General features: G+C 40.6%; 1 long non-coding RNA gene and 1 pseudogene across 23 annotated transcripts; both read right to left on the reverse strand.

The window, feature by feature from the left end:
• Positions 1 to 6,504: 6,504 nt before the first annotated feature.
• LOC120885488 (uncharacterized) lies at positions 6,505 to 94,733 on the reverse strand. Of its 23 annotated transcripts, none has more exons than XR_013436768.1 (7): positions 94,627 to 94,733; positions 94,004 to 94,081; positions 93,782 to 93,917; positions 74,661 to 74,853; positions 68,495 to 68,564; positions 43,842 to 43,893; positions 6,505 to 6,718 (listed from the first exon to the last, which is right to left on the reverse strand). It is a non-coding gene; the product is annotated as an uncharacterized LOC120885488 (long non-coding RNA). The 23 variants fall into 23 exon arrangements; XR_013436755.1 differs by lacking the exon at positions 6,505 to 6,718 and adding an exon at positions 22,165 to 22,657; XR_013436756.1 differs by lacking the exons at positions 6,505 to 6,718; positions 68,495 to 68,564 and adding an exon at positions 22,165 to 22,657.
• On the reverse strand, positions 53,643 to 66,203 carry LOC101955097 (ATP-dependent DNA helicase Q1-like; annotated as a pseudogene).
• Positions 94,734 to 144,179: the final 49,446 nt, after the last annotated feature.

Here is a 144,179-nt window from a genome sequence, read left to right on the forward strand (position 1 = left end):
AGGAATTCTGATTATTTTAAATTAGCAAGATGCTTCAAGATCATCCTGGGGAGATGCATTATCAGAAAATATTCTGAGCCAAGAACACTCTACAGAATCCCTCAGCAGAAGATGAGGCATGTCAGACTCCCACAGACAGAGAAGAGCAATAAAGTGTAAATAATTTAGAGCTCCTTGATATTATCCTGCCTACTCATAACGTACATCTTTAATAATTAATTCAGCTCAATCTTTAAAACAATATTCTCCCTACGTAATTTAAATCACTCTCTCTGCTTTTCCTGTTAACAATAGAAGATCATTTCCTGTTTGGGACTTTCCCTTCCCAGTCGAGGTGTGTTATTTGAACATGAGACTTTTTCCTGCTGTAGCTTTTCACGGATGTATTGTGCACATGCTCAGTGAACATCATGATTCTGATCAGAATTATCTGTGGGTAACACTGTTTTTATGAAACTGTTTTAGTATTTTATATCTACTGACATAATTCGTACATAATCCTAACTATCATTTCTCTATTTTACAGATGAAGGAGATGATGCATAATTTGAATGACACTTCTCTACTCACAATACTGAACATGCCAGGCATATTCATCACTGGATCAAGTCTATATATAATTCGTATCATGGTGTTAAAGGGGTCAGTTTTGTGTAGAAAACATCTGTTTTGAAAGATGCTGTCCCTTTATATATTTGATTACTGAGTCTCTTTAAATATCTGATTACTGAGTCCTGCTAAATCACTTGCACACAGAAAGCCTTGGGGGATGGGAAAAGGGAAGTGACAGGGTGTTTGAAAATAGCTAAGAAATAGTGACATCAAATGCTTCCAATAGAGAAGGTCGAGGAACGCCAGCTCCAAGAGAAGATTTAAAAGTGCAGGAACGGGAACTGGAGCATGTGTATGTTTTACAAGATGCAGTTTGCTCTAGAAATGGAAATTATTCCCGGAAGATCAGAGAGAAGCTGCTATCGATAGAAAGGACAGAGTTGAGCAAAAACTCCTCAACTCCCTTAACTAACCCTCAAAAATTAGATCAGGAAAATTCACAACCCTGTGGCCTCAAGTAACTTATTAGCAAAGTGGAATCTGTATGATATTTGTGTCCTGAAGCTTTCCTCTTAAAAAATGGCAGAGAGGGTCAAAGCAGAAGTACCATAAATTAAGAAACCACATAGGAAGCCCTTATTTTAAATTGTATACTGCTTTTATTTCCTATTTCAGTTGCAGATGTTATTGTTTCTTAAGGTATAAGATTTTCAAAATGAATGTATAAAGTACATAAATCTTTTGTGTATAGCTTAATGAACTTTTACATCTATATCTCCATGTGACCAACATCCAGTTCAAGACACAAACGTTTCCACCATCCCAGAAGGCTCCCAGCAATCTCACCAGCTCTGCCAGAAGTAAAGAGAGTTCTTACTTCTAACAGTAGGTTAGTTTTGCCTGTCCTTGATAGAGGATAGAAAATAAAACAGTTTGTACTCTTTTGGTTCCGGCTTTTTTTTTTTTCATTCAACAAAATGTCTGAAAGATTTTTACACATTATTGGGCTTGTGAGTGTTTGCTCTTTTAAATTGCGGTTTCACATTCCGTTGAATGACTGTGCTCCTAACTCATTCATCTATTCTATTAATGGACATTCGTATAAATTTCAGTTTGGGGCTTTTACAAATAAAAAAGCTATGAAAGTTCTTATGTATTTTTGGTGGGCAAATGCACTCATTTCGTTTCCATATACCTATGAGTGAACTATCTAGGACTTAGTATGTTTATGTTAAATTGCTACTTTTGGTGGACACTGTAATGTGTCCCCCAGATTCTCCTTTCAAATATTCTTCCCAGCTGTGGAACTGATGCTAGCTGTCAACCTCTTTGGAATTCCTTCAGCTAAAGGAATTGCTTCTCTCAGCCTCAATGGCCACACAGTGATTCTTTATGACCAGATGACAGATGACAGGAGAGGGGAAAAATCCAAGTTCAGTCCCTGTGAACTGGTTGGGATGAGTATAACCCCAGACTGGACGATGGCTCACACTCACAGGTGACTTGAGGACAGTGACAAGGGGAGACCTTCTCAATGGGGAGAGCTTTGGGTATTAAACCTGGTCATCTACTTTCTGATGGAGAAATGACCAGAGGATAGGATACAATTAAGCAGTGGCAAGTGGTCAACGGGTCAAGGTTTGGAAGGAGAAAGAGGAAGATCAGGAGCAGTGAAGTCTTGGGCAGAGAGATGAACACACTGGAGTGAGCCCAAAGCTTGAAGGTCTTAGCGTGGCAATTAACACCTATTAGGGAGTGCCCACATCTGTGAGAACCATGAGAAAGCCAGAGGGGCCAAAATGACTTGAGCAGCTGACATCACCCAGCCCCTTCCACCGGCCATGGCAGAATCAGGAAAATGGGCAGGCACATGAATGGAGTAATCACTGTGGTGGGAATGGAGACCGTGAATGGCACTAACAGTGTGTTTTCCAGTTACAAAGGCTGCTCCTGCTAATGCTGCTACTGAATGTCCAAACTTCTAGCAAAAGAGAGAAGTTCTTAAAAGGGTACCATCCTTCAAGTGGGTTAGCCAGTCGGTTGGTAGAAAGTTGATTACCTTGGACCCCTGCCATTCAACAGATGGAATGAAGGCCCTTGTTTCATTTTGACAGTAACAGATACATATTTGGATATGGGTTGGTTTCTCCTGCCCACAAAAATCTAAGCCAAATCCATTACCTAGGAGTTTACAGTGTGACACACCACATTAAAGCAAAGAGTCTATGTGAGTGGCCACATAACTGTGGGATCGACTAGTTATATTCAATACCATATAACCCAGCCTGATAGAGATGGAATGACCTGTCAAAGACACAGCTGGAAGTGGCGCCTTGTAAGGACGGGGTGGTGACTTTAAATCAACAACCTTTATGTGACGCTGGGTCCTCAACAGATTGGATCTATTGGTCTAGGAGCCAAGGAATGAAGGGAGGAAAGACCTCACCAAATGTGACTCCTGGTGATTGTTCAAGAGATTTCTGGCTTCCCACCCCTGCAACCACGGGTTTAGAGGTCCTGGTTTCCAGAAGGGGAATCTTTCTACTGGAGAACACAGCAAGAGTGCCTTGGAACTAGGGCTGCTGCTGGGGAGTTTTAGGTTCCTTCTGACAAGAGACCAGCTGGCAGGGGGAAAAAAACAGTATTGGCAAGAACAATTTACCAAGTCATCGGGGAAGGGCAGGAAGGAATATAATATGCAGCTCTCTCTTCAGACTCCAGTGCCCAAGTTTGGTGGCAAAAGGACAAGTATAGCAGCCTGGGCCTGACAAGAGCATGGTAATCAGGGACAGGGATCCTTCAGGAATGAGAGTCTGGGCCATGCCATGTGATAAGCCACTAAGACCAGCAGAGGAGTCAGCTGAGGGGGAGGGAAGCCAGCCTGCATGGCCAGCCCTGTCCAGGAATCAGCTTGATTGAGGAGAGAGGCCCCACCCCAGGTCACTTCTTCCCCCTAGTATAGCCCACATCTAATGGCTGATGGGCACTAAGGTATAAAACCAAGTCCCCTCAGCCCCAACTTAGAACACTCTGGTTGGTCTCCCAGCTTTGATGTTCCTTCAGTGCAACAGGAATGCCTTTTCTGAGACTCTACTGTAGACCACATTTCCCTCCACCCAATCCTCCTTCCTTCTCTTCCTTTTCTCTCCTCTCCTTTCCAAATGTACTCCCTAATAAATCTCTGACCATCTCAACTTCCTGAGGACGTCAAACTCCGGAGTATTCCAAAGTAGCAGATCCAATTTACACTTCCAAGTGCAATACATGAAATTGTAATTGCTCTATACCCTCATCAACCGCGATATTGCTGGTCTTTTTAATTTTAACCATTCTGATGGGTATGCAGTGATATCTCATTAGGGTTCTATTTTGCATTTTCTTGATGACTAATGATGTTGAGCACTTTTTCTAATACCCATTGGGTGTTTGGGTATCTTTTTTTTGCCCATTTTTTAATTTACATTTTTCTAATGGATTTGCAGGAATTCTTTATGTATTTGGATAGGAACACTTTGGGATAAAAGTATTACAGAAAACTTTCTCAGACTGAGGTTTACCTCTTCACTATCTTAATCACAGTATATGCTCTGTTTTTTTAAGCTTTTTAGTTTTTTAATTTGTTGTCATTTTGTATTTTTTTCTCTTTTCAAATTTTTATTGGTGCTTTATAGTCGTACATAATCATGGGATTTGTTGTTACATACTCATATGTGCATATAGTGTAACAATGTAACTTGGCCAAGATTCCTCCCCAGCTCTTCATCCTCTCTCTACCTCCCACCCCCGGTTCCTTTCCTAACATTACAAAGACAGTACAGAAAGTCACCCAGTTTTCCCTAATGGTAGCATCTGACACAACTATAGTGCAATATCAAATCCGGGAAATGGACATTGGAACAATATCAGTGTGTAGTTCTATTATCACATGCGTAGATACATGTAACTATTGTTGCAATCAGACACAGAAAAATTACATCCTACAAGTATATCTTTTTCTGCCATTCCTTTATAGTTACATTCATCCTTTTCTCCAGTCTCCCACCATCTGGATCCCTGGGCAATCTATTCTCCATCTCTGTAATTTAATCATTTCAAGAATGCTACATAAATAGACTCATACAGTATATGACTTTTTTTTTCATTCAGCATAATGCTCTTGAGATCCACCCAAGCCTTCCTTGTATATACACAATTATGTTACTTATGCTACATTGCTACATTTTTTGTTTGTCTAGTTATTTTTGATAAAGGAATTACTCAGTTTAAGTTTCATCATTCTAAGGAGAGTCTTGTCTTTCATATAAACACACTGGAGTAATGGTCCCTTGGGTTTTCAATGTTTAGGCCTAGGTGCTAAACACAGTGTCCACGGAGGAAGTTCATCTCCTGCTCATGTCTGGTGAACCAGGGAAAGGGACACCAAATACTGATGTCTCCCAAGTCATAACTGTGGCTTCCATTCTTTTGTGTCATCCACAGGATCCCCTGACTTAGTGTTAGGTGTATGGAATGAGAATGTACAAGAGAACCAAAACTTCTCATTGTATTATTCAAGGATGATGAAAAAAAAAAAAGATTGACTCATTTTGGTTTTAAGAATGATGAGATACAGGTTCCAAAATGGGACATATTAAGAACCCCATCTGTTTGTATCACTTTTAGAAGAAATTAGAAGATCTCCTCTGAATGCAAAAATGTTGACTATGCTCTTTTCACTGTAGGGGACAATAATATTTCCCTGAAGCCTGGAGCCCCTTTCCACCTTCCATGCTCTGCAGCTTTCTCTTCCAGGGTGCCACATCCTCACACCTTCTGTAAGGTGTGTCTGCTAGAAGCGCTGAATCCTGAGCTTGGTTCTGTGGCTTGGGTGCTAATCAACAGTCTGCAAAACTATGGAAGTTACATTCTTTTTTTTCTTCTTTTTTTTTTTTTTAGAGAGAGAAAGAGAAAGAGAAGAGAGAGAATTTTTTTTAAAGAGAGAGTGAGAGAGAGAGAGGGGGACAGAGAGAGAGAGAGAGAATTTTAATATTTATCTTTTAGTTATTGGAGGATACAACATCTTTGTCTGTATGTGGTGCTGAGGATCGAACCCGGGCCGCACGCATGCCAGGCGAGCGCGCTACCACCTGAGCCACATCCCCAGCCCTGGAAGTTACATTCTTGGTAATGCTTTATTTCAGCTGATTCCTTTTGTATTTCATCTGTGTGTCACAATATCACAGGTCACCCAAACAATGCAAGAAGTGCTGCTGCCTTTCCTTTCTCAGAAAAATGGAGCTCAAAGGCATTTCTAAAACTAGGGCAGCCCTGGGGGCCTCTACAGGAGCCATTCATGAATTTTCCTTCTACAGGTATCTAGTTCGTCTTAAGGAATTGTGCCTCTTCTCTGTCTCTACTCTGTTTTTCTTTGTATTACTACTTATAGAACCCTGTAAATTTCTGTACTTCTCATTCCAAATTTCAGAGATAATCTTTTTTTTTTTTTTAAGCCAGCCTAGTATCAGCTATTCTCAGGTCATGTGTCTCTGATCCAATCAGATGTAGTTGAGAGAGGTTGGTTATTTGTACATGACTTAAAATATGCCTGCTTGAATCAGCCCTTTCACCAGGGCTTTGGTGCATTTTCTCTTAGGACTTACCCTGAGGCAGTTGTCATAGTTGTGTGTGTGTGTGTGTGTGTGTGTGTGTGTGTGTGTGTGTGTGTGATGGTTTTCTCTTTCAAGACTAGTTTCAAATATGTTGCCCAGTGGAAAGATGTGGCTATTAATTGGGGCTGGCTGCAGTGAACTGAATTATTTCTGTCTCACAGATAGATACCACCATCAATTATTACTATAGGTGTTAACAAATTTTCAAACCACACTTGTAAATTTTTGATCTACATTTCCCATATGGACTAATCAGCTATTTCTCTCATGAGGCACTATAAAATACATCTCCAAAAAACTTCAGTGGTTTAAACACAAATATTTTATTTTCATTCATGGTTCTGAGCTGTGGCTCAGTTGTGCTCAGCCAAACTCACAGGAGTCAACAAGGCACAGCTCTGGGCTGAAGGTCAGAGTCAGGGCTCCTCCCTGGATCTCTGAGTCTGGACCCAGGCTTCAGAAGCAGTGGCTACTGAGGGAGCTGGGTGTGCATATTCTTCTCATGATAGACAGAAGAACTGCAAAAGACAAAGACAAACATTTCAGACAAACACAGAGCCTCTGCTCAGATTGTATCTGTGAGGATTTCAGTGGCCAAAGCAGTTCATGCATCAAGTCCCAAGATGAATAGGGAAGTATACTTTTACCATGGATCAGGGGAAGGTGAGTGAGAGAGAAAATTTTTTGGATTATAGTCTACTAGACCATAACACTATGTGCCACTCTTCGAAGGTACTCAATAAAACTCCTTTTAACTGACCAAAATTATCAGAGTTCTGGACTATGGTCAGCACCAATCAACTTGAGTCACATTATCAAGCCAATCTATACTTTCTCTACTTGAAAGGCTGTATATGTAGAAGATGAATTTTTAAAATATATTGGTTAAGAACATGAATTCTAAAGTTAAATGCTTGAGTTCTAATCCTAATTCCATCACTTTCTTGTTGTGACTTTGGATGAATTGTTTAGCCTTTCTGTGTCAGTTTCCTTATCTGTAGAGTGAGGGTAACAACAGCAGCTGCCTGAAGGGGAGGTGCCAAGCATTGAGTACTATGTTCATGGAAAGCCCCCTCAAGCAGCATCAATCTCCTGAGAGGCATTCAGTTGTAGGCAACCTTTTTGATAAAGCAATGTCTGCCTTAAAAAAAAAAAAAAAAAAAGATAAAGTTGAAAGAGCTGGAATTTGGAGTCAAAACACTTGTGTTGAGTCTCAGTTTTTATATTCATGTGACTATGACCTTGACTGAGTCCCAGTTTCCTTGCCTGTGAGAGGAAATGACTCTCCCTCCTCCGGCTCCGTCTATGTGAGGATCAGGAGAGACATGTGAAAACACTTTTTGCAAAGTGAAAACTACCAGAAAAAAAACATGAGTTCTCTAACCAAATTGTTCCATTGTTTTGCTTGCTTCTCTGATGGTAATTAATGGATGGTAGTGGTTTTCTCTGCTGGATGTTTCTAATGTCCATCTTTAGACACATATCAGTGGCATATGCCATTTCTTTGAAACTCTCAATTATTTGAATCAACACTCTTCCTAATTTAGCAGGAACCTAGAAAACTGATCCTCAAAGTCACTCATAGACAGAATTGCATTCCTCTTTCCTGAGTGAATACTTGGGTTTTTCATAATTCCAAGTGAATCCAAGTCATAAATCCAATTCTCCCTTGACACTACCCCTTGGATGTCTAAGGGACATCTCAAATCCAAAGCCAAGTTCCTGCTGTCCTGACTTTAATCTCTTTCCTCTGTTATTCCACTTTGCAGTAGAGACTCTATCCTTCTTGTTGCTCATAACAGAAACATGAGGATCATTCTAGCTCTTCTCTTCCTTATATCCCATAAGCAATTTGTCAGTAATTCTTTAGGCATTACCTTCAAATTGTATCCAGAATCCAAGCTCTTTTTTTTTTAACTACCTCTACCACTTCTGTCCTTTTCTGAGCTATCATCATCATCATCTCATGCCTGCATTAATAAAATGGCTTTCTGTATCCACCCTTTTGCTAACCTCCCCCTACTTCCAAGAAGGCACATCCTTTTAGAAAACTATGTCTCTTTTCTGATGAGCATTCTTCAGTAGCTTCTGCCTCACTCAGAGTAAAACCCTAGCCCCTTACTCTGATCTATAAGCACCTATTATCTCCGACATTCTCTTCTAACTTTCTACCTCCTTCTCCAGGAACACTGGTCTCCCTGATCGTCCTTGGACACCTCAAGATGCTCCTATTCCAGGGCCTTTGTATTTCCCATTAAGCATTGTCCTCTAACATTTCAAAATGTTATTAGGTATAACTCATCAGCCAAAGGGAGGTGTTCGTGTGCAGGCTTTTCAAAGTTACCATTTATTCCTTGGGGCTTTTAAAAATGTTTTTAATTATTTTCAACGAATACCATGCATTTATTTTGTAATCAGAAAATACATGAGGTTTAAATTAAAAATCAAGATCATAAAAGGACAGCATTGCATGTTTCAATGCTGTGGCTCGAATACCTTGTTGCCTCATGTCCAGCACAATCTCTGAGTACAACCCAAATAGTGCCTCCAGAGAAGGGACCAACAACAAACCTGTGGGACTCTGCTGGGTCTCATCCTCCCCGTCCTTGTTGCTTCTTCCTATTTCCCTTCATTAACAAGCATCGCACCAGGATGGTGATAACTGATCTCTGGGTGAAGATTCTGACTCACCAAATTAAACTGCAATGAAATGCCTTTTAATATGCAATCTAGGATGATAAGTAAATAGTTATTTTCCCCTTGTGAGTGGCATTACCTGTCATTCTAAAAATTAATCTTATTTAAGGGATGCTCTAAATATGAAGCAATAGCATGGTGCTTCAGACCAAACAGTTAATGAGTAATTTAATCTGTGTGAATTATGAATCTCAGTTCTTTCCGTGCTATTTTCCTTTAGAGCTATTAGTTATCTGCTTTCTCCCCCCCCCCCCCCCCCGCACCTCTTTCTTTCAGTTGCTACGGAGATTTACATCTGACTTTAGAAGATTCTTTCTGTGGGCTGGTGGTGTAGCACAGTCGCAGAGCCCTTATCTAAAACACGTGAGGCCCTGGGTTCAATCTCTAGGAGTGTGCACGCATGCACATACAGAATTCTCTCTGTAAAATGGAGAAGATGCTAATGGCCTACTTGAATTTAATATATCCAACCAACAAATGTCTTTAGACATATTAGACCATAAAACTCCAGGGGATGTGGCTGAGGGATCTCCATCAGATGTGGAAAGAGTGTGCAAAAAAGATGGTCCCAATGTTTTTTGGAAAAAAACAATAACTTGGTGTGCCAGGCACCATTGCATTTCTAGAAGCCCTAGTTCCCACATCATTTTGAAACTTCACGTTTCCTTGAAGATCACCGGACAAAGAATTGTGGCATGAGATGATAGACAGAGTGGGAGACCCATTTATCATGGATTTCATTATGTGTTTTAAACCTTTCATATATGTCTTTGAGGCTCTCTACATATATTAAATTGAAATCTGCTTTTAAATTTCAGCCATCTTTCTATCACTCTGCAGTGTGGTGTGTTCCCTGCAGAGATCTGAAGTGTGCAACTGACTTTAAAGCCCTTGTTCAGCTCAGGCCCTGTCCTGTGGCTGCACTGGTGACTTCCTCTGCATTGTCTCACCCAAGCCCCAGGAGCCCATGAAACAATGAAAGTGAAGCTGTGGCTGGAGTTAGCATCACTCAGCTGATTTGTGCTTAGAAATGGGATAAACATATACCTGTGGTTTAGAGTATTCCATCTGATTTCAGCAAAATTTATAGATTACAGCTTGAGACAGACTCCACATTGGGATGGCTCTCTTTCTGCAGAGAATTTGACTTTTCAGCCACCTTATGTAGCTTAAAATCTTCTCTTTTCATAAATGGTCTGTGTTCCCACTTGCTCTATTGTAACATCTACCCTAGGGGCCTGGAACAGCCTAGGGCCATACCATGTCTGTCTCATTCACTGCTATAACCCAGAGCTCAGCACTTAAAAATACTCAACAAATATTTGTTGAATAAATGGATGGGTGAATTAGCAGATGAATGATGTCACCTCTCTCATGCAAGTCTTAAAATGTTTTTTCCAACTTTCCCTCCAGGTTTCGAGCTGTTTTACTGTGTTCTACATACAATCTACTTGGAGGGGCAGGCCAGAGCCTGTGGATAATCCATATCAGCTCCTTATCACCCTAGGCTTGGTTTCTGCATTTGCAAATAATACACATCCCAGCTGGATGCAGTGGTGCACACCTATAATTCCAGCAACTTCCAAAGCTGAGGCAGTTGCAATTTTGAGACCAGCCTTAGGAACTGAGTGAGGCCCTAAGCAACTTAGTGAGACCCTGTCGCAAAACAAAAAATAAAAAGAAAGACTGGGGATGTAGCTCAATTAAAAAATGCTCCTGGGTTCATTCCCCAAGTACCAAAATAAACAAACAAAAAAGACACAAAAATATAGACCGGTTACTTTCCCTGAGGACTTGGAACCTTTGCATTATATTCCTGATGAAATGAAAGCAAAATCAAGGGCTTTGTAATGTATAAGCACTAGGCACTCCCAACCATACTCATGATGAAGATGGTGGAGTTCCTAGGCTGGCTTAAAGTAGAGTCAACAAGACTCCTAGCCTATTCTTTACTCTTTGGCTCTATTACTGCTGGGCTCATCTATTACTATGTGTTCCTGAATTTTTATTGCATCCTGAACATTGGTGTCTATCTTCCAGTGTTCGTTTTGGAACCATGATTTCACTTTGAACATGAGCTAATTGTGATGGCTGTTCCAGGTATTATCATGTCAGAAAGTAATATACATAAACTTCTGATTTCAACCACAGCCCTTATTCCTGAGTGACCCTCAGGCACTTGGTCATGACATGTATTACTTTGTTAGCAAACCTTTAGGGCTAAATACTTGGTATTTACAGTAAATAACTAGTAGTGGTGTTGTCTTAGCACTAAAGGATATATTCACTATTATACGCAAGCTTTAACACACTATTATCAATAAGAATAGCCATTATTCAGCACTACTATGTGCCAAACATGTTCCAAATGTTTTATACATTAACTATAACAATCCTATTTGGTAGATATTAACGCAATCACCTCTATTTACAAATGGGCAAACTGAAGCGCAAAGAGGGAAATAACTTGGCAAATACATCTAGTAAGAGACAGGCAGGATATAATCCCAGACTCTTACTCTGAGTCCAAACTATAAAACTTTATATTTCAACACTTACCTCAGACAATCACCCTCATTAGAGTGCCTTACTCTTAATGACCATGTAGTCTCTCATTAACCATCTATGTCCCTCCCCACATTCTCATCAGTTAGCATAAATGATCATTAACATTCATGGAACATGCACTGTGTGTCAGACGATGTGGCTAAGACTTTGACTTTGCCAAAGTCAATGTAAATTAAACATCCAATATCTCATTTAATTCTTTAATTACCTCTTAAGATATGTACTAACTTGTCCCTCATTCTGCCAAAGAGGAAACAGAGACCTGGTGAGGTGAACTAATTCCCAGAGTGACCATGCAAGGAGTCCAGCCCTGGTGGAGCAGCCCCTGCTGTTACCCAGTTGGTGGTTCTTCTGAACTGCACCTTGGCCCTCACTACTGACCCTGCAGCTCTGTGACAATCGACCCTTAACCAACTCTATTATTTGTTTATCACGTCTTTGTAGCCTGCTGAGGTCTTTTTCCATTTGGATCTCCTGACCCCAACATCCAGACAACAGAAAACCAGCTCCTTTAGGACAGTCCATGTTGCAGTCCGTGAGCACCTGGATGGCTGGCCTGCTATTTTTCTTTTAAATTTCTTTTGCAGACCCTCCCTGGGCAGTGTAGACAGAGTGTACCTACCACATGTTGTTGAATGACTTGGTCACTTGGCCTGGTCATCTAACAGTCTGCAAGGGGCAACTCTTCAGAAATGCACCTTCATGAGACCACTGTGGTCTTTCTCTCTTCTTCACCAGCTTTTCCTCCCTAGTCTCAAGGTCTGACTTACCTGCCTGTTTAAATAGCCCCTTCCTCTGCTGCCTGTCCAGCTCCACCCTGTGGGGTCAAGTGGGTGTAGACAAGGCACTAGCCACCCCTCAAGGACTTCACTGCAAGCACTTCCTCTCCCAAAGGAAGCCAAACACAGTGGTCAGAGCTGCTCTCCAAGGAAGAAATTGACTCTAGGCTCCAGAGGAAAGCCAAGTCTCACCTCTTGTCCCTAATAGTGACAAGGGAGGGAGCCAATACACTCAGCACGAAAGGGGAAGAGTCCATCATCCTAACAAGGTCTCTATAGCAAAAGCAGGATCTGCAGACAATAGGAAACCAGATCCTTTAGGACACTTCATATTGCAAATGCCCCAGGCTAGACACACGCTGTTTCAATTACTTCTGTATGAATAAGGTGGATTTCTTTGCATTGATGATGCCGTTGCTATGCATGAATATTTATATATAACTGCTTTTATACTGAACCTGTCAGCGGTTCATTTAGTCCAAATGGATAAACTTGTCTCACAGCCTTGTGCTTTAATTCTGATACACATCCCATCATCTCCCTGCAAATCAGCTTTTCAATTGATCTGTGGTTTAGGTTCTCCTTTATTGCTTATTTAGGGATATGCTTCTGTTATATTTATAAAATACTCTCAACCATCCTGGCCTATTCTTACTGACACACCAAAAATATAAAGTCGTACTTCATGTCCTCATGACGTCTATCAGATAAAGATGTTGCTGCTGCAGATCCCACTGGTTCACATTCAGGTACCTCGTGTATGTCATCAGACTGACGAGTGGGTGTGTCTGAGGCATTAGAAGAAGAATCATCCTTCAGCATTGCTTGCTTAGCTCAGCTTATAAAAATAAATCTTTGCTCAGTAATATGGCAGGTTTATGAGTTGCATTTAATACTGCAATGAAAAACTCTATCTGGGTGTGCATATGTGTGTGTGAGAGAGAGTATGTGTGTGTGTTAAGGTTGCCATGGGAGCCCTCAGTGCTTCTGAACCTTTATGATTATGAACAATAATTAGACGTAATGCTTTATGGTGGTGAAGCACCTCGTGGGCTCCTGGTAATTGTAATGTGTTTGGCAATTAACTCTCACTCCCTGAGATTCAGGCTGGTATAATTAACCCCACAAGGAAAAACAGCCCCAGAGAAGGGAAGTCACATGGGGAGAGCAATCCTGCTTTGCAGTGGCACAAAGGAAGACCCTCACCAGTCCTGGCCCTACACTGTCTCCACCGAAAGTGTCCACCATCAACCCCCTCCTGGCCCAGAGGGTCCTAATGCTCAGATTACAGGGTTCTGTCAGTGGGGGTGCTTCCTTGTCCTGTGGAAGGTGGGCAGGACCCAAACTGAGGCACCAGGCCCTCAATGCTTCATTTCACTGGGCGTGGACATGCAATCCCTGCAGAGCTGTGACAAGGCAGCCGTGTGCAGGGAGAAGAATTCAGAAAGCCATAAGGGGATAAGGGAAGTTGGAAATATGTTGCTTAGCTACAATCAGCTTCATGAAGTCAAAACTGTGTCCCCTCTTCCCAAAGCAGCTGCAATCTGGGGTTGGTCCTTCGTCTGCCAGCTTTTCTCATTATTGTCTTCTGATATAAATAATGAACTTGCTTCTTTGCACTTACAGAAAACTGGGAAGAGGGTGGGTAACCTTAATGCAGAGTGTTACACATGAGATAGTGATGTTTACGTTACCGTATTATAATGGTGTCGTTTATATCTCTTTATGTAACGTTTTGCATATAGTAGTTTATATAATTAATTACAAATAGTTACATCAATAGCTAATTATATAAATAATTGCAAGTAAACTAAAATGAGTGGGTCATCTGCTTTGGATCTATCATGTCAATCTAACTCCATTTTCTTCAAAGAAAAACAAAGGATAACTCTTGCAGAAAATTCCAACCAACACCCTCTGTTGTTTCAACTTGAATTCTCATGGATGCATTCGCACATTTCATTTTCTTGGTTGCAGGCTGCGGCAGTCTGCATGCTGATGTTTCCAAAGAGTGTGGCTGTTCAATAACTTTCATCAACAAACTACCCATGTCTCATGTCCCTTACCCAAATCCCCACTCAGCTCTGAGAGGGCTTGGTGACAGGTCACAGCCTCAGCTGGAGACCCCAAAAGCCATCAATCTGGGGACTTGGCCCAGAAAACATCCTTTGCCAGTGCTTAGCAGGAAAGAAGGCCACGTGAGTGTTTTCCTGCAATACAGTGATCTCATTGGTACCTGTCCACAGCCAGGTCCATCGCCTGGGTTAGCAGTGCACCCTCACACTGGTGGCCAAGACAGGGTTGAGGAGCAGACTAGAGATGCCACATGTTTTGTTTTACTCCAAAAAAGGCATTGTGCAGCACAAGATCTCCAGCACATTTGGAAACACTGTTTTGTACCAGAAAAGCTAATTTGCTATGATTAGTTCCATTACATTCATGAGACTGTCACTCTGTGTTTATTTGGGAGGCAAATTAGAGTCCCTTTAAGGTGATTTCCCCTGGTGAACTGAAAGCACTCCTCAAAATTTTCATTACAAATCAATGCAACCATAAAGAAAACTCCTTGGGTCTGGAAAGAAGAAAGGATTCCTGCATCATTTGCAAATACCCCTGCAAGGAGCTGAGAGGGTAAAAGAGGGAATCAGAGGAGCACAAAGGCACCAGGTACCAGACTGAGGCCTGGGAGTCAGGCAGACAGGGCTCCCTCACATCCAGCTCCAAACACTTCTATTCCTTTGGAACTCTCACACGCTTCATTTTGTTGGTGACAAGAACAAATATTGGTTATTTATGATTCCCCACTGTGCTGGAGCAGCGCAGGACACTGCTGAGCTAGTGGTGACAGAGGAGATGCGAGCTGTAGGAACAGGGCCTGCCCTAAATGCCCAGATGAGACAGAAAGAAATAGAGAGGTCTTCTGGAAAGTTCTCAGTGATGTAGACAGGAGCGAAGGAAGAACGACAGGTACTTCTTGGAGAAGCTCTAGAAAGGGAAGGAACCCACAGGCCGAACACTTAGAGAAGCCAGACCCTGATAGAAGCTCTCTTTCCTTCCTTCCTTCCTTCTTTCCTTCCTTCTTTCCTTTCTTCCTCTTTTTGTACACACACATGCACACCCACAAATACATACATTTATCTTACTCTCAAGAGATTCCAGATACGAAGCAATACAGATATTTTATTATAGATAATAATCACCAATGAAGTCTACATGTCTAAATATATATATATATATATTAGTTGTAGATGGACACCATATCTTTATTTTACTTATTTATTTTTATGTGGTGCTGATGATCAAACCCAGGGCCTCACATGTGCTAGGCAAGAGATTTACCACTGAGCTACAACCCCAGCCCATGAGTTTCATTTTTAAGGATGCAAGAAAATGCTTAATCTTGCCTTGGGAGTTGCATGAGGAAAAACTAACCACACACACCCACTGTTGATTCCTGTAGTCACAACAGATGGTTGATGTAATTGATGGAAATGTGGAACCCAGATGCCACATTCCCTTATACCCTTCACATTCTTGAGTACCCCCACTCATATTCCACCTAAATCTATGCTATCCCAAGGGAAGCGGGCCCAGGTGATCATTATCAGAGAGAGTTCTCAGGATTGGGAGGAGTCCAGGCTGCTCATTCCCTGGAGAAGTAGGTCTCTCTTGGATGTTCCTTCCCAACTACTCACCCATGCTTTGGAGAGAGCCAGGAAGGCCTGTCCTTTTCAGTTTTGCACAAACTTGTTAGACCCAGGCCCAGGTGGGAGCAGAAAGTAAGAGAGCTGTCCCAAGTACAAGCAAGAGTCATCCAGGCCACCTGGGAGTTGGGAACAGAAGACAAAATGCTCTAAACCTCCATCTTAGGCCGTGTAGAGGCAGGTGTCAAAGGAGGCAGCACCTCCTTCATATTCTTTACACATCTTTGCAAGACTCGAGACCTGGCACATTCACTCATGGTGCTGATCAAAAGAGCTTTTTTTGAGAAACTGAAAAAGAAAAGCAAATGAAAGCCAAGTGTTCACGCATGCAGTCTTCCTAATTAACAGCAGGCCCCCAGTGAGAGAGGAAGCACATCAGAATTTTTGGAAGCAGCTGTTCTCCCAGCAGCAGTCTCTTCTCAGGGGAGCTGTGAGCGGATGCTCTCAGATGCTGTGAATTCAGAGCTTCTGACCACTTCAATGAAGGGCAGGAGGAGGTCTGGGACACAGTCCTCATTCCTGAAGTCAACCAAGGAGGCAACTGCAATCACAGAGCCTGGAATTCACAGTGTAACACAAAGCCTGCCACGATCAGGGCTTGCACTAGACACTGTGCTCAGGTCATTACCTGCACTTTCTAATTTCATCCTCCCACCAAATCTGCTCAGTAGTAGCCTCACTTCACCAAGGTGCAAACATGGCCGTCCACTGTCGTTCAAAGAGGAGGCAATGCAGAGAAGATCTGAGGACAACGGGTTTGTCTGACCTAAAGCTTTTGCCTCATGCTCCCAACATGGTGCCAGGCTACCTTCTCCCATCTCACCCTGTTTTGCAATTGCGCTATTTCCAGTTGCCTGGCATGAAACCTAGATCATTTTGAAAGTGAGTGGTTTGTTTTATTGGTTGTCCCTAACCCCAGGACCCTCTTTTGTGTTCACAGCACACCCTCCCATGGCTCACACTGGATTGTTTATAATTATTTCTCCACATTCACCTTTTCTGCAAGACGGTGAGCTCCCAGGGTGGGGCTAGGGGTCTTTGTGTTTATTTCCAGCAGCTAGAATGCTGGTTGCTACATAATAGATGTTTAGTAAATGAGTGACTGACCTAAAACATTTCCTGAATAAAACATATAATGAAAGCACAAAGACGCAGCTTGTGAGGTCTAGAGGGAGAGGGCACCAGGTGTGGAGTCAGAAATCCTGCCCTGGAGTCTGGCTCCGGCACTTATTAGCTGTGTGCTTTGGAACAAATCAGGAGCAGCCTATCAGCAGTCAGTCGGGAAGGGTTAATTTTTAATTTGCCAGTGCGGGGTGTTTTTAGTGTATCTGAACAAAGAGACTGGAGGACACGCTGCAATAGAGGTCTTCTCATTACCGCCACTCCAGTGCGCACACTGTTAATGGGGTACTGCTTATTCTCCTTGAATCTACTCCCTCCATTCAGCGGCCTTGGCAAGACAGACCGGGAGGACTGTGTGAATTAGATTGCAGGGCCCTGCCTGGAGCGCTCGGGCAGGCAGCTGGAAGGGCAGTGCCGAGTGCTCCGGGCAGGGAAGTGTCCCTTGTGGCTTCCCACTGCATGGGACCCCTTGAGGCCAGAAGCATTGTCCAGGGATGGCAGAGATGTGGCGAGTGAGTCAGCAAGAATTCTATGATTCTGATTTGAAACTGACATACTTGGAAGGAAATGATTTAAACTTGTCTTTAAAATGGAAAAAAGAAAAGAAAGACAGCTACTCGGAGCTCTTTGGAAAGGGCATTATATTGCAGGAATCAGAAGTCATAAGAACTGAGAATATATAACCTGGAAAAGAAGAGACCCAGGCAGGGGATTTCAGGCCTTTACCTGTGAGGGTGGACATGAAGAGAAAGGGTCTTTGCTGGGCCCCCCTGAGGGCAGAGTGGAACGTGGGCTGGAAGATTCGGGCTCTTTAGAAGGGAGCACTTTCTAATGACTGGAGCTCTGGGCAGTGGGCTTCCTGTGCCTCAAGTGTTCTAATCTGAATGGCCACACAACAGGCTTGTCTCAAACGATCTGCAATTATATAAATGGGCCCCATCAGGTGAAGAGTGAGGTTCATCCCAACCCTAACATCTAACCCGAGCACTCAGCCTCCGAACTGCGACGGACGTGCTGAGCCCACGAGAGGCTGGGGCTTGGTCAAGGGGGTCTATCTTGGGCCTGGAAGTCTTTGTTTGTTGAATTCTTTCACATCTCTGCTCTTGTTGGCAGACACCATGGGTGGCTAAGTCAACCGACTCCCAATCTCCTTCTCCCTGACTGTCTCCCTTTAGAGACATTTCTGCTTTTCCAGCCTCCTCTGCAACTAGAGCAGACCACGACATCAGATGTGGCCCCTGAACACACATGGAAGCCTCTGAAAATGGAGGAAGCTTGTGAGGCCTAGAGCACCCGGTCCCGTAGGCCAACAGAGAGAACATGCAAATTAGGCGAACTCAAGAGAGTAAGGGAACTCTTCACAGAGATGCATTTAGGGCCCTGGAAACCATCAGGGTAGTGCAGAACCCTAGGTTAGTGACAGCAGAGCTGCTCCTGTCCCTAGACCCAAAGGCCTCAGGGGAAGGACAGGCACTGGACCCAGAGGTGAGTACCATGTAGAAAGGCTGCTTGGAGCTTCTGTAGCCTCCAGGACCAGGCGACCCTAGAGAGAGGGGACAAGGAAATCCATTCCCTCACCTCATTCTTTCTTTTTTTTTTTTTTTGTAAAAAAACACAATATCTTTATTTTACTTACTTATTTTTACGTGGTGCTGAGGATAGAACTGAGTGCTTGAATGTGCCGGGCAAGCACTCTACCGCTGAGCCACAACTCCAACCCACGCTCACCTCATTCTCCTCCCTCCCTGTATCCTATTGAGGAGCACCATGGGCCTCTCCCAACCAAACCCTGAAGACAAGCTTCTTACATATCAGTTTCTTGGGCAAACAGAGAGAATACCTAGAGTGATAATAAAAGCTATTAGGCAAAGGGCCTAATTCTTCCTCAGATGTGATGTCCGGAAGTACAGCAGCCATCTTACAACCATGAAGTGACACTCCTGATGCGGCCTACTAAGAGCATCTGACCCTGGGGAACGTACTTTCCCTTTATACAGTCTTGCGGTAGTGTTCAGATAACTGATGTTACCAGTTACTTGTATCTGTTGGGTAGGCAATGTGGCGCCAGGTAGTGTAAACCTTCAAAGCAGATTTTCCTGCTGCTATAATACCCCACAAACATGCTATGAGCATCCTGCACAGCACACTGGTACACAGGGTAAAAAGGTGGCCGTGCCTCAGTTTCCCTTCTTACATTCCCCTGACCATGACCTAGGAACACAAATGCACCAATGAACTCTTCTCATACCTTTGCTCATGTACGCCACCTTGACCCCTGAACACAGGCCCTTGTCCACGGGTCCTTGCTCTCCCTCTGTTCCCCACCACTCCATGGTGCTTCTTCCCATGTGACCCCTTCTCTGTCTGCCTGGGAGCAGGGAGTATAATACACTTTTTCCTCTGATCCTTGCCTGGGCTCCTTCTCCTTGTGACTGCACCTGCCTAGTATATTTATAAGAATACCAATCAGGCCAGAATCGCCAGAACAGTTGGGAGAGGTCAGGAGGGCATGGTAACCCTGCCAGGCAGGCTTGATGCCCTGATGTCCCCATTCCATGGCTAAAGAGATTTCATATGACCTTGCAAGGTAGGAAGTCTCAGAGGCCTTGACAGGATCCTTGACCCCTGGGCAACTCTGTAGGGACTGTCGGGGAGAAGCCTGTGGGGTCTTTTGCCATGGATAGCCATGTGCCTAGAGTTAACCACATGATGATGGAAATACAACTATCCTCTCCAGTGTATAAAAGGGGAAATTGAGTCATTGAGACATTAAGAACCTTGGTCAAGGCCAGCAGCTACAGTGTGACAGAACCAGAATTTGAACCCATGTAGACCAGCTAGAAACAGTTATCTTAACAACTCTACCACATTGGGACATAATTATGTGTCATTGCTCCTGCTAAGACCTCTGTCTCCACTACCAGAGCCATTGCCCCTCCCTGGTGTGAACAACTACTTGGTGAAGCATGGGGCAGGGGAAGTGAAGCCAGACATGAAAACTGGTGTGAGAAACACACTCACCTGCCCATGCCCAAAGTATGGACTGAGAGACAAAGCACTCCCCAGGCAAGATCAGGTGCCGGTAGTCAGGGACCCCCAGAATGGTTACAATCAGTATTTTATCCCCTAGCACACAAGCTCCCTTCCCTGGTTCCTCATTGGCCGAGTACTGTGGGGTGCACCGTCTTCTCAAATGTTGCCTAGGTTTTACTTTCTCCTACTAGGTTATTTAAAGAAATATACCTTTAGTTGTTCCCACCTCCCTTTGTTCTCTTGTCAGGGGAGGGCCTTCTTGGGGTGAATGCATTCTGACGCGTAGGCAGCTCTTACTTCTTTTCCTAAGTTACTGTTTCTTTACAGATTTCTATCTCCGTTGGTTAGGCTGACCCCTTTCCCCCACCTCCTGTTTGTCAAAGGGCCATTCAGATGCCTGGACTTTGGATCTGCCATATCCATAGGCTGTGGTGCTCCTGTGTGAGTCAACTGCTTGTAACCTCCCATTCTGCTCTACTCCCCTCTGGCTGCCTTTCTTATATCCCAATTTTACATTTAAGACTAAATACTCTATTTCTGAAAATGGACCCCTGGTCTTTCTCCTTGTCACATAAGAGTCTGGACTGTGAGATGCCAGTCAGGGCTCAGGCCAGGGGCCATGTGACCTGTTGGAATAAAAGCAACATTTGAGAAAATGATCTGAGCAGCAGAGGTCAGCATGGATGGGGAGGCCATAAGGACTCCTGGTAACAATAAGTTTTTTTAATTGTGAGACCATGAAATTGGGCGAATATGAATTGTGTAACATGGGAGTGAAGAGAAGAAAGTGTGACAAAACGACCCCAGTGCTCACGGCATATAATGCTTCACGGGAGGAACTGCCTCCTTCCTCAGGCCTCCTTCACAGGGGTCTCACTTTGGCTGGGCCCAGGCAGCCAGCATCTCTAGAGCAGTTAGCACAGGCCAGCCTGAGGGCATCTCAGGGGCCCACATGCTATGGCCCCACACTTTTCCCTCTGGTGAAAGTTCGCTGGAGAGACACAGGTTGACAACCCTCTTTGAAGCTCATCCAAGAGATAGGCCAATATCTTTTTTAAAATACACAGACATAAAAGAAACACAACTGTCTAAAACGTTTTGATTTAGAAATCACCGTAGGTTGCTCTTTTGACACAACGCACCGCTCACTCACTTGGTAAAGGGGAGGTGAGAGGAAAGCTTTTTAATCCACATCCAAATGAAGTAAAGAAAATTAAGAGTGGAGGTCACCACGGCTCTTAATTTCTGCCCTTGGCTACATAAGAAATGGGTCAGAACATTCCCTACCCTCAGAAGTGGACTGTAGGGTTCACTGGGACAAGCTTCTCTGAAGTCTGTCTTTACCATCAAGGGAGACATCAGCTTTGGAGCTTGGAAACTACTGGGAAGGTTGATTGATCTGCCTCTGGGTACAGGAAAGAAGCTATGTGGGAAATACCTGGCATCAAATAAATGGAAATAATGGCTAGTGAAACCCTTTGGGGGGCTTAGCCTCTGTAGCTTCTAACTTCCATTTCCCTGTACCACATTCCCTAGGGCAGGACTCCCCTCCTGGGGATAGGAAAGGCTGGGGAAGCTCCAGAGACCCCTGGGCCAAACACGCCAAGGAAGCCTCTATCAGCAGAGGGGTCCTGCCTCATCCCACAGACATCCCCACCGAACAGGCTGCTTCCTCTAAAGAGCCAAGCCCAGCTCCCAGGCAGGGAAAAATTAGAAGCGTCTGACAAGATTTGTTCTGTCAGAAAGCAAGCTTTATTTTTACCCTGAGGCCCTAATCTTCTAGGTGTCTGTAAGTTGGGGAATTATTTTTACCCAGATATAGAAATAAAGTCATTCCACTTTGGCACTCTGCCTGTGCCTCCCACATAGTGTTGGCTCTGATGGTCGGAGCTGGCTGACTTTTGAGGAGACCAAAGCAGGCTGGAACCTCGCCCATGTCACTTTCCAGCTGTGTTAATCTGGTGAGTGTCCCTCCCCACCCCCATCTCAATATCCTTATCCATCAAATGCACACAGCTGGTTTAGATGGTCTGTATGCTACGAACGAATGAAAAGCAGAGATTCTTTAAAATACATCTATTTTATTTTTTAAATTATTTTTATTGGGTATTGTTAAGATGTACAACATAATGTTATGAGATACACAGAGATAGCCAAAAGGGTATATAGTGAGTCAAATTAACATATCCATCATAAGACTACTTCTCTTTTTATAATTTGTTTTGTCTTTTTTCCCATTTACAAAAACGACAACATGGCATTTCTGTACATCTGAGAATATACACCACATTGTGTTATTTTATCATCTTGACAAAGGGAGGGAAAAGATATGGGAGGAAAAGTAAATAAACAGAAGAAGGCGAGAAGCATAACTATCCGGCCTGCATAGACTACCACATCCTGCGGTTCGCCTCAGAGTCCTGTTTGCAGACGTCTGGCTCCATCGGCTCTCTTACACCTGGCTGCTGTGCCTTTCAGCCCCTGGGAGCCGAGCCGTGGCTGGAAGCCCACCGAGAAGCCCTCCTCTCTCTCAGAATCTGCTTCCCGATGATCCCTCAGGGATAAAAGCAAGTGAGATGAGCTACAGAGGACATGAGATGGCTTTGCTAGGACTTTAAGGGGGCTCCAGGGGTTATGGGACAACTTTTCTTTAACCTCCTGACAGCACACATGGAACAACATCATGACAAAGGGACTGACTCTGTGGAACAATCCCCAGCTTTGCAGAGGGAGGCTGGTCAGAAGGGCTGGAACAGAGGTGGCCCCAGGAATACTTACCTGCAACTGCAGCATCCCCAACAGCCCAGGAGCCAACAGTGAAAGAGGAGACTACACACCTCTCTGCAAGCCACCCCGCAGTTCATTGATGACTTTCATCTAGGCCTACCAGACCCCAGGAAGGAGGGGTACATGAAACAGAACCCAACCCTCCCACACAGAAACAAAACAAACAAAACCCCTCACAATTTAACATACAAATGAAGTGCAAGTCCTTTACTTGAGAAAGTGTACCCTCGCTTAGCACTCAATTACTCTTGCTTGAAATTAACTTTGTTGAGATATATTTTAATATCATAAAATTCACCCATTTTGAATTACAGTCCAAGGGTTTTTAGGAAGTTTACTGAGATACATAGCCATCACCATAAATCCAGTTTTTCACCATAAATCCAGTTTTAGGACATTTCTATCAACTCTCAGGCCCATTGACAATTTATTCACCTTTTTGGCCCCTGCCCGAGCCTACTATTTCCCTACTTTCTATTTCCATATTTGACTCTTCTGGGCATTTCATACGAATGGAATCACATAATACATAGACTTTTGTGCCTGGTTTCTTTGAAATAGCATAATGATTGTGAGGTTTATCTCTATTGTAGCATATGTCAGTACCTCATTCTTTTTTTATGGATGAATAATAGTCCATTCTGTGGAATACCACATTTCATTTGTCCATTAATTTAGTTGATGGACGTTTGGGTTGTTTCTATTTGGGGGCTATTACGAGTAATGCTGCTATGAACAGTTGTGCATATGTGTTTGTATGACTACATGGTTTCATCTCTCTTGGGTAAAAACCTAAGAACAGAATTCCTGGGAAATATGGTATATTTAAATTTCACTATTTAAGAAACTGTCAGGTTGTTTTCCAAAACAGCTCTACTACTTTTGCACATGCTCACAGAGGGTTTCCAATTCCATCTTTCCCAGAAGTTGTATCCAGTTGCCTTTTTGATCCTAGTGATTCTAGTGGGTATTAAATGTATTATTGTGGTTTAAATTTTCATGTCCCTAATGACTAATAATGTCAAGCATATTTTCATATCCCTAGTAATCATTCATATATCTTCTCAGTGAAACATCTATGTGAGTCTTTTGCCCATTTTTAAATTGAGCTATCTTCTTATTGAATTGAAAGAATTCTTTGTATGTTTTCATATAATATTTTTTATCAGATGCAATCTAAATGTTCTACCAGTATATGGTTTGTCTTTTCATTTTTTTTCTTTTGAAGAGCAAAGTTTTCCATTTATCAATTATTTTCTTGATGGATCATCCTTTTTATATTATAATCAAGAAATCTATGCCTAATTCAAGGTCATGAGGAATTGCTTCTGTAGTTTCTTCTAACACTTTCATAGTTCTGGCACCTACATTTAAATGCGCATATTTCCATTTTGCGAATATTTTTGTGTGTTGTATGAGGTAAGCATCTAAGTTCACCTTCATGCATTTGGAAGTCCAATTGTCCCAGTACTATTCGTTGAAAAAACTGGCCTTTCCCCCATTCAATTCCCTTGGCATCATTGTCAAAATTAATTGGCTCTAAGGGTTTATTTCAGGATTCTCACTTCTGTTGATCTATATTTCTATCCTATACTTATGCTAGTTTGACGCTGTCTTGATCATTGTAGCTTTATACTTAAAAGTTTTGAAATTGGGAAGTGAAAGGTTTCCAATTTTATTCTTTTTTCAAAATCATTTTACCTAATCTTTGTCTCTTCTGTTATTATGCTAATAAAGTAATAGAATAGTGATTGAACTATTTTACTTTTCCATATACATTTTAGGGTCAGTCTGTCAAATTTTGTAAGAAAAGGGAAAGGTGGGGGGCTGAAATGTTTATAGGAATTATAGATCAATTTGGGAAGAATTGCTACATTAATACTGAGTCTCCTGATCCATGAACATGGAATATATCTCCTCTTACCTAGATCTTCTTAGATTTTTCCTTAGCAATGATTTATAATTTTCCACATACATCTTACACTTTTCTTGTTAAATTTATTCCTGAGCATTTTATTCTTTTTAATGCTATCATAAATGGAATTGACTTCCAACTTTATTTTTGGGTTGTTTCTTGTTTGTGTTTCAAATTTCAATTAGGTTCATGTGACATTGCTGACATTTTATTAATTCTAACAGTTGTGTGTGTGTGTGTGTGTGTGTGTTCCTTAGGATTTTTACCTAATCATTTTTACTTAAACACAATTATACAAGCTGAAATCCAGTTCAATATCTCATGGCAGATAAGGAGCTATGAACTAAGAAAATGAGCAGTCCAAGAAGCAGGGACACCGATGTCCCTAAGAGTTTATAAATAATCTAACTGTAAAGAAGGCAAAGGAAAAAGGTAGGGAAAAAAGATACAAGAACTTCAGAGGCTCAGACATCTGGGATCCTTCAGGATAGGGGTGAGCAGTGCCACAGATCTCAGAAGCCACTGAGAACACCATGGCATTAGCAGGCCATGACAATTAGCCTCCCAAAAAGAAAAAAAAATGTTTTTAAAAAGTTTAATGGTTGATATTCAAGAAAAAAGAAATAGAGGTTTCTGTTCAACTACCTAAAGGAGTAATGTTTTTAAAATTGTCACATCTGATAGAACACATTTTTCTCCTCTAGAAGTTCTAGTCAGAGAGATGTTCCCTCCAGTGTTACTGTCTTCCTTTGTCCCTGAACCCATGGTTACCCTGACTACCACCAGGGCAATCAGGCATTTTCCCAGCAGTTCTTGGAGTATTCTATATCTTGGAACCTTGTCAAGTGCAAGAAAGAAAGAAAGAAAGAAAGAAAGAGAGAGAGAGAGAGAGAGAGAGAGAGAGAGAGAGAGAGAGAGAGAGAGAGAGAGAGAAAGAAAGAAAGAAAGAAAGAAAGAAAGAAAGAAAGAAAGAAAGAAAGAAAGAAAGAAAGAAAGAAAGAGAAAGAAATCATCTGCCAGCCTTGAGGAGTTTGCTAAGTCTGGGTCAAGGTCTGACCTGCATGTCTGTATTCTCCGTAAAACAGCCTGAGAGCCAAGCCCAGAGAAAACATTATGCAAAAGAAATTAATACCATGGAATGGCCTCTTGTGTCCAGGAGAGGAAGCCCAGACTGGAGCCATTTAAAGTGAGTCAATTGCTGGAACACAAGCTCTGTCCCTGCCCTGGGGCAACACAGCCTATCCCAAAGGCTCCTGAGACCTGCTAGCCTCCCATCTAGCTCAGACCAACAAGGAGGCCCTGGGAGTACAAGAAGCAAACACCGGCAGTGTTTTTGCAGAACTCCTAAGAGATTGCCTGGGAAACAACTCCTGGGGTCTCTGGGGTGGGGATGGTGAGGAAGGCTGGCTGATCCACAAACTCCCAGGGACACTTCAACTGTGCACCTTAGAGGGGCATGTGGCAGTCAAAAGAATCTCTCCTGCTTCTATTGGTGACATTCAGGGTACTGCAGTCCTCTGAGTGGGAGGCAAATGGGAGGAAGAGAGAGAGTGTGAACATGAGCAACAAAGATGCTCATGTTCTGGGCATGACTCTCATCACCATCGGATCCCAAGGTCCTGGGAAGATGCTCATGCCTCCTCTACCCCCTGCTCACATCTGACCCCTATCTTCCCAGGCCCATTCTTACTCTGAATTCCTCCTGTGCTTCTCTGGAAAATTTGCTCTCCCCAATCATATTCCATCCTGAGATCTTTGTTGTAAGTATGCTGGGGACGGGTGGTGCTTTAGCTTCTCACAGACAGGCCTAGAGCAAACAGCCAGAGTAAACTCAAAGTCGCGGTTCACGGAAACCCAAGGGATTCTGTGATACCCACGAGGAGCCACTCTGCCTGGCTGGCTCCCTGTCAGCTGCTGAGCCAACTTCCAGCAGATCAAACAGTAGCTGATTCTGCACTTGCAGGCCCATTTGGTTATTGAAGATCTGTCTCCTAAAGTTAAACCAGGGCCAGGAGAGGACAGGTGGGGTGCTGGTCCCTGGGAGAGGAAGCCAGGACATCACAACCAGAAACCAGAAACCATCTAGAATTCCACCTAGACTATCCTAGAGAAAACCGGAAGATAAAACCAGGCCAAGACAAGTTGACAGCCTTCCTGAGTTGTGAATTTATGATCACAGTTTCCAGGTCCAAGCAGCACAGAATGAATAGTCTAATGAAAACACAAAATTATTTAGAGTGAGAGTATCAGGTTACTGGGACCTGAGGCAGCAGGACCAGGCCTGCAGGGGGTTGGGCAGATGAAGCCCTAGCCTAGGGCTTCTGTGGGAGAGCTAAATCTGGGAACCTCAAACAGAAGCACAGCTTGTCCCCTACCAAGCAGCCAATCAGAGTTCTCCAAACAGCAGCTGCTTCACTAATAATTGTAGGAACCCTTCATGCTTCCAGCATTGTCAAGGACCACGCTGTTCTACATGAGTTGGATCGCCCTTCAAATGGCACAACTTTTTTTGTTTTAATAAATTTAAATATCATCTCTCAAATCAACACCTGTATCTCTTACTGAGGAAGTGTGGGATGGAAAGGAGGGAGACAGAGATATAGGAAGGAAAGGGGTAAAGAAAGAGAAATAATCATGAGGCTCATGATTTCCAAAATTCATTTATACAAACAGCGAGTACTCCCTGAATTTCTATTATGTCCTAGATACCAGATGGGATATAAAATGCCTGGGGTATGAACTCTGCTTTCAAAGAGCTTCTGGAATGGTAGCGATACAAGCAGTGTATACAAACAACCACAAATGAGGTAGATGGTGGAACCTTACATGAGATCTCATTATATGTGAGATCTGAACTAAATTCTATGGACATACTTGGGTTAGAACACATAGTTCCTACATCTGTGTATTTTGTAGCTCTGCCCACTGAGAGTATCTAGGAAACAGTGACATCCTAGAAGTCACAATCATGCTTAGTGACCCTGTCTTGCTTTCTAAATATCTTTCTCCAATAACAGAATGTTTGGAGAAATAGCTAGTTCTGAGGTGGGAGAAAAATGTCAAGAGCTTGTCAAAAGGATACAAAAACTAGCCAGAAAAGCTCTCAACAGGCAAAACTAAAACAATTTGAGCCACAGAACAAACAATGGTAATACTGGATTATAATCTAAGAATAAATATCCATAGGTTTATTCTGACATAAGTGATTGAATTATATGTATGCATGGGAAAGAAGGGACAACTCTTCCGTACAGAAGAATTCTAATGAATAACTGGAGAAGGAATGAGTGAAATAGAAAATCACTATTAAAATGTCACAGTAACAATTGCTGTAGGCAGAATGCATCAATAAAATATCAAATTAGTGCATGAAATTTTAAGGGCTTCAAAATTTTTCTCCTAAATTGTTTTTAAATACGGCGATTTTAACAAATGATAACACCTTCTCTGATATCCTGTTCTCCAGGAGGTGGTGCCTAATTTCCTCCCCATAGATATGGGTTGAATGTAGAGACTCACTTCTCATAAAGAGGAGAAGGAGAGGTGCAGTAACCTCACAGGGGTGGAAGATGGTCAATATCACCTTCACTAATGGCCAGGGTCAGCCACACCAGTAGCGAGTCATGTAGATACCATGTGTCCACGATACCCCAGGAGGAAAGGGTGCTTCCCCTCTGTGGAATTCTTCCCCCAAATCAACACTCTTGCTATGTGGGTGAGAACACATCAGGTAACTCCATTCTGTGAAATATCTGATGCTTCGAAAGTATCAAGGTCAGGCAAGTCAAAGAAAGACTGAGGAACCATCAGAGTTCAGGGGAGACTCAGAAGCCATGATGCCTAAACATAATATGGTATCTTGGAACAGAAAAAAAGACATTAAGGGGGAAAAAAAAAACCAAAACAGGGAAATCCAAATAAACTTTGTAGTTTAGTTAAGACGGTAAATTCAACATTAATTTCTCAGTGTTGATTAATGCTCTGCGGTTATGTAAGATGTTGGGATAAATGGAAACTAGATCAGTCAGTACAAGGATTCTCTGTATTTGTGTCACTTTTGTAAACCTAAAAATTACCTCAAAAGAAAAAGATTTTTTAATGTTCCACTTGAGGCCTCCGGTTTTAGGCAAGATGGCAGGAGCTTGCTGCAGCTTGTTTTTCTTACAGATGACAACTGAAAACTTGGAACAAGATCCAAAGCAACTACCTGAGGACGCTGAAGAATGAGAGGAAATCACAATAGGTGGATTAGGAAGGAAGATGAAACTTGAAGAACGACCCACGTATTTGTGGTGAGTTTTCCTGGTTTTTGTGTCTGTCATTATCTGCTGGGATTTCAATCAAGAACAAGCCAAAGCAAGGAGATGTGCCGGGCAGAAAAACAACAAAATTCTGAAAGAAGCCTGTCTTCCTAGCCAGAGCACTGGACAGGGGGCCTCTGTGAGCTGGAGAACGTAGGAGAACCCAGGGGCTATTTCCTTTCTTCTTTTATGGCCCAGTCTGGAGGCCAGCCTCTGCCCATGGCAGCTCTATTGCCAAATGTGGCTGTGGGGAAGGCTTTCAAAATTCCGAGAGAAAAATCCATCTTTCTAGATCTAGGAACTGAGGGAATATGCCCCCATTGTGCAAAGTTGCGGGGAGGGGGGTCTTTATTATTTCTCTTTCACTTTTCTCCTGCTTCAAAGGATACAATTCACAGAGACACCCCATCTTTCTAGCCAAGTACCCCTAAGAAGGAGCCCCTGGGAGCTGGAAAGTGTGAGAAGAATCAGGCAGAGAGGAGCAAGTGGGAATCGGGGGGTCCCCCACTTGGGTGTGTGACCTGACGTCCATCCCGAGCTCAAGGCCAGAAGCTGTGATGAAGAAGTGACCAGGATTTTCTGTCTTACATATGGAGAAAATAAAGCGTTCGGAGGTTAAGAAGCCTGTCCAGTATTACACGTTTCATAAATGTGGGCTCTGGAATTTGACCCCTGGTCTGACTTTAGAGTCTGAGTTCCCAGCCATCACTCTCCTCCTGGGGAATAACAACCCAGAGCAGAACTCTCTAAGGTGTTCCATGGTCCAAAGTAAAATGTGCCCTGAGCTTCCCCTAACTCATACCCCCCACCCCCAGGAGCATTTCTAATCAGGTGGAGTTTGCTGAAAAGCCTTATGGAAAGCAGCTACGAGGGAAGAAACTGGAAGGTAGGAGCCGACAAGAGGCCCCAAGCAGCCAGAGTAGTTTGAAGAGAGGCGCAGGGGCACGGTTGCTAGGCAACCCACCTAGGCCTCTAGGGGCTGGAGAGCCTCCTCCCAGGCTCCTCTGTTCTTTCTCAACAATGGCTGAGGACACCAGCTCCTTCTCATCTAGCCTGCTGCCCCCGGAGTCAGGGCCATTCCCAGTCACATGGTGTAAGCAGCTTGGCTTTGCTCCAAGAGCCCTGGTGGGGGCCAGATAAGAAGCCTCTGCTCAAGCTCAAGTCCAATCTCTCTCTCTCTCTCTCTGGGAGAGTTGAGTCCCTGGCAGCCAGAGATGGCAGAGCCTGGCCAAGGAGGGGGTTTAGCGGAGCTCCAGCAGTGGTGACTAGCAGCTTGCTGGTGGGGCAAGTATTTGTCTTTTTTTCCCTTTCGCCTTCCTCAAAGGTGTCTGAATGGCCACCAGTTGTGTCCCAGGATTAAGAAAGCAAAGAGTCACCTCCAGTGAGGTAACACAAATTTGACCTTTGCCCTTAATGGGAAATCTAAGAGGAGGCACATTAATCCCGTTACTCTCTGTACTCCTTGAATAGTTTAAGTGTGATTCGTTGGAGGTGAAAGGTTATTTTCACAGCCAACCATAAAAGCCAAAAAAAAAAAAAAATGAGATCATTATAACCCAGCAAAGAGGGTCAGACATTGTCTTCTCCCCCAGGAAATCCATCAGACACTCAGAATGCAGGGTCGTCTGCCCTCACTGCCAATAAGCCCACTGGTGTTGGCATGATTCATGGTCCAGTCTCCCCCATGGTGGCCTCTCTGGGCATCTTCCTTCTCTGCCAGTGACAAGGCAGATAGAGAGGCCACTCCTCCACACTGCTTCATGAAGCTCACAGACCAAGTAGCCACCTTTTAAAACATTGAATTGCACCACTTTTAATAAACAACCTAGCTGGGTGCCTCTTAGGGACCAGATTCTTGGCTTTTAGAACTTATGTATGTGACAGCCAGCCAGCATCATGCTAGAAATTATTCTGTAATAACTTTATATCATAAGGAAACATGCTCTCCCTGTCTCCCAGGAAGACTAAGCAGGGGAGCCAAGGAAACAGCTCCCACCATATACTGCACCTTGATGTCAATTTGTTCAAGTACCACTTAGTAGTAAAGGTGCCAAACTGAGTCTTCATGGTGGTCAGACCTGGAAAGACAACTGAGAACCCTACAGCTGCCTTCTGTGGAAGACTCAGAGCATTCTTGAGCTACACGGCAATGCTTCCAAAAGTGGGGTCCAGTGCCACCGTCACTGGGAAATAGATGGAAGGCATCAAGTCCCCTTCCCACTTGTTTCTCTTGAGTGCAACCTAGAGTAGAATTCAGGGCTCCCCTTCAGAAAAATGAAGTCACACAAGTTGAGGAGGTGGAGGATACACAAGGCTTTCAGGACGGTAAAATCTCCTACTTGATACAGGGAGAAAGTTGTGCTTCCAAAATGTTGTCCCTGTTCCAGAAAGCAGCAAATAACTCTCTGCCCTTCCTCCAGTCTAATATCCCAGGTTTGGAAACCTGCACCCAAGAGAGATGGGGACAGTTTCACCTTTTCATCAGATGGAGTTCACAGAGCAGGGATGAAAACAGGGCTAGTTTGTCTTGGTAAATAGACACAGAGTTCTTACTTGGTCTCTTCCTCTACTTACCCACCCTTGGAGAAGATACCTTGCCCAAGGTCTAGTATTCCTCAGGTTGTGAGTGATCACAGGGTGACTTTCCAATGGGGCTAAATAAAAGATTCTGAACAACTACTATGTTCAGAAAGAAGAATGGGAAGTCCTCCAACTTCTAATCCCAATAGCCCTCTTCCCCAAACATTTCCATCTGATACACAGACAAATATAGAGACACATGTGTACACATGATGACGAGTATAGCAAATCGGTTTGCTTTCCTAAGAAGGATAAAAATCTTCCTCAGTTCACCATTAGACTCTGTTCTCTACTCTCACCCCACATCCTTTGAAACCATAAATGAGGCCTGGAGAACTGAACAAAGCCAGGTGGAAAAACAGAAGTCACTCATGGGATTGGATTCAGGACATGTTGCCTCAAAATACAACCGTGGGAGATCAGAATATGCTACCCCAAAGTATGCATCTTTGGCATAAAAGTCATTTGAAGTTATTTTGAGAAACCACTATAGTTCTGAAAAGTCACCCTTTTATTTAAAAAAAAGAAATCTACAAAGGAAATCTCCATTTGTAAGCTTATTTCCTTCTCTCCACCAGGAAGAGGAGGACCAAATCATACTCTTAGCCAATGGACAGTATCCATTTAAATCTGCATAACAAACTTTTACCCTTGCTTTCCCTTGCCATCTCCTCTTAAGTGGGTCTGTCCCTACACCCATTCTATTTCAGAGAAACAAAGTGTTTAAACCTGGAGACTAAGGTAATCCATTGAGATTTACTCTAGAGATTTGCTCATTTCTCTGGGTTATCTATCTCCCATTTATACAGAAAGTACACCAGTTCCTAAAACTCCTGTTTGCTTTTCTCTTGTTAATCAGGTAGTTCCAGCTAAAAACTCATGAAGGTGGGCTGGGGTTATAGCATTTGCCTAGCATGTGTGAGGCACTGGGTTCAATCCTCAGCACCACACAAAAAAGATTACTTTTTAAAAAAAAATCTCATGAAGATTAGAAGAGAAAATTATCTTTCCTCCCCTGCACATGTCTCTCGTACTCAAGGCAGAAACCAAGCAACCAGGAAAGGAAAAGAATAACACTAGAGTAGGTGCTCTAGGAGAACCTTGCTCATAAGCCTCAGAATCCTGCTAGGCCCTATCAGGCCCTGGAATCCATTTGTTTTCAAAAGTGATTGGTTGAATTGTTTCCCTCAAATAAACCCTCAGTTTTCTGAATCTCCATATCTCCATATCCAATGATAGTGGCATTTGACCATCCGCCCCCGACTCCTGAAGAATCATAGGATATTTGGCAAGAAGCAGCATTTTCAATCATGCCTGGTTTTCTTCTTGGTGTTAATCATGAGGATTAGAAGGTGATATGGCAAAAGGAAAATTCCTATTTTAAATATAAATAAGAATGATATTGTCTTAGTTAACATTGCTGCATAACAAGCTGTCCCCAAACCTTGTGGTTTAAAATGACAATGATTCTCTATTTTGCTTGTGAATGTGCCATACAAACAGGGCTCAGTGTGGCTGGCTCTACTCAGCATCAGCTGGAGCTGCTTGATTAGAACATGGTTCTACTTCTACCACAGTGCATTCATATGGCTGGCAAGTTAGTGCTTCTTCAAAAGACCCTGTCTGTGAGGTAGCTTGTGCTTCCTCATAGCATGGAGGCTAGGTGTCGAGAGTGAGTAACTCAAGAGAAGCAAGCAGAAGGTGTATCATTTGTTTTTTTCCTGGTACTGGGGATTGAACCAGGCCCTCATATATGCTAAGCAAGTGCTCTGCCCTTGATATATATTCTCAGATCATTTTTTTATTTTGAGATAGGGTCTCACTAAGTTGGTCATGCTGGTCTCAAATTCTTGGGCTCAAGTGATTCTCCCGTCTCAGTCTACCAAGGCACATATAGGCATGTGCCTCAAAGCTCAGAAGATGTGTCCTTTTTAAATAATCTAGTCCCAGAAGTCACAAAGCATCACTTCCCCCTACCATATTATAACCAAATGCAAAAAGTTCAAATTCTTGATGAATTTGAAGCCATTGGGCATGTCCAAAAGATGAAGGAATGGAGAAAGATTCATCACCCACAGAGATAAGAAGAGCTTCAGAGTTACTTGCACAGGAGTGAACTCCCTGAATATGGGAACTTTATCCTGAGGCCTATACATATTCGTTTCAGGAGTGGGTGCATTCCTGAGCATACTCAGTTCAGAGTCAGAGAGCACAGGATAAAGGGTTAAAATGGAAGACACAAACATTTCTGGGCATGCTCAGTTCAGGGTTGCAAAGAGCAAACAGGAAGAATCCTGCTGGATATACTCAGTTCAATGTTAAAATGAGCCAAGTTTTCTCTAGGAACCTAAAACAAAAACCGAAGAATGGCTCCATGATCTTGTAGATCAGGGCTGGTTCTTCCTAAGTTTCTCCAAAAAGTTATAGCTGAAACAAGAGAAAGGACACTTTTTCTGCTAATGTAGGAATTTGCCACCAAAGGTGCCTGTCTTGCTTGGCAGCTAACAACATGACCATTCACATCCACAAGAAGAAAACACAGATCCTCCCTATGGGTGAGAGCCACATTGTAAGAAGAGTGTATTAGATGGGAGACCCTGTGCCAGCAGTTTTGGGGAAAATACAACCAGCCGTAAACATCAATTATAATCAATATATATTGAGTCTCAATAGATGCATAAAAAGAATTTGACAAAATACAGCATCATTCATGTTTAAAACATTAGAAAAACTAGGGATAGTGGGGACATACCTCAATACTGTAAAAGCTACATATGTTAAGCCCAAGGCCAATATCATTCTAAGTGGAGAAAAATTGAAAGCATTCCCTCTAAAAATGGAATAAGGCAGGGATGTCTTCTTTCACCACTTTTATTCAATATAATCCTTGAATTGCTAGCCTGAGCAATTAGGCAAAAGAAAAAAATAGGATACAAATAGGAAAAGAAGAGCTCAAATTATCACTATCTGCTGATGACATGATTATATATTTAGATGACCCAAAAACTCCACCAGAAAACTTCTAGAACTCATAAGGAATTCAGCAAAGTGAATATATATAAAACTTAACACAGAATTGCATTCTTATACATCAGTGATGAATCAACTTAAAGAGAAATTAAGAAAACTATCCCACTATGTACTATATTCTAGATTCTAGGCAAAGTGTTTAATATGAGTTCTCAAATCTTACCACAAGCCAATAAGGTATAAAAATCACATTTTATAGATGAGGAAAACTGAGGCTTAGAGGGAGATTAAATAATTTATCTTCTTGAAAATCACAAAGTTGGACTATGAATCCAGATCCACATGGGCCTAGTGCAGAACCACAACCATTACACAGCATGAATTCAGAACTCAGCGTCACTAGGTGGGGTGGGCATGTCTAGGGACTGGCTCCTACACTTATGGGGGGAAAGCTGCTGCCCCTTTAAAAGACTATAGTAATATATCTTGGGAGTTATTTTTCTTTTATTTTAGCTAAGGCTCTTTGGGGAAACTTAAAAGAACCAGCCAAAATCACCACGTCATTCTGACTCATTCTTTTTGAGGTGAACTGGAGAAAACTTTGCTTATTACAATGCTAAATTCTCTACCCAGAGGCAAATGTGCCCTGTCGTTTCTTTTGAACATGTCATGATGGTTTTTTCCCTATAAGATATGTCTCCGTTTCCTTTGTTCAAGGGGAGAACACTGTTTTGAGTATTATTTCCAGTGCTTTCCTCACTTGCTGAGAGTAATAAATCTCCTTCCACTTTTTTACCTTCTGGTTGTGTTTTCTGACTTTGCACTTGCTAAGATGCGAACCCACTGCATTTGGTTGCAAGAAGTCCCTATCTTCCTCCTGGTGACACTACTAGCTGAGAGGATCCCAAAGGCATCTGGATAATACAATAAATCCATTATTTCCCCTCTTTTGAGATATTCTTTTGCTTTGGACTCTCATCTTCTCAGAAATTGGTGACATTCAGTCCATGACCATACCACCCTGCACTCACTCTATCTCATCTGGTCTCAGAAGCTAAGCAGGGTTGGGCCTGGTTAATATTTGGATGGGAGAAACTACAGGTGCTCAGATATCAGTAAACAGGCAGTGGACCAAAGCATGGAGACAGACCCTTTTCCCTCCCCTTCTCCTGATTCTCTATCCACCCCTCCTCTTAACCCTGGCTTTCCTCTCTTCTTTTCTTCCTATTCTTCCTCTTCCTTTTTATTTTTATTTTTTCCTTTTGGTACCAGGGATTGAACCCGGGGCACTTAACCACTGAGCCACATCCCCAGCCCTTTTAGAGAGAAAAGGTCTTACTGAGTTTCTTAGGGCCTCACTGCTGAGGTGGGCTTTGAACTCATGATCCTCCTGCCTCAGCCTCTCCAACCACTGGGATTCAGGCGTGTGCCACTGTGCCTGGCCTCTCCTATTCTTCTTTCTCCACCTCTCACTCTCACCTGACATTAGCAAAGCAAAGGAGACAGTTGCCAGTAAATTGATTGCATTCTTGGGCACACTGCTTCCCAGCAGGCCCTTCCTTTAAATGAAGACTGAAGAGATCCAGCCACATGTCCCCAGGTACCAGGCTGCTTAGTCCAAAGGGTCCAAAGCTAAAAATGAATGATCCCAAGAATTTCCTCTGGTAGCCACTTGAGCCCAGAGAGGAACCAACTCATTTATAGACACTCCTTTCAGACTCTGGTCACAGAAGACCCCTTGCTGAGAACTTCAGGGAACATGCAATTTGCAGGACACCAAAGCTGTCCCCATCCACGTGGTATCCTCAGAACAACATGGTATCCTTCCAAAGCTTAGAAACCTCGAGTGAACGTTCTGCCAAGCATTCATTGCCTCCAAGGAATCAGGGACATCAAAGGTCAGAGGTGTTTGTGTGGAAAGCCCAGATCTCTGGCATCCTCTGCCCTTTATAAGAATGAAACTTACAAATCAGAATTTAAAAAAAGAAAGAAAGAATGAATGAATGAATGAAATTTTCCTTCTGCAGAAGAGTCAATCAAAAAATTTGATGCATTACCATGTCTCTTGATTCTTTTCCCCACAGCTTACATATCCTAGTTCCTTTGAATGTCAGGCCTATGATACAGTTTACAGACACAAAACTAGCCTTGTCTTCCCTCTCTGGATGTATCTTCTTTTGCCAGTGTCTCTCTTATATAATTATCTCTTGATATCTGCACCCCCACCCCATACAGATACCCAAATCCACAGATGCCCAAGTCCCTTCTATAAAACGGCATAGTGCTTGCATATAACCTACATGGCTCCACTCATAATCTTCAAATCATCTCTAGATTACTTAAACCTAATGCAATATGAATACTGAGCAAATAACAGTTGCATTGTTTAGGGGCTAATGCAAGAAAAAAGTCTGTACATATTCAGTACAGACACAATTTTTTGGTGAATATTTTTGATCTGCAGTTGGTTAAGTCTGTGGATATGGAACCCATATACATGAAGAGCCAACTGCATTCAGAATTAATTCCACACATAATTCATTTTTCTCATTCCTTATTGCAACTGATACCAGCAACCTGCATAATAAAGACTCTACATTGGATGTATTTGCAAGCGTCAGCTTCTTCTGGACAAAACTGTCCTTGCATAACTTACTTCAGGTTTATGTCACATTCAAAATTTCTCCTCACCTGTTTAACCAGTGGGACCATTACTTCTCTAATATCTCCCTTAATACTCTATGCACTTTTATTAGCACAACTGGTGGTGACATTGACTTGTTGGTAGCCATATCACATTCCTGATGCACAGTGAGCTTACAACAAGAATTGTATAATTTTGTAAAATTTTAACAAAAAATTTAAATCATGTTCACATTAATTCCTCAGGATATCCTAAGGGCCTTTGTTAGAGCTTGTTGGAGTCAGGTATGAGGATAAGGAGCACTGAGAAAGGTGGCAGAGACATCAGAGTGCACAGTGGAGAGGTGCACAGTGTGTTTGAGAAGTCAGAACCAGAAACTGAAGTTAGAGAGTCAGGGAGCTGAATGCCCTATGCAAATCAAGGAGACAGGAAAAAAATTCTCAGCCCCTGGATCTGAAGTCAGATGGAGTCTTGTCACCATGGCAACTTGCTCTACGGAATACGCAAGAATGATATTGAGTTTGAGTGGAGGACAGGACGCAAGAGAAACCACCAGGATGAGTACAGAGGCCATCTAAATGGCTGGGCTCATGAACAGGCCTCGTTCTTAAAGTGATTTACCAGACAGATCCTCTGAAATAGGATCTGACATTGCTGAATCCATGTCCACAAGTTTCCCCAATCTGTCAACAGGAAAAAGAAAACATGGAGGCTTTGATATAACATGTTTCCACAGGTCCTGTGCTGGCTCCTGGCGATCACCACTCTCTTTTCTGTCAGATTATCTAACTTGTCATCTCTACTGAGATTTTGTAGAGGATTAACACTGCAGTTAGTTAATGTGGTTTCTAGAAACAAACTTTAAAAAACATTAGATTTGCTTGTCTCCGGTCATGCAGTCTCTCTTTCTCCATATGCTTTATAGATAGCCAAGGATTTTGAGATGTAATTTTGTGATGTAATTCATCTGCTCTTAAAAGCTTCACTCCCTTCATGCAATTTGATCTTTCCCAACTCCTCTCCAATCCTTGGATGACGTTTTCTCTCATTGTGTTTACTCTGCAGATTTTCAGCTTGGAGATCCTTGTCCCTGATGAAGTAGAGAAAAAAACAGGAAATGAGCAGCGCTGCTCACCCTGTTGTGTGCCAACATTACGTCACCTGCTCCTGGCCTTTATTTCTTCATTGCTTTTGATCCCTGGGTGGCTTCTTAAAAGCCTTATTTGTGCCTGTAGCATTTTTCCAAGAGCCTTTGTTCTGGAATTTCACCTTTCTGGCATGAATCTATCAGATTTGCCAATCTTTTGTGTTTGTCTTGAACTATATGCCTATATTTTTCCAAAAGAATATGATATCACTTATATTCTACTTAGCAACTCTTCTATTCCTCCTGACTGAAGCATCTTCCCTCCAGAGCCTCTGGCTTTGAGATCTTACCTCTGCTTTTCTGGCTTTAGCATTGAGCCTTCATAAGCCTGGATCACATACCAGCAGGCAGTTTTAGAGGGACAGAAAACACAAGAGTATGGCTTAAAAAAGAAACCTCAGTCTCAAGGGGGTGAGATTAAAAGAAAAAGGGAAAATGAGAATAGTTAAGGAAAATTAAGGTACTTGCTAACTTAATTTCCCTGGTTACCTGTGGAAAATGCAGATTCTTGGCCTTACTTTGAATCTCTTGAATCTCTTAAGAAAGAAGCCAAAGCATTCATATAATTTCAGCAGTTGTTTTTTTGTGTACCAACACCAGACAACCTCTTAACTAGAAGTCAGAGGAAGCACAGCAGAGCTTGATGGCCAAGATGGGCTGGAAACTCAAAGCCTGACCTTTTCTCTGTACCACTACCACTATGAATTGCACCCCTTCTAATTTCAAAGAAATTTTTCAGCCTGGATCAAAAGGGAGTTCAACTTTAGAAGAAACAAGACTTTAGCCAAAGTATTCAAGGAGAAAGTTGTAGGATTCAGTTGTAGAACTCAAATTTTTTATTGACATTAGACTGATTATTCTTGCATTATTTGTCTTCTTAAATCATCCCCATTTAGTAGGAAGAGAACTCAGTACATAAACGTACTCTATGATTATATCCAGGTTTTTTAAAAATATATATATATTTGTTAGTGTAGTATATTTACACATAATAGTGGGGTTCATTTTGATATACCCATAAACAGATATAACATAGATCCCAGAGCTTTTGACAGAGAAAATGTGTTTCAGAGCCAGGCAGGCCTGCACTGGAGAACTGTGTCTTCCTAATAGTCTTTATTCAGCTTGTCTACCTATGTATGACCTCATTCAACCTGTTTAACTATATATGCAAAAAGGGACGATAACATTAACCTTGATATTAGAGAAAACCAAATGAATTCTTACATTCCTTTTTCTCCCTAAGGAACATGTATGTCCAGACACTAACAATTGTTTCCCATTCCATGGAGGTTTTTAAGGAAAACATCACATCCAACTTGATACAATAGAAAATGGCTGAAGACAGCCCAAAACTCCAAGACGAGAAGGACTGATTGTCTTCAGTGGAGTTCTACTTTACGATTTGGCTTCAATTAATTGTTCACTACCTGTCCTAATCAGTTGTTGCTTATTATAATTTCAGAATTAGTTTTCCTAATAAGAATCTAAAAATTAGAAACTTCTATATTTTGCAACACATTCTGGAATTCTTTTGCTTTTGGAATAGGAAGGCTATGGGATTTTAGAGTTTTCCTTCAAACAAATTCCTTTCTTTTGTATAACATTTTAATCTTTGTTACTGCAGTGTGGATTATAGTGAGCTATCCTGGAAGACTGTATCATTAACCATAGTTCTGTTTTTTAACTATGAGTGCTGACCCACTGACAATCAAAGCTCTAGTTACCCATCTATACATCTAGGAGCTTTAGAGCATCTAGTTTGAATTAATTGGTCATTTTCCCTGAGCTCCAGCAACCTTTTAAGATCTCTTCTAACACTGTTTTCAGACTGTCAGAAAAAGTCTCAGATCTCTCAGGAAGATTTAGGGGATTAAAAAAGGGTTTGGGTTTTTGGTCATGTCTTTTATTTAAACAATATATTTGCTACCTTGGTTAATTAGGACTTCTGTAATTATCACAGACCAGGAGACAACAATCATTTGTTTCTCACAGTTACAGGAGCTGGGAAGCCCAAAACCAAGGTGCCAACAGATCCAGTGCCCAGGGAGGTGGCACTTCCTGGTTTTCAGAGATCCAAACTCTAATATTCTCTCGCATGGAGGAAAAAGAGATAGCTAGCTCTTCGGCCTTTTCTATAATGGCACCAATCCCATTCATGAAGACTTCAGCTCCATGACCTAATTATCTCCCCAACCATCACGTTGGGATTTAGGTTTCGACATAGAATTTTGAGGAGTCACTAACAACCAGTTCACTGCAGACTCATTAATTAGATGGTAAGGCTATAGAACAGAATCTAAGAACACAGTTTGCTGCCAAAGCCTGCAGTGAGAAAAGCGGCCCAGAGTGTGACCAGTTCAGCCTCTGGCACTGGAGAAGAGTTAATGGGGCAGCTCACACAGGAAGTGTCAAAGTGCTAGATGAAGGTGAGACAAAGTTGCAGACTTCAAGCAAGAAGCCACATTTTCTTGAGACATGGGAGCTTAAAACATCCTTCTTATCTCTGTTGCAGAGAGAGGGCAGCTGGTGGTGGGGGGATGGGGGGTCTGGTAAGCAAGTCGTTCTCATTAGCAGCCAGCCATTTTTATTAAGAGGTAAAGGAAACATCCAATACCTTGCCGGGCACAAGAGAGAAAGGCAGAGCTGTTTGGAGACAAGAAGAAGATTTTGACAAATGACCTGGGAACAATACCTACAGGGAACCTACAGAAGAGGATACAAACTGCTTTGGAGCATAAACTTGCTTCAGCCTTGTCTGTTAAGGCCAACCTACTCTTCCACAGTGAGGAGGAGTAGAGACGGATGTCAAAACCCACTGTGTATTCTTTATGGTTTTTGCCATTAACCACATGTACCAAATTGTATGTGATTTCAATTAACGATTTCAACCCTCCTCAATTAAGCCTCTCCATGAACAATTTCGAATACATTTAAATGGAAACCCTAGCCAGGTGAACCCTTCTCATTACAGTGAAGGCTCTGATGTCAAGAAGAGTAAAATCCAGGTAATCTGAGCTTTCCCATATCCGCTTGCTCTCAAAATCCTCTTAGACCTAATTCCCAAGATTCCTGGGTCTTAGAAAGAGAAGTGAACATACTCTGTTAAAATCAGGAGGAGCTTCCAGATGATTTTGGTTAATGGTTTCCTCAGGAAACTTTTGTATTTAAACTCTTTTATTTCAGTCAGGAATTTTAAGTAGGAAATGAGAAACAAGAAAGAAGCATTAGTTAAAGAAGAAGATGATCAAGGAGGCACAAAACACTTGCAACTACCTGCTAAAACAAGTAACAAAATGCACAGTCATTCAAACACAATAGAGGTTAGTTATCACAGTCCAAGTGAGTGTCCCTTCTCAGTGGAGGTTGGTTTGTCCCCACACCCACCAAGGTCATGCAAGAACCCCAGAGGGCAGGGAATCTTCCACCTTCAACGTAAGGTTTTGATATGAGGTGCCCTCCAATTAGTGTCCTATCCAATGTGGGAGGAATGTTCAGAGATAAAAAAAATAATTAGATTATGAAAGTTGTAACCTAATCAGCGAACTAATCCACTAGATTAATAATTTAAATGAATCCATTTAAATTATTAATTTACTGGGTGGTAAGTATAGGCAAGTGGGGTGTGGCTGAAGGAAGTAGGTCACTAGAGGTGTCTCCTTAGGAGTCACATATTTTGTCCCTGCTTCCTCTTTCTCTCTCTGCTTTCTGGCTGCCATGAGCTAAGCAACTTTCTTCTGTGGCTCCCATCCGCCATGATGTTCTGACTCATTTCTGGCTCAGAGCTGTGGAGTCAGCTGACCATGAACTGAGACCTCTGAGATGGAGCCAAAAGAAACTTTTCCTATTCTAAGTTGTTCTTGTGTCACTTGTTTCTGTCACTGCCACAAAAAGCTGACTAATACAGTTTCTAGGGTCACCATAATTGTTCCTCATCCCAGGGAAAAGAGGATGGAGGAGGTTTCCAGGAGATAGCTATGGAACATCCCTAGAAATGGCACGTTTATCTTCTATTCATATTCCGTTGGTCAGCACTTAGTCACAGGCATCCCCTAACTACCAGGGAGCTAAGAAATGTGGTCTTAGCTGCCGGCCCAAGAATATGAGGAAATGGGGTTTTGTCAATAATTAACAGACTATGACACAGAAGTTACAAAAACCTATTGACCCCATGCACACAATCAGGAGAACTGATTCTTTACTGAAAACCAAGAAATGGTTATGTTTACAATAAAAAGAGTAATATAAGAGCTACTTACTAGGTTCAATTACCTATGTTAAGTGTACACATTAACTTATTTAATCCTCAAAGTAACCCTGATTTTGTAGACCAGGGAACGGAGGCTGAGCAAGGTTAACTCACCTGCCCAGGGCCCCATGGTAAGAATTGAGATTTGAACCCAGGATGTCTGACTCCAATGCCCATGCCCTTAACCACCTCATTATACAATCATCCCCACCTGACAGAAGGACCAAAATTTAAATTGCAATCTGTTCCAGAGTTAAGCCAGGGTTCTCCTATTTTTCAATACCAGGAAAAGGAAGGAATGATCTTCAGATTTTTGAAGATTCTCAAGTGTCTGATCTTGAAATAGAAAAGCAGAAGAGCCTTTGGCCAACTTTAGAAATCCTTCGAACTCCTTGGATTCTGCCACTGAAGCCTAGCCTGAGCCTTTCTGGGTTATTTTTAGTTCATACCAGGCACCATTTCCTGGATCAGTGAAACAGGTTTAAACATCCTTATGAGGTTTTTGGACCTATGTCCAAATTTTTTTTTTTTTTAACTGAGTGAGAAAGAAATGCAGCTAAACCATAAGGCAAAGATATCTAAAATAAGAGGTCAGCACTTACACCATAAAAGAACAGAGCCACTAAAGCAGGCGGGTTTTGTTATGGCTGGCCTCCTACAGGGCTAAAAATCCCCTGGGAAACTTCACTCCTTCCTGGAGTCTGTGGTCCCTGACCTGAGCCTGAAGGCCATGTCCTTTACTTAGCTCCCTTTCCCAATACGTCTGGACCAAAGACAAGGCAGGCCCTTAAACTCCCAAACACTCTTATAACCTTTGTGACTTGACCTTTGTGAACTACCCACATATAACTCACCTGCCCAGGGCCTCATAGTCAATACCTAATTAGTCACTCAGGCTAAAATCAAGATATGAGAGTAGAGATATACACCAGAAATCCCAGGTGATCCAGTTGAAGCACCTCCTCTCCTAAGGAGGTTGTTGGAGAAAAATTGTCACCTTTCCCCTCTCCTCTTCATCCTCCAGGCACTACCTCTCTGACTCCATACTAAAGTTACTATGCCTCATAGTATATCTGGAATGTGGATGGAATCCTTGCCTCCCATTATAACCTCGGAAAGAAAGAGGTAAAGACAAACAAGCTTACCTGTCACCTGCCATGACAAAATTAACCTTTCCTTCCCTGTGGCTATTTCCTCCTGATGAGAAAGAGAATAAAGTAAGATTGTTACTAGGATATGGTAAGGTGTGAACAACACTGGGGGTGGGAACAAGGGTGATCCATCTATTATTCTCTGTAAGCATTTTATAATATTTTAATATTTAAGGATAAATCAGATATCACCAGGAAAAGCTAGACCAAGTTTCTCATTTCCGTTTCCAATGCTACTACGCAGTGGCCGTGTGGACAACCCCGATGGAAAGTGAGGCTGGAGTGCTCTGATGGGCACGAAGAGTTAACTGCCCTGGGTGCTGGCTATGTGCCCAAGGTTATTTTCCTTTATGCTATTCCACACCTTCTTTATATTGTTCCAGGTGAGTTTTTGTGTGTTCCAATTCATCCTTTCAGTCTGTCCCAAAGTAGTTCTAGCAAAAGTAGAATCATTTTCCTATTAATAAATTCATAAATCATCTAACAAGGTAATACCTTGGTTCCTGAGAGGGACAGATGTTTCCCTTCCCTTGTGTAAATTTTCTCCAGGAAGATTGCCCATGTCTTTTGTTAGATCTCTTCATTGACAATCTTTGTTGGTGGCTTTAGAAATGATAACTTTGTAAAAGTAAAATTTCTGGTAAATAGAAATGGAACTGACTTTTGTGTATAGATATTTAACTGTGAACTTGTGAACCTCTTTTATTAACCATAATTATTTGTATTTATTTATTTATTTTTATTTTTACTTTCCATGTGAAGAATTATATCATCTGCCAACACTGACAGTCTTGAAGTCTCTTATTTCCTCTTTATTACCCATTGTACCAGTCAGGACCTCTAGAACCATGTCGACTGGAAGTAATGATACCACAGCTGACTTTCCAAGTTTTTTTCATGGTTTTTTTTAAAGGTCAGGAAGGTTGAGGAATAATTGACATACGGTGAAATGCATCCTTCACAGATGTACAGATCTTTGTGCAGCTAGAACCACAACCAAGATGTAGAATGGTTCCATTACCCCAAATTCTCTGGGGTTACCATTTCATTCCCTACCCCCAGTTCCTGGCACTGGCTGATCTGTTTTTTGTCCTTGAAGATTTGCTTAAATCAGTATTTCATTGCCTTTTGTAACTGAATGGTATTCCATTTTAATGCTCTAAAACAATTCTTTTCTATCTATTCAGTTAACAGACATTGGGGTTGTGTCTTGTATGGGACAGCGATGAATAAAGCTGTTGTAAGTATTTATGTACAAGATTTTTGTGGACATATGTCTGAATTTATTTTGGGTAAATACATAGGAGTAGGATTGCTGAGCTATACAATAAGTGTCTATTTAACTTCATAAGAAATTGCCAAACTGCTTCCTGAAGTTGTTGTACTAGCAAAGTGGCAACGTATTGAGATTTCAGTTGCTTCACATTCTTGCCAACACTTGGTATTTTCAGATTTTAGAAAATGTCATCCATTCTTGTAGGCAAATCGTGGTATTTCCTTGTGATTTTAATTTCCATTTCCCTAATGACTAAGGATTCTGAGCATGTCTTCATGGGCTTATTTGCCATCCATATGGCTTCTTTACTAAAGTACCTATTAAACTTCTTGTCTATTTTTAAAACCTGAGTTTTTATCTTTGTATGATTGAGTTCTCAAAGTTTTTTATAAACTCTGGATAACTGTCCTTCTCAGACTTCTGTTTTTCAAATTACCACCCCCAAATCTTTACCTTATATTTCTCTTTTTTCTTTTCTTGGCAGTTCTGGGGATTGAACCCAAGGCCTTGGTCATGCTAGGCCAGTGCTCTTCCAGTGAGTTACATCTCCAGCCCTTTTTTAAAATTTTGAGACAGGGTCTCAAACTTGAACTTACTACCCTCCTGCCTCAGCCTCCTGAGTAGCTGGAATTACAGGTGGGTACCACTGCACCCAGCTTTCTTTTTATTTTCTTAATAGTGCCTTTCAAAAAGCAGAATTTTTCCATGTAGTAAATTTATTTTATTCACTTTGTCTTATGGTTTGTTGCTTTTTTTTCTCTGTTACAAATCTTTTCCTAATCCAAGTTCCCAAAGACTTTCTTCTATGTTTTCATGTAGGATATTTAAAGTGTTTGGTTTTTATATTTCTTTGTGTGGTCTTTCCAGAGAATTTTTTATATGAGCTAATTGTGGATGGAGATTTCTTTTGTGTATCTGTTTTGGAAATTACTGTGTTCTCTTGATACCCACAGAACGCTTCTGATAACCATACCAACAACCAATTCTCCAACTCTCCAGGTACCAAGAAGGCATCCAATAATTAATTCTATTCTGATATTAACTACCTAGAGTTAACATCATACCTGAACATAAAGGACTCAGTCCTACAAGACTATCTTCCAAACACACGCCAATCACAAGTTCCAGGCCTCTGGTACTTTAGACAAACCAGCCATAAATTAGAGATTCCCAAGACTCCCTCTTTGGGCTGGATAATTTACTAGAACAAGTCACAGAACTCATGAAAACAGCTTACTTATGATTATTATACAATAAAATTATACAATGATTACTGTTTATTACAACAGATACAGCCAGATAGATGAGATATATAGGGCAAAGAATGGAGAAGGGATGCTGAACTCCCATACATTCTCCAGGTGGGCCAACATCTCTATGTGTTCACCAGCCTGGAAGCTCTCTGAACCCCGTTGTCTAGGATTTTATGGAGATTTCAGCACATAGGCATGATTGACTAATCTTTGGCCATTAATGGCTGAATTTAATCTCCTGGTCTCTCCCTCCCTGGAGGTCAGGAAGTGAGGATACAAATTCCAAACTTCCAGTTAAGCTTTAGTCTTCCTGGTGACTAGCACCAATCTGAAGCTACCTAGGAGCCCATCCACCTGTTGTTTCATCTCATAATATAAAAAGACAACCATCACTTGGGGGATTCCAAAGCTTTTACAGCTCTTATGTCAGGACAAAAACCCAAATATTATAACAAAAAAAAATGTTGCAATCAATCCCCTGTCACTCTAGAAATTATACGAATTTTAGGAGGTTTGAGCCAAGGAACAGGGACAAAGATCAAATATGTATTTCACAATATTGTAACAAGAGATGCCCAATTTTTCCAGCATCATTTATTAAAAAGAATATTTTTTCTCTATTATATTACTGTTGTACCCATTAAAAATCAGTTTTATAAGTACATAGTTTGTAAAGGTACATATATACACACAGAGATACATGCTATTCGGTTTTGTTGATCTCTATATGTATCCTGTTACCATGACCACGCTGTCTCAATTACTGTATCTTTATATTAAATCTAGAAAGGAGAACTTACAAGTGCTCCAACTTTGTTCTTTTTTTTTTAAATAACTTCAGCTATTTTAGGTCCCTAGCTTTTCTATATAAACTGTGGAATCATATTGACAATTTCCATAAAAATGCCAGCTATTTTGATTATGACTGTGTTGAATCTATAGACTAATTTGGGAACAATTGACATCTTAACCATTTTGAGTTTTTTTTGGTTTTGTTTTGTTTTTTATGGGCAGGGTCTAACCCTTCCTTTATTTAGATCTTCTTTGCTATCTCTCATCATAGTTTTGTCATTTTCAGCACACAAACCCAGCTAATATGTATAAGATTTATCTCTAGTATTTTATATCTTATATACTATAAATGATTCTATTTTCTAGGTTCTGATTTCCAAATGTTTGTTGCTAGTAAAAAGAAATACACTTCAGTTTTATATATTGACTTTATATCCTGTGATCTCACTAAATTTACTTGTTAGATCTAACAGTATTTTTATTATGTTTTGAGAAGTAGGGGGTAGTTTCTGCATATGCATCATGTTGTTTATAAAGAAAGATAATTTCATTTCTTCCCTTAAAATCTGTATCCTTTTATTTCTTTCTCTTGCTTTGTGGTATTGGCTGGGCCCTCTGGGATGATGTGGATAGTGTACATCTTTGGTAAATGATTTTTTTAAAAAATCAATTGAGAAAGTTACCTTTTATTACCAGTTTTCTGAGAGCCGTTAATATGAAGATACACTGAATTTTTCCAAATGATTTTTTGGCATCAAGAGAGAGAATAAGCTGGGCATGGTGGTGCATACCTGTAATTCCATCAACCCAGGAGGATGAGGCAGAAGAGTCATAAGTTTGAGGCCAGCCTCAGCAACGTAGTCAGGCTCTCAGGAACTTAGTAAGATGCTGTCTCAAAATAAATGTTTAAAAAAGGGCTGGGGATGTAGCTCAGTGTAAAGTGTCCCTGGATTCAATCCTCAGTGTGTGTGTGTGTGTGTGTGTGTGTGAGAGAGAGAGAGAGAGAGAGAGAGAGAGAGAGAGAGAGAGAGAGAGAGAGAATAGTTGCTTGTTTTTAGTCCATTAATAAGGTGAAAGTGACTTATTTTTAAATTTTGAAACTTTACATCCCCAGAATAACTCCATTTGCTAAGATATATTGTGCTTTTTATATATTGCTGAATTCAACTTGCAAATATTTTGTTACAGGTTTTTGTGTCTATGTTCATGAGGTACATTGAGCTTTAGTTTTCTGATGCTATAATGTCTATTCATAGTTTTAGTATCAAGACTCTATTAGCTTCATAAAATAACTTGAAAAGTGTCCTTTTCTGTTTTCTGGAAAAGTTTGTTTAGAATTGGTGTTATTTCTTCCCTAAGTGTTTGGTAAAATTTGCTAGTGACACTATCTATTTTAATTGCCACATTAAATATTCCCTCAAAAGTGACTATCTTAAAACAATAAACATGGAAGCCCTAACCCGAGATTAGGCAAGCAAAAAATAATAATAATAATAATAATAAAGGTCAGCCAAATTGCAGAAGAAGTAAGTCAAACTTTCTCTGTGTGCAGACAACATGATCTTAGATATAGAAAACCTAAAGACTCAATAAACTGTTAGAACCAATAAATTCAGTAAAGTTGCAGGATATAGGACCAACATACAAAAATCAACAGCATTTCTAGATACCAACAACAAACATCTGAAAACAGAAACCAAGAAAAGCAATACCTTTCACAATAATTTTTCTTAAAAAATGAACAACAACAAGAACAATAATAAAAAAAAACTAGGAATAAATTCAATCTAGACCTCTACAATGAAAACTTTGGAATGCTAATGAGTAAATTGAAGAGGATACACACACACACACACACACACACACGCAAATGGGAATATATCCATGTTCATGGATTGGAAGAATTAATATTGTTAAAATGTCTGTATTACCCAAAGCAATCTACAGATTCATTGTAATCTCTATCAAAACACTATTGGCATTCTTCACAGAAATAGAAAAAACACAAAATTCATATAGAACTAAAAGAGATTCCAATAGTCAAAGAAATTTTGATCAAAATAAAATAAAAACAAAGCTAGACACTTCATAATGCCTGACTTCAAAACATACTACAAAATATAGTAAACTAAAACAGCAGGATATTGATATAAAAACAGACATAAAGACCAATGAAATAAAGTGTAGAACCCAGAAATAGATCCACAAATTTATAGCAAGCTGACAAAGGCACCAAGAACATACACTGGGGAAGGCTAATTTATTCAAAAAATAGTGTCAGGAAAACTGGATATCCATATGCAAAAGAATGAAACTAGACCTATATCTCTCTTCTTACACAAAATTCAACTCAAAATTGATCAAAGACTTAAATGTAAGACCCAAAACTATACAAGTACTTGTAAACATGGTTAAAAGTATTCAGAACATTGATATGGACAAATATTTTTTATGGATATAACTTCAAAAGTCAGGAAATAAAAGTTTACAAATGTAATCACATCAAACTGAAAAGCCTTTGAATGGCAAAGGAAATAATCAACAGTGTGAAAGGGGAATCTACACAAAAAGGGAAAAAAATATTCACAAACTATACATCTAACAAGGGGTTAGTATCCCAAATATACTAGGAACTCAACACAATAGCAAAATCATCATCATCATCATCATCATCATCATTCAGTTTAGAAGTTGGCAAAGGATAGACAACTCCCAAAAGAAGACATTCAAATGGCCAATAGGTGTACGACAAAATGCTTGACATTACTACTCATCAGGGAGATGCATATTGAAACCACAATGAGGTACAACTTCATTCCAGTTAAAGTGGCTGTTATTAAAAAGAGAAAAGAGAAATGCTGACATGGGTGTGGAAAAAGAGGAACTCTTATGCACTGTTGGTAGGAATATAAATTAGTTTAGCCACTATGGAAAATTGTATGGAGGCTACTCAAAAAACTAGAAATATGACTACCATATGATCCAGCAATCCCACAAATGATTGTGTTTCCAAAGAATATGAAATGAGTGTGTTGAAAAAATATTGCACTTCCATATTCATTGTAGTATTATTAACAATGGCCAAGATGTGGAATCAATACATAGAATAATAGAGTTTGTGATGGACAGATTCTAAAATAGCCCATAAGTATCCCACTTCCTGATACTTATTCCTCTGTGTTATCCTCTCACATTGAGGGTGGGCAGACTATGACTTACTTCCAACAGTATGTGGCAAAGACAATATAGTATCACTTTTTAAAAAACAAATTATTTTTTAGTTGTAGTTGGACACAATACTTTTTTATTTTATTTATTTATTTTTATGTGGTGTTGAGGATTGAACCCAGGGGCTCACAGGTGCTAGGCAAGTGCTGCACTACGGAGCCACAACCCCAGCCCTAGAGTATCACTTTTGAAACTATGTTCTATAATAGCTTTCATCTTGCTATCAGACAGTCTTCTTTACCTTTTCAGCTTGCATGTTTTGATGAACAAGTGCTACATAGGGAGGCTCACATGAGGAGAAAACAAAATGAGGCCTTCAATTACAGCCACAGGGAACCAAATCCTGCCAACAACCATGCGAGACTGGAAGCGGCTCTTTTCTCATTCAGGCATTCAGATGAGACCTCAGGTCTGTATGACACATTGATTATAGTCTCATGAAAAAACCTTGAAGCACAGCAACCCTATTAACTCATGCCTGAATTCCTGACCCATACAAACTATGAGATAATAAATTGTGTTTACAAGCCACTGAGTTTGCAGCAATATTGTTTTTCAGTGTTTATAATATACCTATTATTATAAGTAATACCATATTTATTCCTAGAAATGGGAAAACCTCCTCTTCTGTTAGGTGATCAATGTAGGAAAGTTTTTGTTTGTTTGTTTATTTTTTTAATTGTAGTTGGTTGGACACAATACCATTTATTTATTTGTTTGCTTGTTTGTTTGTTTTTATGTGGTGCTAGGATCAAACCCAGCACCTCACATGTGCTAGGCGAGCACTCTACTGCCGAACCACAACCCCAGCCCCTGTAGGGATGTTTTAGTGAGTACTTTTGCCTCAGTTGTATCCTCAGATACTCTGATTTAGTTGGTTTGAAGCTGTGACCTAACTATTAGAATTTTCAGAACAACTTAGTTAATTCTAACATGTAGCAAAGATTGAGAACCACTTCATAGGCACTCTTTCATATTTCCCTTTTTTTTTCCAACTGTCACCTTTTTTGGTCTTCTCAGATTCTATCCTACAAATATCACCTTGCTTCGATACTGACCTGCCTGGGTATGCACAATCTGTCCTGCCCTGGAGCATATGCCCATCTTTGTTTCAGATAGCACGGACAAACCCAGATATTTATAAGGCCTCATAGATGGTGACACTCAGAAAAGGGACAAGTCAGTCTCTGTGATTCCTGCTCCTTAACTCAATGGTACACATTTGGGGAAGCAGCAAGACAGCAGTGTCTGTACAGCAGGAGGGAGGGAATTGAAAATCTGTAATGAGGTCTAGCATTTTTGGTTCATGAATAACACATCCTGACACTGTTTAAGAAGTTTCAAGAGACCATCAAATGTGCTAGATTATAAGAAATAAAAGAAAAACATCATGAGAAGGATATGCAGTAAATGCTGGGTATGCATCATCGTCACTCAGTAAATGCTGAATATGAATACTTTGAGAGAAAGAACATGGCTTTCCTCCTTCCCTTGATAAATCATGTAATGATACTTATTTCCTTAGAGCCTGTATTTAAGGGCATATGTCTGTCTGGGTATAGTATACAGAACTATCACACTGTTATTTTTAGTAGTCAATATGGCTTGTGGCTAGCTTGTCCTGACTGATAAATGTGTTTCTGATTTGTCCTTGCAATAAGTCACAAAGGACACTGGACAGAAATCTGCCCAGGGTGATATGATTACATATTATGTTAATGGTTTGGGACCTTGAAACCCCCAAATCACAGGAGCATAATAACCTGACTTGGGGAATAAAATTCTGCTCTGGATGGAGGCCAAGAGGATATCCGACAAAAAAACCTAGCCTGCACTTGCACGTATGCAACCGGCTTCCTGCTCTGTTCCAAGGCATCCTGCCCTTCTGACCTCCTACCCCAGAAGACCAGTCTCACTGCCTATCACAGGCACTGTGGGTGACTGTGAATGACCATTGTCTCCCCTCCCCACTTAGAGCTGCTAAATTGTGCCAGGAGTTAGAAATTGATTTATTGCTTGTTTGCTGTAAAAATTGGCCTTTATAAAAAGAAAAGCAATTTAAACAGTACCTTTCTGTTGAGTTTTTATCGCTTTTTAACCCTTCTCTTGGATGAAACAACCTGAGATTTAGGCAGCAGTATGCCTCATTCCCTATCCAAAGAGCCATCAATCACTGGCACTAAGGCTTGGTGGCTGGATCGTGCATGTTGGCATTAATAGAATAAGATTTCCCAGCTCAACCATTTACTAGCTTTATTATTCTTGGTCAAGGTGCTTTACCTTTCTAGGCCTCTCTGCTTGATCATTTTCTTGGCCCCATACCTGGCACATGTTAAATGCTCAATAACTAGGAGCTACTATCATTGTTACTTGCACCTTTTCACCCAGAGATGTGTTCTACCCAGGCACAGTTTTGCAAACCAGGTTACAGTTCATCCAGACCTCTATCGACATCTAATCCCTTGAAGAGGAGCTCCAGAGCAAACGAGTAGCCTCACCCACATGTAGCAACCATTCAAAATTTCTGTATTTGGAAGTCAAAATCCCCATTTGTTCTTAACAAGTGCAAATTACATGGGCAAAATGTAGTGCTGGGTGCTGGAGGAGACACACAAACATAAGACTTGTGAGCCTGGAAGTGGCTCCTTCCTCATTCAAGCCTTCAAATGAGACCTCAGCTGCAGAAAACACACTAATGACAACTTCACGAGAGACCCTGAAGTGCAGTCTCAATTCAGTCACGCCTGGACTCAATCTTTTTTTTTCCAATACGGAAGTGATAATGATGTTAGTGGGGAAAGTATTAAACAAAATCCTAAGGATGATATTGGTTCAAATAATTTATTTATAGATATATTTTTCTAATACAAAATTGACCATTTATTATACAAGAAATCTTGTATTAGTTGTTTTTATGTTTTTTTCTAATATTTATTTTTTTAGTTTTAGATGAACAAAATATCTTTACTTTTTATTTTTATGTGCTGCTGAGGATTGAAACCAGTGCCTCATACATACTAGGCAAGCACTCTACCATTGAGCCACAGCCCCAGACCTGTTTTTATGTTTTAAATTTTAACATTTCACTTGTGATTTTGCCTTGGAGAGAATTTAACTAAATTTTTATCTACTTAGCCAAAAGGCATTCTAACAGACCAGATCCATTTTTGATTGTAAAATGTCAGAAGCTTATAGTTTTATTTTACTGAAGTACAAATGTATCTGTATCTTATTTGTTATCTTATTTGTATTGATGCCTTATTCTCTTTCTGTTTGAACTTTACAGCTAAAATCTAAAGTTATCTACTTTATTCAGCTTAAAATATCACTCACTTGTAGCAAAAAGCCTGTGTCAGCTTAATATTGCTATCAAAAAGGTAGTTGTGTCAAAAAAAAATACAATTAAGTATACCAAGGCTTAAGGAGCTTAAGAGGGTGAGGAACTTACTGTGAAGTATTTTATATTTATAAAATGTTGAATTAAAATTATTTACTTTCCCTATTTCATGTTATAAAATTATGTAATTCTTGATTCCCAATTTTGACAGGCCTCAAATGCTCATATCTTCAGAGATAAGCTCTGAAAATATAGCTCTCTTATATAAAGTATCAATGAAATTGTTCTTAAAATTAAACTATTGGGGCTGGGGCTGGGGCTGGGGCCTAGCATGTGTGAGGCCCTGTGTTCGAACCTCAGCACCAAATAAAAATAAATAAAATAAAAAGGTATTGTCCAACTACAATTAAAAAATAAATAGTTTTTAAAAATTAAACTATTAACCATAAAATTAATGGTGTGTACATGAAGGAACTGTTGTTTTCATGGGAAATTTGTAAAAGTCCTTTCAGGCATAATCAATTTTTCTTTTCTGAGCCCTTGTATTCTTAGAACCAGACTGTTAAAGCATGTTAGCAGATTTCTGAAAGTTACTTGAATTTTTCCTTCCTTTTATCAGCTTGTTCAGAATAAGATGTCTGAACCCTGAAGTGGCTCTGTGTGTGCTTGTTCACTTGTATAATAATAATGTGTGCTCCACTGTTCAGTGATTAGCTTTAGGTCCTATTTTCAAGTATTACATGGTAGTATTAGCTGTAAAACTATCGTCTTCTTTAAGATACAGCTGCAGAAGAAAGTGTGTTATGATTTTCTCCAGGTCTTCCCAAGGAAGACAGGAGCAAACACACCTGCTACTCTCTGTTTGGCTGCATCCTTTCCCATCCAAGAATCAATCCGTTTTAATAGAGTGAGTTTTTCATTCAGTTCTGCCTGTTTCAGGATCTTAATCAGATCTCTATAGTATTCTGTTATATTGCTATTTTCAAATGAAATGTCCTTACAAGCAGTTATCACACATTTTATTACATGCTTCTGAGTTCTGCACTTCATTAAATGCTGAGCTATTAATACATTTGCTTATGTTTTAGCAGTATCTCATAAAACTTCTATTGTCCCACATTTTCCATGACCACCATCAAACTTACTATGAATATATCTTCAAGGCCATAATACAAAATGCAGTTTGCTGCCATATCATCTCAACCTGCATATCCACTCTCTTGGTAATAATTTTCCATGGCTTTACTCATTGAATGATGAATAACAAACCTCACATCTGACTTATCAATTCCCACACCAAATGCAACCATTGCCACTACCACTTGAAGTTCATTAGCTGACCATCTTTATGAACCTGGTCTTATTATCTGATTCCATATTGGCAGGAGAGGACCTGCATGGATTCCCATTCTGTAAACTAACAGTTACTTGTTCAGAGTCTTTCTGAGAAAAACAATATATTATTCCTGATTTCCTTTTGTATCTTCCATTAATGAACTTTAATATATCCTCAATAAAATTTTCATTGTTTGCTGAACCTCATAGTAAAGATTTGGAGAAGCTGTGAAAGTAAAACGCTTTTTAACATACAAAATTTTCTAAGCATCTTTCAAAACATGATTTTTGCAGTTTCAGTCAGCTCAGTTAGTGATGTGTTAGGGAACTGCTGCTTCAAGATACCAAGTGCCTTACGATCAGGTCTGAAATCACGTCTCCACTAACTACAGCCTTGAACTTCATCCACAAAAGATTTGAGTAAATCTCATCGCTTCATAGGCTTTCTCTAGCCTTGAGCTAAACAAGGCAAAAGTCTTTTGCAATCTTCTCTGGCATCACAGAAATTAGCTTTAAATTGGAGTTTTGATTTACCATTTCAGCATGAACCCATTTCACATACTCCTTAGAATTAGAAGCATTTAACATGTAACTGAAATTCTGAATTCTTTTGAAACCATTAAATGATCTTCCAGAAGAGAGATCAATGAGTGTAAATCACAAGTTTAAATTCATTTGAACATAATGCTAGTTACTGGTAGCATAAACTTTTTTTTTAACATCCTGAAGGTATAAAAAAGAAGTACTTCCTTTCCAGCCATTGTTACACATTAATAGTTTCAAATTGTCTGCAGTTTAAAGACATTTTGCAGAACATCTTTCACTTTATCAGACTATGGGAAATCTATATTCTAAGCTGGAAGTGAAGAATCACATTCATTGCTTACCCCAACATCAGAACCCTTTAAGCAGCACTTTCTGTGTTAGGGAAGATTTTTTTCTGAAGAAGCTCTTGTTGCTTTTCCATGAATTCTTAAATTTGAATGTCTACTGCATGGAGTTCATTGGCTACAGAATTCAATTCCTCAGTTACAGCTCCTTGGCAGGGGACAGAAACCAGTTCCTCCAGCTCTTGCTGAATCTCTCTGCTGCAGCAAGTTGGCCTGCAGCTTCTTTGGCTTCTCTGAATATCTGGATAGGCTTGCTTGCAACTTTCTGTGGCAAGGGCACCAGCTCTTCAGCAGGATACCTGCTCCCTGAAATAAATACCATTCTAAAATTGAACTGGAGATCCAAATTTCTGTCTTTCTCTGCAGCTCTGCAAATCTTGGCCTGGATTCTTGACCCACAGAAATTATTCTGTTTAGACCACTGAGTTCGTGCAATGTTGCTACTAAAAGGCACCAGCTTCTAATAGCTTATGGTCTAGTTAGAGAAGCATGACATGCCTACTCTATGTCAACCAACAATAGGATGTAGCATTTGGTGAACAGTATAAAAAAGTGTTTTATTCCCATAGTGATCTCTGGTTAAGCTACATATGGAATTCTTACTATGTAATGATGATCAATAAACCCTAAAATGCAGTATAGAGGGATTCATTTAAATTCAGATGATTGTTTAAAAAATTAAACTTTATAGCAGACAATTATTGTGCTCTCTTTAGTCATGCATTAAACATTCAGAGGAGAGAAATGAATAGGTAGGACTTAAAAATCTATACCTGTGCAAAATTTACTATTGTCATTGTGTTAGCTTTGGCTGCCCAGAATCTAGGCCAAAAGTATGGTTTTGATTCATTTTGACTCATCCACTGTGTACTTTTGCCTGAGTGAAGTCTCAACCATAGTGCTCTGGGGTTCCCATTGAGAACTGATGACAGAAGAAGTCTGATTGTAAGCAGCTTAGTTTCAATTTGGGGAAAGCAAAGTATGGTAACTATAAAGATTCTTCTGGCCTCCCATAATCCTCTGCTAACTGTATTATGGAAATGATGATAATTACTACAAAGTCCCTGGTGATTCCTGTGTCTTTGGTGCTGTTCATTGTCAATTCACCTCGGTCAACCAGCTGTCTCATGGACTTGCCTTTTGTACCAAACCTTTAATGAAACTGGCATTTGTGTCAATAAACTTTAAGCCCATCTTGCTGAGATAATTATCTGGGTCACTCAAATTTCAGCTACTTCAAATAATTATAGCCTTTTAGCCCTGAATTTAAGGTGACAATTAAAGGAGAAGGAATCAGGGGTCCCCATGCCCAAGTCAATTAGAGAAAATGCTGGAAGGTCTTAGCTCAGGCCTCTGATTTGAATGTACAAGCCTCTGGCTATGTCAGGGACTTGCAGAGAATAAGTCACTCAGAAAATACACATTTGTTTGGCTGAACCATGATCTAATTTGCAGATACAACAGTTTTCCCATATTAGCAGTTAAGGGGAAAACTACCTCAAGAACATTATTGTCAGGACTGTTTTGTGGTACCATCGTACCAAGGATCACCAGAGTTCAGTTCCATTTCCCCTAAGAACAATAAATATAACACAAATCTCTGCATACATTTCAAAGCTATTCACACCTGGGGGGGAGAAGTGACTTTTTACAGTCTCACTAGATTTTTTTTTTTTTTTTTTTTTTTTTGCCTATGGTTTAGTAAACTTTCAAAAGGGTGCTCTTTGGTCACTTCATTGTCCTCATATATGTAATGTGACAAAGTTCACTAATTACGAAGGACTCCTATTCTCATTTTGGTCAAAAGCTTGAAATGTTCAGGAAAAAGAAATCTCTGGAGACCAGGAAATTGTGACACTTAAATCCCTTTCTTCCCCAGGACTAGAAAGACAAAGCACTTTATTAATCACCCCCACCCCCACCTCCATCTCCACCTGTCAACGTTTAAAACTGGAGACTAATGGTAGACAGGCTTCTCCTGCAGGTCGTAATTGCCTTTCCAACAGAGAAGCTATCTCCAAAGCAACCAAGATATGAGCTATGAATTCAAGCTGTGACTCTCTATGTAAATTGCTTGCAGTGAAATTGAAATCTCCCAGAAGAAAGCGGCACGGATTCAGTCTATTAAACGCTTTCCTATCTCAGATGCGGGGATGAGCTCTAGCAGCCACAAAACTGTCCACACTTCCTACACTGTGCATGGAGATAAGACCCGAGTACTTTACAACTTGGTCTTAAATTTGAAAAGAAATACTGCCATTATCAATAATATCATTCAATAACAATTTTTCATCATTTAAAACAACCTGACTGTCCACAGCTGCCCACATTAATACCAAAGTGAAATAATATTATTCCATACAGTCTAACCAAACATTGGCTTTCATTTTTTCCACATTAGCTTAATCACATTTTTTTGTACAAAGTATTTTTGGTCTTTGGCATGCCCTGAATATGCAGTACTAAATATTCTCATAAATTGTCCTGTTTGTTTTTTTTAATTATTTTTAAAATTTTTTAAATTGATCTTTTTAAAAAATAAATGATAGCAGAATGCATTACAATTCTTATTACACATATACAGCACAATTTTTCATATCTCTGGTTGTATATAAAGTATATTCACACCAATTCGTGTCTTCATACATGTACTTTGGATAATGATGTCCATTGCATTCCACCATCATTGCTAATCCCCTGCCCCTCCCTCTTCCTCCCACCCCCCCATCTAGAGTTTGTCTATTCCTCCCATGCTCCCCATCCCCACCCCACTATGAATCATTCTCCTTATATCAGAGAAAACATTTGTTTTTTTAGCATTATCTTCTCCAAAGCCATCCATTTACCTGCAAATGCCATGATTTTATTCTCTTTTATTGCTGAGTAATATTCCATTGTATGTATATGCCACATTTTTTTTTTGCCATAACCCCCTCTACCCCAAACCAGGATCTAGGGCCAGATAATGTTTTATTGCACAAAGCTACATTATTATTTTTCAATTATTAAACAATTATTGCCTGGGGGATAAGATATATGACCCTTGAGGCACAAAATTTGGTAAACACTTGACATACATCATGGGACCATCAACACTGCATTTGACCCAACTCTTTTTTTAAAATATTTATTCTTAAGTTTTAGGTGGACACACTATCTTTATTTTACATTTATATGGTGTTGAGGATCAAACCTAGTGCCTCATGCATGCTAGGCAAGTACTCTACCACTGAACCACAACCCCAGCCCCCATTTGACCCAACTTTACAGAGACCATTATCAGCTCCTCCCTCTCTTCCTTTCCCTACTTTCTTACCTTCATCACACTGAATAACTTTAGGCTTCCTCAAACTCTGCTTAGAAAAACAAAGGGTAGGAAAATAAACATAAGGGACACACAATGTGACAGTCCCCAGCACACATTCTCCCCTCTTTCCATTAAAATAGAACCCTGATTTGGGGCAGAGCAGATGGCTACCTGGAATGGACTCCATCCCAGCCTCCTGTAGAATCAGAGATGACATGAAACTCGTCAAGGCCACAGTTTCTTTAGTCAATGTTTGGGAAACCCTTAAAATGTACCAGGCCCAGCCTCTTAGTCCCCTTTTCCTTCATCCTTTTCTCCATCATGATGTCTAGTAGAGAAGATGGCAAGAGCTCCAGCCACCCTCTGGCTGCAGAGAGTTGAGGGCCATACCCTAGTATGGCAGAGACTTCCACGGACCAGCCCTGGACTACCCACCTTCAGTTCCTACTGTGAGTGTGAAGCACACTTCCATCTTGTTTAAAGCCACAATTACTTGGAGTGTCTGGAGTGGAATCTAATCTTAATTAAAGACAATCTCTGATTTTCATTAGCACGAGAGGCTGCTTTTCATTGTGTCTGCATTCGGCTCATGAAATCTTTAAGCAACTGATAAGGTCATATGCTTAACAAATGTTTGACTAATTATGATTGATTCCCTAAGAAAAGTCTCATTTTATTCATTCATTTAATGCCCAAAATATTAGAATTCTAACCAATGGAAACTAAAAAGCAACTCTTATTTATTTATTTTTTTTTTTGTAAACAACTTGTTCTCAAACTCTGGAATTTAGGCTCAGAAGTCTACTCTGGTGGAGTTCACTTCTAGAACTCACTTTGCTCATTGGAAAATGGGGCTCTTATCTCAGGGGGTTGGAAAATGGGGAAGGAACAGAGAAAGAGGAAATCCAAATGGGTAAACCTCTGGCTCTACAAAGCTGCATTCCAAATAGTCCTACCCTTAGAATTCCACATAAGATTTTATTCACTTAGAATTCCACATAAGATTTTATTCAAAAGCTCCACTATGGAAATGAGGATCTTAACAACCACTGAATTAGATCATCTATAAGATCCCTTACATGGTCATCATGAGGCAGGTGGAAGTACTGCTATAAGTTGAGCCAATGGGAGTGGATTATCCTAGAAATGTCATCTGAAAACATGAGCCCTCAAATAAACTTTTCTTCCCTAAAATTACTCTGGTCAGATCTTTTAGTTACAACAGCGAAAAAGCTGACTGAAACAGATGCGTATTGAAGGTTATATATTGATTAACAATTACGTATTACAATTAATCAGAGCAGATGTAGTCTGGATACATCTTGCCTCATTCATTCATGAAACATTTAACTAGAAGAAAGGAGAAGCAAGGTTGAGCCGTGCAGATTCCCACTTGCACAGCTGCTGGGGATGGGCCTGGCCAAAGGTATTCATGCCCTGACAGCATGACCTGGACCAGCCTGCCAGCTTCATCCCAGACAGGAAATGAACAGGGGTCCAGGAGCCAGGTGGCCCTGCTCTGTCTCAATTCTGCCCTTTTGCCAAGTTTTTCTCCCTTTCTTGGATTTCTTCCTCTTCTGAAAATAAGTAAGTGGATGATCTTTAAAGCACTTTTAGTTCTGAAACTTCAGGTTTTAATGTGCAAGATTTGGGGAGTGGGGCAAGTTGGAATGCTTTGCCTCCTCTTATAGTGTGTCTCTGGATAAGGCATCTGCCCCACTGGACACTTCTGGATTCTCTTTGCCCTTCTTTTTACACCACAGCTGTGAAGGTGGAGATTCAAGTAGTTGGTATAATTTGGGTGCCGGGGGCGGGATGAGTGGGCATGTTGGACTCCATCTTCTTGCTTGGCACAGGATTCAAGCAGCTGGTTTCCATTCTGCCTCCAAGAACAGCTGCCCTTCCCTAGGGTGGGCCTGCCTCCACCTGGCACTGCCTAGAATCAAGCAGATGTTTCTCACCTGAGGACTCAGCACCACCAAGCCCTCTTGGCCACAGTCCAGTGACAATCTGGCCTGGCATCATTTCATTTCACAGGCTGAATGCACAGTACAGCTGTGCTGGTTGAGCTGGCCACTGACGTGGTTATGATCCTTCATCCATCCTGCAGGGAGCTCCTGTGCCCTGTTGACTCTTCTTGGAAACAGGGTCTCCATGTGTTACCCAGGCTGGCCTCCACACCTGGGCTCAAGCAATCCTCTTGCTTGAGTCTTTCAGGGAGCTGGGACTACAGGTGTACACCACAGTGCCTATCCTTCACTGACTCTTTTATAAACAACCTTATGAAGGAAATGCTGTTATGACCCCATTTCATAGCTGAAGAAACTGAGGCTCCGATTTTAAACACTTTGCCCAAGTTCTCACAACTGGGTGACAGCATCTACCTCATAGGTATGAGAACCGCATGAGCAGTTGATGAATGTGTTTCTCAAGGTTATGTCCCCAGGCCTGACGGAGTGACCTGTGATGAAGTCTGACTGGGAAGCAGCCCCCTATCAACAGCCTGATGGATACCAGGAGAAACCTACCCTCGAAGTCACAGCTCCAAGAACTCTCAATCTGTCCCCCCTGGGTTCCAGCTGGGTAGTAGTAGCTGGTTGAGCAGAGGAGAGATGGGGCCTCCATGTGCCTTAGGAAACCTTCTCTCTGATGATGTGGGGCATGAATTTGGAGGGCTGGGATGGGCAGGCTTGCAGTCTCACCAAGTTTCTCTCAAGAGGTGCAGCTCACCTGGGGGCCCCTCCAGAGGGTGGTCTCCATCCCTCCCTGTCAGAACAGGGAATGTCCACCTGACAAAGCTGTCAGCTGCAGTTAGAATGAACCCTAACTTAGGTATCACCTCCTCAGGGATGTGTCTTCAATGGTCTAGATCAGCAGCTCTCAGCTCTGGTGACCCATTAAAATCCCAGAGGGATTTTTAAAAACAAAACAAAAGATGCCGGGGACCTTGGTAAATCAGAATCTCCAGGGTTAACCACAGCCAAGGCCATGGCTGGGAACCACTGTTCCAGACTAAGCTCATTCCTGTATCTCCCAGGCTCACATCCACCTTGGATATCAGTTTCTAAACACTGCAGCCATCTTTACCTGGATGTCTGCATTTCCAGATAACCTTTGACCTCCAGGGAGCAGAGGCACATTGTGTCCTCCCATTCAGGGCCCAGCACAGTTCTTCACGTTCAGTAGCAATTTAAATAACATTTAGTGAATAAAATCAAATAGGGATAACTTAGAATTCAGGAATTTTTCCTTTAAAAATCTCAATATATTTTTACACTGAAAAGTCAAATAATGTTTGCATGTATGCATTTCATAATTGAAAAATTCATTAATAGCTCACAAATTGCTAGTTGCATTAAACCCTATGAGGTAGATACTACAGCCTACTTTTGACCTTGGGCAAGCTAATTAAATTCCAAGCCTTAGTTTCTTCATCTTTAAAATAGGATGATGATTCCTTCCACTCAAGGTTGTTAATGAAATAACTTTAGCATATAGCACATTGGCTCATAGTCAAGTTCAGGAGAGTGGGCTATTATTGTCATTCCTCTCATATTACAGAGGCTTAACAGGTTCAGATAGATAAAGTAAATTGCCCAAGATCTCACAGGATTCAAAACTGAGGTCTTCTAAAGCTTCCCTGAATCTTATGTTCTTTTATATGTCATGTTTAAAAACATTCTTTCTTTGAGCAAAAGGAGACATAGGCAAGCTCAGTTTTCCAGATGGGGAATGCAGGTCTCAGAGAGGTGATCTGTGTGGAAGTCATAGACGGAGGCATCTGTTCAACACAGGGAAGAGCATCGGGTTAGGCAGGCACCTGTGCATTTCTCCTCTGCTCCCCTGTGGGCTACCTGTGGGCCTTCAGCCAGCCACACGCCACATCCTTTCCCCATGCCTCAGTTTTTGCCTCTGCAGACTCAGGGGACTGATGAGATTATCGTTAGATTGTCTCTACTCCGGGGCTGTGTGTGCGCTGTGTCTGGGGGCCCTCTGCGTGGTGTATGCACAGGCCCAAGGACAGGAGATAATAAATCATCTTCCCTCCTTACCCAGAATGCCCCACTCTCCCAGGAGCTGGGGAAAGGCTGCCCCTGGACTGCAGGTCCTGTGAGCCACTCCTCTCCCACACTCCCCCGAGCCAGGCTGCTTTGTGCACTTCCTGAGCTGGGAAGCTCCAGGGAGCCCCAGGAGACTCAAGGGCTCAGGCTCTTCTTCTGGAGCATCCTGCAAGGTGGTAAAGAGCGGCTAACACTAAGGAGTCTCTGACTTCTCCTTAATATCCCACGGTGTCTGTCTGCTGTCAGTCATAGAGTGTCCTTCTTCCAGGAGGAGCAGTTCTGGCTTTCATCTAAGTTCGAGAACACTAAGAAACTAAGCAGAGAGTATATCAGAAACCAGACAAGTAAAAGGTGTGTGTGTGTGGGGGGGGGGACCCTGATCAAAACCACACCAAAATATTTCTATCAATTATCTTTGAGGAGTGATATTTTTTCCTTTGGTGCTGTTCTAGGATTTTATTTTTGTAGTAGTAGGTATTGCTTTTCCAAAGAGAAAATGTGCACAACATGTTTTTATTTTATTTTATTTAACAAGGAGGTGAACTGCCTCAGCTTCTTCCTTTTATCTTTGTCCTTTGAGAATCAAAGTGGAGGTCTGGGAAAGGCTAGCAACTGAGGACAGGCAGGACTCCCTTAGCTGAACTCGGCCACTGAGAGTCAGAAACTCACACCCACTGGCACCTGCAAAGGGTCGTCCATGGACTGTCCATGGACTGCCCCTGGCCAGGCATGATCTGCTCTCTGGGACTCCTCTCTTCTCCCTCAGCCACCTGTTCTTGTCATGAGCCGAGTGTTCAAGTCGGGACATCCATACTAAGTTACTGCTGACCAGAGACTTAAGCATTCTGCTCAGTAACTCATTATCTCATCCTCATGAATTTAGAAATAGTGGCTGTCCTTTATAGAGCTGCCTTCTGTGCCATTATTTTCACATACCCTCAGTCAACCTTTTATTTATTCACTCATCCAATATCTACTGACCTATAGAGAGCAGTATGGAGATTCCTCAGAAAACTTGGAATGGATTCACCATTTGACCCAGCTATCCCATTCCTTGGTTTATATCCAAAGCACTTAAAATCAGCACGCTACAGTGACATAGCTTCATCAATGTTTATGAAGCTCAATTCTCAATATATGGAACCAATCTAGATGCCCTTCAACAGATGAAAGCATAAAGAAAATGTGGTACATACAATGGAATATATCTCAGCCTTAAAGAAGAATGAAATTAAAGCATTTGCTGGTAAATGGATGGAGCTGGAGAATATCATGCTAAGCCAATCCCAAAGAACCAAAGGCCAAATGTTTTCTCTGATATGCAGATGCTAATTCACAATAATGGGGGAAGGTGCTAGAGTAGAATAGAAGTAGTTTAGATTAGACAGAGGGGAGTGAAGGGAGGGGAGGGGGTTTAGGGGTGGGAAGATTGGTAGAATGAATCAGTCATTATGACCCTATGTGCATTTATGATTACTCAACCTGTGTAATTCTGTATCACATACAATCAGAAGAAAAGAAGTTATACTCCATTTTGCATGATGTATCAATAATGCATTCCACTGTCAAGTATAATTATTGAAAACAAATTAAAAAAAATCTAGTGACTTTCTGCATTAGACCAGGCATTATGCTATGCATGGTGCTGAGGATGCAATATTGAGCAATAAATACAAAACACCCACCCTTAAAAAGTTAATAGATTTTATTTCACATCCTCTCAAGAAATATGAATGGTTGACATGATTATTCTCATTTTACAGACAAGAAAACTGAGGCTTAAACAGACTTAATAACTTGCCCAAGTTCACAGAGTCAGAAAGGAGCAGAGCCAAGATTTGTACCCAGATCTATTTGAAGTCCAAAATTTGTGCACTTTCTATACTACTGTACTACACCATCTCTTAGCAAACACAGGAGAGTTGGTTGTCAGGCCCTGCATTTCTGGAGTTTTATTTACTAAACTGCACACACTGGAAGGCATGTCTTTAATTTCTTTATAGCCATGCCTAGCACAGCATTGTTGCCTAATTGATGCCTAAAACATAGACGAGCGACAATATTTGAACTCACTGGGAGCCCTAGACAGCTCACCTTCCCATCTACCTCTTTAGTCATCTCTATCTCTTGTTCACAGCTGGATTTTTTAAGAGATGCCTCCACTCTCCATGTCAGCTTCCTCACATGCCATTCACTCCTCATCCACCGTCCCTGAGAAATGTTCCCTGCAAGAGAGGCAGTAACTTCTTCAGGAAACCCAGTGGGCACTACTCAGTTCATTTTATTTGTCTTTCCAATGTGCAACTCTTTGAAATCCTGTTTTCCCAGCTTCAGGACTCCAGTTTTCCTCCTACTTCTCTGGCTGCCCCTCCTTGGTTCCTTTTTATTTTTTCTTCCATTGCTCCTCAATAAGCATGGGTCCCCCAGGGTGCCAACGCGGACTGTCTTCTCCACTCCCTCTTTCCACTCTCCCTGGACAACCATGCTCCCCCTCATCTTCACATCTCTGCCCAGATCTCTCATCCAAGATTTAGACAGCGAACCTGAACTCAGTGGGATCCTGAAAAGCTGTCCTCCTTCCTGTGTCACATACAAGAACTAATGACACCCCTGTCACCCAGATGGAAGCCTCCTCCTTCTCTTTCACCACCACATTCAATCTAGCACCAATCCCTGCCAGGTCTACTCCATGGGAGTGTCTTTCATTATTTTCCTCTCTCTTTCACAACCACCACCTAATTTCAGGGCTCGGTCATTGTATCCTACAGTCACTTCAACAGCCACCAACTGCTCCTATTTCCTTCAGTGAGTCTTGCTTCCTTCAGTCCAACCTCCGTACTGCAGCTGCAAGAAGCTTTCAAAGACTGCAGACGCCATCACCACTTTTCTGCCTTCAATTCTCTTATGGAGGTCCTTGATCTGAACTCACATTACCATGGCTCAGAGGACTCAATGATCCAGCTCCTGCCTACCTTTCTGGCATCATTTCCTTCTACCCTCCACCCCACTTCTGTGTTCTATGCTCTGACTATATTAAAACAGATTGCAGTTCCTGTAGCCTGCCAGATTCTCCACCCCAGTATATCTTTGCACTCACTGTTCCCTTGCCTTGGAAAGGCTTCCCTGACCCGCCTCTGTTCTCCAAGATCCGATTCAGGTGCAATCTCCTGCCGGAAGACTTCCCTCCACACTCAGCCTGGTGAGGGGTTGTCCTCTGGGCTTCTACCCTGCCCACACTTCCCTTACTCATGGCACCTAGTGCCCTGCTCTATAATATCCATGCTCTGTCCCCTCGACTTGGAGGATCTGAAGGGCAGGCACTCTCACCTCTTTGTACTTGCATTCTGCTATGATATTTGATATATAGATGGGTGTGAAGGGGTCCTTGGGGGTGGATATGAACATGTAGATGACATAAATTAGAGTTAGGAAGGCTGTCTACTCACACTTCCCAACTCCATCCTCCAGGAATAGAAGTGGGACCATGCAAAATGGCTCCAAAGCCCAGTGCCAAGCAGAGTTCTGTGAGCTATCCGGGGAAAGCACACAGCACAGATGGAGACACAAAACAAATACAGTTTAATAACCAGCCACAATTTAAAAAAAAAATGGGTATGTCCAGGTTGACATGAAAAGAAACTCAGAAAGTGCTGGCTTCTATTTAAAGGGATCCACAGGTACATTCTAAAGGGATGCAGAGGACAGAGTTTTGATCCAACAACCTAAGTGTTCCAATGGGTACAACTTGCACTACTGCAGAGCAAGCCACAGGACCTCTGAGAAAAGGGAATCTCCTAAAGTCTATCTAATCACCTGTTGGACAAGAAAAAACAAACCTATGCTTAATTAGTTTGTTAAGAAAAGGAAGTGTTCAAAAATCATCACTGAAACTGTACTGAAGTCCTCAGAATTCACGAAACCAACTGATCACAACCAGAACAATGAAGACGATAATACAGAGTCCTAGTGGGTGCTATATACTGTGCTTCCCTCTCCCAGAACCCAGCGTTTCACATGACAGGTACCTGGACACCTCCTCTTTAGTCTGATACCAAGTTCCCTTCCTGAGCTCTAGTTTGTGAAAGTTTTTCAGAGGCAACTATTGAACACTTCCTGATGGAAGCTGATTCTGCTCTTTGTCTAATATAAAGATGTCTCTTTAGTGCCAAAATTGAGAGCTCCCTTCCCTTTCCCATTTTCTTCCCTTTCCTTTTCACATATTCTCCTCCTCCTGCTCAGGACACTACAGCTGTCCGGAAAAACTTTATTTCTATTGCATATGAGGGCCAATCTTATTTCCAATTCTTTGCATCTGTGGCTGCCTGTCCCTTCAAGGCTTTCCACAAGGAACTCTATGGAACCCTCAAGCCTCTGTTCAAATACTAGTACCCTAGAGACACACTGGCTAATTAGTTGCTCAACACTTGCCACCAACTCTCTCCATCCCATCACCCTATTGTGTTTCTGCAGGATAAGACATAGAGGGGATCAACCAGGCTTCCTGAAAATTTTCTGTGACCCCTTGCTCTAGTTTGGAAAGTTCCCCCAAGACCTATGTGTTTAAGGCTTTGTCCTCTGTCATGGTACTATTGTGGGATCTCCTGGGGAGTTTTAGGTCACTGGAGGTATACTTTCCTCAAACCATTGTTATTTGTGTCTGTAATAGTAGCCAATCTAGAAGCCAAATAATCTGAAACTATCACATTTATTTACTTATTGTATGCTGCTGTTCTCCATTACTTCTACAAAATGAGATCTAAGAAGGTAGAAACCTTTACCCTTGATCACCACCGTATCCCGAGAACTCAGAACTGTACTTGGTAGATAATAAGGACACATTAGACAAAAAATGTAATAAATATATGGTAAGTATTTGCAACAAGAATGAATAGATAAAAGCATGAGTGAGTCGCTGGTTCTCCTTGCTAACTCTCTGCCCAGGCTTTTCCTTGTCTATCCCTTTCTGTCCACCTCTCCCAGCTTGTGTGGCCCTGTTCCCAGGCTTCGCAATACCAGAGGTGTTGCATCTTGCCCACATACTCCCCTGGCCTGAACGTGGAAAACCAAGTTTTCTGGCTCAGGGGTTTGAACTTTTCCTTAGTGCTTTGTACACCCAGATGAGCTTGGAAAAGCCTTTTGACATAAGACCACACTTCAAAGAAAGTCACCTGGGATATCGGATAGCATCTGGTCCCTCTCTGGGTCACCACTACAGTGCTCAGTTTCTTCCCTTTCATGCTGAAATATCAAAACATGAAAAACAGGTGGTTACCAGCTATGCAATCTGTCGGATTTTTCTCTCACTTCCCAAGGATTCTGGTGTGATTTGAGGGCTGACTTGGGGTGACTTGAGGCTGTGAGTCTCAAAACACATCAGCCTTGGTTTAGACCCATGTTGTCAATAGAAAGTGGACCACAAATGTAAGCCATAGGTATAATTTTAAATGGTATGGTAGCCACATCAGATTTTAAAAGTTTATAGGTGGAACTTGAGGACATTATGTTAAGTGAAATAATAAAGACGAATACTGCATTTTCTCACTCATAGCGGAAGATTAAAAGAAAAAAAGTCAAACTCCTTCAAGAAGAAAGCACAACAGTGATTGCTAGAGGAAGGAGAGGGGAGGGGAAAGGGGACCGAGGGAGGATATGGAAGACCAAAACACAGTTAGATAGGAAGAATCCGTTCTAGTGTTCTACAGCAGAGTAGTTAGTTTACAACTTATATATTTAATAAAGAACTAGAAAAGAGGACTTCATAGACTCCAAACACAAAGAAAAATGTCTAACATCATAGAATTCTAATTACCCTGAATTGCTTACTGTATACATATACCAAATGATTACACTGTACCCCATAAACATGTATATTTATGTTAGTTAAAATTTTTGACTATATGTAATTTTTAAGTAAAAAGAAACCAGAGAAATTGATATTAATGATATATTTAATTCATGTTCAAAATATCATTTCAATATACAGTCATTATAAAAATTAACAAAATATTTACATTCTTTTTTATACTAGTTCTTTGAAATACCAGGTGGATTTTAAACTTACAGCATGTCTTAGTTCAAAATGACCATATTCTAAGTGGTTACTAGCCACAGGTGAGTTCAAAAGTATACTGGTTATATGAAAGTTCAAGTGCTTAAACGTGTCCTAAGTTTACATGCTCACTAGCCACATGTGGCTAGCAACTATGATATGGGACAGGGTAAGTCTAGAGCAAAAGGTATTGAATTAGACTGTGGCCAAGTTTTGTCCTGAGTCAATCCACATGACACTACTGCAGAGCAAGCCACCTTCATCTATAAAATGAAGCTAATTACATCTGCTTCCCAATTGTTATGGTTTAGGTATGAGTTAACCCCCCCAAAAGCTCATGTGTAAAACAACACAAAAATGTTCATAGGTGAAATGATTATATTATGAGAGCTGTAACCTAATCAGTGGATGAATTTGCTGATATGGATTAACTGGGTGGTAACTATAGTCAGGCAGGGTATGGCTAGAGAAAGTGGGTCCCTGGTGTGTGCCCTTGGGGTTTATGTTTTGTCCCTGGTGAACAGTGTTCTCTCTCTGAATCCTGGTTGTCATGTCCTGAGCCTCTTTCCTCCCCACACCCCTCTGCCATGATTTTCTTCCTATCTCAGACCCAGAGTTATGGAGTTGGCCGACCGTGGGTTGAACCTCTGAAACCTTGAGCCAAAATAAACTTTTCCTCGGCTTAGCTGTTCTTGTCGGGTACATTGGTCACAGCGACACAAAGCCAACTAAAACAATAATGTTTGGGGAAGGAATTAGAGAGCGAACATAAGTGAAAGTGTTAAATGTAAGATGATTTGATTTTTGTCAAAAAAAAAAAAAAAGAAATTAGGCCAGGAAAAACATGATACTATATCCCATAAATATGTATAATTATTATTTGTCAATTTTTAAAAAGATTTTTTAAAAATTTAAAGTGGATTTCAGTATTCTCTCTACTATTCCTCTCCACTACTAAGTTATTCAGCAAAACAAGAAAAGGAGAAGGGGTACTCACCTTCTAGATCAACGGATGACTCCTATTTGACTGCTTATCTGTGATCCTTCTCAGACCTAGGAGGATTTTGGGCTGGGGCACTAGAGTGAAAGTGTTAAGCTACACTGTATTACAAACCAGTACGTAATGAATCTGGTACATCTCCTCTGCTCTCAGAGACTTTGACTATGAAATGAGTTGTCCTCACACTGAACTAACTCAAGAAGAGGGGGGCATTAGGCCCTGGCTTGAGCAAAAGATCAGAAAAACATAGGATCACTCTTGTTGTATAAATAAACATAACACTGCACATCCACAAACATTTTATGATTTGGTTTGGATATCAGATTTCATTAGCATTTTATTTTAGTATTTCTGTCTCAGTTATCAATTGATATATAACAAGTTATTCTGAAACAGTGTAAAATCATAAGCATTTATTACTTCATAGTTTCTGTAGGTCATGAATACAGGAGCATTCTGAGCTGATGGTTCTTCTTTAAGGTCTTTATCATACTGTGTCAAGGGGTTAGCCTGGCCTTCGGTCACCTGAAGGCTTTGTAGGGGCTGGAGGACCCGCTTCCAAGATGGTTCACCATTCACTTGGCTGTTGGAGGGAGGCCTCAGCTTCTCCTCACGTGGACCTCTCCATGGTACTGGTTGACTGTGCTTATGACTTCTCCTCCCAAGGCTTCTCCCAGAAGGAGCCATCCCAGAAACAAGGGGGAAGTCACCATGCCTCTCATGAGCTGGGCTCGCAGTCATACCCAACTCTTCCTGCAATATCCACTTGGTAACAGAGGTCAGCCCTGTTCACTAGGGAAAGTAACTATACAAAAGTATGAATACCAGGAGGCCAGGATTTGGTGATCATCTTGGAGGCTGACGGCCACAACTGCCAACTGATGATAGCCAAAAACAGGGTCTCTTAAGTATTATTTAAGCATGATTCATTCCGGGAAAGAGTTTCTGGTTCATTCCTAACACAAAAACATACACACATGAGATGTGTATCCTCACTCACTTCGAACACAGACCTTCCATGATGAGAGAAGGAGATCTAGATCTATCACGGCTCCTCAGGGCTCTTTCCCTGGACCCTAGAAATTGCCTTTGGTTGTCCCTTAAGTCCCTGTTCTTCCCTGGTCCTTCTCCTCCCTACCAGTTCATAGACCACAGAACAGAAGAAGACCTGGCTGCAGAGCTTGTGATTTGGTTTGCAACAGGATTGGTTTGATATTATGGTGAATTCTCAAAGTGCAGCTGACTAGGTCTTTAGAAACAAGCAGAGCTGCCCTCCTACAAAGATGAGAGCCAATCAGCTGCACAAACACGACTCTGCTTTTTAAAACGACATGAACAGATGTGCTCTCTTAAGAAGAGATGACAGAGGCTGAAAAAGCAGAGGAATTGGGAGAGCTCAGCAAAGGAGTGACCCTCCAAAACTGATTCCCACATTATTAGAGCCAAATGTATTTTTTTTTTGCCCCTGAACTTGGGGTTCCTTTCTCTTCTCATTCTTTTCATTCCCATTTTCTTTAAAAGGTCAACAAATCCTGACATTACTCCTTTGAAAGTTCTCTAACATCAGTTTTCTCCAGTCACCTATGACAGTCTGGCCTGGATCCTGGCTCTGCTTTACTGTCAATGGCCCTGACATGGGCAGCTCACGCCGAGCACTGTGCAGATCCAGGTGCAGGGCTTAGGCAGCTACTACCACCACCACAGCTGTTCCCCTCAGATCTGCCCTTGGACATGGAAGACAGAGGCTATCCTCTAAATGGAGGGATTCTGGAGGCTCCAGAAAACACCTCTATGTCCGAATGTGTTCCCACCATAATGATTCCCCCATAATGTTTCCCCCAGGTGGATTTCCATCATTGTCCTCTGCCTGCCCCACCTCCATCCTGAAAATGTAGATTCTGCTGCAGTTAACAACACTTGAGAATGCAGTGGTTCTTAAACTTGACTGTGATTCAGCAAGTCTGGGTGTGAGACCTGGGCATCAGTGTGCTTCACTGACACCCACAGGATTGCTGGAGCATGCTCTGAGCAACACTGTCCTTAAGCAACAGTGTGACCTTGTTTCCCTAATTCTTTCCTCTCATGGTGGCTAAGAATGCAGACTGGTGGCAGATCAGGCTTCTCTGATAGTCTTGCCCAAGAACCAGACTCTAGGGCTCTGAGCATCAGGAGTCTGCATGCACACACACACACACACACACACACACACACACACACACACACACATGCATGACCACACTTCACACCTGCACACACACACACACACATACACAGGCACAGCTGCTGAATACACTGTCCCCACAGTGCCTGGCCTGACTCCAGACCACCAGGCTGTCTCTTGGGTCCCAAACCCTTAAAAACTACCAGGCAGATCGCCGCTTTCATCCTCCCACAGACAAAAGCACAGCTCAGAAACAGGCAGCAAATTCCTGCCCGAGGATACATATCTCTGGGCTGATTAAATAAACAGGGCTTAATTAAATTAAAGCAGGATCAGAACCTGCCTAAACTCTGCTGGCAGCCCAGCACCGTCCCTCATGAATCTTTCATTTTCATAAATGAGTGATTGCCTGTCTGCTATGGGGCTTGCCCTAAAGGAAGAGGGGCCTCAGGGTAGAAACAGCTCCTCTGTTCCAAAGGAAGTGGTAACGGGGTATTTTTATTCAGGGGACTTTGAAAGCTTTTTGTGCGCTTTTTGAGGGAATAAACTTCCCATTCTGTTGCTGAGCACAGGATGGATATAACAGGCTACTGTCTTAAACCCAGAGGGCTGTGAGAACTTGGGGACAGCCGACCAAAAATATGGTAGAGACACATACAGACAGAGACACATACAGACAGAGAGACAGGACCCTGAGAAAGCAGAAAATTCAGCCACAGTTGAGAGCATCACAAATATGCCTCGGGAATTCCAAGAGACAGATTCTGAATGGTGTTGGTGGCTGCCAGGAGTCAAGAAGGAGGGGGAAAAGCACCTGTTTTAAATCTTCTCAAAGGAGGAGCCCAGAGGAAATAATGAAAAAAGCAACTGTGTAAACCTGCTAAGGCAGATAGGATTCCTCTGTGCAGTGGGGTCAAGTCCAGCTGCCTTCTAGAGGCACAGCCAGAGGCCTGTGGGAAAGGGCTGCTCAGCATGCAGAGGGCCAGCAGGGCTGCTGTGCTTCCTAAGAGCTCCGTATGTTACTGCTGAGTGACCCACCTGGGCTGCAGAGGAGGCAGTGAGGGGACATTACATCAGGAATGGAACTGAACTGTGGGAAGCAGCCTGGTTCTGTCCCTGATGTGCAAAAGCCAATGACACAACTTGGGGGTCTCTCTCCAGGGATGTGCTTCTACAGCCCTACCAGTCTCTTACAGCAGGCTGGGAAGGGAAGGACAAAGAGGTGACATGCCCAGTGTGCAAGCTCCAGCAGAAAGTCTTTGAGAAAGGAAGTCGAAACTCATGGGCAAGCTGTGGCTTTCATGTATCCACATTGCTTGTTGCTTCCATAAGTTCAGAAATGTGAGAGGGGGGCCTGTGCAATCTGTCACTGTCCTCTGTGGGTGCCACTGACACTGCTGACGACATTATTTTCTGCCTCAAACTTCCCCTCATCAGAAGGACTTTTGCTTAAGTTTCTAACAGACCTGATGTTTTCTATCACCTGATACACTCTTTGAGCCCCACACTGGCGATCGCTCAGCTCCTTGCACTACCAACACAGGCTCTCAGCATCAGCTGAGTAGACTGCTGTTCCTGTATCCTACTCACCTGCTTCCTCCTCCAAGCCCTAACCTGGGATACCTCTCCATCGTTCTTTGACAAGCAGTAGAGATGTCTTCTTGTCCTTCTGATCAAGAGCTCTAGCCAGTGGCCCCAGGATCATGTTGGACCAAATGACAAAGAGAATTATAGAACATGGGGACTGCATGGTCTAGAGAAGCTGTCATGTGTCATGGCTGGCTGTGTACTTTTGAGCACATTAAAGAGGCATTTTAAAAAACCAAAGGACCTAGGGCTTCTAGTCTAAAGTGACTCCACTCTCAGGTTTATCTCTTCTGTCTACAGAGAATCCAAGAGAGACACATCAGATTATTTAGGATTTCAGTGTCTTGTAACACACAAAGCAGATGGAGGAGCGTGAAGGAGGAGCTGAGCAGAGGAGACTGGAAAGGAAGGAAAAAACATAGAGGGCAAGTGTGAGAAATGAGGGTGCAGCAGGGTCACCATCTGTATATAGAACCACCTCCCGACATTTCCCTCTCACAGCCCAGCTTACAAAACACCTGGCCGCCAGGTACTTACATTCAACTCTGAGGGAGGAAGAGTCCCAGAATAAAGCTGAAACTCTGTCAGTACAATAAATGCGAGTGGGTTTTTTAGGAGGAACGAGGGCACACTGTGTGGGACGATTGTTTGCCACACACAACTCTTCTCTGAGCTTCAGAGGCTCTCCAGAAGAAGGAATGGCTGCATCTTCCTATCCAAGATCAGCAGGCTGTTGAGAGAAGCCCAAATGTGAAATGGAAAGACGGAGAGGAACAAAAGAAGGAAAATTAATCTTGGAGAAAAAAATAAACAGAAATAAATTAAAATTATAAAAACTCTAAATAGTCCTTCCAGGGACATATGAAAAGACTCTTCATCCACAAAACAACAACACAGAAAACAGACCATCAGAGATGAAAGAAAAATCCTTGAGAAGTAAGTAAGGCTATCACTGCTAAAAAAAAAAAAAAAAAAAAAAAAAAATTCAAAGTTAATAAAAGAGTGGAAAATTAAATTCTCAAAAATATACCAGGATATAGAACATTAAGATGAAGATATAAAAAAAAAGTGAGAGAAAAGCTACATAGGGAACAAATTCAATTAATAGAATTCCCAGAAAGAGGCAATAGCGGACAGGAAAGATGTCAATATGCTTCCCAGAGATGTAGGTGTTCAGGTAGAAATGGAAATTTCGCTTGAGGTTTGGAATAGTCCATTTTAAGACGCGCCTTCTGCTTAATCACATCATTGTGACATTTTGGAACACAAAGTACCAAAATAAATTCCTAAATGCATCAGAAAAAAAAAGAGGTCTTTGGTTATAAAAATATAGACACGCACACAGAGTTTCCAACTTAACTATGGTTCAGCAGGATTTTTCAAGTTGATGATATGAAAAGAATAATTTTAAGTATACTTTGAATTTTGAATCTGAATCCATACAACCATTCTGCTTTAGACTCTCAGTACATTATTCAATAAGTTAGAAGATCTATTAAACACTTTATAAGACAGACTATGTGTTAGATGATTTTGTTCAACCATAGGATAATGTAAGTGTTCTGAAAACACCTAAGGTAGGCTAGGCTAAACTGGACATTCCATAGATTAGGAGAAGTAAGTGCATTTTCAACTTATGATATTTTCATCTTTTGATAGGTTTGTCAGGATGTAACCCCACTGTAAGACAAAAATAATCTGTATACATAAAAACCTTAATCTAGCTTACACTAACAGAAACATGCTGGATGGGTATTGAGTAACCACCTATTGAAAGAAAAGCTGTGAAAGGAAGCTCAGGAAATAGGCAGAAACAGAGAGAGTTGGAGGAACAAGAATGGAACCAATGTCATGCCACAGGAATAGCCTGGCTCAGGTAGAGTTGTCACTGTCAACGCACCCTGCCTATGAAGTCCAAGATCACCACCAGTACGCCACATTTGAACTCTGAATTCTACTTCAACCCCCAGCAAAATACATTTTTGCACCACTTATTTCAGATTCAGAGCCCAAAATGGGGGCATCTGATTGGCTTAAGTTAGGCAGCGGCAAATACTCTAGTTTTTGTAAGTCAGAGAGAAACTATCTGACTTTCTGCATAGAGTTTGGAATTCCACCTCCCACCAAGACTCACTCAGAGGTGGATTCTTGCAGCCTCAGATGCCAAGCCATCAATAATACCAAAGTAATAAATCTTTACTACAGTTCCCCGCTCTGACTCCTCACCATCTTTATAGGTACCACTCTCCATGTTTACAATTTCAAAACTTGTGTTCAAATGTTTATATCTACCATGTGCAAGTAATTGACACTCATTTCCTTAGTAAAACCAGTCTCAAGAGTTGGTGAACACAGGGACTGGGGTTGTGGCTCAGTAGTAGAGCACTTTCCAAGCATGTGTGAGGCACTGGATTTGATTCTCAGCACCATCTAAAAAGAAAGAAAGAAAATAAAGGTATTATGTCCATCTACAACTAAAAATTTAAAAAAGAAAATGGGTGTACCCAGAAGCAATCCAAGAATTTCTAGATGATATCCATTTTTCCTCAGCTGTATCTCAGTCCCATACTGATTTTTGCAATTTTACAAGCTAACATATCCTATATACAACAATAAAAAAGGTAGGAAAGTAATATCTGTATGTCTATATCTAGATATAGATATATAGATATGTATCACAGCAAGAAAAGAAATTTGAGTAAATATTGTAGTCTTCTTTTTCCTCAGCTTGTAATGGTAGCAAACATATTATAGATAATAAAAAGAAATCTAAACCAAATATATTTAATCAAATATATTTGTTCTACAGAAATATGAGAACTGCCCTCCATATAATAAAAGCAATTCAAAGCAGACAACCTGCCACAGGCTAACCGTTTTCAGGTACTGTATTAGAGTTTCACAATGTCAAACTGGGCATTGCGAAGTGGTCACCTTTGTGAATAAAAGTGCATCAATTTATCTGATCATTAAGAACTCCCTTTGGCCAGGGTACATGCCTATAATCCCAGCTACTCTGGAGGCTGAAGCAGGAGGATTACAAATTTGTGGCTAGCCTCAGCAACTTCGCAAGATCCTAAGCAACTTAGTGAGAACTGTCTCAAACTATAAAGGACTGAGGATTGAGCTCAGTGGAAGAACACTCCTGGGTTCAATCATGGTGAGCAGCCTCTTGGAACACAAATATTCTCTCACATTTTGTTCATTCGGGGAAGCCAGCGTATAGGACTCTTCTCCAAACCTCCTGCCTCTGTCTTCTGGTAGTGCTCCTTTCAGATCCCTAAACCTAGGCCAACTCCCCTGACGCAGTGCACCTGAACCTTCTTTTCTCAGGTTGCTCTCTCTCCATGAAGTACTGCTCAAAACTGCCTGTCAGGAGAATCTGTCTTCCACGAGGTCCTTTGGGTACGTAAGTGAAACCTCTGCACCAGCCTATTTCTGTTCAATGCAGAGCATTGGGCCCTGTTTGATTTGGTAGAAAATGGCAGAAAGACTTCTACCATTTTTCAGTTTCATTTCTGAGCATCAGAAACATGATATCCTTTTAAAGATATGTTACATCTATATCTATAAATATATTTTATCTATAGTATATTTGTAGATGCTCAGGGAGAGGCCTTAGAGTGCACCTGGCCTGGCCATGCCCTGACCATTATTTCCTTTAAGGCCACACACAGCCCTCAGTTAAGGCCATTCACATGAGGCACCCATGACTGGCCAACTAGCTGGCCATAATATCCTCAACAGGGGAATATTTGAGACCCCCGATGTTTCAGGTCCCACAGGCCCAGGTGTTTATTATATTATTTTAAAATCCTACATTTTATCATGTTGGATTTTCCAGGAAGCATATCTGAGAAGGAAATTAATGGCTACAGGGTCTGTCAGAAAAATGCTCTTGAAATAAACACTTTTGAAAGGGAAGAGAAAGATACAGCACTGGGCCAGAAGAAAATCAGGACTGTGATGTTGAATCAGTGAAGACTGTAGGGACCCTGGTGGAAAGTCGGATGCTGAGATGGCTACTCAAGGCTGTCTTCAGCTGGACCAAAGGGCACCTGGGCTTCAACACTGAGTTTTCCCTGTCAATACTTGGCCTATATTTAGATTTCACAAAGTAGTTTAAAAAGTAGGTCCAAGTCACATACTCACATTACTACAAACATACTTCCAAGTTTTACAACAACTAAATTTTATCAACTTTTAAATTTAAATCAAGGAAAATTAAATCAAATTAGAAGTTCATTTCCTCAATCACACTAGCTCCACTTTGGTGCTCAACAGGCACATGTGATAAATGTTGTTCTACATTGGACAGAACAGGCTCATCCTATAAAAATCATGTGCACCTATTCCTTATACTGAAAAGGATATAGTTTTGGTCTCTAAGTAACTCAATCTCCTCATGTTTACCTTGGGACTAATAATGCAAAGCACACATACACACCATTTCTAATCACCAACAACCAACTTATGAAGACAAATGTACACAGGTGCCCATTTCTGCCACAAAGCTTTCAGAGACTCCATGGGCTCAAAAATTAAAAAAAGGAGAAGAAACTGAAAAGTAAAGACAGACTAGAGGAGCTGACCATGTGTGTTAGTCAGCTTTACATCACTGTCACCAAAAGACCTGATAAATACAACTTAGAGGAGAAAAGTGATTTGGGCTCATGGTTTCCGAGGTTCAATCCAGAGTCAATCAGCTCCACCACACTGGGCCCAAGGTGAGGCAGTGGATCATGGCAGAAAGGCTAGGTAGAGGAAAGCTGGGAACAGAGAGAGAGAGAAGGAGGAGCCAGGAAGACAAGGTAGAACCCCCCAAAGGAATGCCCCAGTGACAAAGTTCCTCCAGCCACACCCTACTGCCCACAGCCACCAGGAGGTTAGTTCGTATAAATTATGAAACTATCAAATGTGTTAGCCCACTATTCAGGTGACAGGTCTCATAATCTAATCCTTTGACATCTGAACATTCCTGCATTACCACAGGTGGTTTTAGGAGACAACTCACTTAGAAACCATATCACCATGGAAGAGACTTAAGCAGTGTCACAGGCAACACTGGCTTACCCTAGGATTTTGTCCTAATCCAAAATAGTAATCCCTAAATTCCCCAAACTCAGAATGTCCCACCTCATTTTTATTTTATTTTATTTTGTGGTGCTGGGAATCGAACCCAGAACCTTATACAGGCTAGGCAAATACTCCATCACTGTGTTACACCTCCAGCCTACGCTACTTCATTTTTTTATGGTACTCTAGTTCTACTAATTTCAGAGTCTTCTGCTTCTCTTAAAAAATTCAAACATTTTAAAATACAAGACTGGTCATTCTTTTTTGTAATTGTTTTTAGATATACATGATGGTATGGTGTGTTTTGATATATCATACATACATGGAGTGCAACCCATTCCAATTTAGATCCCATTCTTGTGTTGTGGAGTTACACTGGTCATATATTCATATATGAGCATAGGACGGTTATGTCCAATTCATTCTACTGTCCATATAAATTATTAATTAATTCTACTGTCTTTCCTATTCCCATCCCCTCTCCCTTCCCTTCATTCCTCTTTTTCTAGTTCAATGAACTTCTATACTTCCCCTCACTATCTCCCTTGTTATGGGTTAGCATCTATATATCAGAGAGAATATTTGGCCTTTGGTTTCTTGGGACTGGCTTATTTCACTCAGCATGCTAGTTTCCAGTTTCATCCATTTACCAACAAATACCATAATTTCATTATTCATGGCTGAGTAACATTCCATCGTATATACATACACCACATTTTCTTTATCCATTCATCTATTGAAGGGCACTTAGGTTGGTTTTATAGCTTGGCTGTTGTGAATTGAGCTGTTGTAAACATTGATGTGTCTGCATCACTATATTATACTGATTTTAAATCCTTGCGTATAAGACAAGGAGTGGGATAACTATGTCAAACGGGAACTCTGAAAGAAAATGGATGCCAGCCAAGAATATTATACCCAGCAAAATTAAGCCTCAGATTTGACAATGAGATAAAAGCCTTCCATGATAAACAAAAGCTAAAAGAATTCACAACTAGAAAGTCAGCACTACAAAACACACTCAATAAAGTACTTCACGAAGATTGTCAGTCATTCTTATCTTAGAGATTGTTTGGTCAAATGGTTTTGCTCTTAACACCTAGCTGTGTTCAATAATGAACTCAATATATTTCACAAGCATAAAACAAATATTAATATGAGATACTTCCTGGGGTGAGCACATCTGGATATGGCACCTCCATTGGGAGCATAGAGCAAGGTAGGAATGCTAGGGGTCCTAGAAAGCTGGAGAAGGGGTGTCAGCAAGTGGGGTGGGAACAGGGAGGCTGCCCCAGAAATGTCACTGAGCTCTGACCTATAGCATAAAGAACAAAAGGGACACTTTCTTTCTTCATCTCCTTGTTGCTTTCTTCCTTCTGCTCTTCCTCTTTCCCTATCTTCTTTCTCCATCATCTTCCTTCATCTTTCTCATCTCCTCCTTTTCTTTCTTCTCCTGCCCCTACCAACTCTACTCACCTCTACTGAGGCTCTCAGCTCCCACTTATAAGGAATCAGACCAGTATCTGAGACAGTACACATCTCAGCTACATATCGACTTACATTTCCTTTGTTTGTTTGTTTATTTGTTTGTTTTGGGGGGGACTGTCTTGGGGACCTCACGCTGCATGTAGTATTATTTTTTTAAGCAGATGAGTTCCTGTTCCAAGCCACTCTCTGCAGTTTCCTGTGTGTAGACTCTGGAACACAGTGCCCACATCAAAGCTCACTAAACATTACTTCATTATAAATAGATTAAAGTGTGAAAATTCTTTGATTTAAGTGTATTGCTTCACAGAGAAACAAACAATAGCATCGACTTAGCTGCCAGGTTGAGAATAGACTGCAATTAAAACATTCATCCATCAACTCAGAAGACACCTTTGTTATAACAACAAAAAATCTTCCCAGTAGCTGGAGGCCATGTGTTAAATAAACTAGAAGAAATATTTCCAGCAGGAAATGCCAGCTTTTCCCAGCTAAGTCTGACAACTTGATGAGTTTTGAAACTTGATCTAAAGTCAGTTTCATACTTATAAATGGGAAGTTATTTTCCTAATTGTGACACATGAAAGTATAAAAATGTCACATTTGAATTTGACCATGTTCCTTGGTTGAATTTTCAAGTTAATTAAGAATTGTCTCCAAGTAATTTGTTTAAAGTGTTGGGTTAGTGTTTTTTTTTTCTTTTGTCCAAATATCCATCCATTCCTTTGTTTTGGGGAGAAAGGGTTTGTTTTGTTGGTTTATGTTTACTGTTACTATTGATAGCATAGATAAAAACAGTTAAAACAATCATTGAAAGAAAAATTTTCCTGCAATTTCACCAACTCTACATCTCAAAATGCTTTTATCTCTTTATAATGGGAACTTCCATCTGGGTATAGGTGGAGGCTATCACACACACTGATGTCATTAATAATTCAATTATGCAAACAAGCCTTCCTCAAATATGAACAGATATATTACCAGTCTTCACACTTTATCATTGAAGAAATAAGTAAAGTGTAGTTAGTGTGCAGTCAGAGCACAATTCTCCATGAGTTCAGCCATGACCTTTCTTTCTGCTCACTGACGAGCATCCTGGGGTCCCAGGAAGCCCTTTTCTACCTCCCTGCCAACTGCCATTTCCAGATGGTAGAATCAGGTACCAGAATCAAGGAGAGTTGCTTCAGCTTTGGAGCTGAGGCCTCCTGCTCATCAGCAATGCAATTATCTTTGAAAATTTACATGTGGCACAGAAAAACTGTAGTAAACTGGGAAGTGCTAAAGTGGATTCTGCCAATCAAAGTGAAATGACATCTGGCCTTAGCCCAACGGAGCCCTCCTTTGCACTCACAGAATGGACTTGCCGAGCCTTGCTGCACTCATTTACTGCGTTGACCCTTGAACCAATTAGTAATAATGGGTTCCCTCCAGCATAGGCCACATTAACAAAGGGCCAAAAAGAGGAGAGCCCACGGCCCACCACAATCTTACGTATACACACTGGGTGCTTAACAACTGTTCACTCTTATCTCTGTGCAGAAAGGCACACAATTAATAAGCTCAATAAATTATCCCAAGTAAATTATCCCAGTAGCCACAATTCAGTTTAAAAAAAAAATTGTCAGCAGCCCAGAAACCTCCCTAGAGTCCCTCTTCTTCCCAAAGGTAAACACCACCCTAATTTCTAAACCACAGTTTATTCAGTTTTATAGCCATGCACCTCACACAAGGGAGACATCAAATGTTTAATCTAGCACCATAATTTAGATTTGCCCATGTTTGAACTTTATTTAAATGGAATTGTGAGATTACCCATGTTGAAGCATGCAGTCACAGTTGATTTGGTTTTTTTTACCCCTGTATTCAATTGCATGAATATATTTTCATACCTACTGTACCTCTTCTGGTGAAAAACATTTGGATTGTTTGCAGTTGTAAGCTATTTTTAAAATGCAGCAATGAACATGCTCTTACAATGAGCATGCTCAATAGACATGTGTATACATTTCTGTTGGCTATATATCTAGAAGTGAACTGCTAGGTCCTAAGACTCGAATATCTAACTTCATTAGAAATTGCCGATCTTGCTGGGCATGGTGGTGCCTGCCTGTAATCCTAGCAACTTGGGAGACTGAGGCAAGATAATTGCAAGTTCAAGGCCAGCCTCATCAAATTAATGATACCCTCAGCAACTTAACAAGAACCTATCTCAAAATAAAAAATAAAAAAGGCTGGGTATGTGGCTCAGTGGCTAAGCACCCCTAGGTTCAGTCCCCAGCACCCCTGCCAAAAAAAGAAAAGAAATTGCCAAACTTTCTCAAAGTGGGGTATCAATCTGAATTCCTACCAGGGAATTCTGAGAACTTAATGGTTTCACAACCTTAATTACACCTGATATTATCAGTCTTTGCAATGTTAGTCTTTCTGACAGGATATAAGGGTATTTCACTATGCCTTTCATTTAAAATTCCAGACCACTAACTTCCAGACCACCACTCTTTCAAGGGTTGGAGATATAGCTCAGTAGAGTGCTTGCCTGCATGCACAAGGCCCTGGGTTCAATCCCCAGCACCACACACACACACACACACACACACACACACACACACACACACAGAAGCTTTTCATACATTTAGAGGACATTGAATATGCTCATTTGTGAAGTTCCTTTTAAAGTCTTAGTTCCCTTTTTTTATTCAATTGGGTTCTTTTTCTCATTGATATGAGGACATTTTTCTATATCCTACACCTGTCTGTAAGTGTCCAATACACATTGTCTCTTCCCATGTGACTTGCCTTCCAAATCTCAGTGGTGTCTTTTGATGAGCAGGAGATCCTAATGTTATAGTCCAACTTATCAATCTTTATTTTATGGTTAATGCATTTTATGTTCTGTTTATTTTTGTCTACCCAAGGTCATGGGGACACTTTCAACTGCAATCTTCCAGAATTGTTTTACTTTTCATGTTCAATCTACAATCCACCTGGAATTTATGTATGCTATGAAGATGGTTGAGATGGTTTTATTCCAAATAGCTATCCAATTGGCCCAGTACCATTTATTCAAAACACCATCTTTTCCTATTGCTCTAACATCTACTTTGTTATAAACCAAGTGTTCATCCAGACCTGATTCTGAGCTCTGTTTCTAGCTCTATTCCATTTGATTTTTTAAAATTTTTTTTAGTGAAGGAAGTTATACTTGTACTAATATACTACTTTGTTTTAAATAACCAAAATTAAAATAAGACTTTTAATCCACTAAAATAAGTCTTCCAGGCTGGGGTTATGGCTCAGTGGAGAGTGCTTGCCTAGCATGTGTGAGGCACTGCGTTCGATTCTCAATACCGCATATAAATAAATGAATAAAATAAAAGTTCATCCATGACTAAAAATATATACATAAAAAATTTTAAAAATAAGTCTTCCAACTTTCTTCTTCTTAAAGATTATATTGGTTATTCTTGGCCATTTGAAATCTCATATAAATTTTAGAATCAAGCTTGTCAATTTCTACCAGAATAGCTGCTGGGATTTTAAATAAGACTGCACTGAATTTATAGATCAATTTACAGAGAATTGACATCTTTATTAAACTGAGTTATTCAGTCCATAAACATGGCCTATCTCTCCATTTACTTAGGTTTTAATTAGTTTCTGTCAGCAATGTTCTGTAGTTTTCACTGTGGAGGTTTTTACACATCTTTCATCAGATTACTAATATTTGATATGTTTTGATGTTATTGTAAGTGACAATTTTTTAATTTTTTTAAATTTTCTAATTCTTTGGTTCTGAAATTAAGAGATATAATTTGTTTTTCCACATTAACATTACAGCCAGTAAACTTACTAAATTCATTTTCAAATGCCATTAGTTTACAAATTCTTTTGTTTCCTATATACACAGTTATGTCGTCAGTAAATAACAAGAGTTCCAATTCATTTACCCTTAATTTTTTTTTCATTACCTTCTTACACTGCCTGGAATCTCCAGTACCTTGAGGACTAGAAGTGATGTTAATAATAAGCATATTTGTCTCATTCCTAGTTCCTGAATGAAAACATTCAATATTTCACTACCATGTATGATATTGGCTGTTTTTGTACATAACTTCTGTCTGATTAAAGACATTCTTTTCTATTCTTAGTTTTCTAGAAAGGTTATCACTATAAGTATTAATGAAGTGTTGAATTATATCAGATTATTTTTCTAAATTGTTGAGATAATTGTATGATCTTTCTCCTTTATTTTGTTAATGATATGAATTATACTGATTTGGGGAAGCAAAACCAACATCATGTAGAATATAGTCACAATGTATTTTCCTTTTTATGTATTACTGGATTTAATTTTCTAATATTAAGATTTTTAATCCTAAGGTTTGGGGTACTTCTGTTGATAAGAGAGATTGATCTGCAACAGTTTTTTTCTTGTTGGTAAAGAACTTTTCAGGTTTTGCATTCATTAAATTAGTTGGAAGATGTCTTCTTTCTATTCTCTAGAAGAATTTATGTGAGTGTTTGAAAGTAATTTGAAACTTTGCTGAAGAAGCTACCTGGGCCTCTACTTGTCTTTATGAGAAGTTTTTCTTTATGGATTCAATTTCTTTGATGGCTATGGACTATTCAGATTACTTCTTTTGTGTCATTTTTGGTCAATTTTTTTCTAGAAATTTATAAATTTCAATCAAGTCATCAAACTTGTTGGCATAAAGTAGTTCATTATATCCTTTTATCTTTTGAATATCTGTTAATAATTGTTTCATCTTTTCATTCCTGATCTCAATCTGTGTAATTCATGTCATTAGCAAAGCATCGTGCTTTCTCTCCTTGTGATTGACCTTGCTAAGGGTTTACCAATTTTATCTCTTTTTTAAAAAGATTAAATTTTTTTTAAAAGATTAACTTTAAAAAGTTAATCTAGGGCTGGGATTGTGGCTCAGTGGTAGAGCGCTCGCCTGACACAGGTGGGACCCGGGTTCGATCCTCAGCACCACATAAAAATAAAATGCATTGTGTTGTATTCATCTACACCAAAAAATAAAATATTAAAAAATATTTTTTTAAAAAAAAGTTAATCTACTCTTAACTTTGGTGCATTCTTCCTTCTGCATGTAATGGGCCCAACTTGCTATCATTTTCCTACTGTTGAGGTGGATTGAGATTATTTTTCAGTCTTCTTTCTCTCCAAAAACATACATTTGTATGTAAATTTGTTCTTAAGCATGATTTTAGCTGCATCAAATTGCAGTATGTTATATTTTAATTGTCATTTGGGTAAAAATGTTCTTTTATTTTCATTGTTAATTTCTTCAATCCCTGGGTTATTTAGAAGTATATGACTTAATCTCCAAACATCTTTTAAGGATTTTCTAGTTACCTTTTCTAGATAAGGTAACTTGATGAGAAAGAGATCCTAATGTTATAGTTATCGATCTTTATTTTATGGTTAATGCATTTATGTTCTGGTTCTTTTATTTTTATTTATAATAATTATAATTTATTATAATTAGAGAATATAATCTATATTACTTAAGTCCTTTGAAGTTGAATACGATTTGTTTTATTTACCAGGATAGAGTCAGTTTTAGTAATTGTTTCCTTATGCACTTGAAAAGAATGTGCATTCTGGAGTTATGGAGTCACAGGTTCTCTACCTGTTAGGTCAAGTTTGTAAATCATGCAGCTTACTAATACATTGTGTGCTTGTTATATCAGTTACTGAGAGAAATGTGTTAAAATTGTTCATTGTGAATTTATCCAATTCTCCTATCATCATTATTATTTTGGGGGTGCCAGGGATCAAACCCAGGGCCTCACACATGCTGGGTAATCACTCTATCACCAAACTAAGTCCCTAGCCCCTCTCCTATTATTTTTGTCATTTTTTACTAGCATTCTAGCCAATAAAATATACATGAAAGAACTTTAAGGTATAAAAATGGAAAGGCAGAGACAAAATTAAACCTGTTTGCAGATGACATTATTGTTTACTTAGAAAACTCAAGGAAATTTAATTTTTTAAAAGACTAATAAGAATAATAAGGAAATTCAGTAATATTGCGCGGTAGAATGCTAATACAGAGAAGTCAATGTTAGAAGCTAACAGATTATAATAGATTCGTGTACATTAGTAAAAAATAACAAAAAATACTTAGGAATAAATTTAACAATAAACTTATAAGACATATACTTCAAAATTTGTTTTAAATATTCCAGAAGGAAACAACAGAACACATAAACAAGGGAGAAAGCATACCATAATTTTTAACAAGATGCCTCAATGTCGTCTTCCTTTCTTATATCAAAAATATGCTGATATTTCTACTTTGATCTTTAACTTTATCCATAATCTCAAGAATCCTGCAAATGTTCTTTTTTAAAACTGGATAAAGGAGGGCTGGGGTTGTAGCTCAATGGAAGAGCACTTGCCTAGCATGGGTGAGGCACTGGGTTCGATTCTCAGCACCGCATACGAATAAATAAAGTCCATTGACAACTAAGAAAATAAATTTAAAAAAATAGATAAAGGAATTCTGAAGTTCATATTAAGAAATAAGCAAACAAAATTCCCAAAGGAAGCTCTAAGAAAGAAGATCAAAGAAAGGAGGTTTACAGATATAAAAATATTCTACCAAAACTCAGTAATTAAAACAACAGAGTACTGGTTCATAAATAGATAAAGCATTAGAAAAGAAAGAAAAATACAGAAAAAGGACACAAATACCACCATAGCAGAGAAAACAGACTACCACACAGAGAATAGTGGCCCAGCGAGCTGCCATATTGAAAGTGCTAATGTTGAACTCGTGTCTCTCCGTGTTCCATGAGATATGCCAATGGATCAAATCTCTAATATAAAAAATAATAATAAAGGAAGTAAATGAATATATGGGACAATTTTGCATAATCTCAGAATACAGAGGGCGGTTAACTCCCCCAATTCTGAAATCATGAAAAAAATTGATAAATTCAACTATGTAAAAGGAATTTTTAAACCTCTACATAACAAAAGTAAGCCTCACCAGAATTTAAAAAAAGACAAATGACAAACTATGAAACATAATTATAACTCATCACAGACACAGTATAGTTTTCTTAATATGTAAAAAGCTTTAGAAGTAGATAAGAAAAAAGCCAATAACCCTCAAACAATAGATAAATGTTACGAACAATTCAAAGGATATTCAAATCATTCTTAAATATATTTTTAAATGCTCTATTTCACTCATAATAAGATGCATGAAAATAAAAACTACCCTAAGATACCATTTTCCCCATAAAATTGGCAAAAAACCCAAATTTGATAGCACATTCTGTTGCCAAAGCTGTGGAAGCAGGCATTCCCGTACCTTGCTGGTGGGAGTAAAAATTTGCACAATCCATATGGATGGCAATTTAGTAATAGCTATCAAAAATTATAAATGTATGTACTCTTGGATCCAGTAACTCTACTTTGGGGAATTTGTCCTACAGATATATTTGCATATCTACAAAATGGCATGTATACCATTTATTTATTGCAACATTGCAATCAACAGAGAAAAATGAGGAGAAAAAAAACCTAGATACTTGTCAATAGGGGATAGATTAAATAAATCCAGCAGAGTATTTTGTAACTGTATGAAGAAATAAGAAATCTCTTTATATATTGATACAGAAAGCTCACTGATATATTAAATGAATAAAGCAAGGTACAGAGTGGTGGGTATAACATACTAACATTTATATTACAAAAAGGGGAAAACATTACATTTGTATTGTTGTTTATATTTGTTTTATATTTATTTTCAAAATAAATCTCTGAGAGGGCAAACAAAAGACTAAAAGCAGTGGTCAGTTGGCTATCAGGACTGGAAATTGGAAACAAGAATAACCCATGTGAAAGAGAATTTTTTTGCTGCACGATTTTTTTCATACTTTTGGTGTTTTGCCATGTGTATGTATTAGTATTCAAAAAATTTTTTAAATAACTTAAATGAAAGTACCATCCTAACAATACTATCAAATATGTCTCATGCCACATATAGCTTAAATACTGTAACTCCACCAAAGCTCTCTGTGCCATGAGTACTAGGTACATCAGTTAGAATGGTTTTGACTGTAAGTGCAAAAAGGCTTTAGGACAAACTTATTATCCCAATTATCAAAATATCCTAAGTCAGACTGTCCCAGAGCCAGAATTGCCTCTGCAATTTCAAGCATCACATAAAGACCAGATCACTTAACTGTCAAAATGGACAATGTCTATGTCCTCCTGTCCATTACCCTTAAGTTCCCCAACAGATTTCCTCTGTGGTCTAGTTTGCCAGTGGTGTGTAGCATGTCCATACCTGAACTGCAGCAGACATGGCACATAATGGCTGACATATATGGAGCACTTCATATGTACCAGTTCTTACTATCATAAGAATTTTACATACATGAACTCATTTACCCTGCAAAGATACCTATCAGGGAGGTAGTAATATAACCACTTACAGATGAGGAACTGAGGTCAAAAAGATTAAAGAACTTGTCAGAGTTGACAGTAAGTGGTGGAAATGAGATCCACAATGTCAGTGATCTCTAGTATCCTGTATGTTACCTGAAATGAGTCTTTGGTGTCTATAGTAGGTAGTTGATTCCATCCACAAGGAAGAGGGACATACAATTATTGTTTCTGTCTATAAGCAGTGTTTCTTCTCAGGAACAAATTGTTCAAATGGCAACCTTTGACTGACATACACCAAATCATCAGTAGCTAATTGCAAACATTCTCACATGTTCTCTTGAGACCTGTGTCCCAATCCTTGGGTAGAAAGAAACCAAGATAATGCCTGAGATCTTTCTAGAAGGAATGGCGGCAGCAGCTCCACTAGAGAAATTTCTAACCCATGGTCACTGTGCCTACAGGGGACATTGCTGCAATGCGCACCAGGGAATAGAGGTGCTTCTTCCCACGGGAAAGATAGTAACAGGGGACCCCCTGTGGAAAACCCCTGGGTACTTTCACTGGCGGTCACATACCATGGTTTAACTGCAGCACGAGTTTCCATGTTTCTTTCTGCCCAGGCAGAAGTGGTGCTGGGCAATGGACCCCGCATTTCACTTATCTCAAAGGAGGTACACCCTCATAATCCAATGAAGGCTTTGGTCTGTGAGAAAACCAGCCATGTCTCTGTTTCACAAATTCCCCAGCCAACTGCACCGCTGGTGATAAAGTTATCACTGGGCATTTTCCTATTTCAGAGTTTTCCAACTTCTTCATGCCTCATTTGTCTCTTGAAAGCCCCATATTGTAAACTATGTCTAAAATTTTTTTTAAAAAATTAAAAAGCTTCCATCTTCTAGGACTTTGCAGCAGCTAACTCTGCCCTCGGGTGCTAAAAATATTGGGGTTTTATTCTCCTGTCATTAATCCAGTAGTTTTTTCATGTATTCCTCTTTTCATTGAGTCAGAGATACAGTGAGTCAGTTTCCTCACCTCCCAGGCACATCGCCCAGGGAAGGGGGTGGATATATTCTTAGCCTGAGAGCACTTTACTCTGTCTTATGTAAATCCCCTGGAGGGAGATGACTATGATGGAGAGGAGACCAGCATGAGCAGTGTTGGCAAGAGAATGAAGCCCCTGAACAATGAACCGAGCTCCCAGTGGAACACTCTGGCTGCCTGCAGATCTGAACAGAGCTGTTGGCCTGTGGAGAGGAGTAAGCAGAAGGGAGGAATTCCTCTCCAAGTTTCCTCCCTCAGAGGTATCAGAACAGTGGATCCAGTGGACTCTGTGTCTTCTCCTAAGCCTGAGGGGCATGGCCTTGCCCAGGAGGACTCCCAAGCAGAATCGTAAGAACAAGATGGAGTGTGTCTTGCTGGCCAACACAACCAACTTTCCTCAGGCTGCAAAAAGGCCATGGTCATGTTCAGCCCATAATGTTATAGATTTGCATTTCCCAGAGCCAAGAGAGCCTGTGCAGTCCGGTGGAGCCATCTGCCTCTGCTGGTTACGTGCAAAAAAGGGCAAAGATCTCAGAGTCTTGTCCACCTTCTGAAAAGCCCCCGGCAGGCTCTATAGCAGCTGCTTTCACAACGCTTCTCTCTGGTGTGGCCGCTGACCGTGGCCAAGTCACATCACCTCCTCCGGGCCTCCATAGCCCCTCGTTGTGAGTGAGGAGTAGATTCTGACCTCCGTAATCCTGTCCAGTTCTGAAGTTCCAAGCTTCAGAAGAAGACATCACTTCCCATTTGGAGGGTGAAAGTGCCTTATGTCCCACCCTGCCTTGGTTTCAGATTCCTTCACTTTCCCTACACAGCCCAACGCAGAATCTAGAGGAGATCTGAGGGAGACCCTCTCACGAAGACTGCAACAGTTTCCTCACCCTCAGGATGCCAAGATATTCAAGGGATTATTTAGAGTGTGATAGGCCAAATAATGTCCCCAAGATGTTCACTCCCAAATCCCTAAATCTGTGAATGTGTTACATTAATCACAAAAGGGACTTTGAAGGTAAAATGAAGGTTTTTAATCTGTAACCTTAAAATGGGGAAATTATCCTGGCTTATCCAGGTGGGTCCAATCTAAGCACATGAGGTTTTGCCAGAAGAGTATTTTCTTCAGCAGAAAGGAAAAATCAAAAGAGGTTTGAATCATGAAAGGACTTGAGGGGCCACATGGAAAACATGAGATGGAAAAGGGGCAGGCATCGCGAGCAAATAACCAGCCCTTGGCTGGCAGTCACCAAGGAACTGGAGACCTCAGTCTTGCAACCACAAATGAATTCAGCCACAACCTGGATGAGCTTGCAAACAAATTCATTCCCAGAACTTCCAGAAAGAATCTGACACCTGAGAGATTGAGCAAAGGACCCAGCTGACCATGGTTTACCCACACTTCGGATTTAGAACTGCAGGAAACAAATCGGTACTGTTTTAAGTCACTAAATTTATGGTAATTAATTTGCTAGAGCAGCAATAGAAAATGGATATACAGATGTCTCTGGCAATTGCATTACTTTAACATGAAAGATTTGTCATTTGGAACACCTCCGGCATCTGGCAGTTGGATGGCAAAGCCTGGCAGAGAGGGGTCTGTGCTGTTCCTGGATACTAATCTCTGTCTTGCTTCTGGGAGGGAAGAAAAAGGGAGGAGGAAGAAAGGGAAGAGGAGGAAAAAAGGGAGGGAGGTCAAAAGGAAGGGAAAGAACTGGTTCTGATATTGTTACTTGTAATTCTCACAGACCTCTAATCCCCAACACCCTCCTTCATAATTAAGAAACTTGAAGTTGGGACCATGGCCATATGGAAGAATTGGGGCTAAGGAATGCCCTGAAGATGTTTTGGAATCCAGAAACTTAAATATCTGCAGAAAACATCCTGTGAGGCCCTTTGGCTGTTGAGATGCAAATGACCCAAGCTGGCTGCCAAGTGTCACCCAGGGGGCCCAGCTGGTGTAGGACTCTGGGCCTAGCTCCATTCTTAAATCTCCCTCCCCTACCACCATGATGGCAGATCACTCAGGTCACACCCAGAGTCTGCTCAGGAGATGCATGGTGGGGATTCTTTCTCTCTCTTTTCCTTCCCCTTTCTTTTCTTCTTTTTCTTCTCCCTCTTCTCTTCCTCCTCCTGTTCCTTTCCTCTCACCTCCCTTTCAAGTTCCAAAGTGAATAATGAAATGAATCCTGCCCTCTTTAGCTCTCCTTTCTCCTATGTCCTTTCAACGCAATATAGTAAGATTATTCCTCATAAACAGGAAAAGGAAAGAAGATAAAGTTTGAGTTCATCCAAAAGTCATCTTTCTCTAGCTCTGGAAAGTCCTCTCATGCCTACATGGGGTCATGCAATTCCACTCACCGTCCCCCCCTCTTGTTCCCCTCCTAGCAAGCTCCCATTGCTAGCATAGGCTCTAGGGAGGCAGACAGCTGGGGAACAAGACCAAGGGTGGCCATGAATAATCCACCACAGGGAAAAACACTTGTGATCATCAGGAGTCTAAAGGCCCTGAGAATCCAGGAGTTCTTCCCATATGCCAGAATAATGATAATGACTGAACTCATTCTCCAAATGACCCTCTGAGCATCCAGCAGGGTGACTCTATTATAAAAGTCAACATGCAAAGATTAGGAATCCATGATCCATGATCCAGGCCTGTGTTTCAGTGGATGATTTGCTCATGAACATCACAGAGAGAAGAAATATGTAATACAGATTCAGGGGCTAATGGAGATCATTTTCCTAGATGCTCCCTGCCCACTTCATAATTGCATCCATTTGTCTGTCCAACCATCCTCCAAACCTCACATGCACCCCATATGTGCATAAGCATATGTGTGTGTGTGTGTGTGTGTGTGTGCGCATGCGCCTGCACACACACACACACACATACATACACACATACACACACACTCGTTTTACTCCTGGAACCTCAAGCCACTTCTCATCACCAATTCTAGCCTCTGGTGAGTGACACATACAGTACAGACCAGTCAAAGGATGCTCCTTCTCATACTGGAGTTAGCTTGCCCACCTCAGAGACACCAGGACCAGGCTAGAAGCAGAGCTACAAGCAGGAGAAGGAATCAGGAGACCAAATGGATCCTCCCAGCCAGTCTCATCTGCAGAGGGGAAACCTCTCAGCTTCAGTGTGCCCTTCAGGATCCACTGAACCCTTCCCTGCTCTACAGCGACAACCAGCCCCACTGAACCCAGGGGCCTGGTCTTCTGGTGTGATTTTTACTCCTGAGGCTGGAGGGAAGAACCTGTCCTAGCCTGTGGAAGGAACATTCCCTGATTTGATCATTTTTCCTTTTTCCAGAGCCATCTGTTGAAAACTATTATTCTGCTGAAACACAAGCTGTGGTTTTATTAATTCCTCTCCCTCTTCCAAACCTCATGATACATGCGATCATTTTTCAAAAAGAGAGTTTTAGCATTTAGTCCCTACCCTTTGAAAAACAATATAATAGAAACAAATACTGGGCTAGTGTCATGTGCCAAGCACTGCTCTAAGCACTTCACATTTAATCAACTCAGTGAATCCTCATGACAAGCCTATGAGGAAGATCCTCTTACTGTCTCATCTTACAGCTGAGGACGCTGAGGCAAGGGCAGTTAAGGGACTCACCATGGGCCATAGAGTTGCTAAGTAGAAAATCTGGAATTCAAATCCAGAGAGCATGCTCCAGAGTGCGGGTTTAATTAAATCCTAGCCACTGTGGTTTCAAGGCTCCCAAAAATGTGTCAAAGGAACTGCCCCACCTCTAAAAGATAGAAAGAAATAACGTGAGCCAACAGCACATTGCCATAAGAGAAAAGAAATGTGTGTTCTCTGCAAAGAATTACTCACATATGCACACATGTTTACATCTTCCTGGAAGATGGAACCAAAAGGCAATTGTGGTACTGATTGGTATGGAAGGAATACCTGGGAGAGTAAAAGGATTCAAAGAGAATTACTGTATATTTAATTGAATACTTTATCTCATTGACACCCACATTGTTGTTACCTCAAAATTAAGATAGTTGAAAATCTGGGTCAGTATTTAATCCATAACTGAGAACTATATAACCAATAGCATAATAAACCACCAATTTCAAAATCTCAGTAGCTTACTAAAACAAACTTTTGTTTTTATCTTTCCTGAGTCTGTGGGTCAGCAGGGCTCTGTTCTAAGCTATTTGAGTCGGCTCCAAGTGTCTCTCTGTTTTCTGTACTAAATTCTACTTGGGAAACTTCTATCATGTCCTTCACATGGCAGATGGCAAAAGCCCACGGAGCCAAGCCAAACAGTGAAAGCCCATGTAAAGCTGCTACCAACCTCCTTTGACCTGAGTCCAGTCCAGCTTCAGTGTGGCAGAAAATACACTCTTCCTCCTCGATTGGAAGGGACCAGAGTCACATGGCAAAAGGCATGGGTGTGCAATTATATAACCTGGAAAAAGTAAAGAACTGGGAAGAATCCAACCTACCTTCATAGTGGATCTTCTCCCCAGTGTCTTTCTTCAACTAACAATATCTCAAAGTCAGAAAAACACTAAAGGAGCCTCATCCCTGTGAAGGAGGGGTTTAGGCACCATCTCAGAAGGTCAGGACCTTGAGCTCAAGGCTCAGATTTAGCAAAATCAGAGCTGGACTTGTTGTGAAGTGGCAATGGAGTTGTGGGGTAAAATGAGAAGCCAAGGGAAGTGTGGGGAAGAAAATGGATGCTTTTACATTAACCTGCAATTAAAAACCAAGGATAAGAACTGGACATGGGAGGAAACAACCACAAACATCCTTTGAACAACAAAGAAGATTTATATTAGGAGCTTAGTAATCCTGAATCAGAAAGTCACTAATTATGAGGAGAAATGAGCAGATTTTAGGAGTCCTCTGTTCTTTTTCTACAAAACATAAAGGAACAGAAGAAAGGCAGATGCAGAAAACAAGACTGGTCTTTTATTTTCAGGATATTATATTCTGTGATCCAAACCAAAATTCTTATCACACCAACAAATTCCTATACATTTTTTAAAAACAGATGAGCTAGAATTCATTATACCACCACTAAGATTATCATTTCTGTGTATACTTTTTTTTTTTTTTTTTGGTACCAGGGATTGAACCCAGGGGTGCTTAGCCACTGAGCCATATCCCCAGCCCATTTTATATTTTATTTTGAGACAGAGTCTACAAGTTGCTCAAGGCCTCACTAAGTTCCTAAGGGTGGTTTTGAACTCACTATCCTTCTGCCTCACCCTCTGAGCCACTGGGATTACAGGCATGCACTTCAAATGCCCAACTATGTATATCTTTTAAACTCTTAAATTGGAATTATACAGTACATGTTTTATGTAAACAGCTGTTCTATTACCTTATAGAGCATGTCAACATTTTAATGTTTATTGATGTCTGGTATTTTAATATTCCACAGAATATTCCATTTTAATTATGTGCCAAATTCAACTTAATAATTCATTATGAGACATTTATAACTCTCCAATTTTTCACTGTCACAAACAGAGGTGTGCTAGACATCCTTGATTGTAAATCTCTACATACTTGTCATTTGTTCTTACCATTCTTTATAATTTCATAGGTGTAGAATTTGGAAGTCAATGCTAAAATGACTCCAGGAGAGCTTAAGGGATTTAGATCCCCCACCCAGAAGATATGAGGATTAGCCAGCACACTGTTGTAAATGTTGCCCTACTCGATTTATGCAGACCCACATTAAACTCAGGAAATAAGCAAGAGTCCAGAAATACCACATGACTGACTCAAAGAGCAAATTCTATTATTCTGCATAACCTTTGATGCACACAAGAAGATAAAAGATGAGTACAATTGGTTATATATCAGCCAAGACAAGAAAAATGAGTTGATAGAATCAACATGACTCCATGTTTCAGTACATCCTTTCAAGATAAACTATTTCACTTAAAAGGTCATTTTTTTATAATCATTGCAATACTTATCATGAATTTTAAGAAGTCAAACAGCAAATACATTATAAAGTAAAAAGTAAACATGTATGTTATGGAATGAATAATACCAGAAAGGTAACTACATGGGTCATAAAACTTTTTAATTATATAAATATTTGAAATTTATTATTTAACGATAAAATAGTAGCAAGATATTTGTGGGATGTACAAATATATCGCAACAGTAGCACAAAGCTCAGAAAGGGAGAAACTACAGTATGATATTGTAGGGCTCCTATACTATAAACAGAATGGAATGATATCCCATGAAGATAGATCTCAGAAATTATGTGTTTTATAAACACTAAAATTATCCCCCCAAATTAAACCCACATAAAGGGTTTTAGCTAATCAGCCAACAAAGTAGGTAGAATGAAAAACAAAACAAAATAAGACAGAAAAAAGAACAAAGAACAGAGAAGACAGATAAAAAAAATACATAGTAATAAATAAATAATAAAGAAAAAAACAAAAAAGAGTTGAACAAATAGTAAAAAGTTAGATTTGAATCCAACCATATCAATTATTCCCATTAAATATAAATGGTCTAAACATTGCAATTAAAAGCAGAGATTGTCTAGCTGGGTTAAAAAAATCTTTAAAATAAGACCAAACTAAATATAGAAACCCACTTTAAATAGGAAAACAAATAAATTAAAAGTAAAAGGATATGATGAATATACTACATTTAAGAGCCAAAGAAAACTGGAGAGGATATTTACCATTAAAATAATTCCAAAACAGCCCTATAAGGGCTAAATCTAAGGTTCAAATACTCCTAACGTATATTTTAATCAATTTTACCATATTAGGGGATCAGTTACAACTCAAGAGAAAGGAAACTGTCCCTTGGGGCTGAGTTTCATCAGAGAAAAGGTGATGTTCTCTTGAGGACCAAATATGTAGGTGTTATAGCCAGTCCCAGCCAGGATCCCAATTTTAAATAGCCATTGTCACTTGCTGCATATATGAGTGAGAAAAACCAGTCCTTGCCTTTGGTTTACCAACCTGACACTAAATGGAGCACAAATAACGTATCTCTACTAAGCTCTGCCCAAGTTTCAGGTTTATAATATCATTACTTTAAGTTATTAAATTTTAGGGTGATTTGTAACATTGTAATACCCACGACAACCTTTTTCACTCCATCCTCAACTGCTGCTAACATTTATTATCCAACATCCTGAGATAACCACAGAAGTCAGGTAACAGTTTTTCAATAATTTATACTGCCTGAATTTATAACATGCACTCAAAAATGATGAGCAAGATGTTGTGCAAATTATATTGTTATAGGGTGTATTTTGTGCATGCACAGCTACCTAACAACAAATCCCATCAGTATGCACAACTCTAATGCACTAATTTCAAAAAATGTGGAAAAAAATAAATTTTAAAAAGAGTTAAAAAAATTAATTGGCATTGTAATGTTTAAAAACTGACAAGAAAGTGAATGAACAAATGGAAAAATTGAGGCAAATAAGGCTGAGGTAACTTTTCCTGAGATCCCCTCTTCAAATCCCAGTTATATAAACCAAATTAGAATTTTTTTCCCCCTTAACATTCCCTAGGTTCCTTCTTTGAACCGTAGGCTTCAGGCTATAACATAGAAAGGTTCAAATTCAAGTTGCATCATCTTCTTGCTCTGTGATGTGGACAAGTTGCTCCACTATATAAAACAGATACTGTATACATTAGAAGAGATAATGAATACTAAAGTGTTTGACACAGTGCCAAACAGCTAACAGCTGTTCAGTAAATACTGTTGTGATATTCAGTATTGGCACAATCTTCATTGTCATGTAAAAGATGTCATGGCCAGCTTCATGGTCATGTGACCTATACAGTCACTCAGAAAGGTCCCAATGCTTGTTATAATGCTCTCTGTCACCATCTTGCAATTCATAATTTTCTCTTTGTACTTGTGTTTTATAAGTAAAATCCAATAGTATAACAAAGTGTTTCTTGAGCATTCAACATTCACACAATGTGCATGTCTGCTACTTTCCTTACCATCCATTCCCCGATATCATTACAAATGTCCTTGTAGCACAGAATTCTACTGGAGCCACAATGCAGAGGAGTACAGCAGGATTCAAAGTGAGTACAAGATAACAAAGTTATATCTACAGCTGAGTAAGTACAGATAGCCCAGAGAGGTTATCTGAAGGCACTGGAATTCTAAGGAATACAAGCTACCAAGGAACCTGTCACATTCATCCTCGTCCTTCCTTACTTGGGTTATGTCCTATAGCAGTCAACTAATTACTCAGAAAATAATTGGACATATAAGATATATATAATATATATACATATTATATACATATGTACAAATTTATGTATATATGAACATATATACACACACACACATGCATACACATCTGGAGAGAGAGAGAGAGAGAGTGTGTGTGTATGTGTAATGCTATCCATGGCTCCTTTTTCTTCCAGACCTTCCTTACTCATCAGTAAGCCATAGGTGGAAGCAGTGGTAGAATTTGCCCATACCCAGAAGCAAGAAGAGTCATATTCATTTCATGCAGCATTTCCATTGTTCTGGTAAGAACAAAATACATATGCATATATGAGCTAAGAAATATAGTTTGTATAATTTTGGTGTCTCTGCAAGTGAATTAAATGCTCTTATATTTGCATTTAAATCCATCATTGCATTACATAAAGCTGAACTGTAAAATTCATGCCAACAATTTAAATTGTTAATCTTTCTTTACTTAGGATGACATTAAATAGCAAATTTTTAAAAAAGAAAACACTATGACAAGATAAAAGGGAAGAGAGGGAAAGACTGGGGAAGAGAGGGAAAAGCTTTAAATTTTTTTTCCTTTAATTTTTATTGTTGGTTGTTCAAAACATTACATAGCTCTTGACATATCATATTTCACACTTTGATTCAAGTGGGTTATGAACTCCCATTTTTACCCCGTATACAGTTGCAGAATCACATCAGTTACACATCCACTGTTTTACATATTGCTATACTAGTGTCTGTTGTATTCTGCTGCCTTTCCTATCCTCTACTATCCCCCATCCCCTCCCCTCCCCTCCCATCTTCTCTCTCTACCCCATCTACTATAATTCATTTCTCCCCCTTGGTTTTTTTCCCCCTTTCCCCTCACTTCCTCTTGTATGTAATTTTGTATAACCCTGAGGGTCTCCTTCCATTACCATGCAATTTCCCTGCTCTCTCCTTTTCCCTGCCACCTCTCATCCCTGTTTAATGTTAATCTTCTTACATGCTCTTCCTCCCAACTCTGTTCTTAGTTACTCTCCTTATATCAAAGAAAACATTTGGCATTTGTTTATTAGGGATTGGCTAGCTTCACTTAGCATAATCTGTTCTAATGCCATCCATTTCTCTGCAAATTCTATGATTTTGTCATTTTTTAATGCAGAGTACTACTCCATTGTGTATAAATGCCACATTTTTTTTATCCATTCGTCTATTGAAGGGCATCTAGGTTGCTTCCACAGTCTTGCTATTGTGAATTGTGCTGCTAGGAACATCGATGTAGCAGTGTAGCATGCTCTTTTTAGGTCTTTAGGGAATAGACCGAGAAGGGTAATAGCTGGGTCAAATGGTGGTTCCATTCCCAGCTTTCCAAGAAATCTCCATACTGCTTTCCAAATTGGCTGCACCAATTTGCAGTCCCACCAGCAATGTACAAGTGTACCCTTTACCCCACATCCTCGCCAGCACTTGTTGTTGTTTGACTTCTTAATGGCTGCCAATCTTATTGGAGTGAGATGGTATCTTAGGGTGGTTTTGATTTGCATTTCTCTGACTGCTAGAGATGGTGAGCATTTTTTCATGTACTTATTGATTGATTGTATGTCCTCCTCTGAGAAGTGTCTGTTCAGGTCCTTGGCCCATTTGTTGATTGGGGTATTCGTTTTCTTATTGTTTAATTTTTTGAGTTCTTTGTATACTCTGGATATTAGGGCTGTATCTGAAGTGTGAGGAGTAAAGATTTGTTCCCAGGATGTAGGCTCCCTATTTACCTCTCTTATTGTTTCTTTTGCTGAGAAAAAAAAACTTTTTAGTTTGAGTAAGTCCCATTTGTTGATTCTAGTTATTAATTCTTGTGCTATGGGTGTCCTATTGAGGAATTTGGAGCCCGATCCCACAGTACGTAGATCATAGCCAACTTTTTCTTCTATCAGACGCCGTGTCTCTGATTTGATATCAAGCTCCTTGATTCATTTTGAGTTAACTTTTGTGCATTTGCGAGAGAAAGGGATTCAGTTTCATTTTGTTGCATATGGATTTCCAGTTTTCCCAGCACCATTTGTTGAAGATGCTATCTTTCCTCCATTTCATGCTTTTAGCCCCTTTATCAAATATAAGATAGTTGTAGTTTTGTGGATTGGTTTCTGTGTCCTCTATTCTGTACCATTGGTCCACCCGCCTATTTTGGTACCAGTACCATGCTATTTTTGTTACTATTGCTCTGTAGTATAGTTTGAGGTCTGGTATCACTACACCGCCTGATTCACATTTCCTGCTTAGAGTTGTTTTTGCTATTCTGGGTCTTTTATTTTTCCATATGAATTTCATAATTGCTTTATCTATTTCTACAAGAAATGCTGTTGGGATTTTGATTGGCATTGCATTAAACCTATAGAGAACTTTTGGTAATATCGCCATTTTGATGATGTTAGTTCTGCCTATCCATGAACAGGGTATATTTTTCCATCTTCTAAGATCTTCTTCTATTTCTCTCTTTAGGGTTCTGTAGTTTTCATTGTATAAGTCTTTCACCTCTTTTGTTAGGTTGATTCCCAAGTATTTTATATTTCTTTGAGGATATTGTGAATGGAGTGATTGTCCTCATTTCCATTTCAGAGGATTTGTCGCTGATATATAGGAATGCCTTTGATTTATGCGTGTTGATTTTATATCCTGCCACTTTGCTGAATTCATTTATTAGCTCTAATAGTTTCTTTGTAGACCCTTTGGGTCTGCTAAGTATAGAATCATGTCATCTGCAAATAGTGATAATTTAAGTTCTTCTTTTCTTATTTTTATGCCTTTAATTTCTTTCGTCTGTCTAATTGCTCTGGCCAGTGTTTCGAGAACTATGTTGAACAGAAGTGGTGAGAGAGGGCATCCCTGTCTTGTTCCAGATTTTAGAGGGAATGCCTTCAATTTTTCTCCATTCAGAATGATGCTAGCCTGAGGCTTAGCATAGATTGCTTTTACAATATTGAGGTATGTTCCTGTTAAACCTAGTTTTTCTAGAGTTTTGAACATAAAGGGATGCTGTACTTTGTCAAATGCTTTTTCTGCATCTATCGAGATGATCATATGGTTCTTATTTTTAAGTCTATTGATGTGGTGAATAACATTTATTGATTTCCGTATATTGAACCAGCCTTGCATCCCAGGAATGAATCCTACTTGATCATGGTGCACAATTTTTTGATATGTTTTTGTATCTCATTCACCAGAATTTTATTGAGGATTTTTGCATCTAAGTTCATTAGAGATATTGGTCTGTAGTTTTCTTTCTTTGAAGTGTCTTTGGTTTAGGAATCAGGGTGATGTTGGCCTCGTAGAATGAATTTGGAAGTTCTCCCTTTTTTTCCTATTTCCTGGAATAGCTTGAAAAGTATTGGTATTAGTTCCTCTTTAAAGGTTTTGTAAAACTCTGCTGTATACCCATCCGGTCCTGGGCTTTTCTTAGATGGTAATCTTTTGATGGTTTCTTCTATTTCCTCAATTGACATTGGTTTGTTTAGGTTGTCTATATCCTCCTGACTCAATCTGGGCAGATCATATGACTTAAGAAATTTATCGATGTCTTCACTATCTTCTATTTTATTGGAGTATAAGGATTCAAAATAATTTCTGATTATCTTTTGTATTTCTGCAGTGTCTGTTGTGATATTTCCTTTTACATCCCGTATGCTAGTAATTTGAGTTCTCTCTCTTCTTCTCTTCGTTAGCATGGCTAAGGGTCTGTCGATTTTATTTATTTTTTCAAAGAACCAACTTTTAGTTTTGTCAATTTTTTCAATTGTTTCTTTTGTTTCAATTTCATTAATTTCAGCTCTGATTTTAATTATTTCTTGCCTTCTACTTCTTTTGCTGTTGTTTTGCTCTTCTTTTTCTAGGATTTTGAGATAAAATATGAGATCATTTACTTGTTGGTTTTTTCTTTTTTTTTAAGGAATAAACTCCAAGCAACGAATTTTCCTCTTAGAACTGCTTTCAATGTGTCCCATAGATTCCGATATGTTGTGTCTGTGTTTTCATTTATCTCTATGAATTTTTTAACTTCCTCCTTGATGTCTTCTATAACCCATTGATCATTCAGTAACCTATTGTTCATTCTCCAAGTGATGCATGATTTTTCCTTCCTTCTTTTATTGTTGATTTTCAGTTTCATTCCATTATGATCAGATAAGATGCATGGTATTATCTCTTCTCCTTTATATTGTCTAAGAGTTGCCCTGTGACATAATATATGATTTATTTTTGAGAAAGATCCATGTGCTGCTGAGAAAAAAGTGTAACTGCTTGATGTTGGGTGGTATATTCTATATATGTCAATTAAGTCTAGGTTATTAATTGTGTTATTGAGTTCTATAGTTTCCTTATTAAACTTTTGTTTGGAAGATCTGTCCAGTGGTGAGAGAGGTGTGTTGAAGTCTCCCATGATTATTGTATGGTGGTCTATTAGACTCTTGAACTTGAGAAGAGTTTGTTTGATGAACATAGCTGCACCATTGTTTGGGGCATATATATTTATGATTGTTATGTCTTGTTGGTGTATGGTTCCCTTGAGCAGTATGTAGTGTCCCTCTTTATCCCTTTTGATTAACTTTGGCTTGAAATCTATTTTATTTGATATGAGTATGGACACTCCTGCTTGCTTCCGCAGTCCATATGAGTGATATGATTTTTCCCAACCTTTCACCTTCAGTCTATGTATATCTTTTCCTATCAAATGTGTCTCCTGTAGGCAGCATATTGTTGGGTCTTGTTTTGTGATCCATTCTACTAGCCTTTGTCTCTTAATTGGTGAGTTTAAGCCATTAACATTTAGGGTTATTATTGAGATATGGGTTGTTCTTCCAGCCATAATTGTTTATTTATGTTACTAAACATGGTTTGTTTTCCCTCTTTGATTATTTTTCCCCCCTTTACTGTACTACCTCCCACTGTTGGTTTTCATTGTTATTTTCCATTTCCACTTCCTGTAATGTTTTGCCGAGGATTTTTTGGAGAGATGATTTTCTAGCTGTAAATTCTTTTAACTTTTGTTTATCATGGAAGGTTTTAATTTCATCTTCCATCCTGAAGCTTAATTTCACTGGATACACAATTCTTGGTTGGAACCCATTTTCTTTCAGTGTTTGAAATATGTTATTCCAGGATCTTCTAGCTTTCAGAGTCTGTGTTGAAAGATCAGCTGTTATCCTGATTGGTTTACCCCTAAATGTGATCTGTTTCCTTTCTCTTGTAGCTTTTAAAATTCTCTCGTTATTCTGTATGTTGGACATCTTCATTATACTGTGTCTAGGTGTGGATCTCTTATGATTTTGCATGTTCGGCATCCTGTAGGCTTCTAGGATTTGGGATTCTGTCTCATTCTTCAAGTCTGGGAAGTTTTCTCGTATTATTTCGTTGAACAGATTGCTCATGCCTTTGGTTTGGACCTCTATACCTTCCTGTATCCCAATGACTCTTAAGTTTGGTCTCTTTATGTTATCCCATATTTCTTGGATGTTCTGCTCATGGTTTCTTAACAGTCTTGCTGAGCTGTCTATGTTCTTTTCAAGTTGAAATACTTTGTCTTCATTGTCTGATATTCTATCCTCTATGTGTTCTACTCTGCTGGTAGTATTCTCTGGTAAAATTGAGTTTTTAAGTTGGTTTATTGCTTTCTGCATTTCTAGGATTTCTGTTTGTTTTTTATAACCTCTATCTCCCTGTATAGTTGATCTTTTGCTTCTTGGATTTGTTTATGTAATTCATTGTCGAAGTGATCTTTCATTGTCTGATTTTGCTGTCTAATGTCTTTCTTGAGACTCCAGATCATCTGAAGCATATATATCCTGAATTCTTTACCTGACATTCAATCTGCTGCAGGTATTACCACTTCTAATGTTGAGTTGACCTGCATTGCTTGTGGTCCTTTCTTTCCTTGTCTTTTCATACTATTCGAGTTTCTTTCTGCTTGGTGAAACTGTTGTGTTTTTGAATTTTCCACCTATATATTCATATTGCTCTTGTATAGTTGCAAAGTCTCCCTCGCAGGCGCGGACAGCGGCTCTGCCCCTCCTCCAATTGGGGCAATGTGCCTACCACGCCGGCAGGCCGATGGACCTGTTCTGCCAGTTGGTAGCAGGTCCACCTACCTTGCAGGCGCGGGCAACAGCCTTGCCCTTCTGCGGACCTCTGGGCCTGTTCTGTCTGTTGGTTGCAGGTCTGTCTACCTTGCAGGCGCGGGTGGCAGCTCTGCCCCTCCCCCAACCGGGGCGATGTGTCTACCACGCTGGCGGGCCGCTGGGCCTGTTCTGTCGGTGGTCACAGTTCCGCCTACCTTGCAGGCACAGGGGGGCAGCTCTGTCCCTCCGCAGGCCGCTGGGCCTGTTCTGCCGGTGGGTCACAGGTCCGCCTACCTTGCAGGCGCGGGGGCGGCTCTGCCCCTCCGAGGGTTCTGGGCCTGTTCTGAGGGGTCAAAAGCTTTAAATTTTAACATATACCTTTAACAATACTTTTTCTCCTGCTCTTTGAACAAGGGCCCCACATTTTTCTTGTGTACTGGGCCCCACACATTCCTAGCTGGTCCTGAGAGATAAAGTCTATTCTATAATGATGCAATAATTGCAATAATTATAATTCATAGGAAATCACACATAATCAAAAATGAATTATAAAAATAGTTGCTTTGGGGGCTGGGGTTATGGTTCAACAGTAGAGCACTCACCTCACATGTGCAAGGCACTGGGTTCAATCTTAAGCACCACATAAAAATAAATAAATAAATAAATAAATAAATAAATAAAAAGTTATTAAAAAATAGTTGCTTTGTTGGAAATAAGAGGTTATAGACTAGAGAATTTTGGACTCATTGAAGACATTTCCTGTGGAAATTTCACAATAGGGGAAGATTCATAGCTACAGGTGTATGGCTACAACATTTCAATGTCAACTAGCAAATTCAGCATATTGAACACATCTACCTTTTTCTCAAAAACTAAGGGTCTTAGCTGGGCGCAGTGGTGCATGCCCATAATTCCGGCAACTTGGGAGGCTGAGGCAGGAGGATCTTGAATTCAAAGCCAGCCTGTGCAAAAGCAAGGCTCTGAGCAACTCAGTGAGACCCTGACTCTAAACAAAATACAAAATACAGCTGGGAGTGTGGCTCAGTGGTCAAGTGCCCCTGAGTTCAATCCCCAGTACCCCCCTCCATAAAAAGTAAAGGTCTTTCTTTTTCTATTACTACCAATATCATCAGTTGTAAAATACAACTTTTTCACTTATGGTCAGATTAAGCAATGCAAGAAGCCATTCCAACAAAGCAACTATGTCTCTTTTCTGCCCTGTTTCCATTCCCTTGTATGTACTACCTCCTTACTGCTGTGTATTCCCTCTCATGACAGCTTTATCATCTCTGGCTCTGTAATGCAAACCATGTTCCCAAAATAACATACCATTTCCATCCAATTCTTATCATAAAACACTGAAGGAAATGTCTATAATTATGACATTGTACTTCAAATTCCTGACAGACTAAAAAACATCAAGAACTGAGAACCTAAAAATCAAGGTGCTATCTGAAAAAGAGCAACTCCAAAGCTCAAAGGAACTTTAAACAGGTTTCCCCATGTTACCACCAGAGGTGGTTCATCAAATCAAGTTCATTCTCTTCATATTATACCTGTGGAACTTAAAGCCTGGAAGCCATGAACAACACCTGAAAGGTACTAAATCCATTCGGACAGAATGAAGTTACCTGTACAAACACCTTGACTCCTTGCTGAGACTCCTTCCACCCCACCTCAATAAAACACAGTTTGCAGAATCATTCTTTTAGGTTAACTTCTCCAAAGGAGTATCCAAGTCACTGAAAGGAAAATCCTAGACTCTTCCTCTGATTCAATTCAATTTAATTTAAAATGAAACAGATCTTCTCATCAAAAAAAAGTTAAAACTAGTAAAACTACCCTATAAAAAGCATTCACTTTGGATCTTTGGCTAGCACTTTAACAGTTGTAAGATAACATTCATTTTTAGTTTCTTAAATCAATAAAGTATAACAGAACCAGCAAGAGCCTTTCTTTGTGTCCTCCTGGTGCCTCAAATTCAGTTAAGGCAATTATGAACCTCAACACAGACACATATGTTCCATCCAAATGTCACTTTCTGCGAGTCAGTTCAATAATGATTATTGGCAGAGTGGCTAGCCATGTGCCAAACACAATCCACCACCCAAATTACACACCCAGCAGGTGAAAGACAAGACCCTTACCTTTGTTTTATAAGCTTGTGGGGAAAATAAGCATGGGAGGGGCCAAGCATGCCATAACAGGGTGTCACACACCATCCATAAGCTGAGGGCTGGAAGACCACTCCAGAAAGACCTGAAGGATATTTGCAATTTGCTGGTATTCAGAAGGCTGGAGGCAGGAAGATTGTGAGTTCAAGACCACTCTGGGTAACAAAGCAAGACCCTATTTTAGGGGCGGGAGAAGCAGGTGTGGTAGCATATGCCTGCAATCCTAGCAACTCAGCAGGCTGAGACAGGAGGATCTCAAGTTCAAAACCAGCCTCAGCAACTTAGCAAAGCACTAAGCAACTTAGTGAAACTCTATTTCAAAAATAAAAACTAAAAAAAAGCTGCAGATGTGGCTCAGTAGTGGTTAAGCAGCTCTGAGTTCAATCCTTAGTACCAAAAAAAAAAAAAATTAGAGGGGATTCAAAGTTATCCCTGTAACATACCATTTCTACTCTTTTGCATTGTAACACGCTCTTTAGGACAAGAGAAAAAGAAATACACAGGTGGTCCTATGTACTCACGGGTTCTAGATCCATAGATTCAACCAAGTGCAAATTGAAATATTCTAAAAACTAATGCATCCTTATTGAACATGTACAGACTCTTTTATTGTATTCCTTAAACAATAGAGTAACAATCATTTACATAACATTGACATTGTATTAGTATTATAAGTATCTAGAGATGATCTGAAGTATACAGGAAGATATGTGTATGCTATATGTAAATACTACACAGTTTAAACAAAGCACTTGAGCATTTGTGGATTTGTGGTGTCCAGGGGGTCCTGGAACCAATTCCCCATGGATACTAAGGGACCACTATAGTTATAACTGATACTGAGGAGAAAATGGACATACCTTCAGTCTGTCTTAGGACTATCACAATCCAAAGGAACTATCCTACAGATACACTGATCCACTGATCCCAAACTCCTATTCTCTTATCTGTTGTTTAAGTCACCTGGTTTTAGAAATTTTAAAATTATCTTAAAATTGCAAATAAGCCTATCGTTATTCTTACCAACCAGGAAATGTAATTTAAAGACTAATTTTGATGATTTTATCAAGTTGCTCAGACCAGATATGAACACCACTTAATTCTTAAATGCAAAACAAATATGTAATGGGACTTTTTCTGATGAGACAGTTCATGAAGATCATCAAACAACTAATTCGATCAAGTAACAGATTTGGAAAAAGATCAAATAACTTAGAGTCCCACCATTCACAGATGGCAACAGAACTGGAATTGAAACACAAGGCTATCTTTGTCAGAGTCCAAAACACTGGGTCATCCCTACAATGAGGCAGAGGCATTAGCTATTGGGTAAACAGGAAGTGAAAAAGAACAAAAGCCATAAAGAAGACCTCATATAATTAATTGTTGCAAGAACTAAATGAGGATGTAGACAAAAAGTCTGAGACATTGGAGGTGGATATTAATCCCCTCTGTTCCTGTATTAGTCAGCTGTCCACCATTGTGAGAAAATCAACTTAAAAGGAGGAAGATTTACTTTGGCTCATGGTTTCAAAGGTTTCAGTTCACGGTTAGTTGGTGCCATTATTTCTGGGCCTGCACTGAGGAAGAACATCATGGTGGAGAGTGCATGGTGCAGAAAAGCTGCTCACCTCCTGGCAGCCAGAAAGCAGGGAGAGAGTAATAGACAGAGGGGGAAAGAGAGAGAGGTGAGAGACAAGATGTACTCTTCAAGGCCAGGCCCCACCTTCTACAGTTTCACTACCATCCATCAGCTGAGGACCAAGCCTTTGTTACATGAGCTTTTGAGAAACATTTAAGATACAAAAACTGTAACAGATGCCCATGTTGCCCTGCACAGCTCCAGCCTGGCACCTTCCTGGGAATTAGTTTAAATGACTGCCCTTCCCAGGAGAACCCTTCTGCATTTTTTAAAAAGAATTTAACCTTTATTTATTTGTTTTTAAGAGGTGTTGAGGATCAAGCGCTCTACCGCTGAGCCACAATCCCAGCCCTCCTTTCTGCATTTTAAGTAGAAGGCACAGACTTACAGGCACCAGGTCAGATGGAAGACAATTTGGGATTCGGTGTAGACCCTTAGGTAATGGAAAGAAGCCACTCAATTCTTCCTAGTCAAAAGGCCAGCCAAGCACAGCACTACCCTCCTCCCTGAGCTTCCTCAGCTTGTGCCTGGGGAAGGAATTCATGGTTCTTTTGTCCTGGGGGACAATAGCAGACTACCCCTGGCTTAGGGGCTCACTAATGGCTCCTAATAAGCACCTAACTGGGCTGAGGCCTGGGCCCACATCTGCTCTGAGGTCTGCCTTTGCGTGCCAGCTTAGGGAGTGCCATTTAAAATCTGTCCATCTCTGAAGACAGCATCTCAGCACATGACAGCTGAGCCTGGGGAAGCAGGATGTTACAGACAGAAGTGTCCTTTCTCATGACACATGCAGAGCAGCAGGAAGAGCCTGCCTGCCAGGGAAGAGGCCACGGAAGTGAGCAGTAAATAACATGGTGGCCTAGCGAGCACCAGCTTAGAGACCACGTCCCACCAAGGAACACCCACAGATGGGCACAGAAGAGGAGTGGCAGCTAACAGTGTAACTGCATTGACTCAGACCTTGTTCCCCCTGAGTGGTTCATTCTCTAATTTGTTCAAACTTTTGTTATAAAAGGAAAGTAATTCTGCATTCAGGAAGCACTATCGATCCTGGCTAATTTGCTCCATAAGGGGCAATTTCAACAGACAGTCAGGTTGCCATGGTAACATTCCTGTTTTATTTATAGTAACAAGTTCAAGGTATGGGCTATGAGAGGAAACACATCTCCATTCTTGCTGTGATTCTCAAGCTGTTCTCTGAGCAGACTGGTGTTTGGAGGAATCTTCTAAAGCTGGGAGATGGGATGGGATGGGGGTTTTAGCTTCCACTTCCAGCACACACCTGGAGCAACCTTGCTTTCATCTCCTTACATCTTAGGGTTCTGCTGGTTTAAAATAAATAAATAAATACAACTGGAGAGTTGTCATAAAGAGCACTGGACCAGGAATGAGAAGGCTACGTCCTAGTCCCTTCCTACCCACAACACAGAAACCAATGCTCAGAGCTCCTTATTACCACTACACAGAACTAAGGGGGTCTCTGCACCATTCTTAACCTCTGTTCTAGGCTCTTCCTGGCCACACTGCTTGGCCCCACTTGTACCCCTAGGCCTGCTTTGTGCTCCAAACCTATGCCTGGCTTTCTCCTAATGGAAAAATACGCACTCCAAGTCCTTGAAAGGCCAGATTCACTTACTTTTGCCAGACTCTGGGGGCAAACTTTTTCTGCCATTTTGTTTACTGAGGAGAATCTTGAGACTACAGGGTGAACTGTTAGGAAATTTTGTTTCAGCCAGGCATGATGGTAGGCCCCAGCTACTCGAGACGCTGAGGCAGGAGGATCACTTGAGCCCAGGAGACAATTTTAAGCCAACAACATAGTGAGACCATGTCTCTTAAACAAACAAACAAAAAACAACAACAACAAAAAAAAACTGCTTCTTTTCAGCTGGTTTTTGTTGGTTTGTTTTGTTGGTTTGGGAGGCGCCATTTGTTTTGTTGTGGTGGTGGTTGTTCTTTGTTTTTGGCTGCAGTCATTTTTTTTTTTTATCCTTTCTTTTTTGGAACTGGGGATTGAACCCAGGGCTTCGTGCATGTGAAGCAAATGCTTTGCCACCAAGCTATACCCCAACCCTTCAGCCGTTTTTCAGGATGTCCTTGATACCAAAGAAGAAAAAGAAGAAGAGGAGAAGGAAAGGTGGGGAGTGGGAGGGGAAGAAAACACCATCGCAGCTAATACTGACAGAAGAAAAGCTGCAGTTGTCAATTCACAGTCCCCCACCTGGACTCTGATTTGACCACAGGCCACACTCGTGCCTGTGTGGTAGGAGTGATCCTTCAGATTGCCGTCTCCCTGTATCCCTATCCAACACTATGGCCCCAGGGAAGGTGGAGGTGACTACCAGCATAGGAATGAGACTTTATGGGAAGTCTAATTGATTTTTCTGATAACCTAAAACTCTTTCAAAACATAAGGTTATCAATTTTTTTAAAAGACATGCATGAGGGGCTGGGATTGTGGCTCAGTGGTAGAGCTCTTGCCTGACATGTGTGAGGCTCTGGGTTCGATTCTCAATACCACATATAAATAAATGAATAAAATAAAGGTCTATCAACAATTTAAAAATATTTTTAAAAAATGCATGAGCCCCCAAAGCAAAGGGAGATTCCATCCATTGGAAGGTGTGAGCCAGAAAATGCTCATGAAGAGGGTAGTTTCTTTTAAGATATGAAGATTTCCACAAAGGAAGAGGTAAGGGAAGTTGTTACAAAGGGAGGCAACATGGGCAAATGCAGAGAAAAGGCGAAGGCGGGATGGTTGGAATGGGTAGCAACTGGCTTTGCCAAGTCTATCAGAATACAGGTGAATAGTGAGAAAGATTAGAAATGGCAGTACATTCATTTGTTTAACAACAATTAATGAATGCTTGCCACATGCCAGGTACCGTTAAAATAGGAATAGAAAAGTAAATACCCCCATCTGCACAGAGCTCATATTCTAGTGGCTGTGCTACAGGGGTCTTCAATACCAGAGAAGGGGTTAGTACTTAATTCATCAGGCACAGGGGAGCCAGAGAAGGTTTTTGAGCAGGAAAATAATCATATATTCTTGGAGGGGGGTGGGAATGCCAGGTATTAAACTGAAGGGCACTCAACCACTGAGCCACATCCCCCGTCCTATTTTGTATTTTATTAGAAACAGAGTTTCACGGAGTTGCTTAGCACCTCACTTTTGCTGAGGCTGACTATGAACTCATGATCCCCCTGCCTCAGCCTCCCCAGCTGCTGGGACTACAGGTTTGTGCCACCATGCCCAGCTAACATATATTCTTGTCTTTGCAGTTTCCATGGTAACCAAAGAACAACAGCTTTTGTTTATTTTACTGTAATGAAAATTCATAAAGTGTATTAGCCCCTCAAGAAATCTAACTGCTTCACTACTGAACATGTTATAAAAGCCCCAAATCATTATATAAATAGTTCTCAACTAAAACTGAGGGGCAAGGCACTTCCCCGATGCTCAGTAATCTGATGAGGGAATTTCAAACTGTCTGAAGTTTAAACTACATGCCAAACTCTCAGACTTCTCTCTAGGATGGCAATGACAACCTCCACTCTATCTTCCAGGATTTGATCAGAAAAACAGAAACCATCCAAGGTATTTCAATGAAAGGATTTAATATGTAAACTGCACTAAAATTGTTGAAAAGGCTGGGGAAGCAAAGGTCAAGAAAATATACTATTAGCTTCCAAGAAGTCTGGAATTTCAGTAATTTCAGAAAATACCCACTGATGATCTTAGCCTGCTGTAACACCCAAAGAGACGATTTTCAGGAGGGTACACAACGAGTATTGCAAAATTTCACATCCGCCATTGACCAAAACCTACATGCTTGCCTGCAGCTACCACGGGAAAAATAACAATTTTGTTTTTCTTCTTTCCTTGCAAATTTCTTCTTATTGGCAGAATGTAGATCAGAACTCTGATACAGAGGGATGCTGGGCATATAGTTGTCACACTTATCATACAATACAAGAGAAAGAATAGATGGAACTAGGGATGAGAGATGATTGCCAAAAAATCCCTACTGTTGGTTGAATTATGTCTCCCCAAAAGATGTGTCCAAGTCCCAACCCCTGTGAGTGTGACCTTATTTGGGGTTTTGCAGATGTAATCAAGTTAGAATGAAGTCATACTGAATGTGGGTGGGCCCTAATCCAGTGATTGGTGTCACATACACAGGTAAATTCAGAGACAGAAGATGGTACCAAATGCAGAGGAAGACCAAGGTTGGAATAACGTATCTACAAGTCAAAGAAAGCCAAGGAGTGCCAGCAAACTTCAGAACCATTCAAGGTATTTCAATGAAAGGAAGAGGTGAGGAAAGATCCGCCCCTAGCACCTTCAGAAGGAGCATGACACCTTCGTTTCAGATTTGTAGCCTCCAGAACTGTAGGACAATAAATTTTTGTTACTTTAAGCCACCAGTGTATGGTAATTTGCTAGAATAGTCCTAGAAAACTAATGCAACCACAATCACACACACACATACATACACACACACACACACACACACACGCATGTGTGAACAAGTATTCTAAAACCTACTGTTCTAGTAAGCCATTATTACAGATAGGACATGTTGTAGAACAGAGGTTGGGTGGGAAAATTAGAAGATAATTAACTGCAGTTTGGGATAGGTGTCCCTACATTTAGTGTCACATCAACATGGAGATATAGGACAAAAATCCTCCTCCACTACTGTGGTAGCCCAAACTGGACGTGAGTACCTAAAAGATAATCCTGGTTTCACCAGATATGAAAAGCTGATGACCTTCTCAGTCTTGGTAATTGCTGAAGGAGCTACGTGTCTCTTGCACAAATTGGCACACAAAGTATTTTTCATTGATTTGCTTGGTGTACAGCTTTGCTGATTTAAAAGCAGCTAAAAAATCCATTTCTAAAATAGAAGGGCCCTCTTCTAAAAGCATATCTAGTTACCAAGTTCTTGATGTTCTTGGATCCAAATGGCATTGGAAGGGGAGGCAGAGCCTGTCTCTGCTCTCCATCTTTTCCTCAAGCCATAGGTCCATGAGTCACTTCAGTCACACTACCCAAGATGTTTGGTATAGTCCTTGCTTCAAGGGTCATCCTTTCCTTAGACAGGTGTCCCAGAATTAAACAGAAGAAGCCTAGGAGTGGGCAAGTTGGCAAAAGGAAGAGAAGACTGTTGGGCTGTGGTATGTGGGTGGAGGTAAGACATAAGATGATACCAGAAACCTGCAAATATTGTGCCTTCAATCTGAGTTCTAAAGAAACCCATGTTCCTAGGTGGTATCAAAGAGACCATAGTCTCTTCATTTCCCCGGGCAATATTTCTCCAACAGAGTGAATCTCAGAATTAAAAAAAAAAAAAAAACATGATAAAGAGCAACCACAGTCCTAAACATGAGAAGTCTGGACAGAGCACCCACTTTTGTTTGGCCATCAGGGAGAATGACCAAGAAGCAGAATTGAGCATTATCTATTTGGCCCAGTCTGAAGGCAGGGAGCTACTGATCATGGAGTTCCTTTCCACCTGACTAGAATGAGTTTCAGGTAATGCTTGGGGTTTCTTCCTTGTCTTTAGCAACAAGGAAGCTGCACACTCCACAGGATTCCTTCCTCAGTCAAATGAGTAGACATGTCGGAGAACTTCCATGAGCAGAAAATCTCACCACCTTTTCCAATTACATGAAACTTTATGCCAAAAGACTGTCAGAGGTGGGCCTTTGATTTGCAGGATTTTCCTACTAAAACCTTGCAAGACCAGGCATATGTTTGTTTTTTCCATTCCAACCTGTCTCTGGAGGCTTCTCTGTGAAAGGCAGCCCAACAATGAGTGCTGTGGTACTGACATGTTCTGCCCTAAGCCAGACTCCCAGATACTTTGGCTGCAGGGCTCGTCTTTACATGATGCTTATCCAGGTTTAAGTCTTTGAGTCTCCTGTTTGACATCAGCCCAGGAAAATGCAGAGGCAATAATCAGCTAGTGACTGCACATTTGCAGGTTTTGCCCAGAGGTGATTTCTTTTCCCTCATCAAAATTCATTACCATGAAGATGGTAGGTTTTCTCATTAATAACCATGACAGTGACCAGCCCTCCTCATTTATCAACTTATTGCTCATCCCAAATGTCAAGTGATCTAATATGATTAGGTAGCTATGTGCAAGTGTCTCCCAACTCAGCCCCCTTCTGGACAATCTAGGAGACAACCTGGCTTTACCTCTGCATAACACTGAATGGTCATTAAGGACTCTTCACAGGTCTGTGGAATCTTAGAGCTCAGTGGAATCTCAATATTAGTCAATCTATTCTCCCTGCCTCTAGACAGAAATGTATGCAGGCTATTTAGGATAGCAGTCATATCTAATCCACACCCACAACTATGGATACATTTTATATATATATATATAATAAGTGCCTTATGGTGCACTTAGTACTTCATATGCACTGGAACTACTCCAGAGGGTATTATTATTCCCAGTTTATAATGGTGTAAATCAAGCTTGAAAGAGGTTAAATAACTCATCAAAATCAATGGCAGAGGTGAAATTTAAACAGGCAGTGCTGCTACCCCAGAGGGTGCTTGCAACTAGGAGAGTTGTGTTGTTGTTGCTGTGTTTGTTATTTTCTCGTGAATCCGTGCTATCTGTCTTTCAATAGTATTGAAAAGTATTTTGAACGTGTACAAGATGCACATTCTTTTCTTCATCTTTTAATTAACTGGATCTGCAAACTCTGTTTCTCATGCATCCTTGGTGTTTCCCAACCCCTCCTCTGGGCAAGCTCTTCCTAAAAAGTCTAATTTTAATGCCTCCCCTCACAATGTGCAATGTGTGCCCACTCTCCCTTATTTGGTCTTGAGGGAAAGCAGAGCAGATGCTTCCTATTTTTTTTTACACAGTTGAAGATTGCTGACCATGTGTGTGTGTGTGTGTGTGTGTGTGTGTGTGTGTGTGTATGAGAGAGAGATACTTTTCTACAAGTAATTTGGAAGAGACCTACACTGGTAGGTAATCTCCATCTTCTCTGCATATTCAGGTGGCTTCAGTTTCATTGCTAAGTGTCACAGTCAAAATGGAAGACTTAGCATGACATTTATATCACCACAAAGTGCCAATGACACTCTTGTCTTATGAATAAACAGTTTCTACTCCTTATGGCCTATGATTCATGGCCCAGACTGATCAAAGTCGAAAAAATTAACATAACATCCAAGCTTTGAGTAATGAAGACTTAAAGAAACTACAGAGAATCCATTTGTCTCTGAAAAAGTCTTCCAGGAATCCCCAGAATTAACTTTATCAGAAACAGCAGCAAATCTGGCTTTGAGGGCAGTTGCATTATTTCCAAATAGAAGATGCGTCTCTTAACTTCCCTGCTTTAAAGATAAGGGACATTTAATGGGGAAAATGAGGCTTTCAAAAATTCTGGTTTTTTTTTAACTTACACATAAAAATCATACATATTTATGGTGTACAATGTGATGTTATAATGTATACATTGTGGAAGGATTAAATCAAGCCAATCAACACAGCCATCTCCTCACATACTTGTTTTTTTTCTTGTGATGAGAACATTTAAGATCTGCTGTCTTAGCAATTTCAAACATACAATAACTATAGCCACCATGCTGTACAATAGATCTCCACAACTTACTTATTCTAAAATGACTGATCTTTAAAATTTTTTAAAATTGTTTAATTACCTAGTTTGATAGAGTCCTCTGGAGGACTAGCTAATTAAGTGTGTATGATTTCAAATAGCACTACATCATTAGTAGCAGCTATGCACTTGGTACCATTTTAATCTCCTTCCGAGTACTAACATATCATAAAAGGTGTCACAGACCAAGAACACGTTCATTTCAAACACCTAAATGTAGGACAGTATTTTTCAGGTGTCAGGGTACCAAAGTTGGCTCTTTGAAGGGCATAGAAGCCTTTCAAAGACTTCTGTGGGTTACTTTCTATCTTTAGAGAAAACAGATCGCTAAGTTGTGTTCAGTCAGATTTTAAAAGACTTTTATACTCCTACCCCAGTCGGAAATATTGTGTCTGGTGGTACCTGGCCACTACTAATGCATCAGAGGTTATAGGTCTAGAAATTTGCATTTTCAGAAGTTCTTCCAATGATTTTCATGCCCAAAGCATTATAGACTGTGTAGGTCCTAAGTAGACTTGAGACTTGAGCCAACAGAGGCCCACATGGGGATGAGCAAGGTTGTCTCAAGGAGGAGGAAAAGGCCAAGAAGTGATGTTGTTCCTGGTCTCAACTCAGTTTAAGAACTGCTCAGCCTACAGACAGGGTCAGGTAGCAGGTGAATCCACGTCCTGTATTGGAGGCACTAAGGTACAGCAGAGGAGAAGAAAGCAAGCATTCTTGAGTCGCCACCTGGCTGGTAAACCTGACTCTGCCTCTGGTAAGCTGCACAGTCAGTCTGTTTCCTCATTTCCACAACAGAGATAAAATAGTAGCTACCACATAAGGATGCTGGAAAGTTTGAAAGAGCTTTAAGTGCTTACCACAATACTTTATTCCTAGTATGCAGAGGCTTCTGTTATCTCTCCATTGTGACCAAGGGTGGATGTAGATGTATGTGCCTGAAAAGGAAAACTTTTCCTCTACCCTCTTGGGTTTAGTAAATGGAGACCTGCAGATTTAACAGACCAAAGACAGATTCACAGAAGAAAAGGAATACAAAATGACTTGATTTTTTTTATTTTATTTTATATGCTAGCTGGTTCCTAGAAGTGTTTGCCTAAAGGAGCTCATAGTACTTCTTAACAAAGGAGAAAGAGTTTGAGCTTCGGAGAAAAAGGATTATATGAAAGTGACCCAAAAAATATATGGGGGAATTAATGGAAGGTGATATTCTAGCGAGGTTACTTTCGCAGACAAAACTTAGTGCCAGTTCTCTGTCTCCAGTGACAAGGGCCACGTTCCTCATTCTGGAACAGGAGAAAGAGACTTGATACCACCTTCACAAGGGGAAATTCATGCTCTATTTTAGTCAGTAAAGGAAGACCAGAGAGCTCTTCCTGCTTTCAACTCAAAATAATCCTTACGTCAAAGTGGCAGGCAACAAGGTGGCATATCCCAATCTCCCTCATGTGTCGATGGTAAAGTCTGTAGCCTGGACCCCACGAGCACCTCACGATGACCCATTGGACCACCCACTCTCCAGGATATGAAGCAAGTGGGTCAAAATAACGGGAAAAGTTTGAGAACTACAGTGATTTATAACAACTTGGCATAATTTCTCGGTGAACACCTGGGAATATATATCCTATGAGTAAAAGATATGGGTAATATAAGTTGGAGCTGCTTATAACTGACAGATCATTGCCTAATGGAAGAATCCCTTGGCTGGGTCTCCTAACAGAATCTCAGGCCCTGGCCAATCATTGCACTTCTCTGGGCGACATTTCCCTCACCTGTCACAGAGGTGTCACATACCTTCTGCAGAGCACTAGGAGAATTAGATACATAGTAAGAAACTCGGGGCTGCTCTTCCCTCAAGCATTATTTTACCCCATCTCCCTGCAGGGATTGCTGAAATATGAACTTAAGTGACAATAGGTAGGCCATATATCCCCAGCTCTTCATAACTCACACCAAGAAAGTGACCAGGAAGTCTTTGCTTTATTTATTTTTGTGCATGGGGTTTTATTTATTTATGTGTTATGCTGTGTTTGGTAGAAAGAGAGAGAGGAAGGAAAGAAAAGGGGGAAATGAAATATTTACTGAGAGCAAATAGTCCTTTCCTGAGAAAGCTTCCGTGATTGGGGAGGCAGCAAAGCTGACACCAGATTCCACTTCTGCCTTATTCCTCCCAAGCAGTGGTCCCCCAGGAGGAGGTTAGGCCTTGGGCCAACCCCAGGAACAAGCAGGGCTCTCTCAGGACTATTTATAGTGTGGGGCTGGTGGGCAGATCTTTTCTGATGGGGATATTTCCAGCTCTTTCTAATTCAAAACAGCTCTTGACAGCCCTGGGCCATAACAGTGTGTGTTTAAGTGCTTTTACATATCACTATCCTGGGTCTCACTGGATGCATAGATTAAAACAATATTAGTCATCATTGTTTACTCAACTGAGTCAAATAAATCAGTCCGTAGTGGCCATTCATTGCTTTCCTTTGTATTGTAGGAGAAGATCTCTTTTCACTGACATAGCCTTTTCCATAGGCAGGAAAGATAAAACCGGACTGTAAACATGGCTTCAGCTGTACTTGCTTTAAGTATGTTTTAAGATTCCTTTTTTTTTTTTTCCTAAATAAGGATTCTGAGATTATAGTGTCTCCTCTCTTCAATTTAGATGGCCTTGTGAATGATGGATGTGCCATCGCCAAGGCCCACCAGTCACTGATATTGAACAGTTCTGATGAAATACTGCAGCCTGCTTAAATTGTTTTCCAGAGACTCAGACTATTAAGAAAACAGCTCCAACTGCCAGACCTAGACCCTGGTAAGCAGTGTGCCTTTATATGGTGAGAAAGTGTGAGCTTGCCAGCATAGCTTCAGGTTGTCACCCAAAACCAGAGAAGCAGAGATGGAGAATTTATGGGATTGAAACTGAGAGAACCTTAAATCACCTGTCTTAGGGCTTATCTTGCACAAGGATGAATTTGGTTGGGGAAAAATAGCAGTTGTCTTCAGGGTTTTTTTTATTTCCTTGTGGATACATAAAACAAAAATTTGTAATAATATCAACTTTGTTGAGTAACTGGTCATCCAATGGACACCAAAAAAGACTTTTCTTCAGAGCTGAGGATCCAAGCCAGGATTTATCACTGAGCTACATCCCCAGCCCCAGAATGCATTTTTAAAATTTTATTTTATTTTTTGAGATGGGGACTTGCTATGCTACCTGGCCACAAGTGGTCCTCCCACCTCAACCTCCTAGGCTGGGACTACAGGGCGGTGCCACCATGCCTGGTCAAAATGCATTTAATCATAAGTATATATCATATTGAAAAACAGCTTCATAAGAGTGGCCTAGAATCTCATGATTTTAAACACTTTTTTCTATTATAAGGCATTGCCACAATATTGGGCTATACTACATACTTGATATTCTGTTTATCTAAACTTACATGTTAACTTGAACCCAGAACCTGACAGTAGAGGTTGGCTGAGTCATGGAGTCCTTAGACTTTCTTTATTTCTCCCTCATATTTTTTCCCTTTGAAATTACAAAACTGAGATATGTCAATGCAGAAAATTTGGAAAACAAAAAAATGTGATAAAAAAAACTACCACATCTGGGCTGGGGTTGTGGCTCAGTGGTAAAGCACTTGCCTTGCACATGTTTTGCTATTAGAAAAGTTCTATGATGCACAGCTTTGTACCTATATACTGGCTGTAACTGAGCTAATTTCTTTAGGATAATTTCCATAGGCATAATTGTTAAGCTTTTGGTCACAGACTTTACTGGTAAAAAATGACATAGCAGATAACCCTCCCCCAACTATGTATTTAAAGTGCTCATTTTGCCAATACCCTTACCATCATAGATGTTGTAATTCTAAAATAAGAATTGTGAACTTGATACCAAAAAGGAAAAAAATGAAAATAATGTCACATTGCTTTCATTTGCACTTTTTTTGTTGTTGCTGTTTGGTGTCAGAGTTAAACCCAGGGTCTTGCACATGCTAGGCAAGCCCTCTTCCACTGAGCTACATTCCAGCCCTGACTTTTTATTCTTAAACATGTTTTATTGTATGTATTATTACTTTTTTTCTTTTATGACTAGTTTATTTGTTCTATTTGCCATTTTCATAAGTAACTGTTTATATCTTTCCCAAAGCTCCATGTATTAATGGCTACTATTGGGAGGTGGTGAACCCTTTAGAAGGTGGGGCCTAGTAGAAGGAAGTCAGACCACTGGGAGTATGCCCTTGAGGGAGATATTGAGACCCTGACCCCTTTCTTTCTCTCTGTTTCCTGGTCTCCATAAAGTAAACATGCTCTCCACTATGATGTCAGACACAAAAGCAACAGAGCCAACTGACCATGAACCGAAACCTCTGAAACTTTGAGTCAAAAGAAATCTTTCCTCCTTGTATGTTTATTCTCTCAGGTATTTTGTCACAGCAACAGAAAGCAGTTTGATATTTCTGTGCTTAATTACTAAAATGTTAAGAATTTGTTTTGAAGTAGGTTTTGAGGTAGGGAAGCTCAGGGAAATGAGGGAAGTTCATTTAATCATTTCTCAGATAGTTAACCCATCACTGAAAAGTTATTTATGGGATTAGCTACATTTTCCACTCCAATTTGTAATGAAAGCTTTGCTATATACTGATTTTTAAATATATATATAATATATATATTATATATGTGTGTGTGTGTGTGTGTGTGTGTGTGTGTGTGTGTGTGTAAGGCTTATTTATGTACATTTCAAGCTTTTCTAATTTCTTTCTTTTGTCTCTTCATCTACCAGTAAAAATATCAAAGCTATGTTGACTTTATAAATATGTTTTGACATCTGATAGTAATAGATATCCTGTCATTATTATTTCAACATTTACTGTTACCAGGTGAATTAGGTGAATAAACGATGATAACCAATGTTATCATCGTTTATTCACCTAAACTGGGCACTCATTTGTAAATTAAAAAATAATGTTTGGATTTTGATTAGGACTGTGTAGTGAACATTTAAATTAATTTGGGAAGAATTGCTTTCTCTAAATTAATGAGACATCATCCAGAGGCACAGTCTTCCAATTTGTCTAGCTACTTTTGAAGTTTTGCAGTTTCCCTTATATAAATATTTTGACTATTGTAAGGTTTTCCCCCTCACTATTTTGTATTGTAAATTTTAAACAAACTATTGGTTTAAGGCATTTTACTGAATTCTCTTTAATTTTGAAGAGTTTTTTATTGATATTTTAAGATTTTTTCTGGGTGGTCAATTGTATAATCCACAATGATAATTCTGTCTCTTATTTTCCAATATTTAACTTTACTTATTTTTTCAAGATCTAATTGCTTTTTATCATTTCCAAAATGATGATGAACAATAATAGTTAACTATCTTGCTAGTTTTCTACTTTAATAGGAAAGATGAAAGCTAATATTCTTTAAGTGTTTAAACAAATTAGCAGTATAAAACTCTGTTCCAAGCAATTTAGGAATTAACTCATTAAATCTACCCAACTGTTCTTTGAGGTAAGGTATCATTTTTATTCCCATTTTATAGAGAGAGAAACTGAGACACAGAGACACCAAGTAACTTATACAAAGTCATACTGTAAGTTCCTGGCAGAGTGAAGATTTGGATACAGGCATTCTGATGAGCAGGCTGGTAATAACCTGATTATGACTCTTATGACTCTTTCTGGCCATGAATTGGGATAGGAAACAGATTGAAGGAGTTCTAGTGGCCTTGCAGTATCTCTAGCATCTCAGACTGTCAATGCTAGCCTACAGAGGACAGCCATCATAGAGTTCTCCAGTGTCAGTGGGGATGGGGTTCCAGAAGAACAAAGGTCATGGTGCCCTCCACCACTGGAGGCAAGGGTGGGGCATCTTTACCATAAAGTTCGAAACAGAGGCTGGGGCCACTGTGTTGTTCCCAAGGACAAGAGAGATGTCACACAACAAGTATGTTGCTTGGTGTGTATGATCATTAAAATTAGATGAGAAGACTGGAAAGCAGTATGGAAATTCCTCAAAAAACTAAGAATGGAACCACCATTAGACCTAGCTATCCCAGTGCTCAGTATTTATCGAAAAGAACTAAAATCAGCATATTCTAGTGATATAGCCACATCAGTGACTATAGCAGCAAAATCATGATAGCCAAATTACAGAATCAGCCCAGACGCCTGTCAATAGATGGGTAGATTGAGAAAATGTGGCATATAATTTTACTAAGCAATAAAGAAAAAATGAAATTATAGCATTTGCTAGTAAATGGATGAAACACTAAGTGAAATAAGACAGACTCGGAAAATCAAGGGCCGTGGGGCTGGGGTTGAGGCTCAGTGATAGAGCACTTACCTAGCATGTGTGAGACGCTGGGTTCAATTCTCAGCACCGCATATAAATAAATGAATAAAATAAAGGTCCAACAACATCTAAAAACATATTTTTATAAAAAACAGAAAATAAAGGGTTGAATGTTTTCTCTCATATGTGGAAGCCAGAGTAAAATAAAGGGAAAGATGCAGGTATAGGGAAGATCAGTGGAGTAGAGGAAGGAATTGGAGAGGGAAGGAGGAGGAACAGCAAAGGGTAGGAAATATGGAATGAATTTAACAAAATCATGCTATGTGCATGTATAAATATATCAGTAAACTTTACCTTTATGTGTATGTAGAAAGTATCAATCAAAAACAAATAAATTTATGAAACAGAAATAAAGGTAGATGAGCAGGGCTGAGGATATACCTCAGTGCTAGATCCTGGGTTGAATAGCCAGCACCATAAAAAAAATAAAAAGTAAATGAGCTGCCATGGGTAGTAGCCCACACCTATAATCCCAGCTACTTGGGAAGCTGAGGCAGAAGGATCGCAAGTTCAGAGACCAACCTGGGCAAATTCACCCGAGACCCTATCTCAAAATAAAATAATAAAAAAGGGCTGGGAGTGTGCTCAGTGGCAGAGTACTTGCCTAGCATGGATGACAACCTGGGTTCAATCCCTAGTACCAAAATAATAATAATAATAATATGAATAGAAAGTTGACTTAAGCTACTCCAGTGGACAGTCATGAAGGCTCAGCCAGTTTCCATCTGAACCAATTCTCAGATCTAGAACAGATCAAGTGAAGGGGTGTCTGGGTTACCAAGTAGTAATTCCACCAGTTCTTCCCCAAATGACAGCACTATTTACCTGTGTGATTGCACACTGGAGAAAGGAGAACATCCATATGATTTTCCAAGGGCTACTGGATACAGAATCTTAGTTGACCACGACCTTCAAGACTCAACATCATTAGAGCATCCCTGTTACAGAGAGGTCATTAGAAGTCAGGTGATAAGGAATCTGGGCCCAAATCTGTCTTGTTATAGATTCAGGGTGTTGATAGGCCCACCTTGTAATCATTTCTCTAGTAGCTCTTGAGTGCACCCTCTGGATGAACATGGACTGCAGAATCTCATCTCAGTTACCTGGCTTCTGAACAAGAGCCTCATGCTAGTTATTAAGCTATTGTCTCTCAGCTTCAACCATCCCCATCTCTTCCACCTCCCCACACAGGATTGCCTGTTCTGCTTTGTGATGCTTGGATTGTAGCTCTGCAAACCACATGTCTGCTTGGCCAGCTGCCTCTATATTTGCCTCTGCCAATAGGGGAAACCAGAGGGACAGGAAGACATGTGCCTGTCATTTGCTTCATGCTCCTATCAGCATCACCTCAGTCACTTCTCACCTTGGCATTGGCAGTTTGCTTCAGTTACAGCAGTTTTTGCAGTACCCACGGGACCCATCTCATAGTGGGCACCAGAAGCACTAGCATCAGTCAGCCAGGGTCTCCTCCCCCTCAGCTTCCTCACAGCCCAGGGGGCTTCTCCTCTGAGTTCGGGGTCGTCAGCATACACTGAGGAGTGGCCCCCTTTCAGAGGTCTGAGTTTCTGTTCCTATCCAGTCTTCTGCTATTGACAATCCCAACTTCTTCCCTTGTCCCCCAGCCCTAAGTGTGCTGGCTGCAGGTCCCAGCTCTGAAGTGCCTTAGTGTTCTCTCTCTTTGCCGTTCCAGGTCAATAACTACTTAGCAATGCTTTTCATTATGTTGTCTCTGTTAAAATAATGGGAGGAGTCTCTGTCTCCTGACTGATACATTATAGGAAAAGCCAGATGAAAACCTTGAAATTGCCCTCCTCTGCCTCTTACAAGAAAATCAGGAATTAGGAGGAATAGCCGGGTTTGGGGCCATTCCAAAGACTTAACGGAGGCCGACTGCAGTGCCCACCATGTCCCTTTAGTTCAGCAGTCTATCCTCCAGAAAGAGCCAGTCAGATCATGCTGCTGATGTTCTAAACCAAGTATTAACCCCAGCTACAGCTACCGTTCCAGATGGAGTGTTTTTACTTCAACAGATCCACACGGCCTCTGGCACTTGGTACCAGGCTATTGAATTGGAAAATGCATTCTTTTCAACCCCTACTAGAAAGGAGATTCAAAAGCAGTTTGCCCTCACTTAGAACAGACAGAAATACACCTTCGTTGCCCTGCCCTACAGTTTAACAGAATTGGGTTCATCCGGATATTCTATAGGAGGCCCCGTGGCTTCACTGTGCTGCCAGCAGCTGAGTCTTGCCTATGGATGGGGGCAGGAGGCCATCGCTACTCTGAATGCACTCATCAGACATACGTGTGGCAGAGGAGGAGAGAAATCTCAACTAATCAAGGGCTTTGCCTAGATCAATGAAGTGTTTAGGGGTTCAGTGTTTTGGGACATGCCAGGTCACTCCTCCAAGGAACAAACTCAAATCATATACTTTGCCCTTCCTACCACTAAGAAAATGGCAAAATGTCTGCTAGATCTTTTCCCATTTGGAGACTGCACCTGCCACACTTGTGAATAACTGCTCAAGCTCATATATCAGAAGGCTTCTAATTTGGCAGAGGTGTGCTGGGCCTAACGTGTCCCCCCTGAAATTCACATGTTGAAGTCCTAAGCCCCAGAACCTCCGAATGTGGTTATTATTAGTCAGAAGGTAACTTCTTCAAGAGGTGGTTTAGTTATACTGAGGCCATTAGAGTGGGTCTTAATCCAATTGACTCCTACCCTCATAAGAAGAGAAATTTGGACACACATAGAAACACCAAGGATACTCATGCAGAGAGAGGATCACTCACTCTGGGTGACAAGACCTGAACTGGCGCTGGCTCTCCAGACAGGCCCAGGTGAGAAGCTCTACAACATAAATGCCACATCGATACACAGGGAGAAGGCAGCAATCCACAGGCCAGAAAGAGAGCCCACACCAGAAACCAGCCCTGCCAGCACCTTGACCTTCAACTTCCAGCCTCCAGACCTGTGAGAAAACACATTTTGATCATTCAAGCCTAACAGCCTCTGGTATTTCGTTAGGGCAGCCCTTCCATACTAGGTGACCCAGAAGGTTCCATGGTGCCAGAGTCTAGAATCTGTGACAAGGCGCTTTGAGAGAATCACAAGCAGACAGCTAGAGGTCTGGAGCCAGACCATGCCATTGGCCTCAGACAGCTCCTCACCACTCAGAAAGTTGCTCCTGAATGCCACTGGGCCAGAGAGCAACCAAGCACCTGGGTTTTGTACAGTGACCATGCACCCACACTGCTTATGGGTAGGGTATCAACGAGTCTACCAAGGCATAGGATTGCACAACAACAACAACAACAAAAAATCATAATCTAAGATTTAGACCTCTCAGAGATAATGGTCTGGGTTACTCTACCAAGGCAAGAACCCCAAAAAAACAGAGTGCTTGCCAAGGAGGAGGGGGAGCTACACATGGTAAAAGGAAAGGGAGATGATGAATGAACCTCGTGGGATAAACCCTCCTGGATAAACTGCAGCAGCACACAGTGAGACTCTGGTCCAGTATTTTTTTTTTAGTTGTCCATGGATGTTTATTTTATTTATTTATGTATTTATATGTGGTGCTGAGGATGGAACCCAGTGCCTCACACATGCCAGGCAACCACTCTACCACTGAGCCACAACCCCAGCCCCTGATCAGTAATTTTCCTGTTGTCTTTTTTCTTCTCTTTATTTGTGACTTGAAGAATCAGTGATAGGATAGAGTAAACCTATGGGACACAGGTGGATCTAGGAGACACAGGATCTGGACTGCAGCACCCTGCTGTCATATTTATGTCAGCACTCTGCCCATGTCCCCTTACCTCTAATACCTCAGAGCACACCAGCCTCTCTACCTGTCAGCACCTAGATTCACCAGCAATGAGTGGGAGAACAGGATCCCTCTGGCCTACAGAGCAACTCTAGTCCTATGCACAGCAGGCCAGATGTGCAGAGAAATTACACCAGGCCCCCCAGAAGCAGCCTTTGACTACCAATGGATGGGAGCTGGTGTTTAATTTTTCATTTCCCTTACCCAAGTGTGGGTAACTCTTAGGGACCACGTTCTAGCCTGCCACTCAGAGTTCCCCAGAGGAACTAAACTTTGGTTACCTACAGTGGTTTCTTACTTTATAAGAATCGTTTTAAAAAATATTTTTTTAGTTATACATGAATACATTAAATTTATTTGTTTATTTATTTTTATGTAGTGCCAAGAATCGAACCCAGTGCCTCACATGTGAGAGGCAAGCGCTCTGCCATTGAGCCACAACCCCAGCCCTTGACAGGAATCTTTATTTGCTACCTTCTCTCCCTGTGTTATTTACTCCCCTACCACACTTTCTGTGATCCTTTCCAAATTATTATGATTTTCTGTATTGTCTCAATCTCTTCTGCTAGGAGAACTCAAGTAAGTATAAGACACTACACCCACCAAAATATGCAATCTCTAATCAACAAGGCACCCCTCACTTGTTCCTATTATTATCTGGGACTGCTTGCCACTACACATGCAAAAAAAAAATCACAAAAGTAATGAAAAGAAAATACTTTGGTCTTTTGATAGATCAAAACTTCTGAGATAAGTCAACGACACTGTTTTCTGTGGTACAATCCCTGGGTCCCTGCCTAAGGGAGCAGAGGGCAGAGGATGCATTGTCTCCTTATATTTTTCACACATCACCCTTACTGGATCTAAAACCCGGGTTTGCCATAAGGCATTCCTTAAATCTGCTGCATTTGCCTTTTATATAATGAGCAGGAATTCCTCCAAGATTCTTGAATTTGTTGTCCGTTAGTGTGCCTTGCAGGCATCGTTGTAAAATTCTATATTTTCTCTGTCTTCATTTTCTGTGCCATCATAGTTATTTTAATGAAAGCTGAATGAGATTGCCTGGTGGAGGTTGCTGGCCATGAGATTTTGCTCCGAATGCCTGCAGTATTCCATCTCAAGAAGTCGTGGTGGCTGGAATTCCCGGGGTTCGTGGGGGCTCCCCTTCTGGAATAAAGCAGCCTTCCCATATAGAGCCACAGAAGAGATGTACCAGCCGCAACAGTAAGCTGCATTGTGTAAATACAAATCCTCATTATCATGGTTCCTCAAATGATCCCTAAGAAAATTATTCATGAGCTTGAGAGACAAAGAGATGGACAGAGAAAAGAGGGAGGGTGAGGGGGGAGAGAGAGAATGAGAGGAAAAAGAGATCGGAGGGTCTACGTTTCAAAGAGGACTTAAGTCGTAATAATTTCTCCAGAGACCTAATAAATTGGTCATTCAATAATGCTCGGAATATTTTGAGAAGAATTTAAAAACTATTTCATTTTATAGTCAGCACTACTGACCATTTCATTCTGCAAGTGACATTTTAATGGGTAAACAATCACAGTGCTGCAATAAATCCTGCAAGTATAGGAGTGATTTTCCTTTTGGGCTGGGTCGTGATTTGAGTGATTTTTCATGGGTTAAGTTCCATTATTATCTGGGTGACACCTCTTGTAATAATAACCTTGCCGTGTTCCCCATCTTGTCATATTTATCTTTCCTGACCAGCTGCCATTCACACTGTGACCCTAGGATGGTAGCAAGCCTGCCCTGACCTTTGCAGCTAGTAAACCCAAAGGGGCTAAAGTGCCACCAATCTATACCAACCCTAATTAGCTCTCTCCAGCAGCTATAGGAAAAAATCTGTGCTTCGAGATCTTTCTATTGCTTGATAGAAAGTTAACCCATGCTGGGAAGGAAAAACCAAAAGGGAAACACCTTGGAAAATGGAAAGACTTTCCTGGCCAGATTGCAATCCTGTTTCAGCACTTCCAAAGCCTTCTTGTGTGACTTTCAACACTTACTCTTGGGAAGTGATATTGATGTAGGGATTCAAATACACATTTGGTGCAATGCACCCAAAAGGTGCTAGAAAGTGAAGAATCACAAGACCAGTAAGTAGACCATGGCTAGCAGATAAGTTGCATTGCACAATTGAATATAACACATATGGGTCACCAAGTGTGACCCATATACCTAATCTCTTTGAATCCATTTAATATTGCTAGGGACTATGTTTTGGGATCATCTCAGATCTTTTTATTCAGCAGTGAAAATCCCATAGAACTGTACTTATTTAACTTTAATGAGAGTTAAGATTTGCTGGAGAGGTCATCTTAAACTCCAACTTAAGATTCATATTCAGATGGTCTGAGATAGGACTTAAGCAAACATGGACCAAGTTTATCCTGAATTTTGCTTTTAAAACTTCCAATGAATAAATGAGAATTGTGGTAAAACCTGAAGCTTCACCATGGATTAAAAGCACTGTCAATAGGGCACAGACATGCCAAGAGAGCATCCAAGACGTTGGTGTGAAGCACATTCATCCAGCCAACTCTATGACTGTTGGAGCTTTTATCACAAGTGGCCCTTTCATAGCCAAACTGCTTTCAATATCAAAAATCATCCCCAGGATTAAGAAGGCAAACTTACTCAGTATGGACCTAATTTGCTTAGAACTCTTCTAGTGATTGCAGAAAAACTCAAAAGTCTAGGAAGGCACAGTCTCTGTCTTCAAGGATATAGGAGGAATCAGAAAAGAACAATGAAATTCTAAATTGGTCCCCATCCTTAAGAAGAAAGAGACCCATGCAGGTTGCAGTGCCCAGGGAAGGATTCAGGGGGGTGAGGGGCAGGGGGACAGTTACACTGAAACTTGGCTTGGAAATTCTTTTTTTGGATTCAGAAAAAGAGAATAAAGAGCAGGAGCAATTATGTGCTCTCTGGAAGGAACATGCATGTCAGAAGTCCAAGCCAAATGCATCAGATTCCACCAGCTTATCAATCTCTGCATGGGCCTCAGGTTTCACTTAGCTTTAGAAATGAAGAAGTCATAGGAGGTGGGCAATGTACCAAAATTTCAACCTCCAGAGTTATTTTTTGTAGGAAAAAACAAGTCAGTGGGTGAATGAGGACTGGTTCAGGACGGGCCTGAGGTCCACGCAGAGGTCTGCTCTCACCTGCTGTGATGCATGGATCCTATATTCCATCACTCCCCTCTTACTTCTCCATTCTCCCTCTAACTGGGTCCAGTACTATATATCTCTTAAGGATCCCCTAAGTTCTGAATAAATGAGAGGGGCCCCTGCAAATAGCTGAGGATCAACTCATTAAAAGGAAGTTTAAGAATTAACAAAAAACTCAACAGTGAGAGTAACCAACAACCTGGCATAACTGCTCCCCAGGAAAGTCAGAACTGCTGCAGCTGGAGAGCCTGAGGCAGCCCAAGCCTAGGGTTAGAGGAGAAACCCAAGCTCCCCACTCCCTGGGATGAGCTATCTGAAGGAAGGGGCACCAGAGCATGAACCCGGGTATGCACAGGAGAGAAAGACAATACTTGGCCAACACTTCAAGAAGATGCCTCAAGAAAAGACTAACAGTAAACTAAGACGAATGGGGGGAGAGAAAGGGAGAGAGAAGGGAAAACATATGGAAATGGTAGGAGACCTTCAGTGATACACAAAATTATAAGAGGTTGTGAGGGGCAAGGGGGAGGGGGAAAAAAGGGGGAGAGAATTGAACAACAGCAGAGGAGGTAGAGAGGGAAGATGGGAGGGGAGGGGAGGGGAGGGGGGATAGTAGGGGATAGGAAAGGTAGCAGAATACAACAATCACTAATATGCCATTATGTAAAAATGTGAGTATGTAACAGAAGTGAGTCTGCATTATGTATTTGGGGAGTTCAAAACCCAATTGAGTCAAATGTATGAAAGATGATATATCATGAGCTCTGTAATGTTTTGAACAATCAATAAAAAAAAAAAAGAAGATGCCTCAAGAACAACCCCACAGTTAAAGTGAGAGGAGTCAGGATGTGTTTGATTGCCAGTGGTTAAGGGTGACCTTAGTTTGCTGCCAGTTTCCAACTGCACGAGAAGGATCTTTTATCCACCCCTATGCATGGGATTTTCATGTCATTCCTACAGATGCCAGATCAGACTTCATCCCCTCTCAGCTCCACTCCGATAAGTAAAAACAGGCTCAGAGGGAGCCGAGTGGCTGGAAGGACAACACAGATCTTTCGGATGGCGGTGTAAGAGAAAAGCTTTTCTCTCAGAGAGGGTATTTCAGGCAAAGGCTCTCAAACAGATTTTCCTTTTTATCTTAAAACCCAAACATATTTCATACTATTTTTCAGAAACGAATGTGAAAGAAAAAGTCACAGGCAGAAACACGGTGACATCTGCCATCACTTTTGAAGTTTTTTACTTCCTTTGAATTGCTTGTAACTGGGTATTTTCTTCAGGTAAATGATGGTGCCTGGGTTCCTAATATCTTACAGCCATGGCTCACTATATGTAGAAATAAGTTTCCATTAATGCTTATAAATCTCACCATCAGTGAGACCCTTCTGCCATGGCCTGACAGTCTTTTGCAATGAGTGGATCCCCCACTGTCTGTACATTTCAGAATAGAGCCAAAAACTGGTGACTTCCATCAGTGGATCCACCCAAAAATGGCCAGCAGGCTAGCTGATGAGCCCAGACTCAGAGGACTTGAGACTTGGAGCCTTCACATAACAGTTAGAAAGCATCCTGATAAACTCAGTCAAGAGGGGAGACCTCATCATGAAGTCTGCTGTCAACTCAGTCATTTATTCACTCATTGATGAGAGGGCAGGTGTTTTGTGTCTCACATTCCACTAGATGCAGGTGATACCAGGGCAGATGAAATATATCAGGGTAATGGGAAATCATCGATGGATTTCAAGGTGGGAAGCAAATGTCTTAGATATGCATTTTAGAATTTCATATGACAGCAGTATGGGCAAGGCATGGTGGGAGAGGGCTGTCATCTCCTTTGATACCTGGTGAGCACATGGGCACAGGTAAGGCCACCCCAGTGAGTGTGGGCACTCTCTAGCTACTGCTACACCTTCTCGTCCTCCCTAGTGTCCTCCCACCTTACAGGATGCCCTGCAGCTAAATCCACTAAGATGTCAGAGGACAAGCAACCTAAGATTAAAGGTTGAACACACCAAGTAGTTCTGTGGTGGACTGACTTGTGTCACCTCAAAACCACACACTGTTTCATAACCCCCAATGTGACTATATCTGGAGATGGGGCTTTTAGGGAAATGATAAGGTTAAGTAAGGTCATAAGAGCAGGGTCTTAACCTGATAGGACTTCTGTCCTTAGAAGAGGAGGGTAATATGGTTTGGATACGAAGTGTCACTCAGAGACTCCTGTGTGAAGGATTGATCCTGTAGCAATGGGCACAGGCAGAGCTTTTAAGAAATGATTGGATCATGGAGGCTCTGAGTTTCATCAGATATGCCTGATGGGTTAATAATTTGAATGGACTACTAGGAAGTCATTGAAATTGTAGGAGGTGGGGCAGAGTTGAAGGGAGTGGGTCCTTGGGCACAGGCCTTCAGGGACTAAATCTTATCTTCAGGCCTTTAGTGTCTGTCTCATCTCCTCCCTCCCCCCTCCTCCCTCCCTCTCTCCCCTCCACCTTTCCTGGCCACCATGAGATGAGCAGCTCTGCTCTACCACACCCTCCCAGGCATGATGTCCACCTCACCACAGGCCAATGAAGCCAGATGTCTGTGGACTGAACTTCTGAAACCATGAGCCAAAATAAATCCTTCTTCCTCTAAGTTGTTTATGTTGGGTATTTTGGTCATAGTGACAAAAAGCTGGCTAACAGACGGGATACCCAAGATTCAATCTCTCCCTCTCTTCCCCTATACACACACACACACACACACACAGAGAGGGGGGGGGGCTTCTGAGGACTCAGCAAAAAGGACTGCATTTGCAAACCAAGGAGAAGCCTCACCAGATATTCAGCCTATCAGCATCTTGATCTTAGATTTCTAGCCTCCAGAGCTATGAAAAAAAGAATGTCTGTTATTTAAGCTGCCCAGGATCTGTGATACAGTTGTCCCTCAGCATCCACAGAAGATTGGTTCCAGGATCCCCTTGGATGCAGAAATCCTTGGATGTTCAAATCCCTTATGTGAAACGTCATAGTGTTTGCATAAATCCATGCACATTCTCCCATATACTTTAAACCATCTATGTATTACTCACAAAACCTAACACATGGCAAATTCTATGTGAATAGTTGTCGTTCAGTATTGTTTAGGGAATAATGAGCAGGAAAAAGTCTGTACATGTTCAGTTCAGCCTCAGGTTTTTAATATTTTTAGTCCATAGTGAGTCGGATTCATGGATGCCAAAACCACAGGTACAGAGGGTCAGCTATATTTTGCCCTGGCAGCTCTGGAAGACTAATAGAGTTCTAAAATAGGAAAATTAAAGCATCCCTCTATTTCCATTTTTCCATAGTTATAAATACTTTCCCCAAGTTTTCCTTCTAATGAATGGGAGGGAAGAGTTTGACACTATTTATGTTTTTTTATAGTTGTAGATGGACAGATGCCTTTATTTTATTTATTTATTTTTATGTGGTGCTGAGATGGAACCCAGTGCCTCATGCGTGTGAGGCAAGCGCTCTGCCACTGAGCTACAGCCCCAGCCCAACACTATTTACTTTTTTAAGAGCAACAGAGCACCTTCTAGACTACTGAGGAAGGCAGACAGGAAGGCCTTTTAGCTACTACTCTGCTCACTAGGGTGATTTCAGTCATTAAAATCTCTTTTATGAGATTACCTATGACTCAGAGAAGCTGAATCCTCCAGTAGAAGAATATCAGATATTTGTCATTTTGAGTTGAAGTTAAGAAAATTCAGCTATCTACACAAAATGAGGCCAAACCAAATGCATTCTTTTTTTTCTTTTTTTTAAATTTTATTTTGTTGTGTTGTGCTTTAAAGCAAGTTCTAGGCAGTAGAATATTTACTACCCTCTATTTAGTTTCAGAAAATCCAGGAGAAAGTGGAGTCAGCAGTGAGCTATGAGGAAGGGATTATGAGACATCCTGATTTCCAACTGTAGAAGTTCTAATTATGCAAGTTAGCAGGAGCCACAGGGCCAGGAAGTAGCAGAAGGTAATATTAGTAAGTCAGTAGATCGTTGGACCAGTCAGAATAATCTAGATTATGCTGCAGTAACAAAAATCCAACCAAGGTTTACTTCTCCCTCATACAAAGTCATCTCTGGATGTCCATCAGCTCTCCAGGTAGCTTCCTTCCAAGGACCAACTTAGGGTTCATCTTCTGGAACAGGAGGCCTCTACAATCACCAAGGTAGAGAAAAACGTGGGAGAAGAGGAAGGGACTTTCTCACTGCCTCAGCCAGGAAGAGACATGTCACATCTCACTGGCTACGATGTATCACAGGCTACCAGATTTCAATGGAGTTGGGAAGTACAGTTTCCCACATGCCCAGAAGGAGATACATGAAAAAGTATTTCATGAACAGATTTTTCTCTGCCAAGTTGCCAAACAGTGCAAACTACCAAAGAGAATGAACATTCCTGGTGATTAGAACCCAAAACTGAGTCACAAATGGAAGAGTTCTTCAACGTGTGGCCATTGAGCTGGAATTCAGGATGCTACTCACCCTCTTCACCCTGGGATCTGGTAGATGAACTGCCTATCCTAAAACCACTAGACAAAGAAACATGCAAGCCAGAATACCCCAGCATGAAACTCTGCAAGAGATGGATAGAAAATACACTTTGAGCTGAAATGGGCTACCATCTTCCTGACCCTTCCTTTCTTAACCTAAATCTTAGGAGAGATAGAATCACTCTACCAGCAGCATGGACAATGACGGCAGGCCTGGCTTATCCCCCTGAACAGAGGCCCAGTGAAAGAACTAGAAGGATGGCCAGACTCCACAAGAGGGAATATAGGGGTCCATATTGGGCAAAGATGGAAGAGAACTTAATGCACCAGACCCCTGACACAGCCGGTCAGTGTAGGGTCTGAGCCACCCTCAAGTCTCAGTGACCTACCCATGGGTAAATATGACCTAGGAAAGGGCCCAACAGTGACCAGTCAAATTGGAAGCTATAGAGGATCATCTAAAGAAAGGCTGAGCCCAGAACTCTGTCCATCACTTCCTTGAAAGAAGAGAGGGGCCAGAAGTCCACTCCTCTATGAGCACAGATTAATATGTAGTCAGAGAAACATACATAGAGAGAGAGAGATTCCCTTGATTATAACTGATTCCTTCCCCAATTCAAACTTCAACAGAGCTACTGTGCTTATTGCTACAGACCAAGGCATTTGACTGCTTCGTTTTCCTTTGCCATGAACATGGCAGTCTTGGTAGTAAAAGTCTGGCCATTTGGAGACTTCTGGTACTGATTCCATTCACAATCCAAAAACTCTACATTCAGGTGACCAAAGGAAGCAGATGAAGATTGGTTTGGGGTCTTTTCATCTCTTTGTCTCTAGCACCTAGCATATAAGATATTTGATAATAAAGCATGATCTGAATGAATGAAAGATCAAATAAGAGAGTTATGTCTTCCTCAGCAAAAGGTACTGCAACAAAAGAAGTTTCTATCATCTATGGACATGCACAATATTGCCCTTCTGGAAGAATCATCTTATGTGTAGCTGACAATTGGGTTGGCAGTAAAGCGACCTGGAATGGTGTCTTATGACCTTCCAAATGTGCCTCTCATCCAGCCTGAATAACCAAGGCATTTATGGGTCTGGGAAACAGAGGCAAGAGTGGAATCCTACTCCTAAATCCCACTCCATCTGCAGTTCAATGCCTACCTCTTCCATGAAGACCTCTCTGACTAATCCAAGCCTCACGAACTTTGAACTTCTAATTGTCATCTTCCCTCTATATTTAGATCTAATTGTATTTTACCCATCACCTCATTAGTAGGTTATACTGATATTTTCCTCATGTTCCTATATTGTTTTTCTCCAACTACCTTTAATACTTCTTGGAATCTTTCACAATGCATACAACATGGCAGGCATTTATTACAGATGGGTTGAATGATTCTACTAATAATTATTGTAGGTTTATTTCATGCCAAGCCCAATAAAGCATACAGTTTGTTACATTGTTTCACTCTCATAACAAAACAACTGCTATTACCTCAGTCTTACAGATAAGGAAACTGAGACTTCAAAAAGAAAGTTGTCCAAATTCATTACAATCAGGCAGTCTTGGTAGTAAAAAAAGCTAAGATTTGAACTGCACCTGTCTGACCACAGCATTCATGCTCCTAGCAACGGATGTCTGAAAGAAAAGACTTCTTCTTTAAAATAGTCTTGCATGGTTTTTTCCTCAGGGCAAGGTAGAAATCAGTTTCTGCAGTTCCATAAGTCATAAGATGATGCCCACAAATAAGAGACTAGAAGCCCGTGCTGAGTGACAATTACTGGGCTTCAACATTCAGCATAAACCCAAACCAGTACCCAAACCACTCAAAAATCAGCCTGGGCCACAGCAACCCAAAATAAGATGACTTCTCATTTCTCAATCTAGAAGTCAAAGGAAATTATTTCTGAAGTCCCCAAATCTTTATAATCACTGAACCTTATATCTTACAGGAACTATGAAGAAAAATGCCATTAGAAAGAAACAAGCAAAATCATAACCCTGGTGCTATTATTACCTTAGGTTAATGAATGGCTCTAGCATGCAAAAGAACTGTGGTTTCATCTCTTCACATCTAATTTTAGCCTGTTTCCTGACCTTTGATTCACTCGGCCAACAGCTCCCAGAGTTAATTGGCTGCAAGGCAGAGATGTCAGAGACCAAAGTAGCTGTCACTCTCATCTCTTCTGCAGGGGTGAGCACACACTCTTTGGTGACGTGGGTGATGGGTCAGTTCCTCCAGTGGGCAGGGAGGGCCAGCTCAGAGCTTAGTTTCACAAGGATAATGAAACCTACCTGGGGAATAACTGTTTCCAGCTGAGGGGGCAATGGCACCACCTGATATCTCACAGGCAGCAGCAGGGATGAGACTGGTTTCACCTTCGCCACAGCTGTCGGCCTCTGTCACAAACAGCAAGGCAAGGAGGCCCTGTGACTGGACTCAGCCTCTTTTTGGTGAAAGGTGAACCTGTTTCTACACTAAAATGCCCATTTGCAGTGGAACTCATTTTCACTTCACACTGACCTGGCTCAAAATCCACCAGGCCCTAGGCCATATGGGGCAATCCATAGGAATGGTAAGAGGACAGGCCGGTCAGAGTCCTCTTGATTCACACAGGCCACTCCTGGACCTGCTTTCCAAATGGATTCCTGGCAAAATCAAATTAGCCCAGGATACATCAGACACACAGCTAGAAACATCTATTCAAGTGGGAAACAGCCTAAAAGGAAAGTAGATCCTTTGTAAACAAGGTAATAAGAATGAATTGTTGTGGTTTCCTAAGCAATTATTTTTTTAAAGAGCAAAATCTCCATCCAAAAATATAATGGACTTAACTAGTGTGAGCCTAATACTCATCCAGTCCGGTCCACTGGGAGACCATCAAAAAAAGTCCACAGTCCTCCCAGAGAGGAACTGAGTTCTGATTGACAGAAAAATTCAACTGTGATTCCATCACAAAGCAAAACATAATTAGAGGACCTTTCTTAATGACTTCCATGCAGAAAGCTGAGCTCAGTGCTAACTTATTATTATTTTTTCTTTCAGATGTAGCTTTTGGCAGGGTTTATGCCATTACTACACCTTTCATTTTAAAATTCAAAAGGGCTGCACAATTTGTCATTAATTATGGAACAGTTATTATTCATCATGATAGGGAGCCAATATCAAAACCTTCCTCTTTCAAATAAGAATGCTAAAATACAATCAACTTCAATGACATAGACAAAGTCATATACAAAGAACTGGTCTCTGGAAACACCGTCCTTCCGTTTCTCAACCTCCCTTATGTTTGGGATGCTCTGTGCCCCTTCCCTCCCTCCCTCCTGCCCTTACCCCAAGCAGCTTTCCATCTACTTAACCCCTATATGTTCTTCAAATCTCAAACATCCTTTTTAAAAATTATTATACATTTTCATACTACCTATTTTTCTTAGCGCTTATCAAAATTTGAAACCATTATTTTTGTGGTTATTTGATTAACATGTCTCTCTCACTGACTATAAGCTTAGTGCTACAGTCACAGAACCACAGAAGCTACAGGCTCCAGAAAGTAGCAGTAGGTACTGGATCTGTTCTTGCCTATTACTGCATCCCAAATGCACACCACAGCACGTGGGTCTTTATGGGCTCACCTGAGCCTTTATTAAAGGAAAAAAATCACTCTCCGAACATGAACACACGGTGTTTATACATATGGAATAACACTGTAAAATCAAACCATAAAAGTTAATTGACTAAGTTCTTCAACAATACCTCAGTCAAACTCCCAAATCATGGAGCAGCGGAGCTGTGCCAAGATGTGACAGAATCCCCCACATGACTTCTCAGATAAGTGAACCAGACTCTAAGATTGCATTGTGCCTCCAGAATACTAAGTGTGTCCTTATATTGCAGATTTTAATTACTTCACTATCTGAAGATTGCTAATGACAGTATGTGTCAGCCAAGTAAACAAGGTCTCTGTAGGAAACCCTGATGAAGAATTTGCAATAGAAGCAAAGATGGGAATTAAGATTTCACCTTCTCCCACTGATACAGATTTTCCTGTGCAAATTCTGAGCAAGCTTGACAATGTTGGAAAACAAATAAAATGTACCTTAGTTCCTCCCTTGCCTTTCTCAGCAACCATCTTCACCCCTTTACTTTTTTAGGTTTTCTGTACACTCTGTGCTTCACCCAGCTCCATCCCCCAACCCATGGTTCAGACATTTCTGCCCATCCTTCCCTCCTAAACTTTATCCCTTGAGGGTGTATTCTCCATCAGTGCCCATGGGTATTATGGTTAGGAGCAATGTCATCCCCCAAAAGTGATTTTGCTAATGGTGGGATACCAGGCATCAAGTTTGAGACAAAATCTGCCCCCAAATTAGAACAAATTGTGACCTAATCTTCCTATATATAAGAACTTCATCCATCAATCTCAGAGAAAATTCTCTCTGGTGTAGCCAAGGATCCAAGAGCCTAGAATTACATCACTGTTTTACTTGTCAAGCTTTTTTAACAGCTGTGGATACCGTGAGAAAGCCTAACACACACACACACACACACACACACATACACACACACACCCTAAACTCTGAGTCCTTAGTAACTCTTTCCATTCCACCATGACACTGATATTTATCAGCTCCAACTATCCAATAACCAAGGGAGGAAACTTTTCATTTTTATCACCTTATTGTATCTCTGAGCTGAAAGGGTACATCACGAGTAAACAAACATTGCCAATAATTCACTACCAATTAGAATCAGTAGTGGGAAATATGCTCCCTAGAAAAACAGAAGCCATTGCTGCTATTTTGCCATGTCTGGCAGCTTTGAAGGTAAAGCCCATTTCAGACAACATAGAACAAGGTTTTTACAAAGTCCGATGAATGTTTCCTCCCTGAGCCTCCCTGAGCCTCAACCTCCCGGCCCATGCCCTGCCACCAACCTGAGGACTATCCCATCAACCCACCTATTTTAGTCAGATATTTTGCTGCTGTGACTAAAGGACCCAACCAGAACAACTGTAGAGGAGGAAAGTTTATTTGAGGGCTCACAGTTTTAGAGGTCTTAGTCCAAAGAAAGCTGGATCCATTCCTCAAGGCTCAAAGTGAGGCTGAACATCATGGCGGGAGAGTGTGGCAGAGGGAAGCAGCTCACACCATGACCAGAAAGCAGAGAGAGTCTACTGCCAGATACATATATATACCCAGAGCCACGCCCCAATTCCCACCTCCTCCAGCCACACCCCACCACTTCAGTTACCACTCAGTTCATCCCTATCAGGGGATTAAATCACTGATTGGGTTAAGACTCTTACAACCCAATCATTTCTCCTCTGAACCTTCTTGCATTGTCTCACATGTGAGCTTTTGGGGTACACAGCATCTAAACCATAATACCTCCTTACTTATGACCAGCAACATCTGTCCAAATACAAAGCTGACCAAGGCCACCAAAGGAGCCAGCATATTAGAGGGTCTGAGTAAATGTCTACTCACTGATTGAGTGAATACCTGCAAATGTACATAATATTGCATCAAACCCTGAGTGTTCTTAATGTGAGGGAAAAAATTAAATTTCATTTCTCACATCCCTGTTGAGCTGGTCCTGGAAAAGAGGTACTTTGAACTAGATATTCATAACAACTGCACCACCTTTTTAATCACCAAAATAGTAAGTAAGCAAAACAAATATTTCTTCAGACATGGTGAGATTTAAAGAAGCTGTAGACTGGAGTAGTGTTGGGCACATGGGAGGAGTCTAAGATGGGGTAAAGATCTCTGTTGTGGATATTACCTGATCATTAAAAAAAAAAGAAACTTATATAGGTCATGCATTCTTATGGTCCAAATTTTTTAATAAAAATAGGAATAGTCTACAGTAAAAACTTTTCTCACCCCTGTCTTCTATTCAAATGTTTTCTATCACCCAGGTAACTAAGAGTATTATTTTTCTGTGAATTCCTAGAGTTTCTTTATGCCTATGCCAAAAATATCTATTATCTCACCTATCTTTTTAAACAAAAATAGCATGCTGTATACTTTGTTGTGCACACTCTTGTATAGTTGCCTGAGATTTTGTTGTTTGGCTATCCTATGATTTACCAATTCTCTACTGATGAACATTTGTGTTGTTTCCAATCTTTTGTTACTGCAGATGGTACTATAATGAATAAGCTTATACAAAAGTCTTTTTGCTCTTTTTCAAATATGTCTGAAGGATGAATCCATACAGAAGTAGAATCACTATGCCCTTTTTCAAACTACAGATTTAATACTATTTGCTTTTAGTGAGTATCAAAACATCCTGAGCCAAGATGACTGCATCAAAACAACCATGTCAATGTTTGACATGAGGCAGGAAACGCTTTTTAACATCATTGGCCAGTGTTGGAAAAGAGATTGGTCAAAGTTCAGCTTCTATCAATTATGTCCTTAAGCAATTATTGTGGGCATTTATTGGTTTGGAGCCAGCCAGAATCATGACCCTTAAAAATGGCCTAAAAATCAAACTTCAAATAGTGCCTCTCCTGTTTACATTTCCCAGAAATAGATGATCTTGGGCAAAAACCTACACTGACTCAGCTAGTGCTTTATGGTTCCGTTGGACAGTTAGAGACTTGGCAGGAAGAAGACAGGAGAGTAATGGGGAAAAACGGATGTTTAGGGGGAAATGCACAGACTTAGGTCCAGAGACAAGACTATTTGTGCCCTTGTGAGCAGGGCACACCAGAAAGAAGCCTCTAATAACCAGCTGTCCCAGGTATGCTATAAAAATCAAGATAAGCATATTAGAGAAATTGTCAATAAATTGACAAATAGTGATATTAGATAAAAAGAGTGAATATTACAAAGATGCCAGTTATCCTATATTAGTCCACAAATCTGTGCAACTGATAAAAATCCTATCATGGAGGAAAGTTCGAATTTTCAAAGTGAGTTCATATGTGTTAGAATTACAAAGAGAAGTCAGAAAATATTCAATCCAAATTCATCCTAGTGGTGTTCTGGTGAGGAGGTATAGTGAGTGAGCCAGGAGCCTCACAGGTGCTGGGAATGTTGGGAATATCCTTGAGCTGGGTTGGGGGGACATGGGTGTTAATTTTATTATTATTTTTCATTCCCGTCTCCACACTGCATATATGTGTGTGTGCCATTCACAACTTTTAAAAATGTAAAAGTAGCTACAAGTGATTAAAAAAAATAATACAAGAAGTAACTTGACTTACTGAATATGATCCATGACTTTTAAAAAAATTATGATAATGATACAGGAAGACAGCATTTCAAAACAGTAAGGAAAGTGTAGATTATTCAATGATGCATTGAGAAGACAAACTAGAAATTTGGAAAATATAGTGAATCCCTACCTTATTCTTACAACAATATAAGTTCTAAATAAATCATAGACTTAGCTCTGATAGGATGAAAGCATAAAAACATGAAAGAGTCCTAAAATAAAACTTAGGTGACTATGTATGTAAAAATGGAGTAAAGAAGGCCTGTATGGGGAAGATAGAGAGCAAGAGACCGTAAAGAAAAATGGTGATTATAGGACTGATTTAGGCAACCTAAAAATTGAATAATGACCTCCCAAAGATATTGGCAGCCCAATCACTAGAATCTGTGAATAATAACTTCCATGGAAAAAGGACTATAGTGACACTTCGGGAATCCTGACTTGGGCAGAGTAGCCTAAATTACCCAGGTGGGCCCTAAACATAATAACCAGGGTCTTTATACAAAGAAGGCGAGTAGATCAAAGGAGGAAGAAGATGTGAGAGGGAAGCATGATGTGATGTGAGGAAGGGGTCACAAACCAAAGAATGCCAGGGCAGCCTTTAGAAACTAGAAAAGCAGGAAACAGACCGCCCCTGAGCCCAAGAGAAAGCAGCCTGCCTACCCTGACTTTAGTCCAGGGAAGCTAATCCTGGACTTCAGTCTCCCAGAAAAAGTACGTGTGGTGTAAAGCCACTAAGTCTGTGATCATTTGTAGTAGTAGTAGTAGTAATAATAATAATAATAATAATAGGAAACTAACACTTTTCTGTGTTTCAAAAACTATCATAAATGTTTCAACAAAATGGCAATGTGTTAATAGTGTTGATATATAAATAGTGTTTTAAAAAATCAGAAAAAGAGAAACGCAGGCAAAACTAACAGGCAATTTGAAAAAGAAGAAATGTAAATTGGCCAATATACAAGGGAAAAAATATTCATCTTTATTAGAATCAAAGGTATAAAGAAAGGATACTTTCCACTTATTAGATTGGCAAAGGGGAAAATGAATGCCAATACTCCATATTGAGGAATATGACTATAAATGAGCACTACCATGTACTATAGGTATAACATCTCTGGAAGATAACTTTTCAAAATGGTTCAATAGGTCAGGTGTGATGGTGCACGCTGGTAACCCCAGTGGCTCGGGAGACTGAGGCAGGAGGATAGTAGGTTTAAAGCCAGCCTCAGCAACTTAGTGAGGCTATAAGCAACTCTGTCTCAAAATAAAAAATAAAAAAGGCTGAGGATGTGGTTCAGTGGTTAAGTGCCCTTGGGTTCAATCCCTGGTACCAAAAAAAAAAAAAAATAGTTTTAAAAGTATGGTCACACATTGACCCATATACTTTACTTTTAGAGATTTATCCTAAATTGAAATTCAGAAAATTGTGGAAAGATCCAGCATTATTTATAGTAATGAAAAAAATAACAAATAACCTAAATGTCCACAAACAGATTTATGAAGTAAGTTATTGTACATCTATATAATAGAATACACATTGTTGACATTGACATCATACACATGGGAAAAATAATAATCATATTTTTAGGGAAAAGTTATATAAAGGTAGTATATATGGTGTCATCCCATTATGTAAACCTACATATTATATAAATTTCTATGTTGTGTATTTTGTTAAGTTGGGTTATTTTTGCAATTTTCCCCTTGCTGTGTGAACTTTCAGTGCCCTGGAGTGGGAAAAGCACCCTTTCCAACCCCATTAATCTTGGGTTTGGCCATTGCACTTATTTGGCTAAGAGAATGTAGGCAAAAGTGACAATCTGTCAGTTCCAAAGGGAGCCCTTAAGAGGCATTATGTGGGTCTGTTCATACACTTGCGTTTCTGCCATTGCCACAAGAAAAACATGTCCTTGGAAGTTGCTGACCCAAGAGGAATGTAAAGACAAGTGGAATGGAAGGAAACCAACCCAAACCTTGAGCCAGGCCAATCAACCCCTAATCTAAGAAAAGAAACTCCCATCAAGTCATAAAACCATGAGGAAGAAAAACAAATGTACGTTACATGCCACTGAATGTTAGTTGGCTTATTATGAAGCATTATCACATCAGAAACTAAGAAGTATGTTATTTAATTAGATATTAGAGGGAGAAATTTGAAAAAGAAACTTCCATGATGTTAACCTTGGCTCTCTCTAGATGCAGGATTTGATGCTGTTTATTGCTCTTTCGATAACAGAGTCTTATGGCTTTATCTAAACTCAACAACTCGCCCAGTTCCACTCCTGAACTCAGCTTTATACATCTAACAGCCTACTCAATGTTCAGTCATTTGAACATCCTGATCTTAAAATGTACAAAATTGAACTATTAGTATTTCCCTCAAAAGTCCACCCTACCTACAGTTCTCCCCAATACAGTTAGAGGCAAGCCCATTCTTCCAAATGGCTCAAACCAAAAACACTGGGAGTCATCTTTTAACACTTTTTGACCTGGTATATTTCACATTCAGTCCATGAGAAATCATGCTGGTTCTAATTTCAAGAATCCTCACACCTCTCACCAACACCAAGGCTACAAACCCTGTCCCCAAACACCATCTTATCTCACTTGGATTATTCTATGAGCTTCTACCTGATCTCCCTGCTTTTACTCTTTTCCCTTACCATCTAGTCTTCATACAGCAGCTGAAGCAAACCTTTTGAAACGTCAAGTCAGAGTCTCTAACTTTGATGGAAACCTCTAGTGGAGCAGCCACTAGATGATGCGTGTTCTCAGCTCCATTATTTCTCTGACCTGGCCATTGCCTGCTCTCTCCCTGCCCTACCCTCCTCAGGCACAGGGGACTTGTCTCGCCTTGGGACTAGTGCACTACCCTGGCCTCTGCCCAATATATCCTGCCCATCAGTATCCCACAGCCCCACTCCCTCACCTCCTTCAAGTTCCTGCTTCAATGCCATCTTCACAAAGAGTCCATTTTAACCATTCTTTCCAATTTGAAATCTGCCCCTTCCCCTGCCTCGACTCCCTTTCCTCCCTCCCCTGTTCCATTTTTTTCCCATAACACCTACCATCTTCCCACATAGTATTCATGTGTTTGTTTAATTATTACGTTCACCACCTGCCTCCC

This window comes from Ictidomys tridecemlineatus, chromosome 1 (assembly GCF_052094955.1).
Source record: "Ictidomys tridecemlineatus isolate mIctTri1 chromosome 1, mIctTri1.hap1, whole genome shotgun sequence".
NCBI classification, from domain to species: Eukaryota; Metazoa; Chordata; class Mammalia; order Rodentia; family Sciuridae; genus Ictidomys; species Ictidomys tridecemlineatus.